This window comes from Drosophila hydei, unplaced genomic scaffold, assembly GCF_003285905.1.
Source record: "Drosophila hydei strain 15085-1641.00,03,60 unplaced genomic scaffold, DhydRS2 tig00000296-arrow-arrow-pilon, whole genome shotgun sequence".
NCBI classification, from domain to species: Eukaryota; Metazoa; Arthropoda; class Insecta; order Diptera; family Drosophilidae; genus Drosophila; species Drosophila hydei.
The window spans coordinates 205,230-349,408 of NW_022045705.1; the positions used below are offsets into that span (position 1 = coordinate 205,230).

At 40.7% G+C, this 144,179-nt stretch overlaps 6 protein-coding genes and 1 long non-coding RNA gene across 13 annotated transcripts; 4 read left to right on the forward strand and 3 right to left on the reverse strand.

Annotated features, from left to right (window-relative positions):
• Positions 1-2,691: 2,691 nt before the first annotated feature.
• On the reverse strand, positions 2,692-3,614 carry LOC111593732. The gene is made up of 2 exons (XM_023306762.2): positions 3,468-3,614; positions 2,692-3,410 (listed from the first exon to the last, which is right to left on the reverse strand). The coding sequence occupies exons 1-2, from the start codon at positions 3,481-3,483 to the stop codon at positions 2,782-2,784; spliced, it is 645 nt and encodes a 214-aa protein (XP_023162530.1). The 5' UTR covers positions 3,484-3,614; the 3' UTR covers positions 2,692-2,781.
• Positions 3,615-4,305: 691 nt separating this feature from the next.
• LOC111593289 (galactosylgalactosylxylosylprotein 3-beta-glucuronosyltransferase I) lies at positions 4,306-6,310 on the forward strand. The gene is made up of 3 exons (XM_023306008.2): positions 4,306-4,426; positions 4,500-4,788; positions 5,239-6,310. The coding sequence occupies exons 2-3, from the start codon at positions 4,574-4,576 to the stop codon at positions 5,945-5,947; spliced, it is 924 nt and encodes a 307-aa protein (XP_023161776.1). The 5' UTR covers positions 4,306-4,426; positions 4,500-4,573; the 3' UTR covers positions 5,948-6,310.
• Positions 6,311-8,165: 1,855 nt separating this feature from the next.
• Positions 8,166-102,209, reverse strand: LOC111605328 (fasciclin-2). Of its 5 annotated transcripts, XM_023323834.2 has the most exons (11): positions 102,008-102,209; positions 99,530-99,875; positions 34,648-34,822; positions 34,482-34,529; positions 27,271-27,434; positions 21,214-21,338; positions 19,652-21,142; positions 19,406-19,589; positions 11,862-12,063; positions 9,737-9,823; positions 8,166-9,124 (listed from the first exon to the last, which is right to left on the reverse strand). In XM_023323834.2, the coding sequence occupies exons 2-11, from the start codon at positions 99,606-99,608 to the stop codon at positions 9,001-9,003; spliced, it is 2,679 nt and encodes an 892-aa protein (XP_023179602.2). In that variant the 5' UTR covers positions 99,609-99,875; positions 102,008-102,209; the 3' UTR covers positions 8,166-9,000. The 5 variants fall into 5 exon arrangements, with proteins under 5 accessions (XP_023179602.2, XP_023179685.2, XP_023179763.2 ...); XM_023323917.2 differs by lacking the exon at positions 34,482-34,529; XM_023323995.2 differs by lacking the exon at positions 9,737-9,823.
• LOC111592527 (mitochondrial import receptor subunit TOM40 homolog 1-like) lies at positions 89,518-97,530 on the forward strand. 3 transcript variants are annotated; one of them, XM_023304915.2, is made up of 4 exons: positions 89,518-89,751; positions 95,856-97,069; positions 97,123-97,267; positions 97,327-97,530. In XM_023304915.2, exon 2 carries the CDS (start codon positions 95,896-95,898, stop codon positions 97,027-97,029), a length of 1,134 nt encoding a protein of 377 aa, XP_023160683.2. In that variant the 5' UTR covers positions 89,518-89,751; positions 95,856-95,895; the 3' UTR covers positions 97,030-97,069; positions 97,123-97,267; positions 97,327-97,530. The 3 variants fall into 3 exon arrangements, with proteins under 3 accessions (XP_023160683.2, XP_023160599.2, XP_023160765.2); XM_023304831.2 differs by having other exon boundaries at positions 95,856-97,267; XM_023304997.2 differs by having other exon boundaries at positions 95,856-97,263.
• A 6,017-nt stretch (positions 102,210-108,226) lies between the features above and the next one.
• On the forward strand, positions 108,227-108,736 carry LOC111595135. Its single transcript, XR_002751172.1, has 3 exons — positions 108,227-108,398; positions 108,464-108,530; positions 108,588-108,736. It is a non-coding gene; the product is annotated as an uncharacterized LOC111595135 (long non-coding RNA).
• Positions 108,737-116,786: 8,050 nt separating this feature from the next.
• LOC111594200 (putative uncharacterized protein YHR219W) lies at positions 116,787-117,257 on the reverse strand. The gene has a single exon (XM_023307435.2). The coding sequence runs from the start codon at positions 117,255-117,257 to the stop codon at positions 116,787-116,789; it is 471 nt and encodes a 156-aa protein (XP_023163203.2).
• A 1,161-nt stretch (positions 117,258-118,418) lies between these two features.
• On the forward strand, positions 118,419-122,804 carry LOC111605643 (uncharacterized transmembrane protein DDB_G0289901). Its single transcript, XM_030223816.1, has 10 exons — positions 118,419-119,158; positions 119,271-119,519; positions 119,575-119,712; positions 119,772-119,990; positions 120,046-120,246; positions 120,304-120,522; positions 121,371-121,598; positions 121,660-121,923; positions 121,985-122,143; positions 122,205-122,804. Exons 1-10 carry the CDS (start codon positions 118,459-118,461, stop codon positions 122,627-122,629), a joined length of 2,802 nt encoding a protein of 933 aa, XP_030079676.1. The 5' UTR covers positions 118,419-118,458; the 3' UTR covers positions 122,630-122,804.
• Positions 122,805-144,179: the final 21,375 nt, after the last annotated feature.

Consider the following 144,179-nt stretch of genomic DNA (forward strand, 5'->3'; position numbering starts at 1 on the left):
AAATAACAAACAACAACAACAGCAACAACAGACACCAAGTCAAGTCAGCAAAAATTGCGCTTAGAATAGTTTTTCATATATGATTTGACTATATACGCATATATATGTATATATTTATAAATCAGCATATACATTAACATTTTGTTAATCTTTTTTTTTTTTTTGTTATAGTTTTAGTCTATGGAAATCTATTTATTAATATAGATCTCTAGTTTCTATATAATTTTTTTTTTGCAAACATTTTTCCCGTGTTTTTTTTTTTTAACTAAGAAAATGAATATAAACAATAAAAGAAAGAATTTGTTAGCACGATATATACATATATATATTTATATATATATATATATATAGAAATATATATAGAACTTTAGTTTGTTTAGATTAAAGACAAAAAGAAAAGAAATGGGAAAACTTAAGATTCAGAATATTGAAATGTATGTAAATACAATGAGGTAAAATTTTTGCGTTTATGTGTGTATTTAATAACAAAATATGTGTAAATGGTATATAACTATATATATCTATATTTAGGAAGATATATATCTATAGAGTTTATTGTAGATCGTAAGCAGGCCAACTATAGACACCAGCCATAAGCCTATAGAGCAAACGATGCGCTACTATGCTTAACAAACAAAATCTATTCGAAATAGTTAAAACAGAAATTGATAAAGGACTATATATATATCTATATATGTATATATAGTTCACAATATAACATATACCTAAATCAAAGCATAGGCACTAAATATATATATATATAAATATATGAAATATTAAAAAAAATAATTTTTTTTTACAAAAAAAAAAAAAAAAAAAAATATATATATATATATATATATATATATATATATATATATATATATATAAATCTATAACTAACTACGTTTACGATATGCATAAATATATGAAAATAAAATATAAACAGAAAACGTAAGTCGTTTTAAAAATCAATCTAAAAAGTAAGCAAAACGACAAAATGAAAAAGAAAATTAAAAAAACCTAAAAACTAAAAATTATATTTCAAAAGAATTCTTAAACATAAAAACATTTAATATTTAAGAAATTGAAAAAAAAATATATATATATGTTTCAAATATTTCAAATCAATATGAATAAAACTGGAAAAATATAGGGGAAAATTTCGAAAGAGAAGCGAAAAAGAGAGAGCAACAAAAATGTAGCAACATAGCGTTGTCTCTGTCATATGCATGCCAGCTAAACTAAATGAAAGACAAAGACAAAGCAGTTGCAAAAGCAAATCTAAACAAAATGATATATATAAATAGTTATGTGCTAGGCTATATAAAACTAAATGTTTCTTATGTGCGTGTATTTATGTAATATATAACATAAAATAATATATATACATATATATATATATATATATATCAGCTATTCTAGATGTGTTTGTGCATATACTTATGCAGAAAAAAGTACTTTTGTGTGCATGTGTGTGCGTGTGTGCGTGTGGTGCGTGAATTTCCCTTCAAGTTTGCAAAAAATAGAGAACATTGTGCAGGCCCACAAAAGCTGAGCGCTGCGACACTCACTAGTAGGCGCGCCTTTTTGATTTCTTCTCTATTCAATATGGCTCGAGCTTCCTTTTCTTTTTGTTTTTATTTATGTTTTGGCAGCTGTTGGCTAACAGACCAAAGTAACATTAACTATATATATATATATATATATATAAATCTATATTACAGGAAAATATCAAACTATTCAAAAGTTTTTTTTTTTGTTATTAATGCTAGCAAAAGCAAAATTATTAAAAACAAAATAAAAAATTAAGAAAAACTTAAGAAAACCCAATTAACGAGTGAGTGCTAATGTTTTATAATTATATAAGAGTGTGTATGACCGTGTGTGTGTGACTGTCTGTGTGCATGCGTGTGTGTGAGCACTAAATTTATATAACTGTATACTTCTATATGTAACTCTACTATTTACTATTAAATCGCTATACATACTACAACAACTACTATATATTATAATAATAATTAACAATTACCAACTACACTTATAATTAAAATACTTAAACAGAAGAAAAAACATGAAAAACCAACTACTACTTATAGAGTAGATGCCTAGCCCATCTCTTAACTTATACAATACATACCAAACTATTTGTACATGGAAACCCAACTGAAAACTGAAAACTGAAAACTGAAAATGGAAAAATGCAAAAAACGGAAGCCGAAAAACTCGAAACAAAAAAAAATAAAAATTTTAAAATTAAAAAATTAACAAAAACAACAAAATATGGGCATTTAGAATTTAAAATTCGTTTGAAATGCAGAAAATTTTCAGACCTTAAAAATATATAAAAAAACGAAATTCGTAGTTTAAAAACAAAAGGAAAAAATAAACTAAAAAATAAAAAAAAAATGTGTTTAAAAAATAATAATAAATGAAATATGTGTATTTCAATGATGAATCGAATAAAACAAAAAGTAAATCGACTATGTAATCAACACCATTATATATATATATATATATATATATATATATATATATATATATATATATATATATATGTATATATTTATATATATTTATATATATATATATATATATATATATATATATTCGGATTCGATTTGAATTTTTTTTTGCTTCCAAAATTTGAAGAGAAAAAAATGGCAAAATTTTATTTTCATTTGAAATTTTTTTGATTTTTTGCTTATTTTAGTTATCAATTTAGCTGACATTTAAGTGGGGCTCGGGGGAGGGACAGGGGCTGGGGCTGTCGGGGGCCATGGGGCGGGACTTAACTTCATTTTAGAGATTTGTCAATTTTGGCTTCTGCTTGACAACGACCGTGCGATTGCGAGCGTAATGCGGCCCATAGCCGCGCCCATAACCGGGCAGCAGTTTGACTGGATTGGGATCGCGATGGAAGTTGATCATCACCTTGGCCACGATCGATATGACACGATCCTGTTCGCCGGACTTGTAGAGCGCATCCAAATAGTCGAAGTATGATTCGTAACGGGCGAACTCGCGCTCTCGCGGCGACAGCAACAGAATTTTGGTATCGCGCTGAAAGTCGGTTATGATCTTCAGCTCCTGCTCCATGAAACGACAGAAGCCCACGGACTCGGACTGCATGCAGCGGAAGAACTTGTTCAGCAGATCGTAGCTGAAGACTTTGCTCGGCTTGCGGGGCGACTTGAATTTGGGCCTTTTCAGCTTGGAGACGAAGCGTTTCGTCAGTGTTGGCAGGCTTTCCAATTCTCTCATCTGCGACAATTCGTGCAGGTGGCGGTAGTCGTCGATCAGAGAGTCGCGCGCGACACCAACGGCGGCCAGTTCGACGTCGGTGAGTATATCCAGATTGTATAGCTTGGAGAGTTCGCTGTCGGTCATGCTGCAGCAGCCGGTAAATTTAAGCTTTTGTTTATCAACATCTGCAGGAGAGCCGTGAGGGGATGTTCGCAATTAGATTGATTGTTCAAAACATTTACCATTAATATCGCACATGTTTGACTGTCTGAGTATTTAGTGTATTGTCTTGTACGGGCTAGAAAATATATAAATATGTTTTGTTTTTGGAATATTGAGTGTGTTGACGCTATGAATTTTTGCTGTGAATAACGGGCTAAGGTTGTTTCATAATGTACGTCTCCTTCGATTTGATTCCGTTTTCAAGTTGAACATACATTTGAATTTCGAATTTGAAAAGACCGCCACTTAAACATCGCTTAAGCTGCAGCTATCGCCTATTTATCAAACAAAATATCGATAACTTCTGGTTGGCTCAAAGCGAGCTGCGCAAGCAATTGCCAAACGGTTGAATTGTTAAGCGGTTAAAGAAGCAGCGCAGCGGTTACAGCAACATGCTGTTGCTGCAAAATGGGTGGACGGTCAAAGCAAACGGCACAGCAGCATAGCAAGGCCGACTGAAGACATACACTAGTCAAACGGTTAAACGATTAAGGAAACAGAGCAGTCATTACCAAACGGTTACAGTAGCAGCAGCGTATTCGAGCTTAGCAAACGGTTGTACGGTTCACATTGCTGTAAACAGCTCACGCAATATGGAACAGTAAACAGTACAAGTATAAAGCTGCATATTTACTATTATTGTTTAAAAAAAGAAAAATGTATATTCATTATAAGTAGAATTTCTTATAATGCTTAATCTCAATAAAATAACTATTTGAATTTGGCGCATATTTAAACGATATTTAAGAGAAACATCGCATTGCGATATAAACATCGCGATTTATGTTCAAGTCATCGAATATCGATATACCCATACATTCATTTTCTTTTTTTTTTATTATTTACCAACTGCACAAATTTGTTAAAATGTCATAAGTTTTTTTTTAAAATAATTTATTTAAATAAATTGTAAAATATTTGTAGATAATTGAATGTGTGTCTTTATGTCACGTTAGTGCTGAGCAGTGCAGTGTTTTAGGTAAAAAGAAACAAAAACAATGAGCAGCAACTGGCAGTGATTGTTTGTTTTCTTTTTGTTTGTTTTGACGCAGTGCTTGTGCGTGGGACGTGGGTTGTGGTACGACGCTGACTTCTCGAGTAACTTACGACAAAAGCTGATTCAAAGATGTCTGAGGTACGCATACGTCCACGGCAAGTGCTCGTGCTGATCATCGTGTTTATTGTTGTGCTGCTAATGGTTCATCGCAACGGTAAACGCACCTGCCAGGGCCCCGAATACCTGCAGGCTATGTACAGCAAAGCTCAAGCGGACACGTTGCCGAAAATCTATGCCATAACGCCTACGTATGCTCGACCAGCGCAAAAAGCCGAACTAACCAGGTTAGATATGATATAGATAGATAGCAATATTTGTATATATTAGCAATATTTGTATGTATATAGGTTATTTATATAGTATATAAATAAACTGAACATGGGCTCAGTGGATCTACATCAGTAATAACAGTCGAATTTATTCAGCTTAGTCCGTCCGTCCGTCTGCCCGCCCGCTCGCATTTGTGTTCGAGCGCGTCTCAGAACCTAGTAGGTTCAATCTACTAAAGCTTAGAGCCTTGCACACACATGTCGCTATCGCACACGCATGTCACTTGTGCTGCAATTCATCGATAGATTTCAAATCGATATCGAACTTCAGTTACTTGACTATGTGGCGCACTTTTTAAAAGCTAAAGTCAGGGAGTTTGATGCATAGTTATGATAACTGATAAATATAGTTTATTTATTTGTGTTTGCAATTATTAATGCTTATATATTTTTCTACTTTGGCAGGCTATCACATTTGTTTATGCTGGTGCCGAATTTGCATTGGATAATTGTGGAGGATTCCAACAGCACAACGGCGCTGGTGCGAAATGTATTGGTGCGCGCTGGTCTGGAAAATCGCTTTACACAACTGAATATTAAGACTCCGCCGGAATTTAAGCTGCAGGGCAAGGATCCCAATTGGATAAAGCCACGTGGCGTGGAGCAACGCAATCTGGCATTGACTTGGCTGCGCGGCCATGCCGATGCTGATCGTCATGCCATTGTCTTCTTCATGGACGACGACAACTCCTATGCCGTGGAGCTGTTTGCTGAGATGTCGAAAATTAAGCCGGGTCGTGTGGGCATCTGGCCCGTTGGCCTCGTCGGCGGCCTCATGGTTGAGCGGCCGTTGCTCAACGATGATAACCAGGTGACAGGCTTTAATGCCGCCTGGCGGCCAGAGCGTCCATTTCCCATCGACATGGCCGCCTTCGGTATCAGCATCGATCTGTTCTTCAAGTATCCGCAGGCCAGCTTCTCCTACGAAGTGCAGCGCGGCTATCAAGAGAGCGAAATTCTGCGCTATCTCACCACAAGGGAGCAGCTCCAGCCGCTGGCCAACAACTGTCGCGACGTGCTCGTCTGGCACACGCGCACCGAGAAGACCAAACTCAATGCCGAGGAGGCGCTGCAGCGCCAGAACAAACGCTCCAACGACGGCATCGAGGTCTAACCTGGCCTTCTTACCTGCCACTCAGCATCACGATCTAAACCACTTATTCACTCAGTGTTTTGTGTATTATATAATATATATACATATATTATTTTTGGCTAATGTATTATAAGAAACAAAGCTGTTCAATTGTTCTATTTAAACCTATTCAATTTACCTTTAAGCTTAGCCAAATATATTTTTGTCAACGACTATTGATTAAAGCCTTGTAGAAAACTGAACAAATATTTATATGTATATATTAAAGATCCAATGTAATTAAAGGGTTCCCAGCAGAAGCTGAGCCCAAGAGCAAGCCCCAAATGAAAGACGTTTTCCATTTCCATTGATAAATACGACTTTATTTCCCAACGATTCAGTTTCGTGGTTATTTTGTATTTGGTTTTGTTTTTGTTTTTGGTTTTGGTTTTGGGTTTCCTTTTCGAATTTCCACTTGTTATATTTCTTAAAAAAGCTACACCTGCTTGATTGATCTCATGTTGATCTAGTCAACTCGCACGCCCCATTTTATATGCTGGGCTCTGTCGAGAGCAGCTCCCGAAAATTTCCACATCATATACATAAATTACAATTCAGTTTTGTAGTCGTGTAGCTCTTTGGATAGTTTTCTTAGTTTGTATAATATTTGTATATATATTAATTATTTTGTTTTCATTTTGTTTTTGTTTTTGTTTTTTTTTTTTGGTTTTTTAATATAGTAGGTAAAAAAGCTCTGAGAAGGCGCTTGGCTTAACTGGCAACAGAAGCTACAAAAGCTTTTGGCAAAACATCTACAAAACGGGACGTAATCAAAAAATAAAAAATGAACAAAAAAAAAAAAACAAAAATTATTTTTATATTTTTTATTTTTCATTTTCAATTAATAGATATATATCTGTATATATATAAAGATTTTTTTCTTTAAGCTTTTCATATTCCATTTTTGTTTTTTATTCGTGTAAAAAAAAATTACTTACATCTTACATTTTCAATACAATATATATATATATATATATATATATATATATATATATATATATATATATATATATATATATATATATATATATATATATACATATACATATATATATATATATTTATTTATTATATTAAATTAAATACTTTTTCTTCAATAATTTCTTACTTACAAATTGTTAGATTTTCTTTCATGTTTTTTTTTACATAAAAAATATATATATAAAAAAAATTAAAAAATGTATTTAAATTGAGTATATTATTTCATAATTTGCATTTGTTTTGCTTCATTCTTGTTCTTTATCCTTTTCGAATGTCATGAAAAAAAACTTAGGAAATTATGCGTAGAAAGTAAGGAGTAAAAATTAATACAAATTGTTTTGGCATTGTCGTAGTTGAAATTTGCTTTAAATACATAATTTAATAATTATGTTTCTGAAGATTTTTGCTTTTTTTTCTATATTAATATTTATTACACATTCATTTAAACATTTATGTAGATATTTAGAAATTGTTATTGAACTGCTTATTTTTGACATGAATTTTGCATGATTTTTAAATTTAAATTAAAATTTTGAATTTCTTTTTCAATTTTTCAAATCTCAAATTTCTTGAATTTAAGAAAAATGTTTTAAAAATTTAAATTTTCTTTTTTCAAATCTTAATTTTCCATTTTTCTATTTTCAATTTTTTAAATCAATTTTTGTTTTTAAATTGTAATTTTCCATTTTTATTTTATTCAGATTTTAATTTTAAATTTTTTTTATAATTTCAATTTTTTTTTCTCAATTTTTTTTCTTGCTAACTTTATCGTAACACCTCCAATTTTTAGTTCTTAATGTTTTTGTTGGCAGTGTTAAAGTGCAACTTTTGTAGCAAACTGTACTGTAGTTAAGCCGTTTAAGTATAGTTGTATATGCGGCACGGCAAGCAGTGCAATCAGCTCAATCAGGTATGTCAAGCAGTCCAAAGCCTGCAACCAGAATGCCAGGCAGTTCACACCTCGTGCCAGCCTGTACTTATCAAGCAGTTCAGTTCAGTTCATTTGATAAGCAGTTCAAACTTTTGCTACCAACTGTACTTGTCTAGCAGTTCATATTTGTGTAGCTTTTGTCGCAACTGTACGTTCTCTTAGCATTTTCAAACATCAATCATTGAGCATTTCATTTATATAACTAACATACATTATTTATATAATTCATATATATGTATGTAAACATTTATGTAATTCGTACAGTTTTATTATTAAGTAGATGAATTTACCAATAGGAAACGAAGATGCAGGCGAATTCTTAACTAAGTTAACAAAAAAAATCTAAAAAGGTTTCTCAAGTAGTTTGTCATGTTGAAGTGAAAGTCTTTTCTTCAGTGGTTTAAGTACTACGAAATTTTGGGTGTGCGTGGGTGAGTGTATATATAGCATATGCTTGAACTTAATATTAAAACTTATTTATGGCATGTTTAAGTTAGTTAAACTAATATTAGATTTTGTTTTTGTTTTTCTCGTTTTCTTTTCCATCATGTTGTAAGGCATTAATTTAAGTTTCTTAAGCTAAAAATGTGTGTCTGTGTGTGCGTGTGGGTGTGGGTGTGGGTTTTGTTGTGTATATGTGTGTGTGTGTGTTTGAATTGTTCTGCAGTCTGACAAAAGAATTTAAGCTAATTGCAGCGAATGAATATGCTAAGTAGAAGCAACTTGAACGCATAAATGATGTGTGATGAGTGTTATGCAATGTATACAGAGCTTAAAATACTATTCAGATATCGTGTATATATATATATATATTGTATATAGTTAAGACATTTAGTTAAGATAGAACTTATGGAAACTAAACATCAACTCATAGAATCATACAATGAAAAGGTGTTCCCACAGCTTTGGCTTCAGTTTGTCTGGTTTCTTATGTGTGTGTGTGTGGGCTAGACGACAGGTAAATATATATATATATATCTATATATATGCATATATATATAGGTGAGTTATGTGTTGAGTTGCTGCTTCATCTTCTCTATTATTTGTTGTTTTGTTCAATACTTTTCTCTGTTGCAAGTTTTGTGCACTTCATCTCTGTTGTTTCATCCCATTTGCAGCTCGCTTAGACGGCTGAATTTTTGCCAATTATTTCGCCGCTGCGTGAGTGCACGAAACGTCCATCGAATTCAATGGTTGAATTCTGTTTCAAGCTGCCAGTGGGCGTGCGCAAAGGCTCCTTTTCGTCCCTGTGAATGCGTAAAGACTGCGATTAGTACTAGACATAGGCAAAGGATCAAAAGAGAAAGAAAGAAAGAGAGAGAAAGAAAGCAATGCAGCTGCACTGGCTAGAGCAAGCCAAAGCTGTTAGCTATGCACGCAAGCAAGGTAGCTGCTAAAGCTTGCTGTCAAAAGTTAATTGCTACAACTTAAGCTAAATACAATAGCAACAAAGCTGTCTAAGGCAAGGCGCGCAATGCTTGACAGCCGTAGACAGACAAAAAGATAAATGATACAACTAAAGCTAAAGAGAAAGGAGAGGCTGTCTTAAGCAAGACTTGCAATGCGCGCAGACAAAAAGCTAACTGCTACAAGCCACAAGCTAGGCAATGCAATAGGCAAGGCTCGCTAGACTTAGCAGCTGCAGACAGACAAAAAGCTCATTGCTACAACTTAAGGCTTACAGACAAAAAGCTACATGCCTACAGCAATATACAGTGCATCTATGAATAGGTACGATAAAAGCATGTGATGAACAGTGTTGGAAAACGAAAATCATAGAGATGTGTGTGAGCGATAGAGCGAGAGGCATATAGAGAGCTAGGCAAAACAAAAAGGCAAAATACGATGAATGTACGTACAATTGAGATGTCACTGGTGAGCCGCCGAGCTTAACTGGCGGCGGCAGTGGCAACGGTGATGGCGGCGGCTCCTTAACCAGCTGTCCACTGCAATAAGGTAGCGGGAAACGCCAACCATAAAGACTGCTTGGTTAGATGTTGATAATTTGGATGGTTTTGGTATTTTTTGGTTCATTTTTTTTTTAATTTGGATTTTGTCGTTTGGTTGTTTTTTTTTTTTTTTTGTGTTGGATGATTGGAACAGTACGTATGAGGTTGATGAAATCAAGAGAGAGAGAGTATAGATTGTATGGAGAGAGTTCGGTAAATTGTGGCAATGTTAAAGGTATTTAAGTATTTTCTCTTATGACTGTCTCTGTGTGTGTGTGTGTTTGTGAGATGAGTACAAATAAACGATGATATTAAGTGTGTATAAAGAAGACAATAATTGAAACTAGATAAACACGTTGTCTAGATGCAGCCAGCAACGTTTAACTAACTAGAGAGATCTATATATATCTGTGTGTGTGTGTGTGTGTGCCATATACCATGAAACAGACAAGGCACTATGAGTCGAAGAGAACGTTTTTTGTAACATTTACATTGAGCAACGTCTAAGACCAGGTAGCTGCCTGCGTGAGACTAAGTCTAAGCTAAACTACCTTAAACATATGGCTTTCTAATCTTAGTTAAAACAACTGTGAACTCTAAAGAAAACGTGCTGAATTTAAGCAGTCAGTGCAAGGGCTAGAGTAGGAGCTGGAGCTACAGCTAGAGCTAGAGCTGGAGATAGATCTATAGCTAGAGCTAACAAATGCTAGAATAGAAATATTTGAATAAGTTCAAATTACAATGTATTAAAGCATTGGAAGATCCACAGCTCATTCATCTGAGCATAGATCGGTTCAGGTGATGGAACTCTTCAGTTCATCTAGAGATCATTGCATGAATATTTCCTCTTATATAACGGTTTGGGAATTGCTTCTCTGAACTAACTTCTGTTCCATATCTTCTAAATGGGCTGTCAAGCAGGGCTAGATAATCTATGCTCAATCTATAAATTATAAACAATATTTATATTATATATATTTAGCTCTAGATCGATCTCTAAGTGATTCTAAGGCCTCTAAGACTTGAGCATATAGAGTTTATTTCTTCTTCTAGTTGCCATGCCCACAAATGGGCGTGTCATAAAGTCAGAGATACAAATATATCAATGCTTAGCTCGATATATATATCAGGTATATATATCGAATTTTGTAGTCTCTAGACTGAATACTATCTGGTAATTCTCGATTTGCCATGCTGCTACTATATCATTTGAAGTTGATCCCTAGCTAAAAATATAGCGAATGTGCTTTGTCCAACTGAGATTAACTAGATTTATAGACTGCATTCCTTAGAGTGTCATAGCAGGCAGCTTTTGCATGTTGGCAGTGGAAGGTGTGGAAATGAACGACTAAAAGCAAAGATATATTATCTATGTCTATATATATATATGCATATATATGTATATAACTAGCATACACACACACATGGGGAACATATAAGGCAACAGTGTTGGCTAACAACGTAAGGAAAATAGTGTTTAAAGGAAACTATATAAACAGAGATAGCAGTTCGTGTGTGGGTAAAAAGAAATTGAAAAGATAACGGTACATTTTGTCTGTTTCATGTGTGAATCGTAAACATAATATAATATTGCACTAGAAATGAAGAACTGAAGAGCGGGAAAACTGAAGCAGAAGAAAGGGAAATGTGAAAAGTTTTTTCATAATTTTATTTTGAATTTGCAATTTTAATTTAGTTTTCAATTTTCAATTTTCAATTTTTAGTTTTCAATTTTTTCGATTCGTTTAGTTTTCACTTTGTTCAGACGAATATTAGGGAATTTCGATTGAACAAAAGCGACTTAGGACGCGCATAGACCCAATTGTATTCGAAATCCGGACGTTGAGAGTTTTGGCTTTTCGAAAGTAGGCAAAAGGAATACGAAAAAAAACAACGAGAAATAGGGAAAAATGAAGAAAGATTTTTTGCTGTTTTCGTTTTTGTTTTTTGCTGATTTTCGTATCATTTCTGGTGCAATATTATCGTAGCATCAGCTAGACTCTACATACTCTATCTATTGAGCTAGTCAACTCACCTGCCCAGCTTGGCCTCGTCGTCGATTTCCGAGGGCGAGCGCTTGGCCTTGCGGCACATCGCTGCCATGACGCCCATGTGTACCGTTACACAGCATAGCAGATCCACAACGAACAGCAGCAGGAGGACGCCGCCTACGGCAATGCCCACGATGGCAGCTGACGAGAGCACCTGGCGTTCGGCTACCTGAATGACGTCGATGCCTGTGGGCAAAAGGGAGCGAAGTTTGCGATTGTGTGTGTGAGTGGGTGTGTGTGTGTGAGAGAGAGTGTGTGTGGGAATGTAAAGTGCTTGGATTAGTATTGTTTTGTCATTCGAGTCTTGCAAGAGAGATGATCTCTATAGATCGTATATTATATATAGTATATAGTGGTATATTTTAAATACTAGAAACTTAAAGAATATTGTATATATAGTATATATAGTAAGCATACGTGAACTATATGGAGTGTGTGTTATTCCAGGGTATCTCAATTGACACAGCGAGCCAAGAGCCAAAAACTAACTCGTGTTTCATCTGACTTTCTTTCAGTAATTTAATTATTTTTTTGTTTTTTAAATTTTGTTTAATATTTTATATTTTTCTGATATCTATATATATATATATAAACATATATACATATATAAATATTTCGTAATTATACTTCGATAACAGAAAAAATTAATTGAGTTTTGTATTTTAATTTTTTTCTCGGCATTTTTCAGTATTTTTCAGTTTTTTTTTGATTTTACATACATATATTTTACATTTTTGTGTGTGTATTTGAAAAAAAAATATTTAAAATAAACTTAAGCATTTTCCATTAACAGAAATTAAAATAAACATAAAAATTAAAAAATTTCACAAAACATTAAAATTTAAATTAATTTTGTTAAAAAAAAGAAAATTTAAATTTGTGTATAAAAAATAAAAAAACATGCAGCTTTAAATGGGACAGGTTTGAGAGAGAGACAAGGGGAGAGACAGAGAGAGTTAGAGACAGTTAGAGTGAGATAGCAAGATAGTGAGATAGAGAGAGAGAGCGTGAGGAAGCGCATGATGAGGAGGCTGCAAAGAAAAACTGAAGCCGTTGAAGCAAGGATAAGACATGAAATGCCAATAAGCCAAAAAGAAAAGAAGAAGAAAAATAGGAAGAAGCAGAAGATGAAGAAATATACAAGCAAAAGCAATTGTTTTTACAATTTTTACAAGTAAGACGTGTGTGTGTGTGTGTGTTTGTATGTAGAACGATAACGATAACGATTGTTAAGCTGCTTTGATTAGTAAAGAGAAAACAAGTGTTTTGAAAATATTTAAGAAATTTTGTAATTTAAATTTATATATATATATATATATATATATATATATATAAATATATATATATATATATATATATATATATATATATATATATATATATGTACGTGTGTATACCCATCTAATTTAGTTAGCTACAAAGAAAATTGATTGTTTTTATTTGTCTAGTTTTTGATTAGTAACAAAATAATTTGAATGCGTTTGGAGCTGATGCCGTTTGTTAGTCGTTTGTTAAATTAGAATCGAATGCGTTTTTATCGTGTTATTGAAAATCGATTAATTGAATACATAAAAAAATATATGCATATATAGAAAGATATATATATATATATGTAGAGAGAGAGAGAGAGAAAGCTATTATTAGTTGTGATTAATATGTATTTAACGAGCTAAAGTTGTTGCATAACCATATTACCTGTCGGCATTGGACTGCGCTGCACAGCCGTTGGTCGTACGATACATCGATATTATCGATAACAAGAGCTCTCAAGTTTTTGTTTAAAGTTGTCTTTATTATCCAAAATGAACTTTGTTTAATTCTTTAAGATTTTCGATTTCGATTTCGATTTCGATTTTATTTTATTTTATTTATTTTTTATCGACTGCTTACAACATTTATATGACACTTTTTTCTACTGCTTGGCGTGAGTGTGTGTGAGTTGTGTGTGTGTCTGTGTGTGGGAGAGCAGCTAAAGAACTGTCTCAATGATCATATAATACTCAAGTTTAGTAGCATTAAAATTTAACTGCTTGACTGACTGACTGCCTGACATTTAGCTGAAAGTTATAAAACATTTATGTACAGTTGGACAATAGCTAGCTAACTGCTTGATCAACTGCGTGCTTCTCCAATACAAAGCTACGACAAGAAAAAAAAACAAAAAAACATGCCCCGATATAAATTACGATACGATCTGCTCAGCAACGTTAGGCGGGCTGAATTATTCACTAACTATAGTAGATATACTATATATATATATATATCTATATATATATATATATTGATATATAACTTTTGTATATTGTAAAGTTATAAATTGGAAATATGTTTCACGATATATATATATAAATATATATATCAATATTTGGCTAGAAAAAGTTTTGGTTTACTTTGACTAAAAATTGTATACAAGGAATATTTTTACTAAATTGAACTGGTTTTCGTCTTTTTTTTTTACTAGTTTTCATAGTTTTCATAGTTATAGATATACATCTATATATATGTATATGTATATGTATATGGTTTATAAACCTTAAATTTCATTGAGCACAAACATTTACATTAAGCTAAATACACCATGTGAAAAAAATTCGTAGTTGGAAACATGTGTTAGTATTTTTTTTGTGGGGGTTTTATTTATGCTTAAATACTCAGATTAGCCCTCAATATGGGATTACCTAAAGTTCTTAGTTATTTTTTATTAATTTATATATTTTTTCTTTTATTTTCAGTTACTTATTGTCCCCTAAACGTATACGTTCAATAGAGAAAAAGAAAACTCAGATTGAAACTACCCGAAACAAAAACTGGAACAACTTGGGCTTCAAATACTTATAACACGGTGGTGTGGTCTCTTCTTCTTCCTCATCATCTTCATCTTCATCTTCTTTTTGAGCTAAACACAAAGGAAGCCTAACGTTTTGGCTATATATATAAAAATTGAAAACTTTTCTATATACAGCTCCGTTCATTAAAATAGTAGTGCGACTGGAAACAACAAAATTTAGAGATAAACGTAATATTTTGAAAAGAATTTGAGAAGAATATTGAGATTCATATTTCTTTTTATTTTATTTTATTTATTTTATTTTATTTTTATTTATTTATTTTTAGCGGAAAAAGTACCGTTTCACTTGGTGTAGCACTACTATTTTTATGAACAAAAGTGTATACTCGATATATGTATAACTATGAGAGAATTTGGTTGTCTCTATATATTATAGACCTAATGCTCTCGGAAAAAACGAGTGTACGAATTGATAACAATAATTGCTTTTGATTGGCAGTGCTTTTAACCGCATGGCTTTTGGTATTTTCTGGTATTTTGGTAAATAACGAACAGAATTGAAACTCTAAGTACACCTAGAATTTGGTAAGCGGTTCGATTTGGCTAAGTACATGTATGTCTAGGGTGACCAAATAAGAGCTATACGAAAAAAAGGGCTGAACAATTCGCTAAATATATATGCTCCTTTCTCCAAATAGGACCCTTAGACGACTTAGTGGGACTTTTCCCAATCAAATGGTAAATCTTCTAGTCTATTTTAACAACTCACTTGTATCGATAGCATAAGCAGCTGCTGTAATATAGTTATCGGTAAGACTCCTATCGCTCTTATTTGGACACCCCATATGTGGCTATGCTTAAGTGTTGATATTTGCTTTCATTGTATTTTTTTGTATTTTTTTGGCATTTAGCAATTTTTTTGTACATTGAATGGAATCATCGTAGTGTCTAGAGCGCAGTTATCTTTGTAACATCCTAGTGATAAGTATGTAGTTCTCGTATGCTGTTGCTACTGTAGCTTAATATGTATGTATGTTTCGGTATGTGTGTGTATTTGTTGTTATGTATTTATGTATAATTCATATTTGGTATTTTTTGTTGTTTGGTATTTTCGTTTGCTTATTATTTATATACAATTGTCGATAGATTAGAAAAAAAAACACGTTTAGCAGGCTTCAAAGCAACATCAGATCCGCGCATGCACTGCTTGCTGCACTGCTTAGGCAGTGTGCAGCGACATCGAGAGCAGCAGCAGCAGGGCCAGCGGCAGCATTGGCATCGCCCGTTGTAAAGCAGTTTGTTTGGCAAGCAGTCGATTCGTGGCGCTGCTTGATGAGTACGGATAGGGTTTGTCTGTGGCGGGATAAGGGCGCACGGGCATGGGCATAGGTACAGGTACAGGTATAGGTACAGGTACATTTATATTTGATTTGATTTGATTTTTTTTGTTTTTGTTAAGCATTCGATTTGTTTTTTTTTTTTTTTGGTATATATCACACAGCGTAAAAGAGAGAAAAAAAACAAAGAAAAGTAGTAGAAGAAAAATAGGAAGAAAAGGAAACACACAAAAGAAGTTTTTTTGGTTGGTTTTCTTTCATTGCTTTGATTGCGTTTTAAATAAGTTCAAGAGACGACGACGACGATCAAAAAGACGCTCAAACATAATGTGAGTGTGTGTGTGTCTAATATATATATATATATGCGAGTGTGTGTGTGTGTGTTTGTATAAGTATTAGAGATTAGTGGGTGTATTTGTTTTGGCACTGCTTTGCTTACAGTTTGACAGCTACGCTCAAAGTGTCATTGGTATTAGTGGATTAAATGTAGTTAATATATATATATGTATATATATATATATGTATATATGTATGTGTATATATAAGGGCAGACATTAAATTTTAGTTCGTTTTAGACATAATTAGTATAAGTTAGATAAGTTATTTATATTAAATTAGAATATGTAATATAGAGCATGAATATGATGATGCAAAGTGAAATGAGTAAGAGAGCGAAAGAGAGAGCTGTATTACATGTGGACACACACACGCACACGCACACACACATACGATGATTAGCAAAAACTAACGATAGTTCGCTTGCGTATATGAAATACTAGAGTTCGCCAATACAAATCAATCGATCGTTAGTTCTATCGATAGTTTTGCCAACTAAACACGACAAGCAGCTAAATATATATGTATAAACTACGAATAGTGTTGGTAAACGATGAAAGAGCAAGGCACACACACACGCAACGTGTAGAACAGAGAACAAAGTGAAAAAGAGACAGAGACAGGTAGACAAACATAACACACAGGTGCTTAATGAATGTTTTTTAAAAAAAGATATATTTATGTAGAAAAAAAAAGAAACGGTTGCAATTTTTTTTTTTTTTTTCTATTTTTATTTATTAATTAATATTTTTGTTTTCATCTTAGTTGCTTAATACAAAATTTAACTAAAGAAACTGTCGCAGTACATACAAAAAATAGGGCAGAAAAAAGTGGTTAAAATCAAAAATCGATGAAGCAAAACTAAGGAAGTTAAACGATATAAATATGCAGATATATATTTGTTTATAAACATATATATATTTAGAGTTTTATTACAATTATCGTTTCAAAATATATTTATTAAAAATTAGTTATTACAAAAATATGAATTGGAAACTTGAAGAGCTTTTGTGATTAATGCACACACACAAAAATATAAGAAAGAATAATTAATTCAACTAAATTATGAGAGAAAAACATTAAAAACTTCATTTTAATTTTTTTCCATTTTTTTCCATATATTTTTTATTTTTATAATTAATAATTAAGTAAATGCTTATGAATTGTAGTTGAAAACACAAAAAATTCAGTTCACACAAGTATTATAATAAAAAAAAAACATATATGAATAACGGTACACAAAGGAGTTGGGAGCATGTATGGGAGAGAGCGAGAGAGAGAGAGAGAGAGCGCGCAGAGCTCACAACACAATTTGACGTTGGGACTTGAACAAAATTGAATTCTGTGATGTTTCATATGTGTGTGTGTGTGAGTGTGAGTGATTGTGTGTGTGTATGTGTGAGTGTATGAGCGGGACAACACTTGTGAGAAATGTTGAGCAAATATTTACTTTGCATACTTTGCTTGACTCTTAGCTCAGTGTAGAAAGAAAAGAAAAAAAGGCAAATAAAACTGAGAACAGTGTTGTAAAGCGCCAGTTGAAATTCTGCAGTGAACTTGTGCCACGGACATAGTTCACATAGTATTTATGCTATTTTTTATCTTCATACTCTGGAATGTCAATTTAAGGAGTGGGCGGGGACTGTGGGCGGCTGGGCGTGGCACAGAAATTAGCTTTAGTTTTTAGATTAGCACAAAAAGAGCATGCAAAAGGTTCACAACGAAATGGAACGAAAAAAAAGTAGGAAAAAAACAACTTTAAATTACACTGTAACAAATAACTGGGATACTTGCAGAGTGTCGATAAAAATTAAAAGACAGGGAGAGAGAGAGAGCAGAGTGAGCAAAGAAAATATTTTGTTTTTGATATTTTTTACACTGAACTAAAAACAAAAACAATAAGAAAAGAAGGATAAGAAATATACACTACAAAAAAAATTGTATGCAAAAGTTATTGTACTCGCTATTTGTATAATGTATGTTGTATAAATATATATGATATACATGATATATATATATATATATTGGAAACGTTCAAAAATAGTTCAATATATATATATATATATATATATATATATATATATATATATATATATATATATATATATATATATATATATATATATATATATATATATATATATATATATATATATATATATATATCGATAAATATATATAATTTTAGGTATATTTATATATATATGTATATATATAGATAGTATGCATGTATATTCAAGAATTTGTGTAAGTATTTTTGCTGATTTCGATTTTTTTTTGCTTTTTACTCAAAGGTTTTCGCTATCGATAACGAGTGATTGATAAGGCTATCGTTATAGATTTAAGGTTATAATTGATTGATTTTTACAGATACTAAAAGTTCTTTTTATCGATAATGATTTATCGATTTAAGGCAGGCATCGATTTTGCTGTCTTTCGATTTATATCAAATGCTCGCAGTTTCGATAACAAGTGATCGATAATGATATCAATTTGGTTTTCATTTGTGCTTCGCTATCGATAACACTATTATTATAGATTTTACTTATAGCTATCAAATGTTATCGCTATCGATAACTTGTGATCGATAACGCTATCATGATCGATTTAAGGCTTTATTCATTTTAGTTTCGTACGTTTTCCGAAAGTTATCAAAAGTGCTCGCTATCGATAACGCATGGTCGATAACGCTACCGTTATCGACTTAAGGCTAAGGTTTTTTGTTTTTGTTCTTGTTATTCTCGATAGATATTCAATTAGATTTAATGCAAATGGTTTATGATCAAGTTAAGCTAAACGAAATCGAAGCGATTTATCGATATACACATTGATCGCTTCGATTTGCCTTCGCTTTAGGCTAACATGGTGGTTAGGACACTAAGTAAGGTAATGCTGATTGTTGTGGCCAGCGCAATGATTGTTGTTGTTGTTGTTGCTGTTGTTGTTGATGTTGTTGCTGTTCTTGTTGTTGTGATTGTGAGTTGTTTGTGTAGCGAACTGACGCCAGAATTGAAACCAGCCGAATAGAGCAAGGTGCCCAGATTGTTATTAGCTGAATCGGACTCACCTCGTGTCGTTTTCATAATAATCGATGCCGGCGACGAATAGCCAATGGCATTGTGCGCCTTCAGCTCGATGCGATAATAGGTATTGCCACTTAGGTCGGTCATCTGGAACGACGTGGTCTCAGACACCTCGATCATGTTGCAGCGGTCCTCTAGCTCATGCCAGGTGCCAGCCATCTTAACGCCCTACAAATCGATATCACAGATAATTGCAATCGAGTTTCGATTGGCCTATTCGCTTTACTTACCGGACAGTACTTGATCTGGTAGAGATCGATGGGCTCACCGTTGTCGGCGGGCACACCCCAGCGTAGCTCGAAGTGATCGGAATAGGGCGACACAACAACCGGCTCCTCCTTATCATTCTGCACGGGGCTATGCAAGGGCTTGGGCTCTTCGGGTGCCGAGCGACGCGGCGTCGACTGTTGCTGATTGACGCCCCAGTTGCCCAGGCCGACCTGGTTGCGGGCCGCAAACCGGAAGCTGTACATTGTCTGTGGACGCAGGCCCTCAACGATATAGGGTGAGTCGGGCGACCAGCTGCGGTTCAGAGCCGTCGACCAGTCCGGATTGTTCACCTCCTTGTACTGCACACTGAACGCGAGTATGGGCAAGCCCAGCTCTGTGGCCGGACCACGGATATCAAAGGTCATTGTCGTAGCCGTCAGTTGACGAGGGACAGCAGCTGCCACAAAGTCGGGAACACGCGCCTCCTTCAGCTGCATGTCGTGCTCGGCGGTGCCATGGATATTGGTTGCAATGCACTTGTAGGCCGAATAGTATTGACGGGTTACCGGATGTACGATGAGATCGCTGCGTGGTCCGGTGCCCTCGATTTTCAAATTCGTATCGTACAGGTCCTTGACGTTGCGTCCGTTCCAGCGCCATTCGATGGTGGCGTTCGGTATGCCCATGGCCAGGCAGCTCAGATTGGCAATACGCTGCTCCCAGCTAAACACAGGCGGCAGCTCCTTCATGTGCGTGAAATCGGGTGGGAACTCGACGGCAATGTGACCCGTCTTATAGGCCGTGTCGCCCTTGTTGCTCGCAATGCACTGGTAGAGGCCATCGTCGGTGCGTTGGGAGCGGGCTATGCGCAGTGTGCCCGTGCTCTCGCCGCGCTCCTCATCGAAATATTGCTCGAGCGTGATGCGCTCGTCGTCCAGTTGTATGCCGGGCGTGTACTGCTGCTCGGTGCCCCAGCGACGGAAGCTGATGGCCGGAGCGGGACGTCCCTTGGAGCGGCAAGTGATGGCAATTTCCTTGCCACTGACACCCGTCACATTGTACAGCTCATAGACGGAGGGGCGCACGAGGACATTCAGTTTGGTCTTCTGATCAACAACGCCAGCGCCGTTCCTGGCTATGCAGGTGTATGTGTCGTAATCCTCCTGGGTAACCGAGCTGATGGTCAGCAGACCCGTCTGCGCGTTCACCTTGAAGCGATCTGCCGTGGCCACATTCAGCTGCACCGATTGCTTGATCCAGCTTATTTCCGGCACGGGCTTGCCAATGGCCGTACAATTGGCAGCGAACGGCTTACCCTCGACAGCTTCCAGCTGGGCTGGCAGATGGGTTATCACCGGTGCAATGTAGACCTCGACGCGTATGGTACGCTCCAGTAGTTCACCCGTCTCAATGACTGCGGCACGGCAAGTGTAGATGCCATCATCGGTTTCGGCCACATCGCGTATCAACAAGCCATGAGTCTGCACCACGTGCTTGGCATCAGTGCGTATCTGTGGGGGGTTGTGTGGGGGAGGTAATTATAAGATGAGCTGCAAGACGAGCTGTCGCTTCATTCACTTACCGGATCGCCATTGCGCAGCCAGTCAATGGTGGGGTTGGGATCGGCTTTCACCTCACACTTGACCACATAATCAGAGCCGAGTATTGGAAATTGATTCTCTGGCGCATTTGTCCAGGTAATGGCCACTGCAAAGAAAAGTCGAGATGTCAGAAAAGCTGCTCCAACGTGGCGTATACGTAATACAATTTTAAACAAACTGTTGAAGGCACAGGGAAAAGCAGCAAACCCAAAGCAGCAAAAGCCAAATCTTTGATATGTGCTCGTATTTGTTAGCCTGGCATTCAACTAAACCAAAACATGACCCAGACCAACAACAAGTTTTTGCCGCAACCCAGCGGCTCTTGCGCTCGAAGGGTCACTAACGAGCCGGACGAATGCGACGATGTCGGAGGACGTCGCTTGTCGTCGTGGCATGCCAATAAATCTCAGTGGCAGCAGCAGTAGCAGCACAAATTGAAAAAAAATTGCTAACTGAAATTCCTAAATCAAATACTTGAGCACAAACACAGCAGCTCGGAGCTCACAGCTTGCAGCTCGCAGCTCGCAGCTCGCAACGCGCAGCTCGGACATTCAGCCAGCAAATCGAAGCTGAGGCAGCCAAGTTAAGGCGCAAAGTAAAATATTTTTATAGAACCAACTGTTTAATATCCGTACAGTAGCTCTACGTTGGCACTTGCATGTGGGCCACGTTGAGCGCCAGCGAAAAGGGGGGCCAAGGGCTGTGCATGGCGCGCTTCAGGTGCAGTTTTATTGGCACAGTTCGGTGACTTCATGCGATTCATTTGGCTTAATGATAGCAATGTGAGTTTTTACCATTGAAATCGCCTTGCCCTAAACAGCCATAAATATTGACAAATTGCTTTTAGCACAAATTGTAGAGGATTTTCAAGTTGTCTTTAGCGAGATTCTCGAATCTTTCTCAAGCTTGCTTCAACCATCAACATATTCTCAGTTAGAAGCTTTTAAGCCTGCAAGCTCTTGATAAATGGCTTGAAAATACTCGAAAAATAGCTCAATTCAACTTAACTGTACTTGATTTGAGATCATGCAAGCAGTGCAGTTCCGTGACTCTCGCTCAAGCAGTTCAAAGAGGAGAAATAGGACGTGGGAGAGTAGCAAAGTGAGGAAGCACAGAAGTAACTGAGAAGAAAACTAGGAATTTCGTGTGAGGTTGGCTCAGTCTAAGCGTAGTCCTAATCCGTATAATCCATACTGCAACTAGGCCTACAGCATTAGTCTCTGGCTGTCTATCAATCAAGCAATCCTCCTTCAAAATCTTACAAATTTCAGCTAAATGTATTTAATATTCCACTTTCAAGTCACGTAGTTGGCGTAGCTTATGGCAGTGCTCCACATATATCTGTATATCTTTCCGTTTCCAACTCGCTGACTGTTGTCACAGTTTGGCTGATTGTTTTATTTTGCTGTTTACTCCCCAAATGGCTGCGGTTACCGAAACCCAAACAGAAATCCAATTGCTGCTGTCTGATTTTTAATAACTTGCTGCAGTTTCAATTTTTTATAGAGATTACTTATATCTCTCTCTCTCTCTCTCTCTCTTGCGTTCTCTATATATATATAGATATATTTGGGTGGAGCAACTTTTTCAATAAGTTGCGAGTCGATGCCGGTGTTTGGCTCGTGTCCTTTGGCCTGCGCCCTGACGTTGTCCTTGTCGCTGTTCAAACTAATAATGAAATCGTAAACTAGTTCATCTTTTTGCTTATTTTCCTTTGCTGTGTGCCTCGTTGTTGTTGTTTGTCAGACGTCAGCGAAAAGTGTTTGCACAACAAAATCTCACACGCAGCGACAATGCTGACAACAACAACAACAGCAGCAGCAGCGTTGAGTAGAAAGCAGCTGCAGTTTGTTTGCCTTTGGCTTCAGCTCTGAGTCAGGCTAAAGAAAATTTTCAGACAGCAACTTTTATTTATTTTATGTGTTGCACACACACACACACACACACACACATGAGGCATGCCAATAAAATTGGGAAATGGAAAAATGTTTTTAACACAACTTCCCGTTTGGCTTTGGCTATAAAAATCCGAAAAGGCCGGACAGCAGGATTTGGCTTCCAGAAAGACCTTTTGCACCCACTGCACTTGCTGCTCTCTCTCTCTCTCTCTCTCTCTCTGTGTGTGTTTGCAGTGTGCATTGTTTGACAGTCAACAGACAGCTGAGTTAGATAGACAGATGGCTTGTTATTACACTGATTTATAAATAAACTGTAAATATTTGAGCTCTACACACACACACCCACACACAGTTAGCCCTTCTCACAGCATCCTCTTTCTGCTCTTGTTGCGCTTTGCTCTGCGGCCGCAAAGTGATCTGCACAATTTCCGCTCAGGAAATAAGGCAAAACTTCTGTAACATTCCACTCCATCAACAAGCCGCCCCCTCCTTAGCCTCCGCAGCCACTTGAGCTACCTCTAGCTATATATTTTATATTTCTCTTATTTTTCTCACTTAGCAGCAGCTGTCATGGAAATATAGCTAAAACCCTTATTAAAGAAAAAACCTAAGCAACTTCGCTCGCAATTTGTTTGACATTTTTCTTTGGCTTTTTTTTAAATTTTTTATATATTTAAAATTTAAAAAAATATAAATTGACATATTAGATATTTTTTTAAATTTGAATGAATTTCATATGATTTTCTTAAGTTATTTAATATTTTTTAATACCAAAACATTTTTCATGAATATTTAATTTTGTTTCATTTTAAAAAATTATTATTTAAACATATGATTTTTTAAATATTTAATATATACAAAAATTAATAAATAAAATTTTTAAAAATTTTTCAAAATTTTAAAAATAATAAATAATTTTTTACTATAAAATTTCCACTCATAAAAAAGTCAAAATGGAGCTAAGCTAAATTTTAGAAATTTATTCGCTTTATCATCTGAAAAAAACATGAAAGAAAACTTCAAACTTTTAATCTGAAGTTAGCTATAAAATTCCGAATAGTTTCAGGTTTTACTTAAGGCTAAGCTATGTCTAGGTAAAGTATAAATACATAGCATCAATTGAGCTCAAATGCTCAGCTTAAAATTTCTAAAAACTTTAGGACTGACTAAAAATTTGTATGAGAATTTCAAGAGTTTTCTCAGTTCTTAATTAAATGTTGATAAATATCTTAAAAATATCTCTGAAACTGGCCTTAAGCCTTGTGTAATCCCAGCTGTTAGCTGAGAGTACCCAACTCTGCACTGCAGTAGGCTAGCAAGAGATTTATGTAGTTTGAATTTGGTATAAAAGGCTTAAATTCGACTCGGCCTGAGCAGTTTTTCAATTAGTTCACTTGACAGTTGCGGCCGGGCCAATGGAAATCGGCTTAAACTCTTACTCAATGCAATAAAATTTCAAATATTTATGATGTGAGCTCAGACCCGAAAATGAATGAACTGAACTCGCTATCAATGCCTTTCATTAGCACATCAGATTTTTGTCACATTTTACAGTATTTAATGGCATTTGCGAACCTTAAACAGAGAGAGAGAGAGAGAGAGAGACAGGCAGAGAGGGAGGGAGAGTGAGAGCTGCGCTGGATGTGTGTCGGGTCCAGTGTGAAACTTGAGCGCACTTTTGGCAACATCGGAAGTTGCCATTGCAACGGAAGTTTGCTTGCAGCATATGCATTTATTAAAAGCATAAATATTGAAATATTAAGCTCTGAGTGCCACAAACAACAACAGCAGCAGCAGCAGCAGCAGCAGCAGCAACAGCAGCAGCAGCAGCAGTCTCCATGTGTGTAAATAGTCGAACGGCACCTACAGCTGCTAGTTGCAAGTACTTGTCCAGAAGAAGAGGAAGAAGCAGAAGTAGAACTACGGCAACTTCAACATCTATTCGCAATTTGCACTTCTCTCTCTATTCCTTTCCTTCGCTCCCTCTCTCCCTCACTATTTGCTTAGCTAAATGCAACTTTTGAGCTGTCAACATACAATGACAGCAGCACCCACTCAAGGCCCACCCACACACACACACACACTCACACTCACACTCACACTCGTTATCGAGCTGAGTTTTATATATAATTGCGTATTTAACAACACTGTCCTGTTATAAACGAATATATCTTAATGTAGAATCGGGACATTTGAAGTTTTTCCGACAGTTTAACAAAGTTTCGCATAGCCAAGGGCATTCTTATGGTCGTTTACCAACACTGTTGCATTTGACAGCACTGCTTAGTGTTGCTTGAGCGTAAATAAAGCACATTTCTAGCATTAAGTTGAAGTTATTTGGCTTAACAACACTATAAATGAAGCTACTAGACACTTACCAACACTGGTAAAGGGTTAAGTTTACCAACATTGTGGAATGCTGCTTTAAAGTAAATGGCAACTGTCTAGCACTAAGTTTAACTAGTTTTTGCGCTTTCCAATACTGTGAATTGATTTAATTAATCCCAGCATTTACCAACACTGCTTTTGTTTTTCTAATTTAATGATATCTTTGCATATGACAAGCTAAGCAAACAATAAAAATTTGTTTTTCTTTACAAACACAATTGCAATATTAACAAACACTGTTTGCCCGTAAGGCGTTTACCAACACTATTTCAACTCTGACAAAAGTTATAGCGCTTTAAAGTGCATTACACCAGTTATCGTCGGCGTCGCCGTCGCCATCGTTTACTTAGCCTTAACTGCCTTAACTGTTTGGCATTGCTCAACACTGTGTATTGTCTTGTTTTGACTCCACTCGTCCGGCGCTTCGACCCGGGCCGAGACTCAAGTACAAACAATGGCCAAAACAAACAAAATGCGGACCCTGGCTATCCAGTTGGGTCAAATCGCAGCCGTCTTCTGTTTGTGTGAAAACAACGTTTAACAACACTGGCTTGGCTTCACTTGGCTTGCCTTGACTTGGCTGCCTGCCTGCCTGCCTCGAATTCTTGCGTATCAAAATATTTGATTTCATTTCAAACGCATTGCATATAGTACGAATGAACTAGCTACTGGTCTAAACGTAACGCCCAGGCTATTGGGAACTCTAGCTAGTAAATTCCTTACATGTTCAAGAGAGAGAGAGATGGAGAGGGAGAGGGGGAGAGGGAGAGGGAGAGGGAGAGGCAGCTTTGTTGACGTTCTGTTTGAACAATCGATGTCGGTTCCTGTCGAAGCGTTAAAAGTTGCGGCTGGGGGATTGAGATGGGGGTTTAGGGTTGGGTGCTTGGGGGATAAGTTGAACTGGTTCGTGTGCACTTTAAATTGCTTAGAAAAATCAATTTCGTCAAAGTTTTTCAGGCAAGAGCTGCTAGCGACGCCAATGCCACTTATGCGCACTTTTCTAAAGCTTCGCCAGCAAAGTTAACGAGCCAGCAAACTGTGTGTGTGTGGCACTTGTTGTGCTTGAGCATTGTTGCTGTTGGTGCTGTTTATTGGTAACGTCTTTGTTTGGACTTTCATCCATTTGAGTTGTAGTTCTTTTGTGCTCGCTCACAATGCATCAATAAAATCGAAATCAAACTAAAATCAACGTGTATTTCCCTCAGCTAAGCAGCGCTCTACACAACTGTACTTGAGCGTCTCCGGCACACGCACGACGAAAAGCTGTTTGCTTTGTGCACTCTATACATGTATATTAAATTCCATTTGCTAGCAAATACTTGATTTGATCAAAGGACTCTCGCCCATTGTTTGTTGTCATTTATGTCATTTCTGAGATGTTGAGAATGTTTCCTTTCTTTTTTTTAGCATGGATTGAGACAGACTTCTCTTCATCAGCTCAGAAACAGAAATTCTGGTTGAAATATGTTGATTAGTGTGGGAGCGAGCAGCTTAGTTCCTGTTGGTATGTGGACAGTGGAATAGAAAAGAGGCATTTAAAAGAGGAAAAGAAAGAGACTGGTAGATATATGTGAGAGGGAGAGAGAGAGAGAGGGAAACAGTGTTGGATTGAGTAGTCTTTGTCTAGAGGTAAAGGATAACAGCGCCTTGAGCGGTCTCTACTGCTGCTACTGATTGGTTCAATTAGAGTTAAGCCACACTTGCATACCTGCACAGGTGGGTGGCCAGGTGCAAAAAAGTATTGCTGCTTACCATAAGTTTTAATCGTGACGCCTTTCTCGAGTATTTCGGTATTAGCATATGAAGCCGTGCAATAATATTTGCCGCCCATCTCGCTGGAGAGCGAGGTAATCATCAGGCCCAAACTTTCGCCGGGCAGCGTCTCCGTGTACATCGGTGGATGGTTGCGACCCGTGCTGTTTGTGTGAGGGCGAGCGAGAGGGAGGGGAGAGAGAGAGAGATAAAAGAAATTGTTTCGTATTATTAGTAGAGCATAATATGAAAGTTGTTGTTGTTGTTGTTGCTTATAATGTGGATGCTTATGATTATAATAATTGTTATGAGCATTGTCGTTGTTAGTAGATTGCGTTTTGTTGCTGTTGCTGTTGCTGTTGCTGTTGCTGTTGCTGTTGGGTTTCATCCTTTGCATCTTTTCTCATTTGCATGCCACGCATTCCATTTCCCACTTTGCTTTTCCTTTTAGTCATAACAATTACAGAAAATTAAAAGAAAATTGCGTTTCGGGGCGTGGCTTCATATATATCCTTTTACTTTTTACTTTTTTTATTCCGGCTCCAGCAACATGGCCCTGAGGCCAGCATCAAAAGTATTTTTTGTTTTTGGGTCGGAATCTTAATATTTGCGCAAATTCTCGCAGAAGTTGCTGCTTTTTATATAGTGGAGAGCTTAAAGCATCTGTGCCCTTTTTTTGTTTAGGACTGGCTGCTGAGCCTGCCGGCTTCGCTCAGCCTAAAGAGCGGGTTGATTCAGCCAGAGTGATGCGCCTATCGATAGCCATATTTCAGCAGCAGCAGCTTACGTTATCGATATCCTACGAGATGTATTCGATAAGACTCTTCAATGTGTGCAAATCATTTTGGAAATTTGGTTTCGATTCTAGCACAGGAAGTCCTAGAAGAGACTAAGATTGGTAAGAAGTGAAGCAACGACTATGGAAGCCGACAGGTGACACTGGCTCAGCTGAATTGGGCAACGCCAAGGAGTCAACTTTGCAGTCGAAGTGAAGGCATCCATTTGAATGCTGTGCTGTTTGAGCTATCATGGCATGGATATAGCTTCAGTATGAAACCAGAGGCAACAGCACAGCTCAAATGGTGGTTGATCTATGGCAATTTCTGCAGGTATCACTCTGATTGGGCCAGTCTGCAGTCTATTGCAGCTATTCATATGCTCAAATCTCTTCATATATGCTCGACAAAGTCAGCTGGCTTTAAGTCGGGCCATTGCTGGCAGACCGTCCATGAATATTTGCAGTTAATGACGACTCTGCAGTCGGAAACTCTGTATGAATTAACAGCATAAACTATTTGCATTCATTTGTACGTTCGATGTCGAAATTTGCGAACTTTGAGCATATCGTATGAAATAATTTGCGCAAATTTCGTAATTACCCTGGCAACCCTGGCCAAATGTGCATGTGCGACAAAACAATTTGCCACACGCGCAGGCGTTGCGCATTAAAAACTTTTCGCCATCTCGTGCGCCATTTGCTATGTTTGCATATGCAGCTCCTCCTCCTCCAGCTCCTGCTCTTTGGATAGAAATTGCCAAAAAAAAAACTATGAAAATACTCGTACATAACCATTGCCTGATGCCAAGTGCCGAATGTCGAGCAACGGCAGGCGGTGGGACGGGGGCGGGGCGTACAAGGCACGTACTAATTAATTAAAAAACTTTTGTTGCGCAAAACTAAATATGCATAGCGGTTATTATTACGGCTTCACTTTGTAAGCCTAGCCAGTAAGCCTTCCACCCCCTTCCCAAAAAAAAAAAATACAAACTCCATCTGAAACATAAAACAGACTGAAAAACTTTCGAGCCAAACGTAAATGAACAAATTTCGGCTATGGCAAAAGTTTTCTCGAACTGAACCAGTCACTGGCCATAGTCAAAAAGGCATAAAGTCTAAATAGTCTAAAGCAGCTAGTAGCGAGTAGCGAGTGAAGTCCAAGTAGCAGCAATTCCTTACATCTATTTGCTCTTTATGCACATTACTGCCTCAAGCCAAAGTGATAATAAGAACTAGTCGAAAGCAGCGAGTAGCTAGAGAGAAGTAACGAGTAGCGAGTAGCGAGTAGCGAGTGCTGTCTAACGAGTGGTAATTCTTGACATCTATTTGTTATTTATGTACAGTACTGCCTCACGCTAGAGATATTAAGAACTAGTCGAAAGCAGCGAGTAGCTAGAGAGATGTAGCGAGTAGCGAGTAGTGAGTGCTGTCGGACGAGTAGTAATTCCTGACATATGATTGCTACATATGAGTACTTATGAAGCTAAAGAACAACTAGTCGAAAGCAGCGAGTAGCTAGAGAGAAGTAACGAGTAGCGAGTAGCGAGTAGCGAGGAGCGAGTAGCGAGTAGCGAGTGCTGTCAAACGAATGGTAATTCTTGACATCTATTTGTTATTTATGTACAGTACTGCCTCACGCTAGAGATATTAAGAACTAGTCGAAAGCAGCGAGTAGCTAGAGAGAAGTAACGAGTAGCGAGTAGCGAGTGCTGTCGGACGAGTGGTAATTCCTGGCATATGATTGCTACATATGAGTACTTATGAAGCTAAAGAGCAACTAGTCGAACGCAGCGAGTAGCGAGTGGGGACCAACGAGAGTCATTGCATTCGTTAAATACGCAGTTTGTGTACAGCTCGTCCAAGTCGAGTGAAGCTCAGTCTAGTATCAATTTTGAATAGACACTTCACTTGCAGCTTATATGAAACTGTAGATATATATATGACAGTAAAAAGGATCCAACTGCTATTAAATTGAAAGCAATTCATATAAAAAGAATAATATAATATAGTTTTATATATATCTCTTTATTTATATATATAAATTTCTTTCATAAACTATAAACAAGAATTTGAAATAGGAAAATATGCGAATCTTTGCTTTGAGGTGCTTAAAAAACTTTTTACTTCAACTTGACTGCAGCTTAACTTTGACTATTGTATTTGCCTTTGACAGAGTGTTTGTGTGTGTGTGTGTGTGTGTGTGTGTGTGTGTGTGTGTGTGTGTGTGTGTGTGTGTGTGTGTGTGTGCTATGGGATTCGTGAGATTGAGCGCAGGCTACGTTCGATTTGCAATTCGCAATTGTTGCCAAAAGATGCAAAGAACCACGCGTTATATGTTTGCCTGACAAAATCACACACACAACACACAATTGCACACACACACACGCACACATAGAGAGAACATGTTCGCAGCGCCGAAAATTATGCTAACAAAAAGTCTTCAGCGACAATGCAAAATAAAAATAAAGTTTTTGTTTTACTTTTGCTTTTTTTTTCGGCAAAGAAAAATTGAAAGAAAATAGAAAAAATGGTGGAAAAAAATGGCAACCGCATCGCAACGGCTCACAACGCACAGCGGAAGACATTGCGGGATAAATTTTGCTGCATATTTGCGTTGGATTTTTAATATTGCGCCAAACGGCGCGCACACAGAGAGAAAAGTGGAGCATAAAAGGGGTCTGGAGGGGGGGTAGGGGCTAGGCTGTCAAGGGGCGGTTGAGCCAAGCAAAGTCAAGGCAAACAAACAAGAGCGAAAAACAGTTACGCATACGTAAAAATCAAATTTTTGATTGTCTCTAGGGGAGTCGAAGGAGCCAGAGAGAGCGACAGGGGCAGAGAGAGGGAAGTTTGTTAGGGGTAGCTGCTGCCAGTTGGGCGCCTTGCGGCAGGCTACGACATTTTTTTATTGCATTTCTTTTGGCTAAGATGCGAATAAAGATGTTATTGTTCTGGCTTGCCTTTCAACTGGCTTCATTTGTTGTTGCCATTGAATGGAGCGAGGGCGGCAGGCAGAGAGGGAGAGAGGGAGACGTCGAAGGGCTGCCAAGTTGTGAAGACGCTTAAAGTCAAGTGCTGCAGTTTGGTCAAAGGACGAACGCTTCAAGCCAACAAAAGATATATAAAATCAGGCACAATTAAGACGCAGCAAAGCGATTGACTCGGCGAACATGACAGAAGAGAGGCACTGACAGAGAGAGAGGGAGAGAGGTAGAGAGAGGGACAGAGAATGGCAACTAAATTCTCAGAGAGAAGTTTTTATTGAATTCAGTTGAAATTTAATATGAGCTATGATTCATTCTGAAGAGCAGCAGAGGCCCAGGCAAGGACGACACTAAAGACAAACAAAGGAGTTTTTCAAGTGTCTAATATCTGATGGGGATTGCAGCTGATTGCGAGTCTGCAAGCACTTTAAGATTTGCTGGACGCTGAGTTCAACCTGAGACAAGCTCAGAGCCAGCAGTCGTTAGGACTCTTTAATGGACACGAAATAGCGAGTATCTTTGAGTTGGGCATGCCCAAGGCCAGATCAGGCTCTCGTTCAGTCTGCCACGGCAAAAATCAGAAGGCCAAGCGACGCTAGGCAGGCGTGGCCTGTTGCCGGCCCCAAAACTCGATGGGCAACTTAATCGCTTTAATTAACTGTAGCTGCAGCCTAACGTCCGGATGGAACGGGGCCAGCGGCCATGGTCAGGGCTGCAACAAGCTAACAATTCGGTGAATCGAACTTGGCAGTAGCAGATGGAATGCTGCAGTTGGATAGTGGAGTGTGTGGCATGGGGCGTGGGGCGTGGGGCGTGGCCCCGGCTAACTCCTTTCTTTTTGGGGGCGCTCAGTTTTGGTAGCTTAATTACATTTTGCGCCTGCAAGTATGCAACGCGTTGTTGGAGCCTGTCGAAAACTTCATTTCGAATCAGCGCAGCGACTCACCCACAGCCGTTGCGTATTGTGTGGGCGTGACATGTGCCATGCGCCCCTGCCCCTTCCGCACAGCGAGCACAAACACAAAGCAATTCGCGCAGCTCTGGCTGAACTGTGGCTGTGTCTGTGTGTGTGTGTGTGTGTGTGTGTGTGTGTGGCAGGCTTTATTTAACAGCCAGCGTTGCCAGAGTTTTTGGTTTTGTTTCATTACAGATTTTCTGTGCGAGCGCCTAAAATGTGCCAATTCCACAGCCCAAAAATTGAAAACTTGCCAAGCTCAATAACAACTCCGCAACGTGTGTGTGTGCGTGCGTGTGTGTGTGTGTGTGCGTCGATTATATGTGTGTTTATTTCTCGGTCAGTCGTAGGTCAGAGCTTGTTGCCCCACAACAACGAACAAATGCGTATGCTGTGGCTCAGCTCTGACAGTTCCTACACTAAGCGAAATGTGGTTTTGGTTTAGGCTTGGGTCTCTATGCTCGTCCAAGCTGCGGCCACGGGGTATATTGGGCGGCGCTCGACAGGCATGCCGCTCCCTCTCTATGAGCTGCAGCAAAGGTTTGCCATTTGCCATGTCAGGAGTTACTTTCTGCAGACGCCCACTAGAGGCGTGGCATATTGTTATAGATACTTTGATAGAGAGTTGGCATTTTATGTATATATACTCAGATCTTTATACTCAGATACAGATCTGAGTATTTATATATCAAGCACCAACAGTAGGCAAATCAAATTTACAGGCGACCTCTCTGGGGGCTATACAAATCGGGCTTACAGCAATATTTTAGCGCTGGAATATTGAACTTTAATACGTAACGGATTTCTATAAATTGATTGAAATTGAAAATGCTTTCTTAATTTAGCTTTAAAGTTCTTAGATCAACAGGTTTCGTCTGCTCGACATATGGACCTCAATAGATCATATTCATTGTATGGAAAATATCAAATTCTGATTAAAATTCAGCTGTTGTGAACGAGTATTAAGCAGTCGATGGCATCCTACTTACTTTTGGGAGTAAAGCTATTTAGGCACAGCTTCACTTTTTCTAGCTGCAGGAACTGAGCTTTTAGCAAATGTTTAGAGAGATCCAGAAGCTTGAAGAGTGTCCAAAGAGCTAAAGAGAGGCTTATGGACGAGTTAAGTAGTAAAACTCGTAATATCCATTTACTAATATTCAATATTAAATTGTTACTTTAGACTGCAAACAAATTTAAACTTAGTTTGCATATTTAAATATCAGATTCAGTTTAATTGCCAGGCAGTAAAGAGAGAGCGAGAGAGAGAGAGAGAGAGAGAGAGAGAGGGGACGAGCGAGATTCGCTCGGAGCTGCCTTTAAAATGCCTCCAGCTCGCTGGTTGTCTGCATTTTTCTATGGCTTGTACCTCGTTGGCCGCCTCGCACCTGCCCCTAGGCAAATTAATTAACACGTTTTCCGTTTTGTGCTCGGCCGAGAGTTCTGGCAGCAGCCCGCAAAAATTGTCTAAAATTTGATTCAAACAATTTGGGCCAGAATCTCTGCCATTCAAATCGCATTTTTGCCATTTTATGATTTTTGCACTGATTGCAAATTTTTCGGCTCTAAGCACACGATCTGGCCGCACACAGACAGCGTCGAGTTAAGTTGGCTGCGCTACAGCAAGTGAAGTGAAGTGGGCAGCACTTGAGCGCTTGTTAAGCTCCCTCTGCTGCTGCCTTAAGCTGACTGCGCTTGACTATTTCCTGCCCTGCATAGCCGTTAGCTGTGTAGGGCATGAGCACATCAGGTTTAGTTCGGTTGAGCTCGTTTAGTTGGCCGCTTCATGGCGCTGGCAGCACCTGGGCGGCGGCGTGCGCTTTGTGTGTTAAGTTGGCTGCATTTCCGCTCACTTTTATCGCACATTAAGTTGGCTGCGCTAGACTAAATCTCAAGTGAGTTAAGTTGGCGTTGCTCACGCCGGTTAGCTGCAGTCGAAGCACATTAAGTCGGCTGCGCTTGGCCCTACATTAGAGTTAAGTAACTAAATGACAGCTCGGGCTCGCTTCATTTTCATGCGTATTACGTACATTCAAGCAATGACAGAGCTCTCAGCTCAGCTACTCGATACTCGTACTATGCATTCTGATGGAGTTGGTTTTGTTGGTTAGTAGACAACGACTAAGGAGTGACATGACAGCAGCTATTAGTTCATATTGCATGATATATGAAATGGATGGGTTTTTTTTTTTTGGTTTTGGTTTGTGAATGCTACGTTAGAGCCTAGGCGTAGGGCCAAATCTAGAACACAAATATATAGTTAACAACAAAACAAACATTTGTAAATACTTTGGAAACAAAGCATGCCGGCAAACGAAACAACAGAGCGAGAGACAGAGAGAGAGAGAGAGAGGGGGGAAGAGGAGCGGGCACGTGCTCGTTATATCAACAAATTGGGAGTTTTATGCTTTTCTTTTATACGAATATGCGAGTAATTGTTGCGGTTATTCGAACTTTTGCTTTTGCTTTTGCGTTTGCTGTTGTTGCTGTCGGCACTTACACATTCTTTTTATTGCCCTTGGAATCATAGAGTGGATCATAATTGCTCCTACAGGAAGAACAAATAGGTGACTGTGTCATTTATATATATATATATACCAACACACATAGACATAAACTTAGAGATAAAGAGAGGGAGAGAGTCTCCACAGTCATCTGGAACTTACGGCTTGGGCAGAATGGTATTATTCATGTTGTCCTTCCATTGGAGATCGGTAACTAAGGCCTGATCCGGCACGTTGGGGCGACAGGTCAATATTAGCGGCTTGCCAACGGGCTTGCGTTGCACCTCCTGCGTCGGATAGATCTGCAGCTTCGGCTCCTGCTGAGCGCTGCATAACTCTGTAGAAAAGAAGATAAAGAGCAGGAGAAAGTCGAATTAGTTTGTGCACAAGTCTGCAAAGGTCTAAGAATTTGATTCCACAGAATAACAGAGTAAGGAATGTGGCTTGGGCAAAAAGAATTGCTCAAGAGACTCTAGAGACAACGACAGATCCTAGCTCCAAAGTGCGTGAGGCGAAGCAGGATTTCTATTAGTAACAGGCGCTTGGTCTTAAGGCTTCCAAGATGGAAGACGTACGGACGGACGGACGGATGGACATTTAAGGACAGACGAAGGAATGGAAAGATTGACGAATGGACAGACGGATGCATGGACGGATGGCTAGACATACGGACGGACGGATAGACAGAGCGACAGACGAAGGGCAATAAATGAATGCATTGAAGGAGGGATGACAGACAGACAGACAGACGAATGGGTAGACGAGCAGGCCTAAGCCGACTCGGCGACTTTTACTTATCAGTGAATAGCTTAAGATTTACATCCAGCCTCCCACTGACTGTTACAGATCTAATCTGATATAATTTCTTGACAGCTGATTACAAACTTCACACACAGCAGTAGGGTCTGCTTAAATGCATAGCAGAGCACACTTTGCCGATGTCTAAAAGCGAATCTCCTTGTTTCGGGCGTGCATTAAAAATATTTAACTTTTAAATATTTAATAAGCTTTCTGTTTTAACACGCATACACATGCATGTGAGTGCCTGTCTGTGTGTGAGAGTAATTCAAATTTAAATTAATTTTAATTGCCACCGTCTGTGCGTGTGGGGGCAGTGGGCGTGGCCACTGTTGCCATTTGCCCCATTGGCAAACAGACAATTACAGCGCAGAGGTAAATTATTAATTAAAGCACGCAGCACATCTCGAATAAAATGTAATTCCCTCTTCTTCCTCTTCGACTTTCTTTTTTTTGTTTGTTTATTTTTTGATAATTTATGCAAATTTATGGCAAAATTGTTGTATTATTAAAGAGCGGGGAAAACAACGAACGTAATTAATCAAAGCTTGAAAGGTTTTATTTTTTACAATATTTATAAATTTATACTCGCTACACATGTGTGAGTGGGGTATATGGGTTTTATAAAGCTCATTTAAATACTTTGAGCAGTATCGAAGGCTGAGTAAATTGTGCTCTGTTCAATTGTCCAACGTTCGTCTGCCATCCATCTGTCCCTCTGTCTGCCTGTCTTCCCTCTGCTCATCTCTGTTTGTCCGTCCCTCTCTCTGGGTGTCTGTTCATCCCTTTGCCTGAACGATAGACCCATCTCGCCATCCATAAAAGCTGGAGCCTTCCACTGCCAGCTCTACAGCAGTTTGTCCCAACTAATCGATAACATTTGCATGAAATCGATTACAAACGATATCAAGCTTGAGTTATTTGAGCATAACTGGAAAGTTTCAAGAGTTAGCGCTTTCATTTGGACACATGGCATTCCTAGCAGAAGAATGTTTCACCTCTAACAATGTGTGCAATTCCCTCGACTCGAGCTGCCTTTTCGTTGCAGTCGTTAGTCACGCACGCCTTAACCATAGTCAAGCATTTCTTTTTTGGTGCCATGCAACAACTGTGGCAACAGCTAAACCAAGAAAAAGTTGCATATTGTTCTTTGGCTTTGCGCTAATTGCGGTCAATTAAACGCTTTGTGCTTGGGATCACAGCAAAAGTTCAAGTTGAAGTTGAAGTTCAGAAAACTTTAAAGCGACAACTTTTTGCAGCTGCTGCTCCAGTTGTCGTTGTTGTTGTTGTTGTTGTTGTTGTCATTTTCATTATCATTTTCATTTTCATGAGCATTACAATTAAATGCCTTGGCTATTTGTTTGACACTTTATTGGAGCGAGCAAAGTCATCTTATCAAGCGACAGCCAAGAAGCTGCCTTTGTTGCCAGCGCGAGTTGTTGGGGGCGGGCTGAGTGGGGCTTTGGTTCTTTGAGGTACAGCCTGTGGTTAATGTGCGGCACTTAAGAGTGAAATTTATGTGCAATGGTCAGTGGCAACAAAGCGAGTAGGAAGATCTCTGCGCGAGTGGGCGGAGGAGGAGCAGCCGGAGAGCGCATCATCTGCCCATCTGCCCATCTGCCCATTTGCCCATCTGGCGGCTAAGCGCAGCGCAGTTGCTGGCACACGCTTGCCTGGCGCACAGCATGCATTTATCTTACAACTTTATAGCTAGGCTCCTCTCCTCCCAATCTCTGCTATTGTGTGGAAAAGAGAGAGAGAGAGAGAGAGCGAGCGAGGCAGACAGCTAACAAAAAGAAAAACACGGAACAGATTCTCAGTGCACACTCGAGTGCATTATTCATTTAATGTAAATGAGTGCGCAACATTCAAACACACACACGCACACACACATGCTGACACTCATTTGACTTTTGGAATACCCTTTGCATACCAAGCAAACTTCTTGTTATTCATCAGTCTTCAAAATCTGAATGACAAACGGCATGAAAGGCAACGTCACTTGGACCCAACAGGCGTGATGCTCTTGCCGATAACTTTGTTATCGATAACATCAGCGTATGCCATTTGATCTAGAAACGCCTGACAACTGTGGAATAGTTGGAAATAATTAAAGAAATTTTATGGAAATTTCATTTCGCATGGAGTTTAAGCCTGATTCTACTCCACAGCATTTTTAGCCAACATTCAGATGTAGATTGGTAAGCAAGAAAGTAAATATATATATATAGCATTTTTATATAACTGTTCTTCATTAAGGCAGAGTTTTGAAATAGAGTTTTCATAGTAATCTCTAAGCTCCATAGCTACCAAGGCTAAGACAATTTGCAGGGTATTCAGTCAGTCGCTTTGACTTGTTAGTTCGCCTTCTTTGATCTTGTTGTTCTGATATTTATTTATTTATTTCTGCTTTTTCATAGTTTTAATATGTTCTTTTCCAGTTGGTTTTCCAATTTTTTTATGACTGCTGCTGGGGCAGCATGAATAAATTGTGGTCTATGGCATTAAATGAGCGCTGAATGCCAAAACGCAGCGTCAAGTGGCTCGCAAAATTAAATATGAGAAATTTATATGCAACGCTGCATCTACTTTCCATTCCAATTAATGCGCTGCAATGCTGCAAAATGGCAACAACAGCAGCAGCTACAGCAACAATAATGAGAAGAAGCAGCAGCAGCAAAGCACTTGGATACTCTGTAATAATGTAAGGATGGGAAAATACAGATTGAATTCTTTTGCTTTTAGAGAAATTCCTGCGGTTGACAGCGAAAGCAGAGTGAAAATAATTCCAGAGCGCCAGAGAGGCAAGTTGGTTAGAGAGAAAGAGCAGAGGAAGCTAGCGAGTTGACTGTGAGAGATTGCTGAAGAGAAACATGAAAGAGTTTGTAGAGAAGAGTGAAAGAAGAGAAAAAGAAGAGAGAAGAGGGCACAGCTGAATGCTCTTTAGAGTAAAGGAGAAAGAAGAGCAGAAAGATATGGATAAGCAGAAGCAATTCAAAAGAGTAGGAGAGAAGAAAGTGAGGTTGAGAAAACGGGAGAGAAGGAGAGAAGGAAGAGGCATATGGATTCATATTCATATGGAAATAATGAGAAAGAGTATATAGAGAAGAAGAGACCTTTAGGCAGAGAGTTGCTGACAGAGAAAAAAGAGATAGATAGACATATCGAGCAAGAGAGTAAGAGAAATAAATCTGCTATTGACATTGAGAGAGAGAAAGAGATTGAAAGTGAAACATAATGAAAGAGAGAGAGCGGGAGAGAAATGTTAACAGAGACATGGCTGGCACCTACGCTCTCTCTTTCTCTATCGCTCCCTTTCACTCTTTCTTTCTCTCTCCCTCTCTCTTTGTCTCTCTTCCCTCTAGCTGCATCACTCTCTTCTCCTTCGCTTCACTCCCAATCAGTTAGTCAATGAATTTATCCGCCTAATTAAGCGACTTGCCGCGCACTATGAGCTCTGCAGCTAAACTAAATGTTTAACGCTTAGCGGTGCTTGGCTTGAGTGGGTAACTGTGTGGTGCAGTGCAGTGGAGGTCACTTCAGCGCTGGCACTTAGCTAATATGCTCAGCGCTGTGGAGTGGCAGAGGTCGCGATGCTAGAAAAGACTCGACGACGGCTGTTGCACCGGGCGTATGCTTAATTTATATTTATTTTATTTTTTTTTTAATGCATGCAGCATAAATAAAGAGGCGCCCCGAAGATAAAATGTGTGCGCCTGGTTGTGTGACTGTGTGTGTGCATTGTGGGCGGCTTTCCGGCGCCGCATAAATAAACAAGCGGTTAAGAATTATCGCATACAGACGCATGCGATATGCCTGAAACTGAACAAAAGAGAGTGCAGCAGAGTGAGGAAGAGGCAGGGAGAGGGAGCGGGGGACTTGGGCACCATATGGCACTTCCTTGACGTCCTTTTTTGCCATTAAATGCGCCCAGGCACAAAAATTATTGTTGAAAAACAATTAACAATTGCGCATTAAAAATGATATGAAAAAGGGAAAATATAAAAATTAAATATATATTTATATATATATATATATACATGATGTATAGGGTCACACACACACCCACTTGATGTCTTGAAGCTTTAAGTGAAATTTAAACTATTTTTTTCCATAATTTTTCCATTCGTGAAAAAGTTAAAATTAATATTTTTGTTTGCGCCAAAAAGTTTGCTAGCGAAAAATGTTGATTTATGTTGCGCCCCACCACCACCCACCGCCCACAACTAGCTGCCACGCCCCTCTCTCACGCTGGCCGAAGAAAAAAGTTAGTTTTGAATTATGGCACAAAAATGTTAACCAAAAAAACTAGAAGAAGACGAAAGCGCAGCCATATTGTGCCTGGCCTGCACCACCTAACTCAGCCGCCGCACCACTAGCACCACCAAAGCCAAATGCGAACTATTTGATGTTTTTTTGTTTTATTTTTTGGTGGCCAAGACGTGCTCAAGTGGTCGCATGTGTGTGAGAGGCGGCCTTTGAAATTTTTAGGCCCTGTCTGTAGCACTTGCGTGTGTGTGTGTGTGTGGGTGTGTGGGTGTGTGGGTGTGTGTCCTTGTGTGTGTGTTCTGTCAGATCAAATGGCGTTGCTCGATTTTCAGAAGCCAAACTATTTACACAAAAATTCTTCTTTAATGACTGATTCAGGCCCAGGTCTCTGTCTGTCTGTCTCTCTCTCTCTCTCTCTTTCTCATTCTGTCCCTTTATCTGTTTCTAACTGTCCTCTTTGTCTCTTTCTATGTCTATATTGGTCACTATCTTCGTCTCTCTCTCTTTAACTTGCTCTCTCTGCCTCTCTGCCTCTCTGCCTCTCTCTTTCTGCTTCTCTCTCAGTTTGTCTGTCTCCATCTCTCTTTTTATATCCCTTTCTTTGTCTCTTTCTTAATTTCTTTCTCCATATCTTTCTATGTCTGTGTCTTTGTCTACTTTTATCTTTCTCTCTCCATCTATCTCTCCTTCTCTCTCTCCATCTCTCCCTACATCTCTCCATCCATCTGTCTCTCTCTGCTTCTCTCTCCCCATCTCTCTCTACATATTTTTCTGCATCTGTTTCTCTCTCTCTCTTCCTCTGTCTGCCTTCCTTCCTTTCTTCTCTCTCCATCTCTCTTCACATCTCTCCATCTCTCTTCCCTTCTCTCTCTCCATCTCTCCCTCTCATTCTCGCCCTCTCTCAGTATGATATATATTCGCAATAAACATTTGTGGCGTCGTCAAGTATATTGCCGCAAACATGTTTGGCATATTTGATGGCATACTTTCAGGCATGCACGCATGCATGTGTGCTACACACACACACACCTACACACACTCACACATATATAGAGATGCAGACAGTCAACTGTCCTTGTTTATTTGCCTGTCACATGTGCAACGCAATCTGCTCAAAAATTGTTCAAGTTTTATTTGCACTCGTTAGACATGAAAGTCGCACATTTTGCTTTTTGTATTCAAACATGTTGCATGCTTCACGGCAATGCCACATGGGCCGTCGCCGCCGCCTCACACGCGCCCCACTCATGCGGCGAGAAATCTGGAACGCAGCCGCCTCAAGTGGTCGTCGTCGCCCACGTCGCGTTTTTCAGCCATTTGTCTGTCTGCCGCATGCCCTTTGAATTCACAAATATGCCACACACACACACACACACACACACATGCACTCACACACATGTCGCACATCGCAGACGCTGGCTGTGACGACGCCTTACTACATAGCGACATTTGCCATTGACAGTTTTGCATACCCTGTAAAGCCAGCCAAAGCGGCTCGTTACAGGCAACAGGAAATTCTCTCTCTCTCTTCCTTTCCGTACTCAAAGTATAGACACGGTAGAGGGTATGTATGAGTCAAGCAATGAATTTGTTTTTTTTGTTCTTTGATTTGAAAATTTCATGAGCGCGCTGCCTTCAAGTGTCTGCTGGGCCTGGGAGGCTGTGGCTGTGGCTGTGGCTGTGGCTGTGGCTGAGACTGGCTGATTTGAGAGGGTATTGGGTGTACGAGGGCATATAGGGTTTATAGTTGGCGTCCATTTGACTGTGAATGGCTTTTTGCAACAACGTAATTGCTCTCTATCTGTCTCTGTCTCGCTCTTTGCCATATTTGATTTGATTGGAATTGAAGATTCGTTGATGCAATTTCTCATACCAAGGGCTTCGCAACGTGGCTGCATTCAAACTTAAAGCTCTTTGACTATTCCAGAGAAGCTCAACTTGAAGAGTTGCCTTCGACTTGTGTAAGCTTCATAAGCTCAAGTTCATTGCATTAATTACTGATTTTTTACAGGGTATTCGGGCAGTCGTGCACAACTTGCTCAAGTTAAGCATCTGTTTTTTTTTTCTACTGAGCCAACTGACAGGCAATTTGCTGGGCCAAAAACTTAGCTTGGCTCAATGATTTTGGAGTCAGACAAGTTAATTGTCGCCGAAGTGTTTGGGCAATGCAAGAGGAATTACGTTGGCCAGTGTTGGTAAACGACCTTCAACGGAGCAGCCGCAAGGTCAATTTGCAATGTGTCCAAAGTCTAATTGACACACAAAATATCTGCACTTGACACTGGCCAACGTCAGCTGCTGTGTGGGCGGGTCTTGGGGCGGCGCGGCGCGGCTCGGCTCGGACGACCCAGAAACACAGAAAGTGTAAGAATGGCAGCGTCAAGTGTTTCAATTGCGAACCAATGCTAATACAAATGAGGTCATTATGAGCGAAGATAAAAGCCAGCCGAAAAGGGAGAGCCCAGCGAAAGGGAGAGTGAGCGCATCAGAAGGAGAGGGGAGGTGAAGCCACCTACAAATCGACCCTCCTATTATTCCCGCGTAATGGCCAAGCCAAGTGACGACAAAGTAGTTCAAGTTTTTATCTCTTTGTGTTTGCTCGTTTAGTTCGTTTCGTTTCGTTTCATTTCTTTTTTTTCATTTTCATTTGGCCAACACTATAAAACGGCTAATGAAAACTTGATGGCCATTGAACAAGTGCTAAAAGGGGAACACAAGAGAGCCAAGGGAGAGCAGACAGAGAGAGGGAGAGAGTGCAAGTGCTAGTGCAAGTGAAGCGTGTGAATGCGGTTTAGAAAGCAACTGCTAATTGCTTTAATATCAGCAGCGGAGCAGAAGAACTACTTCAATGACATCCTCCAGTTGATTGAAAAATGAAAATCACATTTGAAGGCGAACAGTGCAGCTGGTGTAGGAGTATGTAACAGGCAGAAGGAGGCGGGGCAGATCCCAAAAAGTATGTGATGATGATTGAGCTGCTCGTGCGTCTAGAATGATTGCATGAGCAGCTTTGCGCAGAGGTGAGAGTATTGCCCAGTCGGACACTCTCGACTAGAGCACTCTGACTTGTACCTTAATCCAAAAACCATATAGGCGCTACTATGTATAGAGCTACTATGGTAAGAGCTGAAGCAGACTCATCAGTGGAGAGGGCGAGGCAGATGTAAGGTGAGCAGTTGAGAAAAGATATTTTAACTTTTTGAAAAGGTTTTTGAAGCTAAAGATTGGTAGTTTTAGATGATGCCATAGACTTGCTGAACAAAAGAAATTCAACTGCAGACTTAGACTTTATCAGAGGTGGGTAGCAGCGAGCAGATGATTCAAATGTCGCTAGCTTCAAGACGAACAGCGTGAAATTCTGTTTAAAGCTAAAAAGGCCTGCAGATGAATCTTTAAGATTTAGAAATATACTTGGTATATAATATAAAAATATAAGTATTTTTTAGAATCACTTTTGAGCCAAGTCTTGGCAGACATCTCTAAGTCTCAGCAAATCTTAATTTACATTTTAATTCGGCTGGCTGTGCACACCTGCACACCTTCTGTTTACCTGTATATATTGATATTCAACAACTTCAACTCTGTTCCCTTCACAATTGTAAATGATCTATAGCCCAGCGATGGCGAGAAATTGAAAAATATGCTGAACAAAGATTAGATAAGCGTTAAGGCAAACAGTTGCCAGAGACACTTGCAAGGCGTCTCTCTCTCCTTGTGTGTGTGTGCGGCCAGACAAAGTGCAAACAAACACAAATTGGATATAGAAAAGGGAAAATATGAATAAAAGCAGCAAAACTGTAAAAAAGGTAGCCAAAAAGTTCAGAGATCAAAAGATGCCCGAGCAAAATGGCGCGAAAATGTTGCAGCCACAAAAGTTTTTCAATCACATTTCTGTGTGAGACAGTAGAGAGTAGAGAGTGTGGGAGAGAGACAGAGAGACAGAGAGAGAGAGAGACAGAGAGAAAGAGAGAGAGAGAGGAGTTGGTAAGCTTCTTGGACTTAGCCAGGACATTGCTGGATATTAAAACGTAGTTTTGACAAAAAATAACCAAAAATTTTTAGCGCTCGAAACTGAAAGTTTTCCACATAAAATTCTAAGGAAAACAAGGCAATGATGTGCCTTCAGATGCCCTATAAAATAAGTATCGAATTTTGGTTTTTATCAATTTCGTTTTGTGCAGTTGCTGCTCTTGTCCTTCACTGCCCATGAAAGCAGCCAGGGGCGACGGCATAGGAGCTCAAAAATATAAAGAAAAATTCGTTTTTCAAGAGCTACGAGGATTGAGTTTTGAGTTTTTATGGGGATGCATATCTCGTATCTAGATATACCTCAATTTGTAAATGTAAACAAAACTGTATACAGCCTTGTTCATAAAAATAGTAGTGCGACTGTTGAGCAACAAAATTTAGTGAGAAACACAATTTGAGTCGAATATCAATATATCATAATATTAATTATATATAAATATCATAATATTAATTTTTTAAATAAGTTTAATGGATAAAGTAGCACTACTATTTTTATGAACACTGCAGCTGTGTTCACAAACATATGGACAACCAAATCAATTAATTTATTTTTATATCTAAGCTGCTTAAATTTGCCTGCTCACCTGCTGGGGCATACGTCGATCATGCCCGCTTCGCAGTAACTTACAGAGTAACAGCAGCTGCTGTCTTTTGTGTAAGGAAAATAACTTTTTGATTGTTGTTTCTCTTGAACTTTGCCTGTTAGCTGTAGCTTCTATCAAGCTCCTAATGCTGGGCACAATTTACAGGGTATTAGCCGTAGAACGAAAAAAAAGCTGCAGCAGCAACAACTTGAGCTTATTATGCGCGCATAACTTTTTAGCCACCGCTGCCTGTCGCCTGCCGCCTGCCGCCAGCCGCCAGCCGCGCTGCGCTGCTGTTCGCGTTTTTAAGTTACTTTGCGTATTAAGTAAACTTGACTGATAAAGTTCTCGCGGGTGCAGGCGCACTCTCTCTCTCTCTCTCCCTTCGTCTTTTGCGCTTTAAAGACCGCGCTTCATGTGCGTTGTCTACAAAATGGCGTGTGAAAGCGCAATGGCCAAGCTGCCTTTAGGGCTGCATTGTGTGTGTGTGCGTGCCTGGCTTGTTCGCCTGACGAACGGATTGCGCCGCATGGCTTATGGCAACTCGCCGTAAGAACAAGACGAAAAATTGCTGCCAAGTTGTAGGAACTTGTAGCAGCTAAAACAGCCACCCCCACGCCGCCTACCTCTAGCAAGCCTCCCCCACTCATGCCTGTTCCGACTGTTTTATTTTGCTTTTAAGTGCTTGAATATGTCTTGTTAAGTAAGCAGTTAGTTTTTTGGTGCATGTTGTCTATGGCTGCAACTGCCTGCCTCGAACTACCCCAAGCACCGGCCCGCCCACACTGGGGCTTACGTCCAAGATATTCCAGCCCCCAGCTTGAGCTGCTGCCCTTTTTGGTTGCTTTCGCAAGTTTTTGCTGCCAGCCAAAAAGTTGCAACGAGCGTTGGCTTTTTGCTTTGCATTTTTTTGTTGGTATTTTTTTGGTATTTTTTCTTCTACTGTTTTTCTTGGATTTCGTCTTTTTTTTCTGCCCGAAAGTTTTGTGTGTTGGCTTTTATTTATTTTGCGCTGCCTTTTTGGGGTTCGCAACTTTAAGCAAGCCCCAAAAGTCACTCGTCCTCCCCATCGCTGCTATCAAAAACCTGCTGCAAAGTCCAAGTCCAAGTTGTTTGCGGCATGTGTGACATAAGTAAGCCTAGGAAGCTGCCACATCTCGGTATTTGGATATTTACGCTATCTGGCTGCGAGCTTACAGTTCCATTATCCATCCACACAGCCCTGCCTCCTCCTCCCCTCCCGCTGATCCACCCGCAAAATACACATTACAAACTCGCAACTTTTAAGGCACTGAGCGACAGAAATAACTGAAAATTGGATACATTTGGTTTGGTAATAAACTGAAAATTGGTTGCATTTGCATATCGAATCTATGGATTTTGCGGGCCAAGTGAAAACTTTTCGCAAAACCAAATAATTTAGTTGAGCTTTAAGGGATATGAGCGAGTTTCGCTGTGGCAAATGCAAAGTCGATGGATACTTCGGCAGTGTGGCAGCGCTTGAAACAATAACTCAACTAAGTGGCAACGCCGCTTCCATTAAAACTTTTACTATTTTTATCTTTTACTAGATGATAGCCCATATCATCGTTGAACTTGGACGTTTTGTAGTTTAAAAGCGTGGCAACTCTTGCAGAGTGTGTTCAACTAGGTGGCAACTCTGCAAGTTATTTGCATGCGATTCTTTCAGCTTTTTCATTACATTAAAGCTGCTCTAGGTGACAACTCTTTGCCTTTTAGAGTGAATCGCTGTTTCCCTCTCTTATATTTCAGCTGTGTGGCAACTCTTGCAAAATTACTTCAACTAATTGGTAACATTGTTTGCTTTTGTTAATCCAACTATTCAGTTATATGCGCTAGTCGTTACTTAAGTGTCGTTTTTTAAAGTATAAATCCATTTGCCAATACTCAAACTAGGTGGCAACCCCTGCAGCTTACATTTTTATTATTTTTCATTGTGAACTCAAGTATTTTCGTATTTAACGACATTCTCCTCTTTTCGTATTTTTCTCGTCCGTCGTTCACATAATTTTGCTAATCATTTTCAACTAGGTGGCAACTTCTGCAAGCTGAATCACGTTTTCTCTTTACAATTCAAATCTTATGTTTTTAAACTGAATTCTTTTATAATTTGTTTCTTTGCCCTTTGCTTATTCAGTAGGAGAAGCAGTGCAATTTGTAACTAGGTGGCAACCTCAGCTCAGTTAAGCCCAAATCATGTTTATTTGGGCACTCGATGCGTTTCTTAGCCATTTACAATTCGTAGCTTTCTACTTATATTGAATTAGGTGGCAACCTCTGGCTGCGTGAACTTGAGTCTCGTTGATATTTGTTTTCCAAAATGAGTGGTCCACGTTACGTCCGTCCGTCCGTCCGGATGGGCACAAAAGTTCAATTGCATAAATTAACAACAAGCATTTGAGCACACAAAGTTCCGCATAGATGATTTCTGATGGCAACGCCATTGACCCCCGCCCGCCGCCGCTGGTTGACCGCTGACCAGCGTTGCCAGCCAGCTCACCAATGCTGATGCATTCAAATGACAATTTGCGCATGAAATAAGAGGCGAACGGAGGAGCTTATGAGCGATGAGACTGTCCGGCTGGGCTGGGCGAGTGAACTCATTAAAATGCCATTTAATTAATCATCGCAACGGCAAACGAAGCCAACCAAATGCAATAATTCAACGCGCCAGCCCACAGCAACGTGCGCGTAGGTGTGGGCGTGGCAGGGTGGTAGGGGTGGGTGGTAGTGGGTAGTGGGTTGGCTGGTCGATTGATTCATCTAGAGAGTCGCTAACTAAAATGAACTGCAGCAGCGTTGCCAGCTGGTTCGCTCGAGACAATGGCGAGCAGCATTAAGGGCTGGGGGTAGCCGCAGCGGGCAGCTAGGGGCTGTGTGGTTAGAGCATCAATTAGCCATTCTTACGCTCAACTTGACACATAAACTGGACTCGCAGCTCTCAGCGGCTTAGCGGTTTTCGGCGGCTCAGTCATCAATCAAGCCATCAATCAATTTGCAACCCCTACCCAACCCCAGATCCTTGCAGCCGCTGATCGATTTATGCCGCACAACATTTGTCTAGTCTAGACGAGCTGTTGACTGCCACGCCTACAATATTCCACAGCAGCAGCCATCGATCAAAAAGGATTCTAGTTTCAATTTTGGTCTTTGATTTTTCGCCTTTTTGTCGCAAGTTTTCAATTCTTGGCCTTTGCCTTTGCCTTTGCCGCGTTTGCATTTTGGCCGATTTCCTTTCTCCTTCTTCCTATTTTCCTGTTTTTTCTTTCGTGTCTCAATTGAGCTGTCAGTGCTGGCATCGTGGCATGATGGATGGATGGCTGGCTGGATGGATGACTGACGTCTCCTCTATACCTCGCATATTTCATATGCCAAGCTAGGATTTTGGTATGTGCAACAATTTGGTCTTCTCTCTAATTTGGCCAGATGCTCGGTCCCTCTGCTTATGACAGCTGAGTCGGAAAAGTGTTTGGCATATGCCAATACGATTGAGCCGTGACGATTTACCCATTCGACATTTTCCATTGACAATTCATTGGCTGTCAGAATTTAGCTTGTTCCGTTTCAATGTCAAATTTCAAAGAAAACATTTCATTATTATTGAAATGACACAAATTTCATTTTCAATAATCGCAGAGTTCTCTTAAGTGATTCAATCAAGAAATAAACAAACTCAAACTCAAACTCATTTGACAATGTCTTCAAGCATTTTTCAATTTATTATTGAAATGCCAAAATTTCTATTTCAATTTCAATAATCACAAAAAAGTCTTTGGCTCTCAATATATCAAACTTTAACTTTAATTATTACACTTTACCAATGTCTTCGATTGTTTTCAAGTTGTTCAAGTATATTTATGGAGCAATTGCTTTGCAAGTCGATTGTGTTCAGTTTCAATTTGAAATTGAAGCAACTCTTTCAATCTTGTTATATCTATTTGCTTGGCAAGTTAATCAAAGTTAGAATTCAACTTCAAATCAATTGGAGCTCGATTAGCTACCTTAAAGTGCTTCACTTTAATAAACACGAACTTGATTTTAAGTTCTGCTGTTCAGCTTCATTTATCTCTCATATTCAATCAAATATATTTTACCAAATCAATTTCTGGCAATAAATTGTGAAAAACAATCTCAATTTACATTTTGCCACGCATTGAGGCAAGACTTATCCAAATTGTTGGGCCATTTCTTTTGCTTTTATTTGCAATTGAAGGAGAAAGAAATATTTGCATATTCAGTCAATGCGATTATTTGAATGTGTCTGTGCAACGAGTTAATGCTGACTGAATTCTCAACATTCTCAACTATTTGTTATTTGAGTAAACGCCTTTCAATTAAGCCATTGACAAAGACAACAATTTGCCATCAGCTGCCAGTTGGCTGCAATATCTCTAACCAGGCAATGTTAGACTTTATCTGTATCTTAAAGATACATTCCACACACAAACACACACACACACACACACACATATTGGTATTCATTGAGTGGAACAAATTATTGTCGTAGTTTAACTGGGCCTCGGGAAGGTTAAGTGACTCACGAGAGAGTGTAATAAAAACAATTTGCTATTGCCTGGCGACTGTTTAAATGGTTCGACAGCAAAACGAAGTACGAGTACGAGTATTGAATATATTGTGCAATTGCACGCTCTCTCTGCCGCTCTGCTAGCAACTGAAAAGCTAAATTAACACCATCACACAAACTAATTGACTTCAATTAAAATATAATTCCAGACATACAATCCATAGACACATCCGAGCTAGCTGTGGCTGCATGAGTAACTGTCTCGTCGCTAAAAGGCTAGAGCTTAGCTCGAATTGAGTCTATTTGTGGAGGAAGCTTGTTTATCAAATGACATTATCTCAGCTCACGCGTAACTAGTAATTGGTCAAGTGCCTGCTAAAGTTGGCAGGCCCTTTGATAGGAATTAATGGACAAGAATATGTAAATGCTAAAGTTATCAGGCAGTTTGACAAGTCAAAGTTAACGTGCACTTTGATAAGATTGGGTTGAACTAGTTTTGCCATGTAAAGTCTTAACAGGCAGTTTAGCATGTCGTTAATTTGCAATTAACTTTAATAAGCTATGTATCTGACTAGGTTAACAGTCACTTCAATAGTATTTACAGCTAAAATGAATATAATTTTGATTTAACTAAAGCTAACAAGTAGTTTAGCTTGTGTTAAATTTACAATGAACATTCATTTACTACGCACCTGCCAAAGTTAACATGCACTTCAATAGGCTCTTCAGATTTCTTCTCTTCATAGACTTTGATTTGATAAGTCTTGATTTAGCATGCAAATGCTTAAGTTAACTGTAGGATGTATCCTCATGTCAGCTGCTGCTGCTGCTGCATGCTACACTCAATTAAAAAGGGCTTTGAATGCATTTTTTATTCATGTTCAATGGGTTGCGCTGCTGGTTCACTTCAATTGCCGTTATAATTAACAATTTCATGCGGTTTGCTCTATTTTTTATGTGTTTTTTTGTTTGTGGCATTTGTCAGTTGATCCGAAATTGTCGATAGAAATTGTTGAAAACTGTTTGGTAATCAGCGCTCAAGTGGCAAAAAAAAAGGTGAAGGACATTGAAATTAATTAAAAACAAACAAACAATTTGCAAGGGCGAAACAGGCCATACCCTAAAAAGACAGATGGCTGTGCACATAGATAAGAGATGTAAAGCTATACTATAAATAAGCCTTATATATTTATATATATGTATAAACTAACGAATGCTATTTATATACTTGATCTATCTATGTTATGTGCTGGAAATACTATTCAATAGTCTAGCTTACAATACTATTTAAATTTCGTAGCCATAGCTTTTATACCTTCAACTCCTACACACCACATCGTTTCTATATACAATAGAAACGTAGCTCAACTCGGCACTTTCGATATGCCCATCCTGAATCCGCTTTACCAAGGGTAACATTCGATGTAAATTCTGCTTGTCATTGAGAGATTTTGATTGAAGCAAATCGAATGAAACGCAAATTCAATATGATTTCAATTTTAAAGTTTCTCTCTTTTTAGATAAGCGCACAAAGTAAATATTAATTAAAGAGAAAACTTGAAGATGCTCAACTGGAAGTGATTGAAGCAGCAACAAATGATTGACGATTGATGATATTTGAGGAGCTTCTCAGCTGCAATAAGAGTTTAGACTCCAATGATCGAAAGCGAAAGCACAAAGTGATTGAAGCAGCTCAATTGGGCTTGATGAGCGTGAAAGTGAGTCTCTTTGAGAATAGACAAAGATACCTAGCTTGATCTGATTAAGTTGATTGACGGCAACGATGGAAACAAGTGCCAGAAACTTAAAGGTTGCGACAAGACACAACACAGACAATATTTTTTGGTATGACCTGGTCTGGCTATTGAGATGGGAGCTGGGCACGGGTAGGGCGGAGCTCAACCCGTTAAATATTTAATTAAATTCACACAAAAACCACAATTTGAAGTAGCCAGGCAAAAGGCAACAAAGTAACAGCTGCCCAAGCTAAAGCCAAGAAAGTAACAGCAGAATGAAAATGCTTTTTGCGGTTGCCATTGAAATGCACTGAGGATAGAGAGCGAGAGAGAGAGAGTGTGTGTGAGAGAGAGCATAGAGGGGGCGGGGTTAGAGTTAGCAAGGGGCTACGCCCTCTGTTTGTGTTGGGGCCAACACTTGCGAATTGCCACTGACAACCAAAGAAAATTTATAGCAAAAATTTATGTACTCATTGTTTGTTGCGTTTTCTGGGGCAGAGGCACCGAAGGGGGCACCAGTTGGACAGTGTATGCAGAAGTATTTGCATGCTGCTTATACTTTTATTGCAAAATATCTAAAGATGCAGCCGACGAGGCTGACAGCCAGCCCCAACAGACATGTGTCAGCTGCAAAAAAAAGGAGGGAGGGTTAGGGGTCTGTTTGCGTCTGCTGCTGCCGCTGCTGCCACTGCTGCCAGGGTTGCCATTCATATACGAAAAATATTTTCATGTTTAAATGCTGCCGCGCGGCTCATAAATCACTTGGCAAAATGTGCCAGAGGCGTGCGTTGACTGGGCGTGGCAGTTCCCAAGACCCCAAGACTCCCAACTGCAGCCTGCAGAAGTCCTGCAGCAAGGCAACGCGACGCGCACGAGGGGGCGGCCAGTGCGTCAAGCGTGAAAAGAGGCAGCTACTCGTTTGCTAATTTTTGCAGCCACTGTTGGCGCTGAAGCGTGTCGACGACTTTGCCCGACCCACCGAGCCACCGACCGACCGACCGACTGAGCATGCATCATTTAAATGTGCCTGGGAAAAACACAGCTTTAATTGCATTCAATTTGTGGCACACACGAGTTTTTTGTCGTTGTCGTTTGGGCCAGGCTTTAAGCTGCTCGCTCAGCTGCTTAGCAACTTGTTGTGGCTGGCAGCTAACTGACAGCACGCAGTGTCTGCTGACTGCAGACACAAAACAACTTAAAGCAGTTAAGCGAAGGGAAGAAGAAGCATATCCAGCTTAGCCTGATTGAAAGCGGGAGAAATGGAATGATTGAGAGTTGAAGGAAAAGCGATTTGTGTGACCAGATCTGTGCGCATATATGGAAACATATGATTGATGAGTCAAGCTTTTTCAAATGATTGAAGGGCATAATTCAATGCAGTGATTGAAGGATTTAGAACATAAGCAAAGTTGTAGGAATAAAACTATAAATTAAGATTGAGTCAAGTGAAATGCAAATGATTGAATGCTGCAAGGCAATGGAGTTATAGTTGAGTTGGCTAAAAAGATAAGATGAAGTCAAACTGATTGAAACAGCTGATTCAATGTGTTGGTTAATCAAGCCAAAAATCAATTATGATTGAAAAGCCTGATTGAATGTGGCCAGGCAATGATTGAAGAACTCAAATTATGCATTTAGTTGTATTGGATGAAAATTATGCTATGATGCTTGATTGATTAACAGATATTGAAAAGCTTTTGCATTAGTTGAAGTTGATTGAAGTGCTTGAAGAGCATGATTAATGCTGCAGTTTGACAATAAAATGCAACTCAAATATTTAATCTGAAGTCGAAATCGATTCCATTTTGTAAAAGAAAAGCTAAAGAATTCATTATTGAATGACTCTAATGAAGTTTGATTGATAGAGTCAATGGCTAAAATGTAGTGCCTATTGACTTAGGCGAAGCTACAATTGCATGACAACTGAGAAGCAGCTCAAGCACGATGAGAGTGCGGAGCAAAGTGATGAGTTCAGATCAATTGAAAGACACATTGAAACTGCAATTGCATGGAACAGCTATTGAGAGTAAGTGTGTGTGCTATCTATTGCCACCTTATCGGCAGCTAAATCTTGAGCACATTAATTGGAGCACAGGATGAAGTAGAAGCTGGGCTGAATTGCTTGGGGATCAGCTGGGATAAGGGGACGGGTCGGGGCGTGGGCGCAGGGGTTGACACGTATGAAAACGACGCTTAATACAAAAGAAAAGCAGTTGAATGGAATATGAGGCAGGGCCAGGCGATGGCAGCGCCTTTAATAGCATAAGCAGGCGGCGGAGTACTACTTAAGGTGTGCAGAAAGCGAAGCGCCAACCGGCTGTGCGAGCTGTCAATGTTGCAATAGAAAGAGAGCGAGAGAGAGAGATACATAGATAACATGGCTGTCGTTCAATGAAAGGATTTGAGACGTTGATGTAGATGCTGCCAGCAGCATCAACAGCAACAGCTAGCGCCAAAGATGAAATCCGACTTTGACGTGCCGGCGTCTACAAGGCACATGGTGCATGAAAAGTGAAGTGTGGATACAAAGTGCTGGCTGCACTCTGTGCGTAGGGTAGTCGCTCTGCTGCCAGGGTTGTCATAGCTCAACGTAATCGTCACGCCTGCATTCACTATATGAGTATTTCCTGCTCGTCGGCCTCTGCAGCTACTTCTACTTTTCATCCGCTTCAGCGCTTTGCATATGTTCGTTAAAGACTCAGCGTGTGTGTGTGTGTGTGTGTGTGTGTGCGTGTGTGTGTGCCTATACTTGTGTTCTTGCTTTACAGGTCGTGCCGTTTATTTGCCCTTTAGCAGCGCCTGCCTTCAATTTGTTAGGCGCAATGCAACGCATCGAAGAGAGATCTATGGGCTGACCAAACAAGAGTGTTTCGATTTCCGATAACTGTGCTTCAACAGCTGTTTGCGTTATCGATAACATGCAGCTGTTGAAATGTTTATTAAGCTGTGCCATTCGATCATGATTCATTTCAAGCTTGACTGCCAAGCAGCTGTGCCATGTGCCATACCAGCAATGCAAGCCAGGAAGTTAGGAAGTTTTGCCCAATTTGGCTGCTCACTTCACTTTGCAAAAGAAGAGAAGGAAATATACCTAATGGCATGGCTTCATCCGTCAAACAGTCTTGATTTTACGGCAACTTCCTTACCTATAGCTCCTCTACTGTGACTTGGTGTAGGGTATTCAAAACTTGTCATATTCCCAGCAGGCTCAACTTCTTTTTATAAATTTTTGTTGCCGAGTGTTGTTGTATTTCATCAACAGTGCCTGCATAATTTTGCGCACAGACCCAGGCTCCGTGCAGCATGTGGGGCGCTATTAACACTTTTGTCATTATCAATGTGGAGGGTAGCTCGGCTTGGGGGTGTGACACGCCCATCACGCAGGTAAACGGGCCCTCTGGTGGAGAGTGCGAAGGTGCGGAACGGGAAAAACGGAAGTTAAGACTTCCGTTTGACGTCGATGCTCCTGTTGCTGATGAAGCTATTCGATTTAAATGCTGGCACTCCCACAGGAGCACAGCGGAAGGAGGTGGCTGCAGGTGCTGAAATGGGCGCGGCCAGTGTATAAGTATGGGCGCCCACTCGCCCATTCGCCCATTCGCATTCATGTGCAGCAGAGTGCGCTGATGCTGCTGCTGCTCTCCTCTGGACGTGGCATGCGTATTCAAGTGTAAGCGAGCTGAAGTGTCATTGTGAATTGGGAGCAGCGAGTGCGGGTGGGCCGCGGGAGGATGGCTGCAAGGGGACCGGGAAATAGAATGATAGGGGAAGACAGGGTCTGCAGCTGGCGCTCCGCTCTGGCCCATGTCCGCTGATTAGGGTTGCATGCCTGCCTGTGCTAGACGTACAATGGCCACAATGACATGACGTGTACAAGTGGGCATATTTTTCTCTCTCTGTATTTCAGCATAAGAGTATGCGGGGCAGAGGGGAGGGGCGCGGTAAAGGATAGGGCGTATTCAATAGAAAATTTAGGTTACTTTGAGGATTGATGATAATCAGCATAAAGATGATGTTGTCGTTGTCTGTCATTGAAGCAGGGGTTGTCTGTCATGTGAACAGATTGATGTCAAATGTTATCGACGCATGTTATCGATATTTACGTAATGCTCGTAATGAGAGCCTAACGTAGCGTGCAAGCCTAGCTCTGTTCGCAACACAACAAGAGACTTAAGCTATCTAAAAGTGGATATGAATAATTATCGGTAGCTATCTATCGATAAATATGATCAGGAATTTAAATATAAACGCTTTTGAATACTGTTCTAACATTGTTAAGTATTAAACCCAGGCAAATCCTGCAGCAATTGTTTATGCCTTGGAAATTTATCGATAACAGTTATCGCTGTTAAATATTGCCATGGAATTATTGCGAGTGCTGGTTTAATAACATAAAAGAGATAATTGATCAAAATTGGGAATTAACTGTTATTAAATGTATTGATTAATGTTATCGATAACAATAAATTGTATAGAGCAATAAAGTTTGTGAGTTATGTTTGAAAATAACAACGGAATGCCTCAGGATGTAAGCTTGATTTATAGTTTCACGTGATTAAAGCTCAACAAATCAATATATATTCTGTTATCGGAGCTCTCTCTCGCCCCATCTCTGCATATACAAAATATGTCAACCTCACTTTACATAGAGGCTTACTTTTGTCATTGTTATCGACAGACCCATTCAAAAACATGACAAACTGGCGTCAGGCAGACAAAGACATAAATTTAAATTCGATTAACCAAACGATGCAGATACATATCGTTATCGATATGAATGCAAGCCAAAACAAATGACCATTTCCGCATGCAAAACAATGCGGATTTGCATCTCAGCACAAAACAAATGAGAGAGGAGAGCAGAGAGAGAGGGATTTGTTTGTGAAAGGAAATGAATTATTTATGAATGACATTCGGGATGCCACTTAAATTCGTATGTAATGCCAACGTGGCAGTCGAACCCCTCGGATGCTCACCTCAAGATAGGTTCACGCACAATCGATAATTCATATGCATGGCATTTACAAGCCATCTATGTGTGTGTGCGTTGGGCATATTGTGTGCGTGTGTGTGTGTGTGTGTGTAATTCGTTTTCGACTCTTTTTCATTCTTCCTTTTTTTCTCGCTTACGTGCGAATTATGCTGCCCCTCGCTACCTTTCGCCTGTAAGATTTATGCAGTGTGTCAATTTTCTCGGGGCCCCACCCACGTCTCCGCCCCCTGGCTCAACTCGCTCGCAATTTTGTGGCATGCCCTGCGCTCACTTATGCAAAGTGGCTGCAGAGGATGAAAGTGCAGAGATTGTCGTCATCGTCGTCATCGTCATCGTTATCGTTGTTGTTATCGTTGTTGTTGCTGCTGCTGCTGCTGCTGCTGCTCTTACCCAATGAAGTGGAAAATGTGAATTTATATGAACGACTCGACGCGGCATAAGTAATAAAATGTAGCAAACGCAGTCGATGACGTTGACTTTGCAGCTTCTGCTTGGGTCCAGCTATACAGCGACACGTCCTCTGCTATGGGCCATGTTGCCCAAGATGTCCCGTTAAGATAATTTTAACGATGTCGATAAACTTCAATTTCATTGCTCGCCGACTGACTGCTGGCCGCTGCCGCTGCCGCTGCCTTGCTCTGATCCGCATTGCCAGGCGAGAGACAGAGAGTGAGAGCGAGTCCTTTCGCCTGGTCTGGCCTGGCTCTTTGCCCATTTATGAAGCAACTTTTGCTTGAATACCATTTAACTGTATAATATTGGATAATGCTGCCGATGACAGCGACACACAGCCTCACAGCGCCCGCTGCTGGGTGACCAAATGACCCCCATGGAGCGACGCGACGCGGTGCGGCGCCTACAACAATTTGGTAATTCTTGATTACATTTCGCATCACGTTGACGACTGCCTCCACTCCTTTATGGCAAGCTGTGTATTTGCGTGTGTGTGTGCGTGTGTGTGTAAGCTGCTTTTATGGGAGATTGGCTTTTGATATATAACAGTTACATCGACATCGATAACATATCGATTGTTAAGACCGTCACACAGTTAAGTATGTGCTCAAAGTGGATATTGAACTTTAAGGAATTGTCTACTCTTTTGTTGTTGATGATAATTATGACCTTATCGATTATTTATCGATTAATCATATGCTTGAGTTGTAGGAAAGTTTTTTGCTGTTAAAATCAGCTGAAATCCGTTGAGGGTCAATTAATTAGCTGAAGTTGATAATATCTAAAAATCGATAAATATCGATTATTAAACTAGCTGAAACGGTGTTAAGGTGTGCGGGGCTGAGTGACAATTCAACATTCGTGAGTCGATTTCACTTTTCTGTATATGACAATGACAGACCTATCGATAATATATCGATATTATATGTGTAGGGCATATAAATCAGTTATTCAATTTGCTTTGAGAGACATATTAAATTGATAATTGTTCAGTTTTCTGCTTACTGCCAGTTGGTATACGTTAGGTATATATATTTAATAGCTGTAATAGTAACTGTAGTCGTCGATAACATATCGATTAAAGTTTTTAAAGCTGTTTTCATGCCAATAAGCTGTACAGGAATTGGCAATTAAGTGCTGCCTCGGCCCTCGCCTCGTCGTAGCCGTATCAAAAATCGTAACATGCCGCAAATGCATTCACTTTGCAATCCAATCAAATCAAATTCCACTTTTGCCCAGACCCGACGGCCATTCCGGTAAGTGCTGCTAACCAGGCCGACAACAGGCGACAACAGCAGCAGCAAAAAACTCAACACTTTGACAGTTGTTTAATGTGCGCGTATTCAATTCATAACCACGTATGTCGCCTACCAAACAAACTCCACATTCCTGATCTCTGATCTATCTCACCATCTCACTCTTGCCCATTCTCCCTCTGTCTCGTTCGCTCTATTTGTGCACATTGATAAACCGTTTGGCCCCTGCGGCCGCAATTTTTGTTTTTCCTTTTATGCCCATCTCGTTGTGGTTAAATGATTTCTCCAATTTTTTTTCGGGCTTCTCTACAATATTTTTTTTTAATTTTGTGCTGGATAAGCCCGAATGGTTGATACCCTACCATACCCCAACCTCAGCCCCTGCAGCTTGCCCAATGATGCTGACAATATTTTTTCAACAGCTTTTGCAGGTTTTCACAACGATTCATTTCATTTTGATTTTATTATTTAGAGTTTTGCTCTTGCATCATTTTTCCCACACATAGAAAGAGAGAGAGGGAGAGGAATTTTCCTTTTTAGTTCTAGTTTTTCAGTCGATGCTGTTGCACATTTTTCATGTCACTAAAAAGGTTGCCACATGCCGTCGACGTCTACCGATATATGGGAAAAACAACCCGTTGGGGCGGGCTCGGGGGTGGTCACTAGGGTGCGCCAGCACGATTGGGGCTAGTCCTCTACTCTCCCTAGTCTATATAATTTTTATACATTTTTTTTTTTTGTATATATTTCATGCATATTGCATGCCAGCACAAATTGTGTCCCCGAGTGTTTGCGCGCATGGCGCGCTACCCTCGCAGAGCTCGGCGAGCTTTCAGTGCCTTAGCAAAGGTAAAGGTGAAACATGCTTTGCTGCTTAAGTTCTCTTATCGCCCTTTCATACTGGATATTCAACTGAGCTACTTATTGTGCTTCTCAGTGTGCTTCTCACTTCATCCTTTGTCCAGGTTTTTATAGCCCTTATCACTATGCTTCTCGCTTCATACTATTGCTCGCAGTTTAGCTTAGAAGTTCTTCCCACTATGCTTCTCATTTCATACTCTGCCAAGGCTTTCTATAGATAGCCCTTATCATACTTATCATACCGCTTCATATTTGACGTGCACTTCGCACTGTGCTTCTCGCTTCTTTCATAACAACACTTCTTATTGCACTTACTATGCTTCTTTCTTCAGGTTTTCAAAGAACTTCTCACTTTGTTTCCTCCTTTACATTTCTCGATTCCACTTTTGCTTCTCCTTTTGGCTTCTCGCTTTTTGCATCTTTCATTTGTAGTTATACCTGGCTAAGCCCTCGCTAATCTTTTTTTAGTTGCTTCTGGCATTTCTGTTCGTTCCTTTTTGCTTCATTCATTGTCTGCCTACATTGCCCTCTGATCATTCGCTGTGCTTTTAGATCCTTCATGCTTCATGTTAGTATTAGTGAGTGTCAATGGCAACAGCTAGTCTACGCGCTAGCCTCACCTATACGTGTGTTGCGTGTGTGCGACGGCTTTAGCTGTTGTGTGCAGCATTTAATTCCTTTATTTCAACTGTAGCGCAATGTTTGCCACTGCATTGCTGCAAGTATTCAAGTGCACCCTTGTGCGGCAGTTATAGCATATAAATATTGGATATACGTAAGAGATACATACATATACATGTTTATATACATATATATACATACAGATAGATAGCAAATGCATCTGTCGCAGTGCTTGCAGCTCTCTGCCCTGCCGTGCCCCCTGCAAAGTGCTATCGCTGGCTGCCATTTAATAGCATGTGTCAAGTGCATTGAAAAAGTCTATTTACGTTGCAATTCCAACACGGCCATAGCTACTCGTTAGAGTCGGGGGCGTCTGGGGGCGTGGCGCCTGCAATTTTCAGTTGATGATTGTGTATTTTTAGGATACATGCGAAATGGAAAGAGCCGAGCAGAGCTGGACCACGCTTGTTGCCAACTGCATCCAAAGAAAAAAGAAGAAGAGGAAGAAGCGACATTGCCAGCAGGCATGACTGACTATAAAATACTTGAAGTTGATGTTAACGACTCTAATTGGGCAACATATCAATGCAATATGATCTATAGAGGAGTGAAAGATGGGACGGCGGATGGAGGATGGATGGAAAATGTGGTTCTAGATATACCACGAGTTGGATGTATCCAAGAGAACGTAGCTCTGGGTACACGCGGAGTATATATATAAGTTGGCAACTCTGGCCCTGAAAAGCCAGTATACTCTCTCTTGCATCACCTGCTGGACGGGCATGTAAAAAGCGCTGCAAATGGACGACAATAAAAAATATTGCTTTGAGGTTTGGAATTTTCATTTCATTTGATTTCAGCGGCTCTACATATATTTTTTGTGGCCAAATCGCTTTTTACCCAATATCAAGAGCGAGAGAAAAAGAATTGAATTCAAATATTGAAACAGACACAGAAAACCAAATCTATTTATGTGGAAAATGTGGTCAATATGCAATTAATATTTGAATATTTCATAGGAAAAGTTTTTGTTTTTCATTCAATGGAATCAAATCAAACGTTTCGTTATTAAAAGCAGGTTTTATGTATAGTCTAGTCCTCGAGTCAATTGCCATAAATTCCCGCTCAGTGTATGTGAAAAAGCTATTAAATGGAATATGCAATCAATTATAAGAGTTCGAAACATATTTTTTGCTACTTAGCCAAGTTCGGGCTAGACGGAGGCGGGATTCCGCTGGTAAAAATCACAACTTCAGCACGTACCTGCAAATAGAGAGATAAAGAGGGGGAGAGACAGAGTATGAGTATTAAAAGTCTATTTAGGCATTGAATAAGCTTATATATAAAAGGAATTTATCGATCATATGTGCTCTATAAGAGAAGGCATATTATTATATTATACTGCTAGATAGAAAACTGATAAATTATCGATAAGTCATAGCAATTATCGATCCAAAGAAATCGCTGAGTAAAGATAATTGTTTTACTAGACTTAATCGATAAAGTGTGATAAATGACGATGTTTTCACATCAATCAAGTGTTTTGTATATAGAAAATCCTTAATCGATATGTTAATGAGATTAATCAAATGGGAAAAGCATTTGCTTCCTTTCCTCATATATCAAAAGCGCTCAATGGGGGGAGCATGAATGTGCAAATGACTTTGCTTAGTCGACAGTCTTCGTGTGTTTCTTTTATTGTCTAACAATATATTCAAAGATATAATTAATTAAAAAGTTGCCAAGTGTGCATGCCTGCCTCTGTCAGTTGGCATACTTATCGATAGATGGCGCTGCGATAGCGTTCGCTGCTGGAAGCTGGAAGCTGGCAGCTCTTCATTTATTTGTTTAACATTCGCTCCGCCAATGGCTGCGATGATGTCATCTCCTCGCTCGAGCCAACAATAAGGACAAACTTTCGCTTTAACTTTAAACACACACACAGCCAAAGAGAGAGGCGCCTTAATGTATGCAGATGTTTTTTTTTTTGTTTGTAGGAGGCTGGGCGCCGGGCAAAAGTAATTGACATTCGTGATTCAGATGCAGCGCCAAGATAAAAACTTGCCCCAGCCGCCAAAAAAACAATGAAGACATAAAGCACGACTTCTCACACTCTCAGCCCAAGTGCTTCTGGTTATGAAAATTGAAAATCTTGTTGGCTAAAGCACTTGTTTTGACATCCAACCCACACACCTTCGTCCGCGCACACACTTCGAGCAGTCTGCAATACTGTGTCTGCAAAGTGGCTAAGATGGGATATTTGGGTTTTCTGTTAGTTTATGTAACAGGCAAAGGAAGCCTTGACTTAGCTTGCAGACACTTTATCAGGATCACGAGACGATCACTAAGACGTCTCTTCGTCTATCGGTTATCTACTATCCTTCTATCGTTTCTCAGTCAATCTTCTATCTTATATCTTCTATCTTCTATCTTCTATCTTCTATCTTCTATCTTCTATCTTCTATCTTCTATCTTCTATCTTCTATCTTCTATCTCTATCTCTATCTTCTATCTTCTATCTTCTATCTTCTATCTTCTATCTTCTATCTTCTATCTTCTATCTTCTATCTTCTATCTTCTATCTTCTATCTTCTATCTTCTATCTTCTATCTTCAATCTTCTATCTTCTATCTTCTATCTTCTATCTTCTATCTTCTATCTTCTATCTTCTATCTTCTATCTTCTATCTTCTATCTTCTATCTTCTATCTTCTATCTTCTATCTTCTATCTTCTATCTTCTATCTTCTATCTTCTATCTTCTATCTTCTATCTTCTATCTTCTATCTTCTATCTTCTATCTTCTATCTTCTATCTTCTATCTTCTATCTTCTATCTTCTATCTTCTATCTTCTATCTTCTATCTTCTATCTTCTATCTTCTATCTTCTATCTTCTATCTTCTATCTTCTATCTTCTATCTTCTATCTTCTATCTTCTATCTTCTATCTTCTATCTTCTATCTTCTATCTTCTATCTTCTATCTTCTATCTTCTATCTTCTATCTTCTATCTTCTATCTTCTATCTTCTATCTTCTATCTTCTATCTTCTATCTTCTATCTTCTATCTTCTATCTTCTATCTTCTATCTTCTATCTTCTATCTTCTATCTTCTATCTTCTATCTTCTATCTTCTATCTTCTATCTTCTATCTTCTATCTTCTATCTTCTATCTTCTATCTTCTATCTTCTATCTTCTATCTTCTATCTTATATCTTCTATCATCCATCATCTATCATCTGTCATCTGTCATCTATCATGTATCATCCATTTTGTTGCACTTTTCTTATCGATATTTTTACCTTGAATCACTATAGCCACAGATAAAAAGTTTTCTGTTTTTCTCCTTCTTCTGCCCAGAATGATTGCCGCAACTGTTCTGCGCAGGATATCTGCTAGTCGCTATGGTTCTATATCTATTGCCTGGGCTACATGGCCTAATGATAGGCCCCAAAGGAGCAAGTTCTATATGAAGCTGCCTCAGTTCTCGCATAGTTTGCAATAACTTGACAGCGTGTTGTTGCAGCCACTTGAAAACTGTTACATGAACTTTTACACCCATATAAATACGCAAATATATATATATATTATATATATATATATGTCTAGTTGTGCTCACATATTTGAAACACGTATCGCTAGGCACGATTTGAGAAATCGCAGGCGAATAAATTGGCTGGCAAGGCGAACACATGCGCAGGTTATAAACTTAATAGTCGCTTCTTGCTTTTGATTTCTTTTCATTGATTCAGCAATTGTTTGTGTTTGTAACTTATTTGCAGCGCTTCTCCTTTTCGAGTTTCGTGTAACTTCTCGCTTGTGTTTCTTCCTGTAATATTAACTTCTTGATCGGCTTCTTTCTTTACTAATCACTTCACAGTGTTCCTTTTGTCGTTTTAATAATTTACTTATTGATTAGCTTCTCGCTTTAACAACATAATTTATTATGCTTCTCTCACTTTATATCGATAAGTTCTGTATATTTTTAACTTAACCCTCTCTGCTCGCTTCTCCCTGCTCCTATCATAAATTATGGAAGCCTATTTCGCTGCTCATTCGCATTTCATGGCTAACAGCTATTTTTATATGCCAAATTGGCAATTACGAAAAAAATGCTTATGTGAGAAATCTGAACTCAGCTGTTTGAGATAGGCGAGAGAGTGAGATCATTTGAGACGTTGGCACTTCATTTAATTTTGTGTGCATCTTGGGCAAATAAAGGAAATCAAGTTGCATTCCATGTGTCGCTGCAGTGAGTGGATCGAATGGCCCATTGCCATTCCGCACACTTCGGCTACTTAAGGCCATTTCCCTGCCGTGGCCCTTTTGCACTGTCGGAATCGCTCGCTCGAATTGAACTGGCGCTGCAGCCACAGCTCCTCGGAGGGACAAATGGGTCAACTGCTGTCAATTGTCAGCGACTGAGGTTAGCTTCTTGGCATCTTTGTTTCTCCTCCTTTCACTTTGATGAGGCCAACAGCAGCTTTTTCTTTCACGTTCTCCAAGTTTTTTTTTTTCTTGCGCTGACTTTGCATGTTGTCTCAGCATTTTGCTGGCAATCAACACACAGAGAGAGATAGAGATAGAGATAGAGACAGAGACAGAGACACAGGTGCAGCTGCATGACTGAGCAGGTGAGACGGACGGAAAGCTGCCATTATAACTGCATCATGTCTAGAGCGCACGTCAAGCATTGCTGCTGCTGCGATGCTATCATAAGCCATTTGCAATTGGGTTAACTTGCAGACAAACTGAACTGAACCCAACTCAACTCAACTTTTTTAATTATGCGAACAGTCTAATCAAGCGTGTAATCAGTGTAATAGACCAGAGACAGCTTCACCTGGAGTGAATGCGCTCAATTGGCAGACAAGTGTGGCGGAAGATAAGAAAGCGATAGAAAAACGACAATATAATACACGAGGATATGCTTTAGATGGCACAGAGCGAGGACTGAACAGCTCAGGATCTGCCAGAGCTAAGCGTGAGCTGTGCCACATTCAGACCGCACTCTAGCTCTGGCTAAATTAAATTTCAATTAATATATATTATGAAGAACGTCCACAGAGATATGTTCTGTAATTGTCGTAAGACAAACGAAAGCTCTTTCATTTCATTTGTTTCACTCGAGTTGGCAACTGCTTGATTTGGCTGCCTAATGAGTTGCGTGCTGGAAGCCAAAGTTTTACAATTTTTACCCTAAAAGCAAACATGTCATCATCAGCATCAAAGTTGCTGTCAACGCGTGCTGATTAAAAAAACAAAGCAGAAGAAGAAGAGCAAGAGAAAAACAACAGAAATGAATTCAAGTTGACGAAGTGCAGCAGAAGTTGTTGACTTGAGCAAGGCGCTTCAGCATCAGAAATTGAAGTCAATTGATGATTGAGAACGGCGCGACACATTGTGAATGGTAATAATAGACCTGCACACACACACACACACTCACACACACACACACACACACGCAGCCCTTTCAAAAATGCCGCCAACTTTGTGGCAACTGTTGCTGCGACTGCTGTTTAATTAGGCAAGCCAAGCAAAAGTCTCTGTGGATGCAACAACAACGGAAAAAATGAAGTAGCAAATGCAGCAGTGTTGGTAAATGTCTGTGTGCCTTCTTCAGTGGGCGTTTTGAAAAGTTCTTTCAAGCATTTAAAAAGTTTGCAGCTGCCGTTGCTCAATTGAGTTGTTATGTAAGTTTACAGTGTTGGTAAACGTTGCGGAGGCACAAGTTTTTCGATTTTTTATTTTCAAATTTCAAATGTTTTGCACTCTAAACCAATTGCTTTTGACTATTTGCGAAATTATTGTCCAGTGTTGGTAAGTGTTAGCAACAGTGCTGCTAAGCGGCCAATTTCTTGGTCAGTATTAATTGGCGCAGTGTTGGTCAACGTTTGAAAAACATTTTTGGAGTCATATTTATGACTGTTTTTAGCTTATCTCTTGGATTGTTGTCCGAAAGCATTAACCAGTGTTGATAAACGTTAGAAGCACAAGTTCTGAAGTTTCTTTTTGTGCGCCTTGCAAAGATGTTTCTGATATAAGCCCAAATGGCTTGGGGTTGTTTATATATGGTTAACAAGTGTTGGTAAACCAGGCCAGTGTTGTTAGGCGTTAAGTACACATAAAAGCTAATGGCTAAAGAGTTCGCCGAGAGTCAAATCTTAATTGCCACAAGCTCGGCACATTAAGGCAGGTGCCGGGCGCAAATCGCTTTTACAGTGTTGTGCAATGCATGTGGAATATGTAATTTCCTTTTAAGAGCGCCATAAGAATGGGCAATTAGTGTTGTACAATGTCAGTTGCCAGCGCCAAGGCCACGTCGTTTTGCCTGTCCTGTCTTGTCCCTAAATGCAGGCGTCAAGTGCACGCTGCACGCGCACACAATGACAACTGAAAAGGGGCGTGGCAGGGAGAGGGGGGTGGCAGTATAAAGAAATGAGTGCGACCACAAAACAAGAATAATACCAAACAATAGCGAGCAACAATGTTGCTGCAGTTGGTCGACCCAACAGCAACAGAAACAGTGTTGCCAAGCGCACTGGCGAATAGCCCTGAACCTCAGCCCTGGCTGAGCCAAGGCGCCAGCCCTTTTGGCCCCATTTCTTGCTCATTTTTTTTTGTGAACTCATTTTCTTAATTTCGCTTGCAGCGAAAATGTTTATTGCTATAACAGTTGTTGTTGTTGCTCAGTGTGTCAACCGCATTTGGCAACACTGGCAGGGCTGGCAGGGCGGGCCGGGTCGGGGTTGGCCTGGGTCATTTTATGGCCACACTGAAAGTGGAGCAACTCTCTGCATTTTAAAGCTGTCATAAATAATTTAATCACTGACTTTGTAAGCGGGCCATAAACAACATTAAAAACTTTTTGGCTGCCATTATCAATGGGGTCTGGCAACGCCCTGCAACGCACACATAACGGGAAACGGTAAGCGGCTGGCAACTCTGGCAGTATCCGGTTTCCGCTTTCGCTCAACTGAATGCCGACTGCCGCCTGCCGTCTGCTGACTGCTGACTGCTGACTTCTGACTGCTGCTCGGCTGACAGTCGACTGTTTTTGGGCGTCAAACTAACTTTTCTACCTCTCTTCCTGCCCCTCTCTCGCTCTGTCTCTTTCCCTCTCTCTGTCTCTCTTTCTATGTGTCACTTTAATTTCAAGTAGCGCATAAAATATGGTCACTTTGCTGAACTAATACTCCGAACTGGACGTTCGGGCTCGCTCGAATGTTCGTTATGCAAAAATCATAATGGGGGTGGCGGGTGGAGGGCGGTGAGGCTTGCTTCTGAAACACGTTGCAAATGTGAGTGATGTGAACTGAACTGGACTCAACCGAACTGCCAGAATGTCTGACATTTCCGAGTTCCTGTTTCCAAGTTGAGCCATTCCAAATGTCACGATTATTAAACATTATCAAATCCAGCCCAAACCAGAACCCCCTGCATTCCCAACCCCAGCTGGCTGTCTACTGTCGCCTTGACAACGCATTTACGCATTTATAGTTGGGCCAAAAGTTTCGGCTCGCAGTGTGTTAGTGTTGCAGAGGCGACCACAGGCCGCACTTTGTTCGTAAGCATTTTAATTAGCACTTTTCGTGTCATTTTTGCAGCAGCTCTCAGTTTTGGGCTCTAAGTGAATTGTAAATGGCTCATAGAGTCTGCGCTCAGTAGCTGCAAAAGAGCCTTTTAATTGGCTACTTATGAGAGGGAGAGGGAGAGGGAGAGGGAGAGGTGGAGCTGGGGAGACTATGTTACTCCGGTTGCGGCTAATATGGTTAATGCAGAAGACGCCTCGAAATGGACTGAGACACAGTTGACTGCGCCTGCATATAGCTGGCGTCTCTTTAACAGTTCGTTAACAGAGCAAGCCACCTTTTATTAACAGTCCCAGCTACTTTAACATGGGCGCCACATAAAGTGACTTGCGGCTGTTAAGATTATAGCTCCGTTCTTTACTCCTTTCTTCATTGTTTCTTTCTCCTTTCTTTTCTACTCGCTTCTCTCTGGTTTTCCCTCCTTTCTTTTCTTCTCTCTGGTTTTCTCTCTTATTTTTTCTTCTCTCTTCTCTCTGATTGTCTGTCTTTTCTTTTCTTCTCTCTTCTCTCTGATTTTCTCTCTTTATTTATCTCCTCTCTTCTCTCTGGTTTTCTCTCTTTATTTTTCTCCTCTCTTCTCTCTGGTTTTCTCTCCTTTCTCTTCTCTCTGGGTTTCTGTCTTTTCTTTTCTTCTCTCTTCTCTCTGGGTTTCTCTCTTTTCTTTTCTCCACTCTTTACTTCATTTCATCTCGATGTCCCCTCTCTCTGCTCACTTTTTTCCAAACCATCCGTTATGCATCGTCTCTTAACTGTTATTTATTTAGTTTTGCCTTTAGCTTCTTTCTCATCGTTTCGAGCGGAAACAAAGACGCAAACTGAGCAAGTTTTTGGGATCGATCGGCGATTGTTTGTTTGTATTTCTTTAGATTCCGATATGAGCTGAGTCGCGAAAATATGAAAATAAACATTCTCTATACGCCGCAGATGAGGGGCGGGAAGGGGCATGAGAACCACTTAGCGGGATTACCAGGCACAAAGCCCAAACGCGACTGCCACGACGATGGGCAATATTAATAATTAGGAGAAACACATTTGTTGTTGTTTCTGTTTGTTGTTGCTGCTGTTGCTGTTGTTGCTGTTGTTGGCTTATTTAATGTGCGTGACTTTGTGCAACGTCACTGAGCAGAGTTTTGCGAGGGCCGCAAATTGAGCGTGGGGCTTGACTTTGCATTTTGCAAACGCAGCAACAGCAGCTGAAATGAGTACAAAGGCAAAATACTCGACTACGAGATACTCTGTAATTTTGAGAAATTAAATGAATTTTGAGAGCTCAAGAAACATATTCACTATGACTATGCCAAAAGGCTCTGAGGAAAGGAATTTTTTTCAGTTAGGGAAATTGCATAGTTCACGAACTAGTTCCGTTATGTTACAGTAGCTGTGAACTTTTAGGAACAGTAAAATGGCAAGTCATTGTAATGTTCTTCAACTGGTTCATGAACTAGTTCAGTTGAAAAAATAAAAAATAATTGCTTAGATATTGAAGGCGGTTAGTAAGGGTAATGCTCTTCAATAACTGGTTAATAAAGTGATGCGGCTCATGAACTAGTTCCGCTGTCAGAGCTCAGAAGCATTACATGAAACGATATTTGTATCCAAGCAAGAAAAGATCAAAATTTAGTATTTGTTAAAAGTAATAAGAACTAAGTTCTATACGAACTAAAAAAAATAACTCTAAAAGGCCATAATAAATGGGAAAACGCTCTGATTGGCCAGCCAAATCCATTTAGATATAGCCGGAAAGCAATTCACAACGTGTTTTCGGCTGGCTTGAAATCGCTTTAAGGTTTGGCTAAGCCTTTGGGCTTTCAGCTGTTTCATTTGTGCCATGCAAAGCGAATATTTTTTGCAGCTTGCAAATTCTCTTTCATGATACGCCATTAAAAATTGAATGTGGTATTCATAATTGATGAGCACACTGAATATACCCATTAGGCAGTTGTATGCGCTGCAGAACAATGACCAGCAATTGTCGTCTCTGCATATAGAGCTCAATGCTCGCCCCTCAATCGGGAGCTGGGTGTATTGGCTTGCCCAGCGAGCCGCGAGTCAGGCTGTGTAAGTTGCCCATGCAGCAGGGCCAGGATCCTCTCCATAGACTCGCTCTGTTTTCTCTCTGACGAACTGTTTGGACTTGGCTGTGGGCGAGCATTAAGCAGTCGGTTAGGCGCGTTGCAGCTTGATGTATTTTTCATTTTACGCCATTTTATATTTTCTCTTTTTTATATATAAATTTATTTTTTTTTGCACAATTATTAAGCGCCACCAGAAATTGACCTCGTGCCAGTTCCCTGGTCGAGTGCAGCTCAGCAAAACTTTAATAGAGAGCGAGGGAGGTAGAGAGATAGGTTGCTTTGACTGTGTAGATGGGCTAAGGGGCTAGTCGCGTTGACAGTGCATTGTCATCATGCGGCACAAGCGCGCATCGTAGGCAAACTTCAATTTGTGGAACGTTGTGACATTTGCCCAGTCGAAGTAAACAAACAAACAAAAGCCGCAGACGGCAAAAAGAAGCAGCTGAAGAGACTCCCAAGACCAAGAAGACCTGCTGCAAATGGATTGGAGTTGAAGTTGCAGTTGAAGCTGGAGCTGAAACTGGGACTGGTTCCTTTTTAGCGATTGAAATCTACATGGAGCACCCAACGAAGATGTCACCGCGTGGAAGCTGTCTCTGACATTCTGACTCGGGCTCAACTGCATACAACTTCTGCTTCTTCTTTGCTCGCTTGACATTTTTGCAGCGCGTGGCTGCGGCCAAGCCTGCCACAGCGACAAGCGACACAGACACAAGGACTAAGACGAGCGGCCAAAGGGCAAAAATTGCATGAAAAAGGCACTGCCAAGTCGCTGTCAACTGGCAACTTGCAGCAAGCTCCAAATGCAGATGCAGATGCTGGTGCTGGTGCTGGTGCTGTTGATGCTGATGCAAATTCAGCACGTACCTCAGTTTTTAGCTGAGAAAACAGACAGAGACAGAGAGAGGGAGAAAGAGGGAGAAAGGAAGGAGAGTGCGTCGGCAGTGGGACTTAAAAAGTTGATATGTTCAGTTCTTTGATATGTTTACCTGCAGATGTTGATAAGTTGTCGTTCTCTTTGAGAGAGATAGCGAGAGGGAGAGAGAGAAAGGGAGAGAGAGAGATGGAGAGAAGGCAATAAAGATAGAGATCTTGGAGGGACGGAGAGTGCTAGTGATCTCCCAGAAAGGGAGAGAGAGAGACAGAGAGAGAGAGAGAGATAGGATAGTGGTAAGTGAGACACAGAAAGAGATATAAATGAATCTATGAAGAGAGAGCAACAGATGGATAGAGTGAGCTGCAATCTACACTATAAAGTGAATCACTTTCAAGTGCCTGAATGCCACAGCTTTATTATTGAGCCATTCCACTAGTTCGATTTGATCTAATGCTATGTAATATCATCGAGGATCTAGACGTTAAGGTTAAGCCTTATCAGTTTGCCTGTCAGTTAACGAGTCTAAATCGATTTGCCTTAAAACGATTTCCCAAACCCCAAATCGAGGGCTCTTAAATAACCCGATTAGAGAGCGTATCAAACACTTTTTTCTTAAGTGTTGTTGCCTCAGTGGAAATTGGAAATTGGACTAATGACCGAATCGAGTGCAATCAGGATACAAAAATGAAAGACAAGCAGATGCATATAGAGAGTGTGAGCGAGATAGAGCAGTTACGATAGATAGATAGGAAATTGTAATTGCATAGAGCAAGAGATACAAAGATACACACGTCTCTGTGCAGCTGATGGCTCTTGTTGCAATTAAAATGCAATTAGAGTGAAAGTAAGTGAGGAAAAACATCAACTGGAGGAAAATAAAGTTGGGCAACAATCGAGGGCGTGGCCGGCTAAGGGCAGAAAAGGGCTAACGCTTAATAACTCAATGTGCAGCGGGCACCTGGCTCAGCAGCAGTGCAGCTCGAGCTCGGCTCGCTCGTCGATATTTCAGTATTTTTCCCATGAAAATGCCAGACAGGCGTCTTCCATAAATGAAGATGTTGCCACACAGTCAATGGCCCGCAGTTATGCCGCCGTCGCCTCGGCTCCTCCCTCCTCCATCGTCCCTTGCGAGCATTTGGATTTGCTGCTTGCCCATATCTGTCTGTCTATCTGTCAGCCTCTGCCTTTTTGGGGCCTCTGCTCTGGCTAACTGTCGCCTTATGAAATATGAAACGTTGCTGACATGTTGCCACATAGCTACAGACCAGCTGCCCCGCCTCCCTCCGCCTGCACCAAACTCTCTCTCTCTGTCTGTGCTCAATTTCGACAAATTGATTTCACACACATTTTTACTGAGCCAACAGAGCCAGAAACAATGATACAAACAACAGCAGCAGCAGCAGCAGCAGTTGCTGATTCGAATGTTGCTGACGTGCATGTTGCTGCTGTGACTATTGCTGCCGGCGTTTGTGTCTTTATAACATTTAATATGCATAAACAAAGCCAGCACAGCGAATATGACTCGAGCTGGGGGTCTACATTATTATGAAATATACCAAGTCCTGCCTTTGTCATAATTTTGTGTCGTCTGTCTGCCAACAGCCCCTCTCCCTCTCTCTCTCTCTCTCTGTCTGCCTCTTTCACTCTTGATATATTATTGCATATAAATATTGTTAATTTGAGCAAAAAGAGTGATAGACGAGGCACAACTTCAGCTTTTGGCTGGCAGCTCGTTGATCGATGTGGCAAATGTTTCATTTGAGCACATTCCAGAGGCACGAGACGAGGCCCAAGTGTGTTAATGTCAATGCCGCTCTGTGGGCGCTATTGGAGATTAGACGAAAGACATTTTGGATGATATATGAAGCTAGCTTAAGTTCTGTGTCTTGAACAAAAACGTCGCTGACAGTAGGCAACGCGAGTTAAGTCCATACAGGAGCAAATGGAGTAAGCGTTGATTAATCGATTAATGTTATCGATAGCTGCTCATGACTACGCATGCATAAGGAATGATATAAACACCTCTAATCGTTAACCACATTTCATTTCATACGAAAGTAGTGAATGGAGTAAAAGTTTATTAATCGATAAATATAATCGATAGCTATTCATGCATTGGTTTGGCCATACAAATGACTAAAAATTGATATATATATATATATATTAGTCTAACGTAAGCAAAAATTAACTTTATGTATAGGTAACTGCTGAAGTATATGACTAATCGATTATTGTTATCGATTGTTATTTTTGCATCGATTTTGGTCTAGAAACTGATATATATCAGTCTTTGATATACTTTCAAAAAATGCAACATTAAAACTAGCAGCTCAACCGTATTTAATTATCGATACCTGTTATCGATAATTTGTTTATATGCATAATTTGCATGGTTGACATGAACAATTTATTTTACTTCCTTCAGGCTCAGATTTTCCTAAAAGTGCAATCCGGCTTAGGTTCTTAGCAAATTTAATCGATAAACGATATACAAAACATTCATTTTCTGTAAGCAATAAGAGCTAAACTTCATCATGTAATCCGATTACGTTCTGTGAGTAATTTTAGTCAATTTACAACTGAGATTACTTGAGCTTTGTTTTCTAGCTTAAATCAAAATTCGCAAAAGAAAATATATCAATTTGGAGCGGGAGCAGGAGCAGTAAGAAGAGCAAGCAAAAATTGTATGGCACAGTGGGACGAAATCAGAACAAAGCAAGCATTTCGTTTGCCTTGTGCCAAGTTTGTCTCAATAGTTCACGCGAGTGTGCATTTTGAAATAGAATGCAGCCAAGCAATAATACTGGAGATGTCCACTCGGACAATAAAGTAGAGTCCCCGCCCCACTTGGTGGCTCCTACGACGCCTCGGACTAAGCCGCTGTCAATCGCATGTGCAATCAAAGTCGAAAACGTTTTCATCGACAGTTTTAATAACTTTTTCCCATGCTGAGTCGACAACGCCCACCAAGAGGGGCGTGGCCGTATCTGTTGCTGGACCAAGTTTTCGCAATTGATTTCGATTTCGATTCCATTTTTTTGTTGTTGTTTTGGGCTGTTATTTGCTGTTGTCCCATTGCATTTTTCAGTTTGTTTGCTTGTTTTTTTTTTCTTTTTTCTTTTCTTTTTGCAATCCTTTTACATGCCGCACGCATCTCTTTTGTTATTTCAATTTGTTTACTTTTGGTTTTGTGCTTTGTTTTGATTTGATTTTGAGTTTGAATTTGAATTTGAATTTGAATTTGAGTTTATTTTCTTTTCTTTTGTTGCTGAGTTCGCATAATGAAATTTGCTTAGCGCACTTGTGTGTGCGTGTGTGTGTGTGTGTGGATGTGTTTACAAATCAATTTGACTAATGTGATTGATTGGTTTTGCACTTTGTTGCAGTCAGTTAAGCAGCAACACTCATATCCTGCCAGCCCCTGCACCCACACCTTGCTCTCTCTCTCTCTCTCTCTCTCCGTTTCACATTCCCTCAATCAGTTGCATGCTTTAGCTGCCACTCAAAATCTGCTTGCCACAGTCAATAAACAACAAACTGACATAAAGAAATGTTAAAAATGTTTCAAATCAAAAATCAATAAAAAAAAAATTTAATTAATTAATATATTTAATTAATATATAACTGATAAATATATAACAAATTAGCTTTTAATCAAAATACAAATTGACAAAGGAAACTCTAAAACCCAAACAGACAAATGGCAAAACTAATTGAAATAGTTCTGTGTTCAAAAATACGCAACAAGGCGTAGAAGGCGTGGTCGAGTATGTTGCATAAGAACAGCTGAGTCTAACTCTACTAATTACTATCTTAGTAAATATATTTGTCCGTCCTTTCGTCCATCTCGAAAGTCTTAGGCTCTCGAGTCTTTTCATACTTATTTTTTCTCAAGTTTAATTTTCTTTTGAATTTATCGATTGATATTTCAAGAAATATCGATTAAGGTCGATAACCAAATTTTAAATAAAGAAATTTCTGTTTCTAAACAATATCAAATATAGCAATATCAAATATAGCAGTCGCTTGGCTTTGCCAGTCAGTCTGTGCACACCCTGTAAGTCGTGCACACCCCGCTGCAGCACTTTTCAGCTTTGTGTGCATGATTTTTACCACAAATTCATTCAGTGCCAGGCTAAAACAAAATCGGACAGCCCTCAAATATGTAAAGTGGTTTAGTTTATGAGAAAGTTAAGTGCGGCCAAAGATGAGCCCGGAGCATTGGCCAGACTACGAGATACTCTGCAATTGAGCGAGTACGAAATGAAGCTGTGCAAATGTTTACATAAGAAAAAACTGAAACTTCAAAGTCGATATATCTCGATATATATATATATATATATATTAAGCAGGGAAAGGGCAACTTTGCGTCGGCTATTGCTTTGCATTTCGTGTCCATTTTTTTGGGCTTTTGCATTTGTTTTATGTGCTTTAAAATCGCTTTTGCTGGCAATTATAAAAACAATACACACACACGCACACACACTTGTGTATTTGTAACGCACTAGAATCCATTCGCCACGCCCTCTTTGACGCCCCTTCAGCTAGTAAACGCTGCGGCCCTAGCTCCATGCTCGTCGCCCAGTTTGTTGTGCAAATTTTTTGTAAATTCGTTGAATGTCGAGTTGTTACAACGCCCCTAGCCACGCCCCTGCTCTATTAACAGCTAGTCCGCCTAAGTTTTTGGATAACATAACCCAACTACGCTTGTCTCTTCTTTTTTTCCGCTTGTATTTCTTCTTTTTTACGAACGCCTCTTGCGTTTTCACATGAATTGGCGATTTTTTTACTGGCCATGGAAAAATCAAGTTAGAACGGCTAGAGCTGACTGCACAATGCTCGCTCTTAGTTCAAGACGTTGCACAGGTCCATCTACAGATCAGATACAAAACTTGTTGATTTTGGCTTCAACAGGAGTTGGTTTTTCTATTTTTATCTAGTTTTTAGACAATCTGCGCATAACAATCCGATACCTTATTCAGCGTATAGTCGCTAATACACTCGCCTAGCACATTGCGAACGGGTAGCAAACACAGTATCAAGAATAATGTTTCAGTTAAAATGAAGCTCGCCTCCCCACAGTTTGCCTCCTGGGTGCACAGATATCGCTTGGCTGCTTGCTCTCGGACATTTCGCCAACAAATATGAGTTATGGTCTATGGTCTATGGTCTATGGCTACGTGTGTGTGTGTTGCAGTTGCTGTTAGTAAAACGTTGCAGTTGCTTAGAGTCAATGCCTGGACAGCTAGCCAGAACAAATCTTTAAAAGCAATGAAAGCATATTTCAATTTAGTGCGAATTTTGTTTCTTTTCCGCCACGATTTGAGATTCAATTCAGTTAGAGCGAAACTTTGTTGATTGGATTTGCAATAAATGAGCGCATTGCTGCAAAAAGCTTGCATAGTCTATATGAGCCAACAGCTCGAGGCTCTTTCCGTTTGGTCCATGCTACAAGCTTCAATCTGTCAGTCAGTGAATCAGTGATTCCTTCAATCAGGCAGTGGATATTCATCAATCTGGGAGTCAATCAGACAGTTAATCAATCGGCTCATTGATCATAGAATTGACATTCAAGCAGCTGTCAGTCAGTCAATCATTCAGTTTATCGCACAATCAATCATCATAGCTTATTCAATCAATCAATTGACATTCAAACATCTGTAGTCAGTCAGTCAATCAATAGTTATTGACTCAATCAATCAAATGAGTTTAATCAATGCAGCTATTCAGTCAGTCAATCAATTAGATGACATTCATCAATTCAGCTATTCAATCAATCAATTGACATTCAAGTATGTGTAGTCAGTCAGTCAATCAATAGTTATTGACGCAATCAATCAAATGACTTTAAAAATTCAGCTTTTCAGTCAGTCAATCAATCAGATGACATTCATCAATTCAGCTATTTAATCAATCAATTGACATTCAATCATCTGTAGTCAGTCAGTCAATCAATAAATATTGATTCAATCAATGACTTTAATCAATGCAGCTATTCAGCCAATCAATCAATTAATCAGATGACATTCATCAATTTAGCTATTCAATCAATCAATCAAATGGCATTAATGCTTTCAGTTATTCAATCAGTTATTCGATCAATCAATCAGCCATTCGCTTAATCAGTCAATTTGGCTTCAACTTTTCAATATATGTATATCCGAAATTGCATTCAGATTTATGAAATAATTCCATGTCAATCGCTGTCAATCAACGAAGGCAAAATGCAGTCTTCGTGATGCTTCATGTAAACTGGCTTTGTTCGAACACCAAACATAACATAATTCTATTAACATAAGCACCTCTATGGGTCTATGAATTAGATTGAGGAAGATGATTTACGTAGAGGTTATTGGCTCCGGAGCGGTTCAACGGCGAACCACTTGTGCATTAGCCATGGCATAAACAAGCCAATAAATAAAGAGCCAAAACAACAACAGATTGACCCAGAAATCTGTGCAGCTGCCCGAAGCCAAAAGCATTTACCAACCATTCTTCGTTCAAGCATAATTTATGATATGTATATAGAGTATATATATATATATCCATATATCTAAATATACATATATATATATACATATAGAGCATCTGTTTAGATACTTTTGGGCTACTTAATGTTGTGTGCGTTGCTTTATTTTCTCGCTTTTTTGGCGACATATTTCGGCAGGCGGCGGCGGCGATGGCGACGGGATTTATTTATAGAGTTTCGCTTTTGCCGATATGAACGAAATTGTTTATGGAAAATCAATTCCAGACCGAAGATCCACTTTGAAGTGGGCGAATTGGCCAATGGCACAAATCGAAACGAGTTGGCAGCCCTTTTTCGAGCAAATCATGTTTGGTCTTCATAAACAAAGCTATAAAAAATATTATTGTTGCTGCTCTTGTTGCTGCTGCAGAAGGCGCCACAGAATTATGTAGGGGCTGCCTCCACAGTCCATGTTCAGCCCTTTGTGGCATGTTCAGCCCTACCGCCCCCTCATACGAAAAATGCCTGCGGCTGTGCGTTAGATTCATTTTTATTTATAGCTACCCACTGTGTCGTGTCGGTCGGTCGGCCGGTTGGGAGGCCCCAAATTTCAGCTTCAGCTTTGGCTTCGGTTTTAGTTTTAGTTTTAGGCTAATTGAATTTCGTTTGCTGTCGATAAACAAAGAACAGCTAAGCAATTTGCTGTTCTCTTTCGGAAATTGTGAATGCTTTCCATGCTATGCAAGACATGTTTATGACTATAGAAAGTCTGCAGCGATTATTCAGCTATCAATCAATCAAAATACATCCACAAATATCTGTGGACGTCCGTCTACCTAGCTAGCTATCTATTCATAATCTAGTCAACTGGCAAGCCAACTCTATTTCCATTTATCTAGCTATCTATTAGGCATTATCTGTCTAATATATATATCTACTTATCTAGCTATCCATAGTTTAACTGACTGATTGCCTAACTATTGCTTTCACCATCCAGCTAAATGTATCTATCTGTCGATTCGATTGATATCATTCTACGGTCTGCCTGTGTACTTATTTTGCTACACATCAATTTCTGCCTATCTATTTACCTCTCTGTAAATCTACAAATGTCTTTCTACCTTTCAGATATTTATTTATAATTAGATCTTTATATTTATGATCTATCTATCCAGTTATCTCCCTATAACAATTATTCAATTATCTCCGGGGTCTATTCATTATTATCTTCATTATACACCTATCAACGTGTCTATTGTCTATCTCAGTCTATATCTTTCTGATTTATATTGGTCTGTATAGCTAACCATTTAGCCGTTATTTGTCTATCTATTCATGTATCTATTAGCTATTCGTCTATCTTTGTATGTATCTATTATGTAATTTTTCCATCTATCGGTATATGCTCTATCTATCTTTCTATCTATCCACATTTCTTGTTTTCGGCTATGCCTTCAATTGGCCTCTGACCTAATTGAGACATGAGTATTATGAGTGTTTGGAGTGCGAGCGCGCATTTGGCTGCATTCAATGTCAATGCAGCTGTTTCTTATGACAGCAACAGACCAATCAACAACAAACACAATAGCAACTGTTGCACATAAAACAAAAATAGCTACGACTGCTTCAGAGCCCAGACACACGAACTCGAATCGCTCACACACGTGTCAAAATGTATTGCTGCAGTTTTTGCTGTTCACACCTAACAACAACAGCAACAATAACAACAACAGTAACTTGAGCACACATTTTTTGACAAATAATTTGACAACTTGATGCCAAAAAGAAGCAAACGCTTCCGTAGCTCACACTCTCCAACTAGCCCCTGCCCTGTCCCCTTTTTGCTTTTATAGGCAGTCCTGTGCTCAGCCCTGGCAGACGCTTTTCCAAGTTGTTTTTCCTCTATATGGAAATTTATGCGTGTTTTAGTTTTTGCCGGTTGTTGAAAGTGTTTTCAAGTGCCTGTCTCAACTGTCTGGCTTACAATTTATGACATGCAATTAGTGTGCGTGTGTCCGTGTGTGTGTGTGTGGGTGTGTGCCACATTGCATTGTCACCTCTAATGACTTGGCGGCATATGACAGAGCATAAACAGGCCATTAAAATGCTCGCTCGACTACCAAACAAAAATATTTCACGTGTCGATTTCACAATTTATGATTTGCCATCGACATTGAAGCAGTTCTTTCATCCCCAACGTCCCCGTCGAGTGATGTGTGTGCAGTGCAGCTCTGTTGATGGGGTCTATTAACATGCGACACTTACCTAAAAAGACGAGAGAGAGAGAGAGGAAATCGTAACATTAGTTGGCTGTGGCTGAGCAAAGGTAAAATTAGATCTATACGAAATTTGTGCTAAAACTAAGTGGGAATTATTGAGTTGTAATCAAGAAACTATGCTTAGAACTATAATTTATGAAAATACAAAAGTAACTCGAAACTAACTTTATCTGCAATGTCGAGACACAAATGTATCTAATCATCCAGAGAGAAAAAAATACATAAGATACAAATGTATCTTCTTATATATACAAAAAGAACCCTAAGAGACAAATGTATCTTCTTGTATATACAAAGAACCCCCAAGATTAAATATATATATAAAATATAAGTACATCTCTTATACATATATATTTTATCCATAAGATACAAATGTATCTTTTTGTCAAGGGACAACATCCATGAGACAAAAATGTATCTTTTTGCGTGTAACAGAAATCCATAAGATACAAGTGTTTCAGGATACCATCTACTATTAATTTGCTCAAAAAAGAATTAGATTCACAGGCAGGCTAAATGAAGATACAATTGCATCTTCTCAGGACAGCTTTACCTATAACAAAAACTCACTTCGCATCGATAGAGAAATCTTTAAAGAATACTTCTCTACACATTCCATTCTAATGTTTACTTTAAACTAAATACAAATGAAGATATTATTAGTATTGGTAGCTGCAGATTGTATCTTCAGTTTCATGGATGCGTATTACGTGCTAGGGTCCTCATTAAATATGCGCACAAATCTATTTGGAGCGGCATAGGAAAACCTACAGCAATGGCACGTGCCATTGCATCAATTGAGTTGTCATAATCTATTTACACTCAGATACAAATCTATCTCATAATCTTGGCTAGGCCACAACAGCCGCAGCAGCAGCGAAGCGCAACGCCGACTTCTTAAGCCGCCCAAAAATTGAATTGTAAACAACAATTAAGGAACTTCGAATCCAACTGATGACAAAAGTGTACAACAAATGCGCTTAATGGACTTAAGAGCGCATTAGTTTTAGGATTTCCGTTGGGCAACCAAGCAACCACCGAAACACACACTCGCGCAACCCCTAGAAATGGTTTTAGAGATTAATGCTAATTGAAATGCATGAGGCCCAGGCTGTGTTCTTTTTTGTGTTCTCAAATTGAGTTGCGTTGTCTTTTTTTCGGGCATACTTGAGCTTAAATGAAGTGTTAAGAGGTTGCCAGCCAAATGGTCTTACATAAATCACATTTGCAATTTGGCAAAGTGCATGCCAAAAACGGAAAGCAGATACAAAGATACAATGACAACATTTAAGATACATTGAGTAACCCCAAGGCAGAGCCAGAAAGTGTCGCAGCTATAAAATACGAGCAGAGGCCAACCCTCGGCTTTCTTAACTTGTCAGCCCAAAACTGATTTATGCCGCTGCAAAAATCAAATTATTATTTTAGTTTTTCCAATTTACTCTACAAATACCCTGTAATAGTTGCAGATGTAGCAGTCTCCAGAAGGATGTCTACATGGAACAGATTCACATATCTAATTATTGCTAGTCAAAAATTTTACAGTTCTTATACTTTGAAGGACTCAGGAACTTTGGGCATGCCTTAGGGAACTCAGGAATTTATTGAGCTACAGTAAAACATTGGCAATATGTTTAATTTAAGACAAATGCTGATCAATCAAAACTCTTAAGTACACAAAAGAATCTGTGGCTCGTACAGCCGATAAAGATTCAAGAGTATGAACTTAAGAGCTAATCGAGCTACAGGGTATTCTGCTAGTCACATTCATGCATCACTTCGTTTCACACTCACCCTTTACAGTTACAAGCGATAATATTGTTTCGACTTTCGGCTAGGCGTAGCGACATTAAAACTATGCCAAGAGACCGCCCTCCCCGTCTCCGCCAAACGAGAATCGGAATCGAGAATCACTAACCGAAACGTTCCACAGCGGGTGCTTATTTTTTTCTTGTTGGCTATAAATTTGCTTTATGCTTTTGACTTTGGACCGAATTGAGTTGACATTGGGTTGGGTGTAGCTAGCCCCCAGTAGAGCTGAAGCGCCCGGCTCCAGATATGTGGCACCACCCTCCATTTAGCAAAAACGTTTCACTCGCTTTAATTGACATATTATGTAAACAGGATAGTTGACATTTCGTTTGCCGTGAGAGGTCCTCAGCCAGAGGACTGGGAGCTGGGAAAGCGTACAGCTGTATTGACACAGCCGTTAAGCTAAAGTGCTTGGGCACGGCCTGCTGCTCGGTAAGGATTCGCTTAGGCTCTCTCTCCCACTCTCACTCCCTCGCGCTCTGTCTCGCTCTCTGCCAGCCCTCTGACAGTTCTAATTGGAAAAATATGTTGCCCAAATAGTTATATATTCCATTTGGGTTTTTTCTCCTTCGATATTGATCAAAATTTCATGCCGCATACGAATATTTTTGAAACTCTCCATATGCCGCACTCCCTAATTCTAATTAAGTTTCCATTTTTTCCTTTGAATTACAAAATTCCGTTTCAATTTGTTGTTTGCCGGATGCAAAGCTGCTGATAACATGCAGCTGGTTTCTGGTTTCTTTCGGTTTTTTTTTTTTTTTTTTTTTTTTGATAAATTGCGTTTACCCGAAAAATCAAACTTTCAAATTCAAATGAATTCTTGGAAATAACTGAATTCAAATGAAACTCTTTAAGTCATGGTCAGCAACTAGGTAAAAGATGAAACATATTTTAGTATGAGTCATTTAAGAGCTGTTGATCCCTAAAGAAAATACGCAGGCAGAAAGACTAGAGTCACGTCTCTCTCACTATCCATCTATTGATCTAATCAGACATATAAAGATTTGATTAATTAAGAGCTATAGTATAAGAAATTGCAATCAAACGAAAACGTTTTCAGACACGACATTGTTTCTCGCTTCATTTTGAAGCTACATTAATTCCAATGGAAGAGTCCATCAGGCCCTGGCTTAGCTAGAATTTGGATAAAATTAATGTTGTCTATAACTAATCGATTACTGTGGCTGCGGCAATACTGATAGTCAGTCTGAACTTTCTATCTTATTTATATTTTTACTTATACAAAGCCAAGAGCAAAGAGCTTCCTTCGAAATACATTTTATGATTTTTTCAATATCTTTTTAATAAAATTCCTTTAGTAAACATGTTTGACACTTCGTAGACCTTGTCAGCAAAGCAAATCGATTTTTAAAGAAACTCAAATCGTTTTGAAGTTGCTTCAGTCAGCTGGAACGCCCCCAACACAAGCACAAGCGAACAGCTCGAGATGGGATGAGTTGATGTGCTTAAAATAGCTACAATTCGATATGAGATGCGATGATATGATATGCGAGGGGTAACTGCTAGTTGACACCTTTCACTATTTAGTGGCCATGGCAATGGCAAAGCTATTTTTAAGCATCTTCAAGATTTTCCAAGTGAGTGTTCGTAATTGTCGCATGCCATGTTGTGTGTGTGTATCCGTGAGATACATTTGTTGGGTGTGCACGAGTCTCAGTTGGATTGCCTCATTATTTGTTGTTGCGCATTGTCTACTAAACGCCGTCTGGGGAGCACTCGTGCAACCGTTCGCTATTTCGTATTTCTATTTCTATATAGGAATCTCCCTCTGCCTCTCCCTCTCTAAATAGAAGCCGACCCTCGGGCTGGCTGGCTGCATAAACGACTCGAAAATGCAAGAGCCACCGACTCGACTTAAGTGCTTTGCCACCGAGCTGCATGCAGCATCCCAAAACATTTGCCACAATATATCAAAAAGCGAGTTCCCAGTTCCGACTGTGGGAAATTATTTTAATTAGTTAAACATAAAAGAGCGAGAGAGATATGGGAATGAATGGGCTTATAATAAGTCACAAGAAACCATGCAAAGAACTCTGGCTTAGACAGCTTCATGATTTAGCTAAAAGAAATAAGACTCTTGACTGCCATCTGGCACTGTCTAGAGTCGAGGCTGGAAGCATAACAGAGATTCATCTTAATGGAATTTAATATGAAGACTTCAGAAGGAAACTAGAATTGAAACCTGCTTAACTCCAAGTGCTATCTAGTTATCCACTTAAATGTAAGAATAAAGCTATGAAACTGTATAACATTATAACAGTTTATGAGTATAACAGCAGTACAGCTGTAGTGCATAACTGCTTAACTGCAAAGGACTTTACCAGTTTCACAATAAAGTTTAGCTTTACAGCAGTATAACAGTATTAAAGTATAACAGTATTACAGTATAACTGTATTACAGTTAAACAGGAAAATACTATAAGATGTTTATAGTATAACAGTATAATAGTTGAGTACTATAGTGGTATAGCAGCCTCAGAGTTCAGCAGTATAACTGTATAACAGTTCGTCAATATAACTATATAACAATACTACTGTTTTATTGTATAAATGTACACACCAGCATAACAGTATAACACCACAATAGTATAACAGTATAACAGTTAAGTAGAATTATTATGGCAGCATAACAGTACAACTTTAGTAGTATGACAGTATAACACGTGTTTATTTGTGGATATATATATCTGTGTCCACATGATTCGAGCCCTGATCTACGTTCACTCAGCCTAACTCATTTGCATTCATTATTACATGTTCTTGGAAAGTTCTTAAGAGCCAATTCCCATCTGTCTAGGCTAGCCTAGCCTTTGGGGTTTGAGCCTTGTGCACTTGTCTCAGTGGAAATATTCAAAGTATGTATGCATAATAAAATATTTAAACAGTTGTCAATGATAATCAAGTTGAACTTCCTGTGCGTAACTTCATGCCTCATTGGACTTAAGGTGCACTGAATACCCTGTAATAAGGCAGCAATGAGTTGAAGGCTTGCTTAAGAGGGACACAGTTGGACAGCAATAGAGTTTCAGATTATCCCAACCTGAAGAGAGCTCACTGACTCAACGCATTTCTCAACAAGCTTAGGGTAACTGTTAGCCGTACATCACTGTTGAACTTGAGCCTATTTAGTCATTAGTCAACTGCGTCAGGTTTCGCTTGATGAACGGAAAAAACACACAGAAATTTGTACGCTTCGCTGGACGAACAGAGGCTCCGGGGTGGAGCCAAACACCTGTTGCTCTCGAGGGTTCAAATGCGGTTCAATACAAGGGCGAAGGGCTTTATCATAGGGGCTAGGAAGGCAGCCGCTTCATGTGCCGCTTCGTTAGCTCCATTAAGCGGCAAAATTGAATTAAAAAAAGCTGCAAAAAGAGAACAAAAACAACTACATTTATGATTCATTGAGTGCAAAATGTCGTCAGCAGTCGTACGACTTCCGCAGGGCCAAAATATCTTTTTTTTTTTTTTTGTTTTTTTAGGATTCTTCTTTTTTATTATATTATTATTTTAGTAGCTGCTTTTTGCGCCGGTGTTGACAAATTGCCAGCTGGCTGGAAAGATGTAAGAAGAAGAAAGAAAAACACACGCACAGCAATTTCAAAGGAAGTCGTTTCAGCATCATTAGGCAAGCGGCATCAATAAGCGAGCGGGCGAGAGAGAGAGAGAGAAGCGAGAAGCGAGAGGATGTGGTTGCAGAAAGTGGTTTTTGAGCAGAGCCATAAAGTTGTCAAAGTTTTCATAGCAAAAAGAGAAAAACTTGAAAACTAAGCAGAGTCTAAATTTATGGCAAAAGTCAATAATTCTAAAAGAGAGACATTTGAAAGCGAAGCAGACTTCAAACTGACGAGCAAAGAGCAAGATCCCAAAGCGGGAAGCAAAGAGAGAAACTTGAAAGCAAAGCAAAGTTTGAACTAATGGAACAAGTCAATAGATATCGAAGAGCAACAAAAGAAGTTTTAGACAGATGGAGAAAGAGGAAAGCAAAGAGAGAATCTTGAAAGCGTAACAGCCAAAGCTTGTGAATGAAGACAACAATTCCAAAAGAGTAAGCAAAGAAAGAAACTTATACTCACATAAAAAGCCAACATATTTCATAGGGGAAGCTGTTTAAAAATCAATCTTTTTTGTCGAGAAAAACTTCAGGGCACAAAGGAAGTAAAAGAAAAACATTGTTTGATGGGAAGTTAGGATAAGTCGAGTAGAGGAGCGGAAGAAGCTATTAAATTATTGTGAAAAATGCTTCCATAGAAATTCTCACTAATTAAAGTTGTTAATTGTGTAAAGCTAACCGAGTCGAGAGCTCATTAAAGTCCATTGATAATGATCTTTAGCAAGAAAGCAGCCGAGACTTGGCCAATTTAAAAGATAATTGAATAACAATCGACCTCAAATTGAGAGCAGCAAAAAAAGAAGCAAACATGCCAGCCGAAGGCTCTCCCATGGGTGCTATCGAGGCAGGACTTAACGATGCTTTAACAGGAATTCTTTTTGGTATATGATAAACTGAAGCCGGGGCCAAATAGCTGGCATAATTTATAAGGCATGTCCCTGCCGTGTTAGCTATAGTTTGCCGCCGGCACTTACTAATTTTTGGCCCAGAGATGGGTCGCGTGTGGGGGGCGGGGGCGGTACGCGCTCCTGCATAGTTTTACCCAAAAATGAATAATTAATAAATCACAAAATTAATGAGGCCGCAACACGCGCAACGCCGCGTCGTCGGCAAATGTTGCAACACGCATTTCGCTGCCAGCACACAGACACACGCGACAACGTCATCAAATTTTCCGCCTATTTGTTTGCAACAAACAGAATTAAAACAATCATAAAAATAAAAATAACTAGCAGTGCCATGTGGCACTACTTGGCCTAGGCACGGGGTTACGTCTGCGCCTTCGTCCGAAAATCGACTCTGATGCTACCCCAGCCTCGTCGCTCTGGCTCGATATTCGATAGAAGGACGTAGGCCGCAGGCCGTTAAAGCGGCACGCGTCACAAATCAAATGTCAACCGGAGAGCGAGATGGTGAGAGAGGGTGTGCAATTGAGACTGATAGATAGATAGAGAGAGAGAGAGAGAGAGAGAGAGGAATATGGGCATGGTCAGCCCTCAGCTAGGGTTCGTTGTGCCTTTGTGTTGCCAATTTATGGCAAGACCCTCGCCCTGCACACCCTCTAATTGCTGTTTGGCACAACAACATTGTTCAACCATTTTATTAGCTGTTGTGCCAAATTGTTATCTCTCCCTCCCTCTCTCTCTCTCTTTCTCTGTAGATCGAACTGCTGGACAGGCTTATGACAGGCCTTAACTTGGCTTAACTGCAGTTGAGTTTTAATCTTTGAATATGAATAGAAAAATCAAATTTAGCAATTTTCCCTTTATGACTCGAGCGTGAGATACGCGTTTCCCAGTTTAAGCTGTAATATTATTCATCTGTAGGGCAATGTTCAACTTTAAGCAGCTTAAAGCTAATCGCAGCTAGCCGTAGACCCATGAGTCTTGAGCCATTTCAATTAGAGTGAAACACCATGGAATATCTTGCTACAGGGTATCTTCCAGTCGAACACTCCCGACTCGAGCATTCCATAAAGTCCCGTTTCATCACAAAAAATCCTAATTGCTGTCCGTAAAGCCCATTAAAAGACGAAAAATATGAACTGACTGAACTGACTCGCTAGAAACGCAACTCAACACAATTCGGCTTAGCTCAATTCTATGGATTCGTTGAATTTGCAAGTTTCGGCGTCGCATTGTTTTGAGCTCAAGGACTTTGGGTCCTTTTGGCTGACTCCATGAATTGGGTTTTGTTTCAAATTGCGTTGAGCACAGAAATTTGTCTAGTCAAAGGCGCCTTTGAGCCGTCAGAGTAAGACAACCATAAATGGAATTCACAAAGATGTCCACAGACACAGAAACTGAATCACTAAAATTTAATCATCAGAAATTGTCTAAAAAAAGCGAGCGAGCGCTGGAGAGAGAGAACTGAAAATCCAAAAATCACATCAACTCTGAGAGCGGGCGAATCGTCAGCCCGATTCGCTGGAAGCCCCCGGAAAAGGTATATCAAAAAAGTTTTGCGGCACTCAAACCCAGCGCAAGCTGAAACCAACAGATAAAACCATAAGTTAAGCAGCATAACATATAGTCTGTCTATCTCTCTCTCGCTCCCGTTCTGTCTCTCTTTTTCGCTCTGTCTGACAGCTCAGCCATTCAATGTGAACGAACATTTACTTTTGCCAGACACATGTTTGCGTAGGGGCAAGAGGGGGCCGGTGCTCGGGTTGCGGTCGGGGTCGGGGGATTTTGAAGATGCATCACATTTAGCTGCAGGTAATATGTAAGCTGCATCATTAATCTTGCAGCCAGCATCCGAACGACCGAGCCGCAAAAACCCACAGCCTCATCAAGCCCCAAACTGAAGCTCAGGTCCGATGCGTCTCTTGAGTCAGCTTATGTCGAGGCGTCTGCATTCCTGGATTATTAATGGGCTAAGCTAATTATTGACAATGCTGATGTCTGACTGACACGCCTACCCGCCCATCGCATGCCACCCCCCAATATTCTTGCAGCCCTTGGTCCGAAAAAAGTTCACCAAAGTCCGAACAACAATAACAATCAATTTAAAATTCTTTCCAATACATTTGCTGCTCAAATTATGCATGACAAATGTTTAAAAGTTCATGACTAAAATGCAAACAAAGAGCTCTTACCATGGGCGGCGAGCCAAAGGGACGGGGAGGGGCGCCTTCTCGTTTAACAGCATTTTCCTGTGATGCGAGGCGAACGTTGGCGTATTGCGAATATCAAAATGCAAGCTAAACTATGCAGGCGTAAGCCAGGGGCGTAGCTGAGGGGGATGGGCCTAGAAGGAATTGGAGTTGGAGTTGACTCAACGCTGTGGACATGTTTTGCATGTTTTTTTTTTTTGGCGAGCGCAGGCGTTGATGAGCTGATCGTACAGGCAGAGGCGTAGGTAAAGGAGGTTCGGCCAGAGGCTGTAAATTGTAGTCAAAGTAACTCTCAACACTCAGCAAATGAAACTCAAAATGGTCAAAATGAGATGCACAAGGGAACATAGAGACGTGCCAAGGGAGGTCAGAGGTGTGGCAAAAAAGGTTGATAATGACACCAACGCTCGACGATGCCAAGAGCATGCGAATATGATGGAACAGCAATGGAGCTAAGGAGGAGAGGAAGAGGCAAAAGGAATCTAACCAGAGGCAGCTAAAAGGGGGGCCGGGTTAAGGCTGCAGCGAGCCAGTCAAAGGCATGGGGCATGAACCAGCGAGTCGGTTTATTTGGTTAAATGCTGAAAATTGGCAAAACGCAAATGCCTGGCCGAAAGGGGGTAGAGGCAACCAGGTAAATGGGTAGACCAAAGTAAATCTGTGGATGCATTTTTTCTTCCTCTTTTTTCGTTTTATTTTGTTGGTTGGCCCCTTGTCAGAGTTGATGAGCTGCAGCTGATAGTTTGCAGCTTAATGGTGGGAAAAGTGCAGCAAAAAGAAGAGTAGAAGAGGAAGAGTTTGCAACAGGAATCAGATGAAGAAGAAGCAGCAACAGCAGCAGCAGCGGCAGCGGCAGCGGCATTTCGGGCGTGAGGTGGGCGTGGGAGCTAAGCAATTGGAGTGTGGGAAATGTAATGAGTGGGAACACTACCAGATACTAAATGCCAGGCAAGTGGAAGCAAGTGAAAGCCGAAGAGCAAACAAACGTAGACTGATCGACTAGCAGATACCCTATATAAGTTAGCTTTGAGTTCCTAATGCTCTGGGTTCAAGCAGAAGTTTTTTAAAGTTGTTTCAATCAACTACCACCAGCAGAGAGATTGAATATCAGACTAGCAGATACCCTGTAATAGGCTGAATTGAACAATAACTGCTTAAAGCGAAGAACTTCTATATGGGATAGTCAAATAATATTGCGAAATTTTGAGTAGTGCTTAATATCAGCTCAGCAGATACCCTATAACCGCTGAAATTGAGCATGGAATGTGTAGATCTGAATAAGTATAAATTCTAAATGAGCTAAAGTAACATTATGAGTGAATATTAATGTCACTGATTATCAGACTAGCCTAATACCCTGTAATTTTCCATACAAAATCAATGCATTTTTTGAATACATTTTTTAAATGCTCAGTAATACGTATTAGAGTTTGCCTCTAGTAGACTAGCAGCTACCCTGTAATATATAGTTCGAATTTATACACTTTAAACCCATACATATTCAGTAGTACTTAAATAGTACATGCATATATGCTTAAGAAATACCCTGTGGTAATCGAGCACAATGTAAGGCTAGACCCATCTGCAGCCCATTTTGACAGACATTCTTTGAAATCCATTTAAATGGACAGAGAGCATAAATAGATAAACAATGAAAGATGAAGAGACTGCAAGAGGATTAGGGTTATGCAAAGTTGAATACAATTAAAACCGACTACAACTGCAAGGGAAATGTGAACAATTGGAGACAGAGATTGAAATATTGCCAAACTGTTAGACTGTTGGACTATTGGACTGTTGGACTGGCTGGACTGGCCGTTACACTGTTTGAGAACTCGACATATTCGTTCCAAATGGAAAAAACCAATGAAAACAATAGACTCTCTCACTGCCTCACTGCCTCACTGCCTCACTGCTCCGGCTGGTCACTCAACAATTGCCCAGACGGCATACGGAATTCAGAAATGTGAAATAGAAACGAATTGATTAAACGACTACAGTTCCGAAAAAAATATGGGAAGGAAGAAGAAAAAGCAACAAAGACTGTGGGGCTACAGGGCACAGGACGCAGGACGCAGAAGACATGACTCTAGCAGCTATGAGCACCAACAATTGACCTGTGCTCCATGCACTTTGCATTACCAATTACAAGCAGAGTCCCTGGCCACAGGCTATGGAACCAGGGGATCTGTGCCATGCAAATGGTAACTAAGACCACTGGCAACAAATGCGAAACGTCAACGACCACGACAATTGAGGTCGCAATCAGGGAAATGGGCATGGGTAAAAGGTAACTTGAAAATGAAATCGAACTAGGTAGCGCCCCGTTTCATTGTTATGCAATTGCAACATAGCCATAGATAGAGAGAGAGAGAGGGAAAGGAAGAGGCAGGGCGTGAGGAGACAAGGCTGTGGAGTCAATTAAAAATGCAGCCAACGGTCGTTGGGGCTGTACTGTAGTCCAGTCTAAACACCTGGATTACGGCCAAAGGCGTTGCTCGTATCATTGACCTTTTGGCACACGCCATTGCCTGCATTCACTCACTCAGCCAACCTCTCTCTCTCTATATATATCTCTATTGCTCTCGCTCGCTCTGTGTCTCCTGCTCTCTGTGTGTGTGCAAGTAAGACATAATCCAATTAGCAATTAGTTGTGTATGCCAGTCGTCGTTACCTGAGCGCTTTAGACCCTCTTTAGATGGTTCAATAGATAGGCTGGCTCAATCCACACGGCGCACAGGTAGCGGCCCTCTTCTCAGGTCTTAGGTTTTAGGCACTGGCTAATGCATTACGCATGCCAATGCCGACTAAATAACTCAATTTAGTATGCCAGGGGCGCACTTGTAAGGCATGCAGCACGTCTGGCAGCATTTCCTGTTTCTATCAGCCTGGACTGGTCAACCTTTCTAGCAATCAAACGAATTCTGTACAAAATATTATGGACATTGTATATGACGACATTTGTATTAACACAAGCATTCCTTCAACTAACACAGTTCCTGACAGAGACAGGGAGATCTACAATATTTTGGGAGTTAACAGTCAAAACATTTTCTTTAGTTGTCAGATTAGAAATTGTAATAACAACAAAGTCTAAAACAAAAGATTATTTTTCGCTTTTTTCGACCGATTCAATTGTGCTAACCAATGGGACCAGAGACCTAAAAACTAGATGTACAACAAACACATAGTAACACCAAAATCCGTACAAATTTAAATCATTTTGTGATATCACGATATTTGGTAAATTTTAACAGAGATTTTTTTTGGGTAAGTCGAGCTGGTGATTGATACAGGATGGCCAAGAAAGAGCTATAGGAAGAGCGTTTCCTATGCAGATGTAGGCTTACGTGACAGATCTATCTTTTTTCTATTATATTCTATTCATCTTACATCTTACAGCTTCAATATTCCATTTTCTATTTTTAATTTTCCATCTGCCATTTTCCACCTTCCACCTTTCATCTACTATCTTCAATCTCCAATCTTATAGGCATAGTTTATATGTTTTGCTTATAAAAGCATTAAGATAAATCCAAGTAGTTTTTCAAGAGCTTTTTCAGCTTCTGCTGTTAGCTTAGGTTTAATATTAGCCGAGTCTGAGACTTAAGTATTGTAAGAGAATTTGACTGGGTAAAGTTTCCATGTGATAACATTTTAGCTCGTTGATCACAAGACAAAAAACTGACGAGTGATAATGGATATATGATATTAGACTTTTAGTGTGGTTTATAGTATCTCGTATAACATATAGCGCATGACATTTACGATGTGTCATGTATTATACAGTCGACTTAAGATCGTTTGTGCATGTGTGCTATATCATTTATGATAATTATTTTTACCAGGCGAGTGGCTCTTTTTCTTTTTTATTATTTAAAATTCATTCATCATACTTAAAAGAAGAAAAATGAAAAAAGAAACAAGACAGACAGACAGACAGACAGACAGTGCGGGGCTGTGGGGCCCACAATGCCGGAGCCAAACAATCCTTCATTTGTATTTTCAGTGCACAGTAATTTGTGTTGTTGTTTTTGCTGCTGAGCTGGTTTTTGGGTTTAGCTACTTATTGTTTGTGTGTTGTTGCTCTTGTGTTTTTTTTATATATTTTTTGTAATTCCTCTGGCATTATGCGGGTATTCATTTACCACGCTGCAATCCAAGCCCCGCCGCCGCCGCCACCGCCTGCCCCCGCGCTCAACCGCATTGCAACTGAGAAAAACTTGTTTAATGGCATCCCAAGAAGCTCGCAGCAAAGCCAGAGTTTGGGCTTTGCGCCTGTCGCTACAGCGAAGACACTTGAAACTGACACAAACATTGGCATAATTATGCTCAGCACAAAACGAAACGTTGCTGCAACAGGGCATGCTGCTTTGGTCGAAGTGCATGTAACAGCCAGAGCAAGGCTTATAAACGTATATAGAGCTAGTCTCTCTGATCAGCAGTAATATTTGACTTGATCTTGTTCTATCTGCATAGAAGTCTGTCTGATGTCCGACCTTCCGACCTTTTGCCTGCGGTCGTCCGACCTTCCGTCCGATGTGCGATCCATTGATTTGATCTGAAGTATATCTGATCGATGATCGAGTTTCTTTATAGATATTAAGCTTCTACTCAACAGATTTGGCAGGCAACTGCAATAAGAAAGGCTCCACTCGAAAGTTAATTTTCTCTCCAAGTTCGAGCTTCGTCGCTTTTCGGCTTCAGGGTATTGTCTAGTCGCGTCTACCCGAGCTGAGCACTTTTACTTGTCTTTTCTTTTTATTTTGTTTTTCACTTAATTCACTTCTTTTGTTGCTGCTTTTTTCATTTGGCCGACTCGCGTCGAGTTTCCCATCATTTTGATGCAGATTCCGATGCACTTGTAATTATGCCACATGGCATCGAGTGGGATATGTGTTGTATACTGTTTGTTGCACTTGAGCTTGAAAGCTGATAAAGGGAACAAACGAGCTGTGCAACTCTTTGTTGTTAATCGAAAGCAACACAGGGCCAAGCTGAATTGTGTTGCCCCTACGTGGGGCATAGTTCGTTGTTTATCTATATACTTATCTAGTCTATGCAGCTACTTAGTCGTAATTATCCGAGGTCCTCCCACACACACACACACAGCCACCCGAAGCAAGTCAATGGGTATTCCAGTTTTTTTTTGGGCGAGAGTTTGGTTGGGAGACAGGAGCCGGAGTTTCGGGCTGGGCGCGGTTTGGCCTTTTGCTCATTTACAGTTAATTTATGACTTGGCAGCTGGCAGAGGCAGAGGCAGGGACCGAGTGAGGCGTGGGGGGATGCGGGGCAACAATGGTTGCTAATTATGCGCAAGTTTTTGGATCAACTTCAACTAATTGTCTGTCGAAAAATAACGTAGCGCAGGCAGCAGAAGGAAGCCCCCAAGTCAAGTGTCGAGAGTGGGGTAAAAAGCCAAAGTTATGCTAATATAATACTCATCGTCTAGAAGACTTCCCATCCCAATTCGCTATATGCATTGCAGATTGCGCACATTATGCAGCTCATTATAATCATGATTAGATTGTGAGAATCACATCTAAGTTAATCATGAGCTCCCAGCGTGTAAGTCCAAGGAGAACTCTTTAAAGCGACTCGTTTATATCCACTTTCGTGTTTTATGACGTGATTTTCATAGGATATAAACGCTGCGCAGCTTCAAATGAATTCTGAGTGAAAATAAAGCTAAATTTTTATGTAGTTCGCTTAAATCTGGCGTAGAATTTAAGCCATTTGATGTATTTTCTAGAATTTAGTTTCAGTTGAAGTGCAACGCTTTTGATGCCTTTGATGAGTTGTTCAAATGAATTAAGAATTATATGAATTAAATTTATGCGTTCTCATAGTTTGACCTAAAACTCCTCGAGTTGTAGAGCTTGACCTGAAACTCCTCGAGTTGTAGAGCTTAACATAACTTAGTGTTAACTTTCTTCTACTAGACTTCATGAACCACAGATAGAGCTGGGTCTACTCTGTTTAAGACTGCCAAGCACAAAGTGGTTAAGACTAAGATTTAACATAAAATTGAGTCTACCACAAGAAACCTTAGAACAAGCTCGACAATCAAAGTGCATTGACTGGGGAATGTTTTGGCAAATGCTTTTGGGTTTCTAGTTCATTTTAGAGTTCATTTGGCTAATAATACTTTAAGCCACTTTGTTGTTGTTGTTCCTAAATTTCTTGCTGAGTTTCATAAAAGCAAATGCGCGGCTTAAAACCAAAGCCAAAACAAAAGCGGGCTACGAAAGGGAAAAAGCGCACTAACAAAAGACGATTCTAGCAAAAGTGGGCGACCCACTAGGAGGCGTGGCTGTATAAAAATGCCCTTTACTGGATTAAAATTAAAACAAGGAGAGCGAGAGAGAGAGAGTGAGCGAGTTAGTAGAGGGCGACAGCAAATGGCGGCATAGAAACTGCTGCAGGCGACACAAACAGCAGCTCAACAAGGAAGAGCGGCGAGAGCGGAGCGCAGGGCGGGGGCAGTTGGGGCAAGGGAGGGAGCGCTGCACATAAAAGACGTGGCAACAATTCTTTTTCTACGCACGGCCAGACTTGCAACATAATTGGAATTTCCTTTTTCCTGCCTCGCTCTCGGTACGCTCAAGTGCCACAAAAGACCAGGCTCAAGAGCTGCTGCTGCCGTTGCTGCTGCTGCTGACCAACAATAACAACAACAGCAGCAACAACAACTACTACAGGAGTTCATCAAGACTGCGTAGTCTTCGTCAAGAGCTTCCCAAGAAATTCAAATTGTGAATTTTGATAGATTGAGAGAGAAAGCAACTTACAGAGACGGAGAGTTGTCTCCTCGTCCTACTTCTGCGTCTGCGTCTGCATCTGCTTTAGCTTCAGCTGCAGCTTCTTCTCCTTTTGTCTATGTGCATTATGCTTCGTTAAGTTCAAGGGTTAACATGAATGTCGCCCTCTGTCATCTCCGTCATAATTTATTTTCATATATAAATTTATCAGCATATTCCTAAGTAACCTCTGCTTTATAGGCTTAAACTTAGTCTTAGTCTTAAGTTGGTTCGCTCAATTGGATTTAGTCTGATCAAAGCGTTTTCATCAGATCGATAACTTATACTTTTCTTTTGTACGCTTGGAGTTCACATATTTCAAATTAAAGTCAACTTAAACATATCGATAAATGTAATCGATAAGTCTCTACCAACTGATTTTAGTCAAGTGAATAAGCCGAAGCGCTTCTAACCCACAGATTAACTTAAAGGAAGTCTTAAATTTTCACTTGATCGATGAATTATCGATAACTTAAAATTTTAATTTAAGCATTTTAGCGTCTTAAGGCTAAGTCTTTCTAGAACAAACTTAGCTTAAAATTGACATTTTCAAACTTAAGCTTTGACTTATCGATAAATGTGATCGATAAGTGTTAAGTTAGATAGTAGATTATTTGTTCTCAGTCTGGGTTTTACCGTTATAAGATCGTTCCATTATAGCTTCTTTTTACAGGGTATTTCGACCTGCGAATTTCATTGCTAATTTCTTAGTTGAAGTCACTTTGTCTGGTTTCGCTGTTTGCTGCTCTGCCGTTCAGAGTTGTCAGTGTGTTCGTCTCTTGGTTCTTGTACTTTTCTCAGGCTTCAGTGAAAGCTGGGCGGGCAATTAAGTGGGTTAGTTCCCAAGTTCTTGGGTTCTGGGCTAATTGGAACGTGTGTTCGCAGCGCTCTATGTGTTCGGGAAGTTCCAAGAGTTTGTGTGACTCTGTTTTGTCATCCGGCTGGGCTCTTGGCGGGCAGCCATAAAATATGAAACAAGAACCGTTTAATGCAGCGAGCGTAGGTTAATGTGCTTGCAACATCAATTGAGGCACATGCGGCCAGCGGCCAGCGGCATGCGGCACGATGACGACTTCTTTTCATGTCGCCTCAAAAAATACAGAAAAAAAACACGAAATACAAGCGCAGAACTTGCCCACAGCAACAGTTAAAGAGCAGCACGAAAAAAGTATAAAAAAGAAAATGTTGGACATGTTCGTTCACAAAAAAGTTGCGTTAATTAATTTCATTATAATTTTTTTTATGCTTTTTCTTTGTATACTCTTTGCAGGGGGCAACGCGCGCTTCGCATGACATGTGCAACGCATCGCTCTTCGGGCAGCTGAGCCTGGAGCTGGAGTTGCCTGTAGATAGCCTCTAGAGCAACTGCAAACGATCTGCATATAGATATAGCTTATATAACATCTGTTGCAGGGGCTTCCAAACGGGTCTGCATTGCACTGTAGTATCATATCTATCATATGTGGGTATACTAAATAGTGTGGTATCATATTGCAGTATGGTTAGCTTAACATATATCGAGTATATCATATAGTCTCATTAATATATGAACATATCATGCTACTACTGTAAGTATACCAAATAGTAGCATATCAGTAGAAGACTAACAGTATAGCATAAGCCTTACCATATAGTAAATAAAGATAATATAGAAATATATATATGTATACCAAATAGTAGTATAACATACAGCAGTAGGTTCATTGAGCACTATTTCATATTAGTAGTATATAAACTACTACTATTTATACTACATCATATAGCAGTAGCATATAGTGGTACATCTGAAATGTACATCTAATAGAATTCATTAATTTAGTAGTAGTTTCATATAGCAGCCTATCATAGAGTTCAGTTTATCCAAATAGTAGCTCACAATATCATTTAGTACTATACAATATAATTATATATAGTAGTATATACTGTATATAGTAGCATACACATATTAGTATAACAGTATATATAACAGTATATCACATACAAATCAGTTAATAGTGGCTCCATATTCTAATAGATTCCCATTCTCTGCTGTTCATTTCCCAATTTCAATGCTATATAGTCAAGAATCAAATAACTGTATAGTATTTAAGTCTAGTTGTTGCCTCTCTTGGCTTTCCCCTCTCTTGTCTTTATTACAAATTAACTTGATAGATACCCCAAGTACGAACTGCAGCAAGTATATTTCAAATTCGTTAAGCTCATCTCACGAATCTCGTCTCTTCTATTGATGTTGTTGTTGTTGTTGTCATTAGAACTGTGTCTAGTCAGTTCCGGCAGCAAATACCGGTATGGGTCTCTGGCAACTCAGAGGCCCCCTTTTCAACGAACTCCCTGACCGCTTAGAGAAAGGTTAGACAAAAGCCGCAGAGTACACAGAAGCTGATGACGATACGAAAGTGAGAGAAAGAGCGTAGAACAGATTAGAGCAGAGGAGAGCGAAAGAAGTGGTTGGACAAATGAAGCGGATGTGGTAATTGGTCGCAGTTTTCTTTTAGTTAGTGGTCAAACGACTGGGTGGAAGGGGTTTGGGAGATTGCCGATTCCGATGTCTAAATACTGTACCCAAATACGCAGATCTTTGGCAGAGCAAGAACTAAAGGACCAACAGCGAGCAATGGGCAATGTACACCCACAACAGCCAGAGCATGTGGACCCGGTGCAATCGAATATGGACAAAGACAAATTCTATCGGTTCTTTGGCCTCCGCATGGCCAACGAGGGTGATGGCTATGATATAACCGAGCAGCGACGACTCGAGATACACCTGGAGCAGAAGCAGCACGACAATCTAGATGATTATGGCAAGCCTTCGTCCGGGGCAGTGAATCGGTCCACAGTCATACCTTGGCTAGGCGGTCTAAAGTTTGTCGAACGTCTCGGCAATCCGGGCACTGTGGCCGAGCTGCATCGTCGTTGCCACGATATGATGCCGCAGACATTCGACGGATTCCGTTTGAATGTCAGCCGTGCTCTGGGCAACTATCTGACCGTCGGTCATAGTCTGCATGCGGGCAACAGGCCGCAGACGATCGACTGCCAGTTCAATTGCAGCTACCAGGGCGATCAGGTGCACGAGCTGAGCGGCGAGTCCTACCCACTGCTAATCGGTGAGATGGACGCCCGTGGCAATATCACCGCCAACCTAATGCACTTCATAACGCCGTGCTGGCGCACCAAGCTAACAGCGACCATCCTGGACTCGGTGGTGCAGAATTCGCGTCTGTTCATTGACTACTTCGGCGAGGACTACACCTGCACCTGTGTGCTGAGCAACATCGATGTGATGCAGAGCATGGGCGTCTTTGTCGCATCGTACCTGCAGCAGGTAACGGCTCAATTGGCGCTGGGCGTTGATGTGATCTATCAGCGCGAGGACATTGTGCCGGGCGGCCAGGCGGCGCTGGTCTCGGCTGTGGCGCGCTATCAGCAGGACAATCGACAGTGGTCCGCCATGCTCAGCTTGCATGCTCTGGAGCTCTGCTACACTCAGATCTATGGCGAGAGCTTGGGCGCCAGTGTTCAGCTGCAGGCAAACATCCTTAAGCGTCAGGCCATCTCCAGGCTGTGCTACCACTGCCATATGCCACGCGTCGGCTTCAGCTTTCGCGGCGGCATCGATACGCGCGGCGTCATCAGCGCCGTCTGCGAGAAACGACTCGACCCGTTGCCCATTCTGCTGCAGATTAGCGGCAAGATGAACCATTTCAGCAGTCGTTTTCGCTTCGGCCTGGGCCTCATACTGGGCTAGCCTAAATGTGCCTGCCACCAGAGTAAATTGAGTAAATCGTGTAAGTTTCTAAAACACCTACTGGCCTTTTGAAATCCGCACTCTTCTGTATAGATCATTAGTTCCTAAGTCATCGTCTGAGAAAATGGCTTAGTTCGTTCTGCACCAATCAGTTGCTCGCTCGTAGAGAATGGGTAAATTTACAAATAAAAATACATCATCTAAATATACGCCGTCTCCGTACACTCCTGGAAGGTGGGTAAGTTCCTTTCCTATATCTACACCCTTTCACTCACTCTTACTCGTCTTCTCTCGAAGGGATACGAAGGGACCACAGCTTGAACAGAACCTTCATTGGAGCCAGACGCAAATCGATTTGCAACGAATTGTGCTTTAATCTACATGGAGTCTATAGAGTAGTGTGTCAGAGTAGCATCAATCCCTTTGTATTACCCAACGAGACTGTACCTAAGAATCCTCCTCATATGTAGACCGCAAAACAAAAAGAAAAACAAAACACTTTGAAAATTTCGTTTCATCTTCTTTTTTTTTTATAAATGTATAAGTGCAACGATCAAATTGTCTATAAGAATATATCTCTGATAAATTATAATAATAAATAAAAAAAAAGCAAAAACTAGTTATAAAATTTATTGGAAATTACTTTTGGGAGAGGCAAAGGACAATGGAAACGGAGAGCAAATTTGATTTGCCTAGCTGGAGTTATCAAAAAGATATATACGATATAGGATATACGATATACGATATACTATATACTACATACAGTACGATATACGCTATTTAATGTATAATATACGATTTAAGACTTGTAATATAGAAGATACGATATAAATTTACGATATAAGTTTACGATATTTGATTGTGATATACAATATAGTATGCACGTTATACGATATATGATGTACGATATACGACTTACGATACAACATACGATTTACGATATACGATACACCATACACGATGTACGATATACAATACACGATACATGATGTACACTATGAACCATACACGATGTACGATACATAACGTATGACACAAGATATATATATATATATATATATATATATATATATATGTATATAAGCAATCTTAATTGAAGGTCACACACTGCCTAGGCAACACCTGTACTCGGAGAGTTTTTCTGTATAGATATACAAATTCTGGTTTATTCCGACAGATAGCGAGAATATGTCTTTCGTAATATCATCTCTGTGACATTCGCCGGGCAAATATTTGCGCACGAAACGTTTATGGAGGCCCAGAAGTCGGATTGGCTGTAAATTCAATTTCATTTAGCCAAAAACAAGACTTTGCAGCGACAATTGCGACAATTGTAATACAACCAGATCCAACGGCCTCGATTCTTTTATTATATTTGCATTAGAGCTCATCTCGATTGTGCCTGTGCCTGTGTGTGTGTGCGATAAGGGGTCTCGTTGAATAAATATTGACGACGAACGATAAGAGTTTTAGGCCTAGTCCTAGGGATTTCAATTGTGTTTCTACGAAATGTGTTTTTTCTTTTGGGTCGTATTTGCTTAGCGTTTGAGTAGCCACAGAGAGCGAGATATTAAAGTGGAAATTTGTGGAAAGAATAAAAAATCCGCTAAGGCTGGCAGTGCATGGCTGGAAAATACCCAAAACTTACTTTATAGAGCAGCCACTCTGTCTCCGCTCTACGTTAAATTTGATATTGATTAACTTCGATTCAAGTTACAGAACCTAAGTTATGATGTGAGAAGTATATGCAACCGAGTCGCGTATACGTCCAAAGCTCTAGTAAATAATGCCCGAAATCCTGCACGGAACTGTTATTGCTTTTATGCTTAGAGTCTGAAATTAGCCATATCTAGCTTTAAACGGCTTTAAGTTAGCCTGAAAAACACAAGTCACAGTATCGATACTTATCGATTTATTTATCGACCCTTTCAGTCAAGCTTCGGTTTCGGTTATACCAGATATAGAAATTCCCTGATTTGATGAGACGTTATCAAAGAGTCATACATACGACTTGACGTACTAACATAATTTTAGAATATTTATTAATAATTTCAAGTCACGAAATAGACGAATTTCTATGAATATTCAGATAGATGAATGTTTGGTTTGTTTAATAGAGTAATTATTAGCACTAATGCAATTCAGCTTGAATAGATATATATATATATATATATATATATATATATATATATATATATTATATATATATGTATATTTATATATATATATAAATATTTCTAGCGTCAGTCACATTTGCACACCGTTACCAATCTACCCTGTTCTAGTCCAGTTTTCCATGGGTAGCAAAACGTTTTTATGATTAGTTTCGATAGTTTTTTCCCCCAGTTTTTCAATTTCTTAAAGAGGGCATTCGTCTAAACGGTATATAGCTTCCTTTTTTCTTTTATTTTCTGCTGTTTTGATTGAAAATGCAATTTACGCTTTACAACTTCATTTCGCAACGTTCGCTCGTGTCTAATTATAAAATTATAGCACTCACCTATAGTCAAACAGCTGCAGAGCATTACGTAGAGTAGTGTGGCGAGTCGAGCCACTCGCTGCCTTTGCAGTTGGCCCATTTTGTCGTTGTTTTTCACTGTTTTCTTATTGCAGTTTTTCCTTCTTCTTCGTTTCTTTGTTTTATTCTCTTTCTTCGCTTTGTTGCGTTGCACACAGTAAAAAAAATGTATAAAAAATTCGCAGTTGCTTTAATGTGATTTGAATTTATTTCTTTTATTTATAAATTGCGCACTTTTCGGTCACAGACACTCGTTGGCTATTAACGAGAGCGAGAGCGAGTGACTCGCTGATTGTATCTGAAGTTAATAATGCGTTGTGTATGATATCTGAAATGAGGCAAAAATATATGGCTTATGATTAGTAATTGGCCAAGTTAACTAAAAAAAAAAAAACATCGTATGCGAGTAACGAGTTAAAAATGAACGAATAACAGTTAGTTTCACTAAGTTGATTAGCCATGGAATCAACCTCATTTCCAACTTTTACAAGATCAAATTAATAAATTCCAACGAGTAACGAGAGACAAACTAACGAATGAGTTTAACAACTTTTAAATTACAAAACAAACAAATTTACAATGCCAAGCTTAAATTCAAACTGCATTACAGTCTATTAAATTCTAACTCTCTCTCTCTAATGGAATAACGAGTAAAAAGCTAACAAACGAGAGTGAGAGGGAAAGACTTTAAGTCTGCACTTTATAGAACTCTCACTAAACTCACTTTATTTTGGCGCAAGTTGGAACTCAAACTCACAAACTCTAACGAGTAACGAGTGACAAACTAACGAATGAGTTTAACAACTTTCTCAAGTGACAAGCAGAACAGATAGAGAGAGGAACTCAATTTGCTGTTAAACTTTAGTTAGCAGCGAGTGCGAAAAGCAACGAAATGTCTGACAATTGGATTTAGCGCTAAGCCGCAGCTCGTTAAAATGCCAAATGTTGGCCTTTACTTTTTGGTCAGGCCAACTGACTCAACAACAAAGAACGTTGAAAAACGCATCGCAGTCGCTGTCGGAGCCGCAGTCACCGTTGCTGCTGCGTCACACACGAGCGATTTTCATAGCAACAGCGGCGACTGGAACCGGCAACGGCGACGGCGACGGCGAAAACTTGTCTCTGAATGAGTCGCAAGTGCGAGGCGATTATGAGTGAGCGCAACATGCATGTGTGTGCGTGTGTGCGCGCGTGTGTGTGTGTGCGTATGTAACATTTGCGCTTTGGCTTTGTCTTTTTCCTCCATGCCTTTGCATTCTAAAGTTGGCAGCAGTAAACCTGCTGGCGCTGCGACAGCGACGGTGACTGCGACTGCGACTGCGACGCACACATGTGTGTAACGTCGCTGCTTGGCCAGTTTTTTGTAACGGAAATTGCGGCGCTGTCTGCAGTCGAAACACGTCGTAGCAGCAGAGAGGGGGCGCTGCATAAGCAGCGCGCTCACACGCATACTTAAATAGCAAAAAAAAAAAAAAATAAGAATGTTTTTTATAAATTTATCTACTGCTTGACTTTTCCAATAATTTTTTTAATATTTTTTTTTGATGCTTATCGTGCAGGTAGCCGCTCTTTATGAGTATTTTACGTGTGTGTGTGTGGGTGGGCGCTCACTGTGAACATCAGTGAACGTGAAATAGAGAGCGAGCGAGAGCGAGAGAGCGCGTCGAAAGCGCGCGTTCAGTTTTGTTTGTCTTTGTTGTTGCAATTTTTTTTGTTTAGGCATTTCGTAACGGCCGCATGATAAGCACTTCAACTGACTCACTCACACAGACACACACACACACACATAATCAGGCAGGCAGGCAGAGAGAGTGTGAGAGGCAGAACACATGCACTTAAAGCTTAGCTAAATTGCATGTCTCTATGCAAATGTCCTTGAACTGCAACAGGTTCGACCGACAGATGGCGCCAGTCCCGAGCAATTTCGTTATATTTTATATTTAATCAATATTGTGATGGCCTTGAAATGCAAGAAACTATAAACTTGGCTAAATGTTGGTAACTTTGAATGTAAAAACAAAAAAAAAAAAAAAACTAAAAAGCACTCATATTTCTTTTCCCTTTTATTTAACGGTTCAAGTTTTTTTTTGTTTTTGACCATATTTTTTTTAACGCTCACTGTAGCTGTAATGACAACAACAACAACCAAAAGAGGGCGTCATTCGCTCTATTGGAAAAAACCAGTTTTCATTTTCTTTGCTTTGTTATTTTTTTGTTTTTCTTTACAAAACATATTAAAAAAAATGTTTTACTATTAACAAATTTAAGAACGTGATAAAAAAAAAAAATCAAATTAGTTTCAAACACATTTTCGCCCAATTTCTTGTTTATTTTTAAATTCTTCCGGCAAAAACAACTCAAAAATGTCGCAAAGTTATTTTTGTTGAAGAAAAACACACAAAAAAGATGAAGGCAAGAAAAAATAACGGAAAAAAAAACAGAAACAGTAATGAGTATTACCAATATTTCATTGTCTAACTGGCACAAACACACACTCGCATACTCATATATATGCGTATATATATAGAGAGTGACCGATGCGATAAACGTTAAGAACGTCGCGGAACGTGTTACCACAGTTAACTAAAAATTACGAAGAACACGCACACGACGACGGCAACGGCGACAGTTAGAGAGAGAGCAGACAACGTCCACTTGCCACGACAAACGAAATGAGAATGAATTGAAATCGCGCGGCGACTGGGCGCTCACTTCTCTCTCTCGCTCGCTTGGCGGCGTCATAGCAGCACGTTGAATAATAACGGCCAGGCGGCTGGCAGCATGTTGCTGAAGTTGGGCGACGCGCTGTCCGCTGCTAGTTTTGTTAGCAACGCAAACGCGACGTGTTGCGAGAGAGCCAGTTAGCTAGAGAGAACTTGCGCTTAGCAACATTCAACATTTAGCAGCAACATTTATGTTAATTGGCATTAACAGATTGCAGCGCACAGTGTATAAAAAGCAATCAAAAATTTAAACAAAATTATGAGAAAAATTTGTAATTTATATTTTACTTATTTATATAATATTTAATATTATCCATAGCTCAGTTTACTTAACACAGCTTTAAGCTGACAATGCTGAGCAACATTTCGCATGTTGTTGCAGCTGTTTTTATTGTTGCAGAAATATTATTAACTTAAATATTTTTTTAATTCTCTTTTTAAATGTCTTTAATTCGTTTTTGTTTTTTGTTGGAATGGCAACATTTCTGAACGGCCACTTGTTGCCCTTTTTCGAATGTTGCATTACATGCCAAGACTCATGTTGCTGCATTGCCTTTACTGTGTACGATAGCAACATAAGCGTAGATCGCTTGCACAGTGGTTGCTGCCGTAAACAAAATAGTCAGTTAAATATTAAAAAAATAAATAAATAAAAAATTAAATAATCATAATTTTTTTATTTTCAAAACAAAATAAAATTAAAAACAAATAAATTAATCAAAAAAGTATAAAATAAATATTATTTAACTATCTTATTAATACGAGTTTTTATTATCCCGTTAATATTTTTACCATTGCAGCCAACTATATTTCCACAAGTCGAGAGAAATGCAAAAGCCACATTTGGCGTCTAGGATTGGATGCGCTACTTGCGCGACTTTTGGCAATTTGCTAAATGCAACTGCGTATCTGACAGATGCGAATGCGATTCACAGATACGAATTACATTGCCTGCATTTAGCTAGCTGCAGCGCCTTCTCCTGCTCCTTCGCCTGTCTGTTGTTGCCTTCGGCATCGGCTGGCAATTTATCAGCGCAGACCGGAGAGCAGAACCCCCGGCCCTGCTGCACAGCCCTGTCAATTGGCAACACCAACACCAACCCCAGCTCCTGTTCTCGCCCTCCACTTGCCTCCCCCACCCCGTTGCCAATAAGTGATTTATTGCATTGTTATTTTGTCGTTGATGTCGCACTTGCTGCAAAACGCACTTTATTTATTGCGCCCAACCATTTGAAGTGTGTTAATTTTATTTCCATTTTTCAAACAACACAAAAACCCTCCACTTCTCTCCTTCAATCAAATTCATCGATTTTCCACACTCTTTGCCATTTGGAATTTCAATTTTCATACTTTTCGTCTAGTCGACTTCGACTTAGCTGAATGGAATTTCTATATACAAATGAGATTATGTCTGGTTAACACTTTATTGACTTGTTAACTATCTCCAAACATATTCAATCAAACAATCAGTCAGTCAATCAGTCAGCTCCTAAGCGCTCCATCAGAGACTACACTTAGCAATGCTAATAAGCAGTCAATCAATCAATCAGTCAGTTAGCTTAATTGTCATTCAGTCTTTTAATCAGTCAGTCAATCAGTCTGCCAGTCAATCAGACAGACAGTCAGTTAAGCAATCAATCAGTCCAACAATCTGTCAATCAGTCAGTCAATTAGTAATCCAATCAGTCAGTCAATCAACCAGTCAATTAGCAACTCTACCAATCAGTCATTCAAGCAATCAAGTAGCTAGTCTATCAATCAGTCAGTCAGTCTGTCAATCAATCAGTCAGTCAACCGAAATATTGTGAACTAAGAAACTTCAAGGAATACAGTTAGTTCTTTAGGTTGATATATATATATATCTAATACATGTTATATAGAAGAAGTTAGGGCACCTAATATTGAGCTTAGTTTAATGCTCAAATGTGAACTGATCTCAGCCTTGGCCAAGCACAAATGATTTTAACAGTTGCAATAATCAATTAGAAACAGTTTTTCCATGCCTTCGTCCCGTGGAGCAGTCAAAGGATCTGTGGCTCATTGAAAGGAATCAACTTATAAAGCGAATACTTAAATATCAATTTATATTCTTTGCCCTATTCGTTTTTGTTGTTTTTGTTTCTTTTGTGTTTCCTTTGTGGATATTTGAAAACAATAATTCATCATTTCGTGCTTGAATGGAGTAAGCTGTCGCCTCATCTTCCACTTCGTGTTTGCTGGCATCATTAGTCAGCGCCCAGATATAGATATATCTGGATCTGTTGCTGAACAAACCTGTCTGTCATAGGTAGACGAGAAACTGAGTGCAGAGACAAAGAGAGACGGAGAGAGAGAGAGGGAGAGGGTGAAGTGCTTGCCTCTAATTGCTTATAGAGTTATTAAACCCTCGACCTATGCAGGTCAAATGCTCAAGCGATTATCAAGTTCTGACTGCCCTTAACTCAATTGCGATACAGCTTCGGGTTATCAAATGGTTTTTGGGGACCACCCGAAACCCAAACTGGGATTAGGTTGAAGAGACAACGACTGACATACGGACATTGCTCACATCGAATATGCTCTACTCCCAGCATGAGAACTTAGACGAAAACTTGGATATGATTGACAAGAGCTAAGCGAGCTTAGCTATTTTAATCATTCAAATTGCTAACGCTACACTGAGAGAAAATGTGTGGCCTTTAAATGAAAGTGAAATATATATCTTGCCCTCTTGATTGATTGATTGACTGATTGACTAATTGTCAATAATCAAGGTTGACTGTCAATGGATTGATTGAATGATAGACTGATTGGTTGATTGACTGAATATCTGTATGACAAATACGTTGATTGATTAATCGATTCACTGATTGATTGAATGATTAAATAATCGATTGACAGACTAAATGGCTGCATGACTGATTGACAAATGGTTTGAATGACTGATTGTCTGATTAGCCGACTGACTGGTTCGCAGTCTGATTGACTGACTGATACTCTGCTAGGTTGAATGATTGACTGACTCAGTGTTTTTTATACTTCCTGATTGTCCTATTGATAGATATTGTCTGATAGACTGACTGATTGCTCAATCAAGCTGTACAAGTTATGAAGTTCCCTCCAACTCCAACATTGCATCATCATTGGATGTAAAGAGCCGACAAATAATGAACTCGCAGAGTAGGAAAATATAATTAAAGTTGCAAAAGATTTTTATATTCGAAATGCATTTATTTTTATATTTATTGGCGGAACAATTGTTCCGCCTGCTGCCCCGAAAAAGGAAACGATCTACTTTGAGTGACCTATGTGACCTGGGAGCTGCGTCCCTTTTAAATCGATTGACAACGCCCACAACGAATTTAATTTAAAACTAGTCGCAAAATGGGAATTCGAATGCGAATGGTTGATTGGACAATGTTTGGACTGGAAACATTTACGCATTATGCTGCAAATATTTGAAAACAAAGCAAATCGAATAAAGGCTGAAGGGTGAGAGTTGACACGGACACGGAGGGTGAGAGAGAGTTGGTGAGGAGGAGCAATAGGCACAGGATGAGGGCGAGCTACAGGACGAAGTAGAGTGTGCGCCCGAAGACTGAATGTGCTGATGCTGATGCTAGTTCTCAGGCTAATGCTAATGTCTAATACTAATGACTAATACTAACGCTAATACTAATGACTAATATCAATACTAATATACTAAGACGGATGCTAATGCTAATATTAATACTAATGCTAATGCAATTGGCTAATGATAATGACTAATATTAACACATACTAATATTAATGCTAATGTTAATGACTAATGCTAATGCAACTGACTAAGACGAACGCTAATGGCTTACTAATACTAATATTAAGACTGATACTAAAACTAATGCTAATGGCTAATGCTAATGACTAATACTATACTAATATTAATGCTAATGCTAATGCCTATGAGACTGATGCTGATGCAACTGCTCAGAGGACTAAAACTAAGGGTCAGGGAGATGCTAAGGGTTAGGGATCAGGCAATGGAAGTGGCAGAGGCTAAAAATGAGACTAAAACTAAGGCTGAGAATGAGGGCGAGTGTGAGAGAGAGCCTGTGGGAGAGGGAGAGATCGAGGGCTTGGGCAAGGGTGAGGGAACGCGTGCGCATTGCATAGCAATGGACCACCCGGCGCGGTGCAGGGAATTCAAATGGCAAACTGTCACGCGCCAGACAAAAGGTCAACGGGGTCACAGCTCAGCGCGTTGCTGTGCCATGTCGATGTCCAGTTGCAGTTGACAATTGGCAACAAATCAAATATATATTTTTTAATTTTGCGGCTTGCAAGCGGAAGTCCAAACAGAAGGACAACAGAATGCGGATGCGGCTGCGGATGTGTTGTTGCGGCTTGCGTTATGTGGGCAACAATTGAAATTGTCACTAAACTAATTAAAGGCCCCTTTCGATTAATATACAAGTGTTTAGCGTAATCTAAGAATATGATTTAAGCGGAGAGAGAGAAGGGAAAGGCGAAATGAATGAATAAAAGAGGGAGACAGAAGCAAAGAGATAGGAGAGAGAGGGATAGAGACATAGAGAAGAGAAACGAGAAAGGAAGTAGCAGAGAGAGAGAGAGATAGACAGATAGAGAGAGAGAGTGCAAGGAAGAAAGACAGAGAGAGAGAGAGAGAGACTAACAGAAGCTATAAAAGGCATAGAGATAGAAAGCGAGAGAGAGAGATAGAGAAAGAGTGAGAGCTATGATAACGAAAGAGAATAAAAGTGGGGACAGACACTACTAATGTGCAAGAAGTCGAGAGAAAGAGCGAGACAAGAAAAAACTTAGAGTGAGACTAATAGAGAGCAAGCGAGAAGCAATGGAAGATGCAAGGAAAGCGACTTAGTGTTAGCAATAAAGACGATGAAGTTGATCCGAAATCCTCTACCCAACACTCAAAAGGGTTTGGAAGATCTTGAATTATGAAATCAATACCTTGAAATAAAGAAATATAAGAAATGAATAAAGATAGTAATAGAGATAAAAGCCTAATTGAAGCGTGACGCCGATGCGATAGACGACCCCACAGAATGCCAGGTACAGTCAGTCACTTGCAGTCGTCAGTCGACTTAGCTGACTGTACCAGTTACAGTTACACTGCGGGTGTCTGCAATGCGATACGCGCTACAGCAAATAGTTACAAATGCTGTAAGCCGAGAACCAAATTCGAAACGGAGTTCCAAATGGTTGGGAGAGAGGGGAGAAACTATGATTGGATGGATGGATGGCTGGATGGATGGAGTCACAGCTGTGTCTAGGTAGAGCACAATTAGTGTTTGGCCGCAGCTAATTATGGCCACAATAACGCTGCGGGCGATGTCCGTTAGGTGTTTTCAGCAGAGGCGGCAGGGGGAGGCTGCGTGAGTGGACGGGCGGAGGGAGGAAGCTGCGGAATCTGTTGACTGGTTGCCTTGACAGCAATTGGTCTGCGCCTTATTTCACATATATTTCAGTTGACATTTTCCATAAACTGTGAAACCCTTAATTAACTTTTTCGGGCACCCAAATAAAGCCGCTCGAGCGCTGGTCGAACAAGCAAGGAAAAAGAAAGGGACGTCATAGCATTAATCCGGCTTGGTTTGGTTTCTATTCTTATTGTCCTTGTGCCCGTTTGCCTGTTCTTGTGCAATTTGAGACCGAGCTAACAACACCAACAGAGAGAGAGGAGAGCGAGAGAATGTGACCCAAAACCAAACCAGACTGGAGACAAGAGCCAAGACACTGAACCAACCCGCCACCGCCTCTCCTCACGGACAGCCCCTCCCGAGTTGTTTGTATTTATAATAAAAACAAATATCCGAGCGGACTTCGAGCCGTTTTCCTGACTGAAAGTGAACGCATTTGGAATTCGTTTCGAGCTGAGTAGGCCGAGCATCGTCCGAGCTGTCAACCACATCCAGCTGTGAAAACCGAATGGGCTTAGAGCTCAGTACAACACGCCTTTTGCTCAAGGCAACATTCGGGAAATTTTCTCAAATTCTACTTTCGGAAAAGTTTATCAAAATTCAAAGTATTTTATTTACATATATATATATATATACCTTAGTTCATAAGCATAAAGTTAATCGGAGACATTTAAATCTAATTTTAGATACTTTTCTAATACTCTGTTGGGCGTATGTATTAACTGATCGTTCCAGTGAGTCGTGACTCCATCCTCCTCCTCCTCTTTCTCCCACAGGGAATGGCATGCAATACAAAAATAAACATACGAATTACACGAAACTAACACGCGAATCACACTTTAGGTGAGTTCCCAGCGGCCAACTGTGCATCATCTCTATCTGTAATCGTGCCTTTCATAGGGTCTAATACAGATTGCAACAAGTACAAACTAATTCTTTCAAATTCTGGTTAAAGACGACATTCGGAAATTGCAATTGCTACAATTGTTAAAATTATCTGTTTCATTGTTTCTTTTGGATGCTAAAAATAAAAATATAAACCGAGAAAATATATTATTTCAATCATTGGTTAGAGGCTATCTATTGCCTGATTGAAGTTGATTGTTGACTGAAATTCGACTGACTGCTAGGTTGCCTAAATGATTGGTTAGCTCACGTAAGACTGGTTGAATGGTAAGCGACTATTGATAAGGTGATGGCGTGATTGACGCTGAACAGTTAAGAGTTATTGGCTGATTGAAGAATGACCAATTAAATAATAGATTGGTAGATTTATGCCCCCTCTGCTGTACGATGTCTATGGGTTCTTATTGTAAGTGGTAATCGTATTGATAGTCAATCAATAAGCCAGTCGAGTGTTAATTGTTGCACGAAGGACATTCAAGGACATTTAAATTTTTCAGTCAGTCGAACAAACGAATGGGTTACCCACGCACACACCTACAGACGCACACCTGAGCTGTCTATAGTCGCATGTCCTGTGCAGGACACACAGACTCATTATGCCATGTGGTCAAACACAAAGTATGTCTGCATGTGGTGCGGCTTAACAATGTTGCTTTGAAGCGAAAACAAGCACAACACACACACACAGTTTAGTTACAAGAAAAGAGAGGAAAAAAAAAAAACAAAAATTAAACAAAGTATTTTCTGTCGGCGCAAAGGACGAGCTGTGCAAATTTAAGGCTTCTGCCATTGCCTGCCGGCCAGGCAATGTGTGGATAATGCGGCGCCATTAAACACATTATAAGGTTAGCTTAAGGGGGGGCGTGGCTGGGTGAGGACTGGCTACCACAACGAGCACTTCTGCTATAATTATTAGCTTTTGAGTGGCTGCGGCGTTGGCCAAGTCTAGATTATTCGCAACTCCCCAAGCAGCGACAGCAGCAGCAGCAGCAGCAGCGACAGCAGTTCGCTTTGTTGTGGTCAACATGTGGACGATGAAGTTCTTCATTTTTGTCGTACTGTAAGCCATTTCACTGTCATATGATAGTTCGCATTTTACATTCATGAATGCGCGCAAACAGTTGCCAAACATTCCTAGAAATTAACTTGGCCTAAAAATACAAAACGAAAAAACGACGCTAAACAAAATTAAATCTTAATTTAGATTGCGTGGAGAGCTCATTCTGGATCGTTGGTGAGGGGATATCTCTCTCTCTCTCTCTCTCTCTCTCTCTCCTCATTCTATTTGCCTCTTTCATTCTTTCTTTTTCGCTCTTTTTGTCACTTCCTGATTATCTGTCTATTTAGCTTTCTCTCTATTCTCTCATATTTTCCTCTTTTTCTACTGATCTCTCTCTCATCCTTTCTCTCACTCATTATAATTTCTCCTTAGATCTACTTAATTGCTTGGCATCGCTTTCCATTCACAGGTAAAATCTTCGCTCGTTAAGAAATTTTATGATCCTAGTTTTATGGGGGTAATTCAGGTAGTTTGCTCAAATCTGGAATTGAATCGTTTTGTGGGTTTTACCTTAAATAAATTTAAGGGTTCTATTATCTTTCCGAAGCGGCTTACTAAGCCAACATTTTATTCATTAAAATTGTTGAGATTCTCAGTACTGAAAATACAAAAAAAAAATTTAATTGAAAAAGAAAACATTTTAGCAATAAAATAAAATATAAACACTTGTATTTATTATTTTTAATATTAATTATAAATTTGAGAAATATTTAAAAAATATACCAAAATAAATAACAAAAAAAAGAAAACTAAATTTAAAAAGAAAACATTTTAGAAATAAAATAAAATATAAACACTTGTATTTATTATTTTTAACATTAATTATAAAATTAAGAAATATTTTAAAAATATTTCTTATGTTCACTAAATTTGAAACGAAGAATTTTTATATTTTATATTGAATTATAAGCTAAATGTCGGACCAGACCAACTTCGAATGCAAGATAATAATGCGAAGAGCGTTAGATGAGCGTGTGAAATGCAGGCTTCAGTAATCCGATAGTTTTTATCTAAGCTCTCTAAGCAGACCAATTTGGAAACCCAATGAACTCATAAAGGAGAGAATCGAGAAGCGAGAATCGAGTATTGTTGAGCACAAAAGTGCTTTGTGCTATTTATTGATAGGCACAATGCGTGGCTATTGTGAATGAAGCCCAAAAGCGGGTATAGAGTTACCTGCCTAGACAGGCAGTGAGAGCGAGAGAGAGTCCGCCTCTGCCTCTATCTCTGTCTCTGTCTGAATGTTAAGGAAATGTCAATATTTGTGATTACCGCGTGGCATTTCTAGCGAATTTCTCGGCGGTATGGCTTTGTTTTACTCTCTATTACCTCAAGGGTCGTTGCGGCTTTTCCTTTGTCACAGCCATAAAAGCCATAGGAGAGAGAGTGAGAGAGAGCGGAACAGTTGTTATGTAATGTTCGTTGCCCGAAATTAAGACGCAGTTGCAATCGCTTCATCGCTGCGGTATCAGTTCCTATTTGGCTAAACATGCTCGATACCCGCCTTTGTTTGTTTGTTCGCCAGTTCCCTTCGGCTCACAGTTTGTGCTCATCCGTTTCCGATAATCGGATATGGTAAAATTGTTGACCGTGGGAGCGACGAGCGACGAGTGCCAAAAATAAATATTCAAATTCATGTAAATTGATTAAAAGCAGATGATGTTCCCAATTCTTGGACAAAGTTTTGTTCGACATCTGAAATTCATTAAATTATAGAAAGAAATATGATGAAGAAAAGTGTAGCGAGTCATGGGTTAGAGAGTAACGAGCAGGAGTCAAACAAAAGAGCAATTCAATGAGAGAGAGAGAGAGAGAGAGAGAGAGAGAGAGAGTTCTCAATTCAGGAGAAAGTTGAGATAAAGACTTGATTAGTTACGAGAAGAAGAGGTTCAATGCTCTGCTTTGTAACGAGTGTAACAGGCAACGAGTGAATGAAAGCAACGAGTAGCTGATGAAGCAAACTTATAAAAGCCAATGAGCTTATAGCAGGTTACAAGGTTTCAGCATAGGTCAAAATATTGCTCATTCAGGCAATATCGAGTAATCAGCATAAAGGAGAAGTAACGAGTAGTTGAGTATTCAGTAACGAGTGCCAAGTAACGAGTGTCTGCACAGACAACTCGAACCTAAAGGGTCTATTGATCAATCGAAGCAAAGGCTAATGCCAAAAATAGCGAATAGTCAAGTCAATCAGTAGCGAGTGGCTTACTATTTACAAATGTGTGCGATTGAGAAGCCTACCTGGAAATTTCGCTCTCTATTGGCAGCTGTGAGGATCGCGTCGATCGATCGATCGATCAATCAATTTTGGCCGCGCGCTCATCAAACACTTGTGTCTGGGATGTGTGTTAATATGGATGACGCTTCAGGGGCAACTGCCGACAAGTGTTCAAAAGGAGAGAGAGAGAGAGCGAAGCAGAGCTAAGCGGATTAGGTTACAGCAGCGTGTAAAGGACAATGCAGGACTAGCTACATAAAGGGAAAAAAGGGAAGCGCCAAATTCAACCACTGACAACAATGAATAAAAAGACAAAGTAGTAAGAGACGAAGAAGAAGAAGCAGAGGGTTGGGTAATATAACAATGCGACGCAGGTGGTGCGGGGCGCGCGTCATGTGCCAAGTGGATTTGCAGCTTGTAATCCTTGTAACACAAACTCAAGAGTTCCTGTCGCACTTAACACGCGAATTGCATTTGGCGATTAGTTTGATCTGGTTTTTGATTAAACTCCAATCGGGAGCAAGTTTTTGGCTTGAGTCTTTCGTTTTGAGTAGCTCTCTCCATGTGTCTCTCTCTGTCGCTCGAGTGGCACTTGCTTGTGCCATAGACCAAAAAACAAGCTGCGTCTGTCTCAAGTGCAACTTGAAAGCGCCTTCAGCCATGCAAATTAAACAAAAATGTCGAGTACAGTTGGCCACAAGCTACGCACAAGAGGAGAGCGAGAAGGAGAAGGAGCAAGGAGCAAGGAGCAAGGAGCAAGAGAGTGAGAGCGAGAGCTGTCTGGCAGCAGCTGTTGCTGTCGTTAAGCTTTGCCTTCACGTGCTGAGCAGCTCATAAAACTTAAGCGCCGCGCAGTAAAAATATGTGTAAGGACTGCCCAATACTCAGAAGAAGTGTTGGACAACAACAAAAACAACGGTTGGCCATGTCATCGATGCTGTTGCCGATAATGATGCGGCTCATTTGTTGGCCAAAATGACGTCTTTCATTTTATATGCTCGTATCCTGAACGTTGCGAAGGCGACGCTACTGACTGCATCATGCTCGCTCAGTCGGCACAGGACAACTGCAGAGTAGTTGGGCTGCTCTGTGGCACAGCTCAACTCTCCTGCAACTTGTGAGTTCCCATTCTAAGACTGAGAAAGCTAAAGATGCCACGCCCTACATATTGCCTTTAAATCATCGAAAGAGCTGATCCAGAGCAAGTTCTTTGGCATGCGATCTATACAACTTCTGCCAAAACGTACAGCGTGAAGAGCCTTGAGATTTGGATTGTTTATTTGTAGACAAGCCTCCGACAAGTCTCATGTTGCGAAAGACATAGTAACGCCCAGCAGGTCTATCCAAATTTGAACAGCTTTGTACGACAAGGCTGAAGCCGACACACATCATGACCAGCCCAAATACTCTCTCTACAAGTCATGGCCGAGCATGAAGCGCTAGAAAATACCCTAACTTTGCTTGCCTCTTATACGAGTTGTCTTATCGATAACTCAGCAATATACCCTCTTTACGCACGCCAGGGCATGGGAACGATGACAGCGCGTGCTCTCATAAAACGCAGCAGCCACGCCGAAAATGATTAAATTTGCAGCGCCTTGCGAAAGGATGCGAAAGAGCGCATCTCTCCCACCCTCTCCCGCTCCCTCTCTCTCTTTCTGTGTGCGTGTGCAGGACATTGGGAAGTTGTAAATATCAGATAGCCATACGAAGTGCTCAGACAGAGCCCGTTCTTCAACTGTTAAAATAATATAAATTTTGTAAGCAACTGCTGAGATTACATTAAGTTTCTTGTCGTATACCCTATGAAACCTGCCAATGGGTTGCTCAGCTGGCTATGCTCAAGTTGTGAACGGCCTTTCAGTCAGTCTCTGTGCTAAAAGGTAGTGCATAAAAGATTCTTGCATATGCATAGCCAACGACTTACCCTGTAATTGCCGTCTAATACATTTACTGCCCATGATATACCCTACAACGATTCTAAATATCAACCTCGACTGGCTGCTCATTACAGAAATCTATTCTAGTCTCCTAGTCAAGTTGATTTTTATCGATAAGTGATCTGAGCTTCGGCTGCCTGGGGCTGTGCAGGCTTAAATACGTCAGACTTCAAGATGCGATGAGAGTTGGGTGAGGCAGACAGGGCTCAGGGTCGATGGCCTCTGCTTGCTACTCAGCTCCATTTTCATAATATTAAATATTGCCATTGTTATTTAGACAAACTGTTTCCATAGTCGCCCACATTACCAGCGCTGTCGCAGAGTATGCAACAGAGGAGCTATCAATAGAGCAGCCGAAAAGTATGCAACATCAAATTGAATAATTCCCAACGTATGGAAAATTTGGGAACTAGCGCGTGGGACGCCGCGTCGCGCTGTCACATTAAAAGCAACTTAATTAAATTGTAATTGGATATTTTTTGAACGCGCTTCCTGCGACCACAAACAAACGACGACGTCGCCTCAACCAATGTGCCCCAAAATTCCCAGCCCAGCCCAGCGTCAGCCCCATCCCCTGGTCGGGCTGACACGTGGCTCTCCATTTGAGGGCGGTTCGATTGTGTAGCCGCAGCGCGGGGGTTGTCCTTTGTCTCTTGTTGCATTGTTGATGCAACGAAACTAATTTAAAGTACTTCACGCGACGCGACGCATCGGTTAATCCGAAGCACTCGCTCCAGCAGTGTGTGATAACTTCGTTAAGTTGTTGTCGCCGCATATGGGACAGTAATAACAATAAGCTGATAGTAATTAAATAGCAGTGCCACGTGCAGGACATGAGTCAAAAGTTTGCCCTCAATCAGTTAGTACTTGGGCTCATCAAAGCTGAGATAACTAACTTTCACATGCCCCTTCATTGGGCGTCATAACTATTCGTTATAAATGCCCCATTCGTTACAATTGATAGATCGCAATTAACAATTAAGATTAGATTTATATCCATACACGCCTCTCTTGCAGGCAATCATAGTTGGTATATGCGTAATTCTTAGCACAATTGAGTGGTCTTACTCGTTACTTTTGCTACTCGTTAGCCTTGTACTACTCGCTACTTGACTACTCGCTATTGTTACTCGTTACTTTTTACTCTTACTCGCTACGTAAATTTGTACTTTCTCGTTTCTTGCTACTCGTTATGTTTTACTCGCTACTCATCACTCGTTACTCGTCAAGAAGAGTAGCGTGACAACTCGCTATTTTTCACTTCTTCCTCGCTACTCATTGCTCTGTTCTGTTGAATATGAAACAGGAATATGATACTTATATTTACTAGTCGCTTTACCTTCTACTCGTTACTTTTTACGCTTGCGTCCCAAACAAATTCAGCTTTAGTTATCGTCTCCCAATTGAATAATTTGATTATAGTTTTGATTTTCCGTTCAATCTTTCTAGCTAAGATTTGTTACTTTAAGCCACTCGTTACTAATCGCTCTAAGTAAGCCAACTAGTTCGAAGCTTACTCGCTCATTAAAGAGCTACTTCCAATGGCCTTATAATTTGTGCCATGCAATTACTTACTGCTGACATCCACTCACGCACACACAGAGCCCTAGACAGAGACAGACAAAGACATTTTACATTGTGCTCCGGTCTGATTTGGGGGGCAAATTGATAGAGATTCCCTTTGACAGGCGCCACATCAACGTTGGCGTCAACTATTTGCACAATATATTTAGAAAATCTTTTAACGAATAAAATTTCATTTGTTTACAACTCATTGAAAAGCCACAAAGCTTTTGCCCATGGGCTTTATTTGTCAGTTTGTTGGTCAACATGTACGTGCCTCTCGCGCTCTCTCTCTGTCTCCCTCTCTCTCTGTCTGCTGAAAATTATGGCTCGTATTTCTAGGACAATTAAGACTTGGGCACATAAACGACCAAGTTGACAGTATTAAGAACTGTGCATCCAAAACTTTTAATTGAAATAATTCGTTTTGGGATTGGCAACAGCAACAAACTTCTGACAGCAAACTTTGCGCTTTGTTTTCCATTTATTGCTGAATCATGTTTCAATGGCGTTTTGCAAATTGGCTTTGTCTTTAAGAAACCTTCAATCATTCATAGTCAGTGGCAAGTGCAAAAGGCACTCACTGCGCCGCTCCTCTAACGAGATAGCTCCAAAGCAACGAGTCCCATTCCCACTCAAACAGCTCCTCTTTCTGCTGGTTATTGATAGCAAATAAGTAGCTTTAAATACGGCTAATAAATGCTGCTGCAGACTCTTGAAAGTTTTGACAGTTTGACAGTAATGAAACAAATAACTTGTTAGGGGCCCAAGCAGAAGGGATTGTGTAAAAGCGCCGAGGCTCTCTGAGCTGCTGTCTGACAAACTGTATTTCACTTGACGGTTATAGCCAACCATATGTGGCTCTTGAATAATGTATCGCACTAAGTGTGCGTGAGCAAAGCAAAAACTTTATTTCACGACGAGTAGCACTAACGAGAGTCGGTTAGATGGACGAGTTCTTGTTCGTGCGACTCTTTGTCCCATTAAAAACTCCCAATTTACAATTTCGTTACAAAAGTAACGAATTCCAAAGTAACGAATTCAATCAACAAAATTTGGTCAGAATAAAATGCCATAGAGCGGCGGGTCTTTGACTTGTCTTAATCTAACGAATGTTTACTTAACAACGAGTTAAACTAACGAGAGTCAAGAACTTGTGAACTCAGAAGTCTTTGCCTTATCAGAAGCTAGTTCTTAAAAGTTTAGCTAACGACCCTGGGCTAAAGTAACGAGTCTTAATCTAAAGAGTGAGTGCTTAACGACGAGTTGAGCTAACGAATCTAAGCCAAAGTAGCCAAAGTAGCCAAGATATGAAACTCTCAGCTAAACAATTTGAGCAGTTCAGTGACAACAACGAGTAGCTCATAAGAGTAACGAGTAACGATTTTATTCGTCGCATTTGTTGAGTTAGGCTAAACAATATATCCTCTGTCGCCCGCAAACTTGTAGCAGACACGCTTGAAGCATATGCGACGTGGCGCCGCACTAATTTGGGTGCTGCTGCTGATAGCTGTTGTTGTTGTGGTTGATATTGATTCGGTGGTTGCATTGGCTGCTAGAGTTGTGCTCTCACTCGTTGAGTCACCGTCACTCGTCGAATTGCTCGCTGTCGTTGACTCTGTTGTTGTCGAATTGCCAGCTAAAGTGGTGCTCTCCAGCGGATCCGTTGTGGTGGCATTAGTTGGGCTCTCAGTGCTGGTGGCATTGGATGGATCCGTTTCGGCATCGAGGAAATTCAACAAGACATCCATAAATTTTTGTATGGCATTGCGATCCTCGGATGTGAAGGTCTGCGCTGTGGTGCCAGCGATTAGCCAAGCACCACTGGCCATGGCCAGCAGCAGCACCACCACAAAACGCTGATCATTGCTCAGGGCTGTCATTTGATATCTATGGGCGGATTTCGATTTGCAATTGGGATGTTTGGGTTGTTAGTCAAATTTCTAACTGGCTGGCAACTGGTAGCACTTTGAGCATTTTATACCAAGCTACCCGCTATCTCTATGCGGAAATCGGAGCATCCAAATATTGACCGCACCACAGACTGTCGCTGTGGGCACGTGCATGACCAGCAGCAACAGATTAATTCTTAGCTGTGGCTCTACTCCAGTATCTGGGTCAGCTTCTAATTTTAGAGCTGTTGAGTTTTGGTTCGAGTGAGTTTTTTTTAGAGATATATATGCAGCTCTCTCTCTCTATCTATCTCTCTCTCTCTCTCTCTATCTAAGTTATGAGATTTGCAGTTGCATTGTTGGAGAATTGCTTGATTCTGAAATGCATATAATAGCTAACTCTCTAGAATAGTAAACATAGCAAAGATTATGAAGATCTTAAACAAGTTGCATTTTGTTCATTTATTTTGACGATAGCAATAAGATATATCCGTTCGATCTAGCCAGCATATCTGAAATAGAAAGAGACTATTATATTACAGAAGCGCAATTCAGACGAAAGATCGCATGATCATAGCTATATATGAAAACATAGGGATAAATGATAGCAGACTGCCAAAGACTAAGGCTAAGCCTCGGTCTAAAGCACAGATACTATGTGTACATCAAAGATCTACTTCCTGGAGATCTACATCAGTTGTGTACATCAAAGATCTACTTCCTGGAGATCTACATCAGTTGTGTGATCAAAATCTTACCCAGAGTGCAGTGCAGCCTTTTGGATAGCATCAGCGATTTGGATATGGAATATCTTATGGACCACGGAGATAGATAAACCGCAGATGACAAATAATGCGAGAAGAATGCGAATGTTACTAGCAAAGCGAAATCGAGTCGCTGTTGTCAACATCAACGCCGATGGTGTTTGGCGATTTGTGGTCACGTTTGTTGCATGCCAATAGCGCTTACGACACGATTATGGTTGGCTTCAACGGCAGACGGGGCGTTATCAGCAGATGCGACAAGTAGCCGCATTTACTCACAGCACAGCTGATAAAAATCAGCACAAAGAGGCCGGCATAGCCATAAAAGCGCTTCGCACAGCGCCCATCAATATCAATCTCTCAGGTTGCGATCATCTGGGCACACTTCTGAGAAAGCAGCGCAGACAAAGTGAAAAGTCAACAGGAAAATGTGGCGCCTTCAGCTGTTTCTGATTTTATCCACCGGCTTCCTCGTACCGTTCGAGGCAAAGCCAGCGACGACCTCGACATCGGCTCCAACAACTCCGTCGGCAGCGGCTAGGAGAGCTGGGAATATTGGACGACTGGCGGCCAAGGATCTGGCTGATCTGCTTATGGCCAGCATGCAGGCGCGTGGCATCAAGCTATCCGACTCCCAACAAACGACGGTCAAGTCCCTGCGAGACATGGAAGCAACGGAGCTGCAGGGCGGCGCTATACTACTGCAGCTGGGCATGGATGTGATCATTGATGTGCTGATTGGGAGCAGTGCGAATGGCAGCTGTGATCGCGTCATCAAAGACATCAAGAGCTCAAGGGATAAAAATAGCCTGACGTTAAGTCTGAAATCCTTCCTGGCCCTGTGCACCTTCAATAGCATCGAGTGCTCGCAGAAGCAGGTCGTGCAGATCATCAAGAGCACAACATCCGTTAAAGCTTCCGACTTACCTATGCTGGGCAGTCGCAGCACACGCACAGCCCTCACGCTGACGAACAAAACGGACAACATTAAGGGCGATCGCGAGTCAATTGTCAGCTTCCTACAAGCCAGAAGCGTATACGAACTGAGTGCCATATTGAGCACGCTGCTGCAAGTGTGCGGCGCATCCAGTGTCGAGACGCAGCGGATTGTTCAGAATCTGATTGAAAGTAAGCACCGAATCAAGTGGGCCAAGTGAAGAGTGCTAACTGAGAAATGCCTGCACACAGTCCAATCGATTCTTTAAACTAACTTGCATTTTCCCCTTACGCACACTTTCAGTGGGTCCCAAGGACGACAGCAAGAAGTCGGGCGTCAATCTACTGCAGATCAATGGATTCAGCACGCTAATTATTTCCCTAACTGATAGCTTAACGTCTATTGCGAATGGCAACAAGAGCGGCTTCTGTGCGGCTACGACAGACAGTTGGATTGTTCGCCTGCTGGATATGGGCGTGGCAAAGGTCATAATCATGGGTCTAATGACGGCGCTCGATCGCTCGCTGCCAACAGCCTCCAACTCGCTGATACGTAAGTAACACTCAGCTGAAAATTGATTTCTTATTGAAACCAACGATCATTGCAGAGCAATCGGCCAACTTGGTGGATCCCAATGCAGGACTTGGCAAGCACTCGCCCACCTCGAAACGTGCCACTGGCTCTCTTCCTATTGTTGGTGGCCTTTTGGGATCTGTTGCCAACCAAGGCGGCAACTCGATTACAAGTAGGTGGCCTGAAAGCTATTTGAGAAATTGTATTTTCAATAATCATTCACTTCTTCAGCTGGTGCCAAGAACATTGTCACCGGAAACAACAATTTCTTCGGACAACTTGTCGATGCCAATATTCCCGCGGCTGTAGATGCTAACATCTTGACCAATACCGTTGGTACTGTGACCGGCTCGAATGCTGGCAGCGCAGCCAGCCCAGTCAGCTCTCTACTCTCCTCAGGACGTTCGTTGACTGGAAATATTGCCAATCGAGGAGGCAACACGATTTCAAGTATGTGTGTCTCTAAGCATATTTTGTTGCCGATTTAATCATTTGCCTATTCCAGCTGGGCCCAAAAATGTTGTCAACGGAAACAACAATTTCTTCGGACAACTTGTCGACGCGGATGTGCCATTGGCTGTGGGTGCTAACGTCTTGACCAATACACTAGGTACAGTTGGTGGCTCCAGTACCGGAGGCAGTCCAGTTTCATCCGTACTTTCTGCGCCTCAGAATATTGCCAACCTGGGTGGCAACACGATCACTTGTAGGTGCCTCATGATTCTGGCTAAGAGAGTTTCTCCAATATAATTCATATTTCCAGCTGGTCCCAAAAATGTCGTTAGTGGAAACAACAATTTCTTTGGCCAACTGGTGGATCTCGATGTCCCAGCCGCGGTGGATGCCAATGTGCTGACCAACAAGGTTGGAACGGTGACAGGTAACCAAGTCCTTAGCGGCGGCAGTGCTGCCACATCGTCACGTTCATCCTCTCTTCAGAGATCTGAAAATATTGCCAACAAAGGCGGTAATACCATCACAAGTAAGTGAATTCCTCACAATTGTGAAGCATTCCCCATCTAATCTGCCTTTCAAACCATCAACAGAGGGTCCCAAGAATGTGGTGAGAGGCGATGGCAACACTTTCATCACTGGAGTCGATGGTGATGTGGCTGCTGGAGTTGGTGTTAATCTGCTCAACTCTGTTGTGGGCACAGTCACTGGTGGCTCTGGCGGTTCTGGCGGTGCTGGTGGTGTTGGTGGCCTTTTAGGTGGTGCCTCTGGAAGTGGTTCCAGCTCTGCTCGCTCTCAAAATATTGCCAACAAAGGTGGCAATACCATAACAAGTAAGTGCTTAGGCCTTAGGGAGAGGCTTGCTCTTTTAACCCTTGTTTAATTTTATTTATCAGCGGGTCCTAAGAATGTGGTTACCGGAAGTGGCAATACTTTCATCAAAGCAGTCGATGCTGATGTTCTTGCGGGCGTTGATGCCAATGTGCTCAACAGTGTTGTAGGCACGGTCACAGGCGGAGGCTCTGGAGGCTCTGGGGGCTCTGCTGGAGGTGGTGGTGGTGGTGCCGGTGGTTTATTAGGCGGCGTTACCGGTGGTCTTCTGGGTGGAGTTACTAAAGGTGTCTTGGGTGGTGTTACTCAAGGTGTCTTGGGTGGTGTTACTCAAGGTGTCTTGGGCGGTGTAACTAAAGGTGTTTTGGGTGGTGCTACCGGAGGTCTTTTGGGTGGTGGCGGAGCCGGTGGTCTAGTAGGTGGCACCTCTAGTGCCGCTGGTGGCCGAAACATTGCCAACCAAGGCGGTAATACCATAACAAGTAAGTGAATTCTTCACAATTGTGAAGCTTTCCCCAACTAATTTGCCTTTCAAACCATCAACAGAGGGTCCCAAGAATGTGGTTAGAGGCGACGGCAACACTTTCATCACTGGAGTCGATGGTGATGTGGCTGCTGGAGTTGGTGTTAATCTGCTCAACTCAGTTGTGGGCACAGTCACTGGCGGTTCTGGCGGTGCTGGTGGTTCCAGTGGCGGCCTCGTTGGAGGCCTCTTGGGTGGTGGTTCCTCAAGCGCCCAGAACATTGCAAACAAAGGTGGCAACACCATCACAAGTAAGTACTTTGGCTAACACCAAAGTTGTTCCCTTATAATGCGCCAATCTGAATTTAACAGCGGGCGCTAAGAATGTGGTTACTGGAAGCGGCAATACTTTCATAAAGGGAGTGGATCTTGACTTGGTTGCTGGCATCGGCGCCAATGTGCTCAACACTGTTGTGGGAACTGTAACTGGCGGCAATGTTCCTCGTGACGACATTGTTCAGGTGGTCGATCAACAAGGCAATCTACTCATGAACATCTGGGACAAGGATGGTGTGACTGCAACTGGTAGCGGAGGCGCCAGCAGTATAGGCAATGACTTCTCCAACACCGTCAACAGTAAGTGAATGAGGTTGCTTTTCTAGCTAGGCTGTGGCTAAGCACTTAACGCCTCTTGCAGAGGGACCCAAGCAAATTGTTATGGCTAACGATACGACGATCTTGAAGCTGGTGAACTTGGATGTCTCGGCATTGGCTAAGATTGATCTGCTCAACTCGATCAGGGGCAGCAGCGGTGCCTGCAATGGCATTGGCAATAAGTTCGACAATGAGTTGAACAGTGAGTAGCAAACCATAAGATCGTAGGGGAATCGAGAAATTCACTGGGTATCTGCTTACAGGTGGACCGGAGAATATCGTAGAGGGCAATCGGAATACGTTTGTCACCTTGCTGAATCTCAACTTGGATGCTTTGGTCAATCTGCAAGCACTGAACAGCGTTATTGGTAGCGTGGGCAATGACTGTCCTGTGACGCCGACTCCGGAGCCACCCACACCTGAGCCACCAACTCCAGAGCCACCAACTCCAGAGCCACCAACTCCAGAGCCACCAACTCCGGAGCCTCCTACACCTTATCCCCCAACACCTTCCCCACCCACACCTTTCCCACCTACACCCGAACCTCCCACCCCAAGTCCACCCACCCCTAGTCCACCTACCCCCAACCCCAGCAACTGTTATCGTCGCTACTGTCGCAGATGGCGCTATCGCCCCAGTTACTTGTGCTACAAAAACTGCGGCGGCTCATACGTCTACAAGCCCTAAGGCAGCCCAAAGGATTCACTTCGGGGCTTACGTGAGCTGTTTCTGAAATGGGCTAAGCTGCCATTACGCCAGCTAGCCATGCACCGTCCTACCTATATCGCATAGCATGCACCTATTTATTTATTTTGCCTACTTTCTAAGTGAACTTGTTTAATGTGTTTGATGTATTAAAAGACACCTGAATTATTTATTACAAAATGAAAAGTTTCGCAACTGGAATGGCGGGATGTGGCGTTCGCGTGGGGCTTCATCAAGGTGCGCGACACTTTCAAATTTGAGACACATATTTATAAATTCAACCATTGAAGTTGCACCTAAAGGACTCGACTGCTCGACTCGAAGATACCCTCGGGAATACACTAAGACCACGATTAGAAGCCATCCTCTACTCGCTGATTCAATGAGATGACCTTGCTTGCTAACAATACAGGGTACAATGGTACAAAGGTAAACAAAATGCAATTACATTCAAAACGAAAAAGTTTAAACAGCGTGCGAGAGAGGCAGGCGGAGGCTAGGACATAGCCAACGGTGGGCAGGGTGGGAGCCAAAGAGCAGCTCGGCATAAATAAAAGATAACATTATTAACACCCAAGAGCCAAGTGAAGCGCCTCGAGTACTCGGTTAGACAAATGGGCGTCAGCGCTGACTCAATACGGAAAAGTTGGCCGCTGCCAGCGTCACGGCGCCCCCAAACGTCCGACTGCCCGCCCACACGAATTGGAATGTGGAACGTGCTTGCGCCACATGAAATCATAATGAAAGCAATAAAAATATCAGCAAAGTTGCCCGAACAACCAAAAAAACCGAAACAAAAACAAGCAAACAAAAAAACAAAGTACTGAAAAATGTACAGAGAGCAAAACAGTACAAAACGGAGCAGATTCTTGAGTTGCCCGTGTCGCACCCATAATTGATGACCTGAGATAATTTGTTATGGTTATGAAACGTGAAACAAACACGGGGCGGAAATACGCAACATAAATACGGAAACACAAAATATGGAGCGCAATTATAAATTTTAGACCAACAGCTGTCCCTCCCTCTCTCTGCCACCATCTGAATGTCGTGGTTCGGTTGCCCAGGACGATGCTGCTGGCTGCGGAATGTTGCCAAGCTGCTAATGATAAGCGATAAGCGTGAACTTCACTGGGTGTTAAATATTATGCGACACCTCTGGGACACAATTCGTTCCACTTGGTATGTGGGTAAACTCCTAATGAATACCTTCCAGCTTTTTAAGTCTCAAGCATTTGTCAAAAAACAAAAGAAATTTCAAGTCTGTTGTTTAAAGATGGAAATTTAAATCTGCTTGAGCCGGAAGGTTTGGAATTTGTTTGCATTAGCGAGCGACTACTGTAAGCTAAGAGCTTAATATCATTCATCATCATTAATATTATAATACCAAATTAATTAATGTCATTGTTTGAATTATTTTACCAACAGTCAAATAAATCGTATTATTTTTATCATTGCTCTAAGAGTCATAAATACTTTGAAATTTATCTAATTATCACTATTATCATTAGAAGATGTACTATGATTGTCATTGTCATTGTCATTGTCATTGTCATTGTCATTGTCATTATCATTGTCATTATCATTATCATTGTCATTGTCATTGTCATTGTCATTGTCATTGTCATTGTCATTGTCATTGTCATTGTCATTGTCATTGTCATTGTCATTGTCATTGTCATTGTCATTGTCATTGTCATTGTCATTGTCATTGTCATTGTCATTGTCATTGTCATTGTCATTGTCATGTCATTGTCATTGTCATTGTCATTGTCATTGTCATTGTCATTGTCATTGTCATTGTCATTGTCATTGTCATTGTCATTGTCATTGTCATTGTCATTGTCATTGTCATTGTCATTGTCATTGTCATTGTCATTGTCATTGTCATTGTCATTGTCATTGTCATTGTCATTGTCATTGTCATTGTCATTGTCATTGTCATTGTCATTGTCATTGTCATTGTCATTGTCATTGTCATTGTCATTGTCATTGTCATTGTCATTGTCATTGTCATTGTCATTGTCATTGTCATTGTCATTGTCATTGTCATTGTCATTGTCATTGTCATTGTCATTGTCATTGTCATTGTCATTGTCATTGTCATTGTCATTGTCATTGTCATTGTCATTGTCATTGTCATTGTCATTGTCATTGTCATTGTCATTGTCATTGTCATTGTCATGTCATTGTCATTGTCATTGTCATTGTCATTGTCATTGTCATTGTCATTGTCATTGTCATTGTCATTGTCATTGTCATTGTCATTGTCATTGTCATTGTCATTGTCATTGTCATTGTCATTGTCATTGTCATTGTCATTGTCATTGTCATTGTCATTGTCATTGTCATTGTCATTGTCATTGTCATTGTCATTGTCATTGTCATTGTCATTGTCATTGTCATTGTCATTGTCATTGTCATTGTCATTGTCATTGTCATTGTCATTGTCATTGTCATTGTCATTGTCATTGTCATTGTCATTGTCATTGTCATTGTCATTGTCATTGTCATTGTCATTGTCATTGTCATTGTCATTGTATTGTCATTGTCATTGTCATTGTCATTGTCATTGTCATTGTCATTGTCATTGTCATTGTCATTGTCATTGTCATTGTCATTGTCATTGTCATTGTCATTGTCATTGTCATTGTCATTGTCATTGTCATTGTCATTGTCATTGTCATTGTCATTGTCATTGTCATTGTCATTGTCATTGTCATTGTCATTGTCATTGTCATTGTCATTGTCATTGTCATTGTCATTGTCATTGTCATTGTCATTGTCATTGTCATTGTCATTGTCATTGTCATTGTCATTGTCATTGTCATTGTCATTGTCATTGTCATTGTCATTGTCATTGTCATTGTCATTGTCATTGTCATTGTCATTGTCATTGTCATTGTCATTGTCATTGTCATTGTCATTGTCATTGTCATTGTCATTGTCATTGTCATTGTCATTGTCATTGTCATTGTCATTGTCATTGTCATTGTCATTGTCATTGTCATTGTCATTGTCATTGTCATTGTCATTGTCATTGTCATTGTCATTGTCATTGTCATTGTCATTGTCATTGTCATTGTCATTGCATTGTCATTGTCATTGTCATTGTCATTGTTATTGTATTAGACACAATGTTAATGAAGTTCTTTTTACTATATACAAAGGGAATTCAATATTCGTAGAACTTTGTTATTCACTTAGACGGAACAAGAAAATTTCAGATGCTTCACAAAGTTAGTCTCGAGTTAAAGAACTATCCGAAGAAGAGCAAAAACTCAGCAAATTTATTAAGAGCAAAACATTCGCTCGCTTGAAAAATGTTTGCCGAGTAAATCAATATTTTTTCCAGTTCCGGTTGGTCGTTGGGCCTTCGGGGGGATAGGCATATAAAATGCAACAGACTTTTAGGCGCAGACATGTTTATGTACTTGTCAGACAGCCAGACGAGTTCCGCAACTAGACCCCTGCCCCTGCCCCTGCCCCTGCCCCTGCCCCTGTTCGACTGTCTGTCTGCCTGACCCTGTTTTTTTGCTTTTCGGATTTGTATTGCCCGCATCTGGGGCTCAGGTTGGACTACATCTATCTAGCTATCTAGCTGTCTATCCAGCTAGTAGTCTCTGGTTGGCTTTCACTTTCGCTCCGCTTTTGTTTTACTGCTCGCCATCTCTGTCTGTTTATATTTCTATTTCTATTTCTATTTTTATTCTTTTTTATTATTGTACATAATTTGCACGTGCTACGAATATCTAAAATTTACGAGCGAGCGAGAGCGAAAGTGCCCAGGTCGTCGCATCGGTGGTTGGGTGGCGCAGTGTGGGTCGGTCTGCCCACATGACACTAGTTACACTGTCCCCGCTGAGGGCTAAGGGATGTGGGCCGCGTCTGTTGTCATGTACATTACTTTGCTTTCAAACGTTCGCTGTAAAAGTAAAAGTCTCTAAGCTTTAAATGAGTGGAGCGATGACAACGGTGGCGGCAACGGCGGTGGCGGTGGCTTACGGTTTGGTGGTTGTGTTGGTGCTACAAATCTGCAGCGTTTTTTTTTTTTGTGCGTTTGCTTGCCGAAGTCAAACTGCCCCACGGGAGGCGAGGGAGCGAGGGGTCGTGCTTGTTGCTTGCTCTAACACGTTTTATGTCCAAAATAAATGTGAACTAATGCATTTTTATTAATATATACAAGCGTGCTGGGAATCCCAACAATGAACATCAGCATCAGCCTGATGATGATTAAGCATAAAGCCACAAATGTTTTTTAAATGCAGTGCTAATGCGTATTCTGCTCGTTGCTCGCTGCTCGTGTCTCGCCTGTGTCTACTAAGTAGTGCGATTCTCACTTCTCACTTCTTTTTTTTTGAAAATATTTAGCACAGGATGTACGTGTTAACATCTCTGCTGTTGTTGTTGTGGATGAGTTAAGGCTGCCCCACTTGTGCACCACCGCCACCCACTCTTAGCTACAGCTCACATATGTAATGACTCAGCAGTTTCAAATCGAGCATTTACAAGTCTTAAGATAAGCTCAAGTCCCTTGCCCTCTCTCTCTCTCCCTCTCTGTCTCTTTGTCTCACTTGCAAGTGGCTGGAGTTCATGACCCTTTGTGCTTGCTCAACTGCAGCCATCTGTAGTCCCATGTACAAATCATCAATTGTATCAACTTTGCACACACACACACACACATACATTATAATTTGTACATGTCTGGCAACGCCTGCTCGTCTGCTTTTGCCAAGAGTCAGCACATAAACAACCTCATCATCAACCCCCTTCAGTGCATGACACGCATTTGCTTAACAAAATTTGGTCAACTGTGTCCAGTCCGACAAGTGAACGAGTTAGCGAGTGAAAAGTAACGAGTGGAAATTACAGCGAATCTTGTAGTTTGAGACAACACTTACTAGTGGCTTTAGCTTAATATGAACTTAAATCAAGCCGGATTAGGCAACTCGTCAAAAGCGTGGCGAGTGGCGAGACGAGTTTGCAATTGACAGCCTTTGTTACTACAACTTTGAAACGGTATACAAAACTAACGAGTATTCGAGCTGCTTGTAATGTTAAGAAAAGAGTTGTATTTTACTAGAGTTTATATTCATGAGAATGAACTGGCATTTGAGGCAGTAATAATCACTTCTGTAACGAGAAGTTGGACCTTTAATTAACGCGTTATAATATTTACTCGTTACTCATTACATATTAATTGTTTCTAGTTTTTCGTTACTTACACGTTACTTATTCAATATAAACTGTATTATATGAAAAGTAACGAGTAATTGGATTGGCAAGTAACGAGCAACGGCTGAGATTAACTGAGCAGCATCAAAACTTGAGCGTTACTGATACTTGGCCAACTCGTTACTTGTTACTCGTTACTCGCTACTCGTTACTCGTTACTACTTACCAAGTTAACCAAAAGGTCTGTTGTCGACTTGATTGCTGCTGCTATTAGTGTGATGGAATGCCGAATGCTGGCGCTTAGCCTCGGACGCGGCGGGCCCCATTACTCACACGCTGGCGCCTTGGGGTCCATTTGCATGGCAAACGGCACAGACTGATGGCCAGTCTTGTAATATTCCGGACTTTATTATCCACTTCTTTTCAATGCGTCCACCACTAAATGAAAAAGAAAATAAGAGCAAAAAGCCCAAAAACAGTGGCCAACAACACAGCAAAAGAAATGCAAAGGCGGCACTTTGCATACTAAGAGGGTGGCAACAGTTACAAAGCGTGGGGTTGGCTCTGAGAGACGGGGTGGAGCAGGGGTTTTGCTTGTGTGGAATAAATAGAAAAAGCAAATAGCGAGACGCGTCTATTGACATTTTAGGGTTTCATTGTAAATCAATTTAAATTATTGTGTATACTTTATTTCTATTTCTATATTTTGCTCGAAATACCCTGTAAAACTGCAGAGCGAATAAGATGAGCTGGAAGCAAGGGAACAGAAAAAGGAACAGATCCTCACAAATGGGTAGAGCTATAGGGTACACATGCTATGGGGTATATATAAGCTAGATATAATTGCTTTCTTAAAGCTTCAGGCATTTTAAGCTGTTGAGCGCATAAGCTTCAAAGACAGGGTATTTGCCAGTCGAGCACACCCGAATTTATTTGATTATTTTTTAAACTTAAGCATTCAGGACGTCGTGTCGCGGTTCGTGTGCTGCTTGTGATGCATCTTCGTGCCCCAAGCTTCTGGACAAGCCGCCTTACACGGCGGCTGGGGGCAGGCAGCCTGGGCTAAGGCGAGCGTAGATCTCCGCTACAACGAAACAGAGTACCCCGACGCCGCCCCTGCTTGATTTTATTTTGTGCAAATTTTTCAAATGTTATCCTTAATTTAGTTTCTAAGTAGATGCGAGTCACGTCTCAGGCAAATGACATTTTATTTGTGGATTTTTATAGACTTTCGTTCCGTATGCGAGTGTGTCTGAGTGTGTGAGTGTGTGTGTGTGTGTGTGTGTAGAGGGTAGTCAGCTCACAAGCCAAGCTGCCAAGCTGAGGGTAACTGACATTCTATATGTGCATATAGATACATGTGCCTATGTGTCTAAAGAAATGTTTTGGGTCTCCCGAAACCGAAAAATAGGTCGTTAATTTGGTTTCCCTGTGTGCGCGTGTGTGTTCGTTGCTCGTGATTTTTTATATATTCTCAACTCTCAGTGGGTCACATGTGCCGTTGATGAGTCACTGAAATGGCCCACGCCCCAGACGTTGCAAAGTGGGCGGACGGCGAGGGGCGCCTTGAATTTGTAAAAATATTAAAAACGTGAATGCGTTGCGCAAAATGCACGAAATAGGAGAAAAGCTGAGCAAAAAAGAAGCGAGCCGAACGTAATTGATAACAGATTCCATCTATAAGCGAACACCACATTCCAGTGAATGAATGATAGATGATTTTGTTGAACAGCAGCAAGTGAAATGTTTTCGACTCTCCGCTCACAAAACCACATCGATTTTCACATGAATTAATCCCACGTGTTTCAATGCCAAAATTAAACTGAATTAAGCTTAGTGCACAGGTAAGAACTCTCTGTAATTAGATTAAAGACAGATTTGTCTTTAAAGCGTTAAGCCTTCAAAGCTAGCGAACTGCATTGAGTCGTCTCTCTCTCTCTCCCTCTCTCTCTGTCTTATTTTCTATCTTCGTATCTAATTCTCTTTCTTTGAATCCGGTATTTCTCACTCTCTTTCTCGCTATCCTTATTTATATCTATCTGTATTTCTATCTGTTCCACTGTCAATCTCTCTCTTTCTTTTTCTCTATCTCTCCTTCTCTTCTCTGTATCTCGCTCTTTCTCTCTTGTTCCTATGACTGCATTTCTCTGTTACTCTCACTTTCACTTACTCTTTCCATCTCTTTTTCTATCTGTACCTGTTTGTCTCTCTCTCTCTATCTCTTTCATTCTCTCTATCTCTATCTCTTTCTCTCAATCTCAATCTCTTACAATCTATCTATCTATATCTCACTCTCATTCCCACTTTATGCATCTTCATTTCCACTATCCTCTCTCCTTCTTCTCTCTCTCTCTTCTTCGCTCTCTCCCCTTCTCTCTCTAGATAGATTGCTCAAGAAACGTTGCTAGTCGCATTCTAGTCTGATTCATATCGTGCGGGAGAAGACGACGCCCCACGCTGGCTAGAGCTGCTTTAATGGTGCGCAACGTGCGCAAGATAGATGTACGAAGGCAATGCTTAAATAAATGAAAACCAAGAAATATGACCGTATAAATGTATTAAAAACCAACAACAACAACAGCAACAAGCAATGGTAGCTGTGGCAAAGCCGAGCCAAGGAAACTCGACGTGTGGGAGAAATTGAATTGGGTTTGAGGCGGAGATGGGCCGGCAGCTGGGGTAGATGTGTGCGACATGGGGATGATTGTTGTTGTGAATGCTGCATGGATCACCTGGTTTTGAGCTCACAACTTACGCGCAATAAAGCAAAAATTAAAAGAAACTAAAAATCTAATGCGTAGACTCTGGGACGCAGCCTATGCAGGGTAGACACAATGTCGGGCAAGCCTTAGCAAATTCGGCTGTAGCCAATGCTATTTACGGCTGATAGGAGAGTCCGCTGAGAGACTGCCAGCTCGCGGCTGCTTACCTGTGGGCGTGACAAGCCCCACCACATGCCCGCCCCTGCCACTGATGCCACGTCGCCAGCTTCCCTTAGCATGGCGTAAAAAAGGCAACGGTTCCGTTGTTCCATTTTTACGTTTTCTTTTTTTACTTCTATGCTCTATGCGAGGGTCTTCTGAATTTATGTTGCCATTTGTTCTATAACTTTGTCTAACTTGGGTCAAGTGGAAGTGACAGATCATAGAAATAATAGCTAGGAGATAGGGGTTCCTAGATTTTATATATGTATATACGCAAAGCATGAAAAGTATAAAGCCAAATCTATATATATCTTAAAATATGATGGAAAAGACAAATCAATAAAGTAGGACCAATTTTGATGTTCCCTATGATCTCTCAAGCGATCCCTCTTATCTCGCTTGAAACATTTGGTTAGACATATGCCATATGACATAAGATATCTGATAGTTGAGCTAAGATATCTAATATAATACTAGCTGAAGTTCAGTGCCTTCACTCTAAGCTCTGCCAGTGTCTATGGCCTACACTCACATCTATAGCTTGGCGATATGGCTACTTTTAAGCTATAGGACTATACCCGACTTTTGGGTCTACCCCTTACTCTGCTCCAGCTCTAGCCGTATGCCTCGTCGCTAGGGTATTGAGTATTCAACGTTAACAAAGGTATTTTACTTTTTTATTGTATACATTTTTTTGTTTAGTATGTTGTATTGTTGTTGCTCAACTTAATGGGCATTGTTGTTGCTGCTGTTGTAGCTGCTGCGGGTCGCAACAATGGTAGACAAAAGGCGCCAACACTTTTGCATCACTTCGATTGTAATTTCATGCCCGAATTATCCTTGGGGAGACATTTACCCTAAACGAAGGCGCACACACAGCTAGCGAGACAAGTTCATGTATATAAATTTCAATAGCAAGCGGCGAAAAGCAAAAGTCAAAAGTGCGAGGGGGTGGCTGGGGGCACGATACAATACATAGAAGGGCGCACAGCAATTGCAACAGCTGCAGCAAGACATAGACAAACACCAATACACACACACACACACACACAAACACACACACACACACACGCACACCTTTATTATTATTTTTACACTTAACTTCCGGTTTACGCCTATTATGCCCTGTGTTCTTGCCAACTCCTGCTGCCTTCATCCAGCTCCTCTTCGTCCTGGCATCAAATTACAGAATCCTCGTTCTACTCCAACTGCTGTGCATTGTGTCTGTGCGCTGTGCCTCATCGTTCGCTAGATGAAGTTATTGTCCCTGGCATGTTGTGTAGTTGTTGCTGCTGTTGTTGTTGTTGTTGTTGTTGTTGTTGGACGCGTGTTTTCACGTGTTCGTTCCGCATAGTTCCGTTTGATATGCCACAAAGGTGTCACAGTCAACGGCATTGTCCACATGGCTGCCACAACCTCAGCTACACTCAGAGTGTGTGTGTGTGTGTGTGTGTGGCATACTTCCTCTTTTGACGCGAAAAGTTCTTTTTTTGTATTTTTGTATTTTGGTATTCCCGCACGCATTGAGAGGCGCCTTTGGAACATTTGACATTGAGATATCAGCGCTGCAGGTCTGAGCTTATTTGTTTTTATTTAAAGTTAAATCAAGAGAGAGAGAGAGAGAACGGGAGAGAGAGAGTTAGATATACGAGTCTTTAAGCCATGCGTTTTCCAACTATCAACTGCCATCTGAAGCTTACTAAGGTATGACTCGATAAGTGTAATGCTATTTTCGATCTATTTCAATCGCTGCTTAGGCTATCGATAACAATTATTTTGCTAAAGTCTTTAATAGAACTTGCCATTTGATTATAAATTGCATTGCATTGCAAACTGAGATGATCTCTACGAAAGAGTTCTGAACTCTTTATGGAATCTGATTATGCGTAAGTATTTATATTCCCATAAGATACAAAGCCAATATACTCCTTAAGAGCTCTATGAACAAGCATAAAATAGCGATACTTTACAAAAAAATAATTTTATTTATATATTTATGGAACAAAGCCTTAAAGCGCTAACAAACGGGAAATAGAGCTGACATTTGGTTTAGTCTGATTTGTCTGATTGGATTGGTTTGTTGGCGCAGTTGCTGACTTTATAGCCCAGCTAGACTTCAAATTGTTGCCACCACAAACGCACACATAGAGAAAGAGAGAGAGAGAGGGGGAGAGAGGGGGAGAAAGGGAGGGAGGCAGAGACAGGGAGACAGCGAGACAGACGCTTTGATTGATGCGTCGTAACTTCGCGTGAAATTGCACACCAGAAAACCCGAAAGTGGTGGCAGCAGGAAGCGCGCAGGTTGTAAAGGCAACAGCCACTTGTAAAAGCCAAAACAAAGCCTGGCTAAAACGGAAGCAAGCACTCGTGGCGCGCACACTCGTTGTCGTGCCTAGCGCTGCTTGGGCGCCTCTCGACAGCTTTAAAATAGGAAATTAAAATTCCAATAATAGCATTACAGCCAATGCCAGCAGCAGGTGTGCGTGTGTGCGTCTCCCGGCCGCCCACCTGTGCGTGTGTGTGTGGGTGTGCAACCACTAAGTATGCTTTAACTTTTGTGTGTCTTTCGGTTTTCGGCTTTCTATCTGTCTCAGTCGTTGTGTGCGATAAAAATAAATTAAGCCACAAATTGCAATTTAATTTAAGGTTTACTTTTTGCCAAAAACGTTCCACAGCGACAACTCGCCGTGCTGCCGTTTAAGTGTTGCCAAAAGCAACCCACCACAGCCCTGAGCTTCGCCCAATCTTAGCTCCCCAGCCAGCGCTTTGGTCATATTAAAATATCTTGGCACATATTTTTTGGTTGCCGCGACTGTGGCCCCTCAGCGTGTGCTGTAGGTGTGGAGCCCCAACCCAGCCCCAACTCAGCATCAGCCCCGACTTTTCTCTTCGCGCAGCCCTCGCTCTGTGCGTGTACCGAAAATTTATGGCATTGCAATTGCAAATATAATTAAAATTTTCAGCTAGCGCAACTTTTATTCAATTTCATGTTTGCCTTTTGCTATTTCCTTTCAACATTTAACTAAGCTTTTTTGTGCCACATATCAGATGCATACACATTATATATTTATAAAATTTCTCTTTTTTAGTCACATTTAATGTTTTACTTTAGAATTTGTGCAAGTCTTTAACACGCTTACGACTTCGATTTGAATTTCAATTCATAATTATTCATATGACACGAATGCAAATGTTTTTAATCTGTGCAGATAGCCAAGAGGGTTAGCAACTTTTATCCAATGCTAATCTTAGCTTATATAACTTATATGCACCAGTTCACTTTTTCGTTTGTGAAGTGAAATGAAGTGAATGAGCAGTTTGGTAACGACTGTCTGTCCATCCGACTCACTGTTCGGAAAACTGCCTCCCAACTCCCTCCGATCCTCTCTTCGTCCGACTGTCTGTCCATCCGACCCTCTGTTTGATCTATCATCTACCTATCTATCTGTCTCTCCGACCCTCTCTTTGTGTGACTCTCTGTTCATCCGACTGATCACCCATCCGACTGTCTGTCCGACTCACTGTTCGTCCAACTGCCGTCAGACTTTCTATCCGTCCGACTGTCTGTCTACCTATCCCTCCGACCCTCTCTTCGTCTGACTGTCTGCCCGTCCGACTTTCTATTCGTGTTATCTATCTATCCATCTGTCTCTTCGTCCAACTGTCTGTATACAATTGTAGATTCTTAGCGCTGGCATTTTAAAATGTTCTCAGTTTGTTGACCTGCAGCACAGATCCAGCTTCTAGGTTGGATTTTCCCCACTTCATGTTATTTGAGCTTAAAGCTTATCTAGCTCTACTAACTGATAGTTAAATACACAGTTGATTGCACGAGCGAAGCAAATGGCTGGAACATGTCGCTGCGAATGATGATTGCCGCTTAACTGGACAATCAACCCCCAACCCCATTGAAGGAGTGCAGCACTCGAGCTGCTTGTCCACCCCTAATGGCCGGCTGGACATGGCCGAAATCGAAGCTCAGCGCGCATTAGGCAAAAAGTGCAAAGGAACTAGCTAAATTCAGAGTTTTTGTGTTTGCATTATTTATTTAGCAAAGTTTGCCGTCAATTTGATGGCCACATGTTGCTGTTGCAACCACCGTGCACCCGGCTAACCGACGACCTGCCTTTGTCTGGCGTATACGCTTTTATAGTTGATTAAGGCATATCAAATGTCAAATGTCACTGTAGAAGACGCTGCGCTGCCAGTTGTAAAAACTAAACAAAAACAAAAAAAAAAAAAGAATGAAGAAAAACGCGGCTGGGTTGTTTCGGTTCGGTTTTATGGTGCGGTTGAGTGTGGCACACACACATACGCACAGGTAACCACCTCACACACACACACACACACTCACACCGTGTGGGTCATAAAACAGAAAAGAAAAGTAAAGTAAAGAAATGGCAGCAGGAAAACAAGAAATACAATTTTATGTGGTACATATTACTCCCTCTGACTCCCTTTTCTCTCTGGCTCCCTCCCACTCTCCCACTTCCACTCCCACTCTCTGTCTATCTGTCTGTCTGTCTGTGTCGCGGGCAGGGCAACTCAATTGGCAATGACGCGCCGCGTGATGGTTGCGAGTGCTGCTCGCTTTACAGGAAACGGAAATTGAAGCATAAAATTGCCAAGTTGCAGCCAAAGCCAAAGCCGAAACCGAACAAACTGCAGGCGAGCGTGCCCGACTAGCTGTTACCCTGTAAAAGGGAAGCACTAGCTTTCTTATATATGCTGTGGCTATTCCAGCGAATGCTTTGCTTGAAAATTTCAACTCGTTGTCAAGCTGCTGTCAAATTGCTGTAGCACTGTAACTCAAGAATTAATTATTGATAGTATTTTTACTAAAGATGTTGTTGCTCATGCAAGAGTTGTTACTTAATGTCAAGCACGTGTCAAGCTAATGTCAATTCAAATTATTTTTACATAGAAAATTTGTATTAAAATTGTTGCTAGAAAGAGTTAAGGTTGTTACTTCATGTTAAGTTCATGTCAACTACTTGTCAAATTGCCGTTAGCCTTTAGAAGAAAAACAATTGCACATTAAGCTAAAAATCTTGCTAGAAATGTAAAGTTAAAGTTTTTATCTCATGTCAAGTACATGTTAAGCTCATGTTAAATGACTGTCAAATTACTATGCATCTGTAATGAAAGAATTATATTAGAATACTAATATTGCAACCTTCCAGCAAGGCAAGAGTTGAATGTATGTTCCTCATGTCAAGTTCATGTCAAGTTGCAGTCAAATTGTTAATAGAAATAAGTATATATAGTTGTCACATACCTCACAATAGTGCAAGAGCTACTACTCAGTCTGGCTAAAACTGATGGAATCCTTGGCTCGTCATACCCTGCAGAGCCATTGGCAATCCGTATACAGGGTAGCTGAGCAAGAAGAACACGCAAGCAGCGGAAATAAGTTTGTTTAACGTTAAAATTGTGTACATTATCCTTGGATTCGCTAACATTATCCGCATATGAAATGCTCGAACAACTCCAGCTACAACTGTCAATTGTAAGCGAAGCGAACAAAATGCAAACCAATAAGTCCGATTGGACTATGCAGCTATGTTATCTGTTCAATTGGTAAGTCATTATAGTTGCAAGTATTTCAAATTCACGTCAAATCCACTTTCAGTGCTGAAAACTAAGTGGATAAGGCTTGACTCATGATGGATATTGAGTTGATATGATATAAGCCCTTAAGTGTGACATGTCATGGGAATTTGACTGTCAGTTAGCTCTGATCTGATCTCTTTTATTTCTACTGTTAAATGCTGACATGCAGCTGGAACTTGGAAACTAAGTGAACAAGTGACTCTGACCATAGGGAATAGCAGGAGACAGGCTCTTGCGAACATGCCTTGGAGATAGGCATTTATTGTAACCCTTTTCTGGTCCATGTTGGTTTTACTTCTACTGTCAAGTGACATGGAGCTGTAGCTTGCAACTGATTCAGTGGTGGAAACTATTCATATTGAGGTCGAGCTGCTTGTGAATCTCCTGAGCCTGACATGCCTTGGATATGGGAATGTGGTCTAGCCTTAGCCTGTTCTGCTCCTGTTTTACTTCCACTGTCAAATGCTGACAAGCAGTTGGCAACTGACAAGCCGGTCGCGGTCGGTTCGTTTGGCGCAAGTAAATCATGCGCTTCATTTGCATTTATCAACTGTGCCCCATCAAGGGGCACACACACACACAGTGCTTAGCTGCGGCTGACAGCGCATGGGTGTGGGCAGTGGCCACTGGGGGCGTGGCTTGACTTGATGCGGTGTTCAATGTACTTCAGCCTGGTGGTGACTTTTACAAACGATAATTAATGAAATCTGACAGTGTGTACAGCCAGCAAACGCCCCGGTGTGTGCGCGCCTAGACATAGTCCTAGTCAAATGGACTGCGGTAACTCTCTGTGTGGGTGTGGGTGTGGGGCGACTGGAGCACGGCCTTGGTGCGTTCGGTGAGTGGAGGCAGGTCTATGCCGCTGAATGGCCTTAATGAGAAATCGTTTTAATTGAGTTTGCATGTTTATGGCTGCTCCTATACTTGAGCAGCGGCTGCTGTTGCACTTTTTTGTTGTTGTTTAACCACTGTCTACTAGCAGTGCTACTACTGCCCGTTAGAGGGCGCCCCACCCCCTCCCACGCTCACACACACAGCGTTTTATATGCGCAATTACTTTGAAAGCAACAGCGACGCCTCCCCTACAAAACCTACGGCAGAGACAAGCTGCTGTTTGGTTGGGTTTGGCTGGGGCCTGATGTTGTCTCTCTCTCTCTCTCAGAGTGTGTGTGTGTGTGGGTTATTTCAACCACATATTGTCATGTACAATGGCATCATTCGTGGGTGTTTGGGCCTAGGCAGCCGAGTCGAGCTACAATCACTTGTTGGGCGGGTGGGGCAAGGACAACATCAAATGTAACCGCATGCTGCCCGCCGCCTGATGAGGGTCAATTGTCCATTAGTATCCAAGTGTGTGTGTGCATGTGTATGTGTGTGTGTGTGTGTGTGTGGCGACGCATGTGGCGCCTGTTGGCCTGGCAACTTTTGCCCTAACAACAAAGGCAACTGGAAGCGGCGTGGCAGCGTCTAGGCTGCTGTTGTTGCAGTTGCCACCAAACGAGGCATCAACTGGCGGCAGCTGCCGCATAATTATTTGTTGATTATGTAAATTTGAGGCGCAGCGTGGCAAACTCTATTAATAGTTGCCAGGCATACCCTGTTCTATACGCTCTCCAGCGGGATATCAGCAGCAGCAGTCGATGGGTGTCTGAGACTGGCCTTGCCTTGGCCTGGTCTGGTCTGGTCTGGTCTGGTTGTCTGTTTGTGCAACAAAGCAAATTGCTGTAATCCATTTTGCAGGCAGGCGCATCAGCTGCTTGTTGCAGCAAGCTGCCGCTGCTGCCTCTGCTGGCGCTGGCACTGTTTGTTATCAAATGAAATGGATTTTTATTAGATTTCGCCTGCAAAAGGCAAGATTTAAATTTATTTCAGGTTTTTTTGCTCGCCTCTTTGTTTGCTTCTCATTTTTATTCCTTTACTTTTTGCAAGTTTTACTGTTTTATTTTTTGTTTCATGTTTTTTTATTGCATTTTTACTTTTCTTTTCTATTTTTCATGTTCTGCGCTTTCGACCGCTTTGTATTCAAGATTAATGAGAGCGAAATGTAAAATCCGACACAAGACACAACAAAAAATAAAGCGCCAGCTAGAAGAAGAGTTGAGTAACGGCATTTGTTGTGGCACACCCACCTCATCACACACTCGCCCCCAACCCGCTGGGACGCTACTCCCCATAGACAATGGCGGCCAAACTTTATTTACAGCTATAAATAAGTAAGCAAAGCATAATAGCTATAAAAATACCCTTGCAGCATTATCAACTTGCGGCAAGTGTCAAAGATTGCAGCCAGACACAGATTAAAGCTCAAGAACTCTCCAAAGTTAACGCAGCTCTCTTAAGGTCTTTCGCGAATTACCTCTATGGGTAAGTCTCTGGTAGAGACTTCTGACTCTACTCCAGTCAGCTAGCAGTCGGCGGAAGTCATGCAAGGTGTGTGCGGTATTATTTGGTATTTTTTTATATATATGTTTTGATATGATTTGGTATGTTTAATGTATTTTGTTATGTTTTAATATATATTTAGTATATTTTAGTATGCTTAGGTATTTTTTATAAAGCTAAATATATTTAGTATATTTTAGTATGTTTAGCAAATTTGATATGTTTTTGAATGCGTTGATATGGTATGCAAATTGTGGTATATTTTGGTATGTTTTAGTATATATTGATATGTTTTTGGTATGTTTAGCATACCTGGTATATTTTTTATATAAAATATTGGTATGTTTAGTATGCTTAGTATATTATAATATCATATATATTTGGTATGTTTTTAAATATATTGGTAAATTTTGAAAACTTTGGTATACTTTGATAAGTTTGGTATATTTTGGTGTGTTGGATATATTCGGTATATATTTGGTTAGGCAGATTGTTATGTTTTGGTATATTTTGGAATATTTTACACTGCTTGATATTTTACAGAATGTTTGGTATGTGTTTAGTAGACTTTGGTATATTTGTTATGTGTTGGTATGTTTAGAATGTTTTGGTATATTTTCCAAAATTTTTTTTTTTTTTTATTGCTTGTTAAATATGCTATTTTTTGATATGTTTTGCCATGTCTCTTGCAGTATATACCAAAATGCTTGCTTAAATCTTGAAAATCGAGTCCTCTTGAAGAATACATGCTTCTCGGTGTGAGCTGTGTGAGAGCTGACAATGTGTGGAACACGCTTTAAGCCTATTATCGCTATTAATGTGGCACGAACAACGCAGCGGCAGCTGGTGGCTGTGGCAATTACAGCATGTCAAGCAAGATGCTTACTTACCTCTGGTATCGAGCACATGTCAACAGATCTGTGACTTGTCGACGTGGCCAATGGGCCAGGTGCTCTGTGTCAAAGCAATAAAATGTGCAGCTAATGCGATTACGAACCAGCGCCCCACTTTGCTTCTGCCCCACCCGCCATATGTGCGCTTAAAGTTTCTCTCTCTTTGCACGCTTTTTGCGTTTCGCTTCTTTGCTTCTTGCTGACTTTTGCAATGCTGTTCGACGGTGCAGAGGCAAAGCTCCTGGGCAATGGTTAGTCGCGTCGCGTCGCTTACGTCGCTTACGTCGCTTGTTCAAGCTTCTCTCTGCTTACTTTTAAGCACTGTAAATCGCATAAATATATTTAAAATGATGACAAATTGATTCGCGTCTAAGGCAACTTGACTTTGTCTTCCAGCTGCGAGCTGCGAGGGTTGTCATCTCATTATGCAGAGCGTCTGCCCAGCAGAGCGCGACAATGAGACAATGTCAACCCAGCCCAGTAGCCCACTTGCCCAGTTGCCCCGTTGCTACTCTTTTCACATTTCACTTTTCACTTTCCACTCTTCACTCTCCACTCTACAGTCGACAGTTTCTGCTAAAGTGCATTACAGTGCGAGACGCGTGCTAGTTGAATTTATTGTGGCCGCCCCCCGCTTGACTGTTCGGCCTCGTCTGCTGTGCCCCGCTCGGGGTCGGGCTCAGCTGGGCTGGGGAGGGGGCTGCCCAGCAGCAATTTGCAGTTTTACGCTTACTTAAATTGTGTCTAAAATGACAAGGGCCAAAAAACAGGGAGGGCGGCAGCGGGGGCTAGCTGTTGTTTTTAGTAAGCCTTTAACGCGTTGCCCTTACATCATGCTCCAGGCCCCGGTGCTGCCCATTGCTGCGAAAGGGTTAGCCACGGCATAAACATTTTATTGTTATGTCTTTTCTCCCTTCCGATGTGGTCGGAGCGACAGTTGATGCTGTTTGCTGTCTGCCACAATCGATATTAATATTGGGCATACAAATTGAAAATTATGACGCAGCCGTCGACGCGTCTCTCGCTCGCTCGCTCGGGAAATTCAGTTATGTTTTATGGTCAACACTGGATTAGAAATGTAATGCGCAGGAGGCGGGGCTCAACTCCACGCCAGGGGTTAATAGCCCAGCGCGAAGGCGTGAGGCAAGCGAGAAGCTCAGCTCAGAAGCATAAAGAGCTGAAGGATTGGAAACGAGAGGCGTAAGTAAATGCTGTTAACAGAAGCGAGTCTTAGCTTTGAATACAAAGCGAAGCGAGAAGCTTAACTGAGACTGAAGGCAACGCAAGGCTGATGAGAAGTACTTAAGAAAGATTTGAGAAAGTGCGCAAAGCTGCAGAGTAATTTGGAAACTGTAATGAGATTGAAGAAAATGAGGAGAGGAGAGGGAGATAAGGAGAGAGACAAATGTAAAGAGGGAGAGATAGAGGGGGGTAGGGGAAGAGTGAGAAAAGGAGATATATATAGAGGGAAATAGAGGTAGGAGAGAGAGAGTAGAAGAGAAATAAGGAGAGATAGAGATGGAGGGAAGGATAGAGTTATAGAGAGACAGAAAGAATGAGGAGCAAGTATAGGGAGAGCAGGAGAGAGATAACGAGAGACAGAGAGAGATAACGACAGAAGAGAGAGAGAGAGAGAGAGTAGAAGAGAAATAAGGAGAGACAGAGATGGAGGGAAGGATAGAGGTATAGAGGGACAGAAAGATTGAAGAGCAAAAATAGGGAGAGCAGGAGAGAGATAACGAGAGACAGAGAGATGTAACGACAGGAGAGAGAGAGAGAGAGAGTAGAAGAGAAATAAGGAGAGATAGAGATAAAGGGAAGGATAGAGGTATAGAGAGACAGAAAGAATGAGGAGCAAGTATAGGGAGAGCAAGAGAGAGATAACGAGAGACAGAGAGACGTAACGACAGAAGAGAGAGAGAGAGAGAGAGAGAGAGAGAGAGAGTAGGAGAGAAATAAGGAGAGATAGAGATGGAGGGAAGGATAGAGGTATAGAGAGACAGAAATATTGAGGAGCAAAAATAGGGAGAACAGGAGGGAGATAACGAGAGACAGAGAGAGATAACACCAGAGCCATAGAGAAAGATGCAAGGAGAGAGTGACAGCGAGAGGGAGATACACACAGAAGGAATACATAGAAAGAGAAGAAAACCAACTTGTGAAGCAGCTCAAAGTACCAAACCTCAATGAATGCAAGTCGTCTCTCGCTTGTCCTTAATCAGTTCGTAAATAGTTCGCATTCAAAAGTCTCCTGCGCTTACTTAAAATTACTTAAAATTCTTAAAGCCTAAGCTGCCTTAGCTCAGAATAGGAAAATTTGCATTTTAAAATGGTTTTTTTTTTGTTTTCGGAAAATTAAAGGACATTAAAAAGAGTGGCGTGTGGGTGAGGGGTGCCTGATGTGTGGTCGGTGTCTGGGGTAAAAACAATGAAAATGCCGCTGCTATCTGCTAGCCGCATCTTTTGCGAAACTAAATGAATGTTGATGCGTGTTTCCGCATTCGCAACCCCTCGGCCGAAGGAAATGCGAAATGCATACCCACAATTCGGCAGAGCCCAGGCCCCAGATACACCCCTCTATAAACACATGGGCTATGCTTCGGTTTGGTTTGGTTTTTGTGTTATTCGAGCTCAAGTCTGCGGCCTGTTACGTAATGTGATAAGAATGCGAGCGAGCGCCCAAAGACAATATCAACCCTCGAGACCCAGCGCACACAGCCCACAGTCCATAGCTCTCAACCCTCATTCCTCATTCCTCATGTCCCAACCCCTCTTTGGAGTAGCTCGTCGCGCCATCTTCGGTCCACTCTGTTCTTTTTTACTCTCCGCATTTGCATAATATTATTTTCTATTTGTTATGATTTGCCTTTTGAGCAAATATTGTCAATTCCAATTGAATTTTGACATTAGTTCAGATGCACCCTCTCAGCTACTTTTTTGTGCTAGGCTCTCTGGCGATTTGTCATGCTGGAAATGAGGAAACTTGACAAATGGCCGAGATTTGCTTTCGAGTTGCAGGGGGTGGCGCTTGCTCCTCTTACCACGGCCAGTCTTGCTGGCTTTATGGCTTACCTGGTCAGCCAGCCGTGTGCTTTTTGCATTAAGACGGCCGGCGGGCAGGCGGGCTGGCGGGCTTTGGTACCAGCCTGCGGTCCAGCGTCAGGCCAGACTGAATGCCTGCTAATTGTGAGCGGACAACAACAATGGCATCGCTGTGCTGCTTGTTGCTTTTGTTGCTGCTTAACGACAACGGCAACGTTAACAGCAACCATGAGTAGAGCTAAGGCAATGCTCGGCTGCTCAATACTCTGTCAGTGCTGAATTGGTAACGAAGCAAAACTTTTGGCAATGGAAATTTCATAATTTCATCTAGTCAAACATAGCAAATATCCTATGTCAGGTCTTTGCTAAGAGGAGTTTCGCAAGAGTTGCAATCCCTGAAGATAACTCGGACTCGTTTCGATGTTATCTACTTGGATTTCATAGTTAGCTTCACATCTTTATGAAAGTCGCAGCTCTTCTACTTCTTTTTCAGTCAAACATTTCTCAGTCTTGCACTCTGGCTCTCTGGAAACTGGAAACCTATATGCCCCACTTTATGCCGGCGCTGGCGAGCAGCCAGATTTCGTATAACAACAACACGAAATTGTGTAAAACTCGCACAGAAAATTGAAGCAACGCCAAAGGAATTTTCTGTTGATATTTTTTAATTTTACACTTGACTGACTGACGCGCGCCGGACTCGACTCCCAGCCCAAAAAGGACCCCATCTATCTTCCTACCTCCCCTCCAAAAAAGAATCAAGTAAAAATACCAACCCCATTGCCAGTTCTTGGACGTTGCGCCGCATCAGGTTTGACAGGAATTACAGCAGGTAATACCTGCATGCATGTGTGTGTGTGTGTGTGCGTGTGTGTGTGTGTGCGGATGTGTGTGTGTCATTCATAAAAATAAACTTGATTCCAACATATCAAAATGCAATTCCCGTTTGCCGACTCGCTCGTCATTCACACTCACTGAGCAAAATGCAATCCATTTGCAGTTAACTAGCGCTACACTGAGAGAAAACACCCCTATTAAATATCAAATGAAAGCACTAGAAATGTTATACATACTGCTGAATACATCTCTTGCATAGAGCACATTGAAAAGCAGCAGTTATGGAGTTTCCTTTATCCATTTGGTGACTTCGAACAAAGAGAATTTCCTTGTGCAGCGAAACACTCAGAGGAAGTTCTACAAAAGTCTATAATAGACAGTAAAGCAGCTGGTGTATTAGAGCTGGTCTAAGGTCTAACTCAATCAATGAATGCTCATTTGGGTATTGCAGTCTGGAGTTATGAAAATGCAAATTTATATTTAAATAAATCTTGATGACTCTGTCAATAAATCAGTTTAATTCGATATGTAATCCGTTTTGTCTGGCTTTGGACTTTGTGCTTCATCCTTCAATTGTTTGAAATTTAAATGCAAATTGTCCGTCTGTAATAATATTCCTTGGCCTCATTGTTTGAGAAAAACAACAACAAATAATGCAAGGTATTC

Bases quoted from the DNA above. Each gene is read 5' to 3' on its own strand.
- LOC111592527 (XM_023304831.2), top strand. From the start codon at position 95,896: ATGGGCAATGTACACCCACAACAGCCAGAGCATGTGGACCCGGTGCAA.
- LOC111593289 (XM_023306008.2), top strand. From the start codon at position 4,574: ATGTCTGAGGTACGCATACGTCCACGGCAAGTGCTCGTGCTGATCATC. The intron at 4,789-5,238 runs GTTAGATATGAT...CTACTTTGGCAG, and splicing joins CAAAAAGCCGAACTAACCAG to GCTATCACATTTGTTTATGC.
- LOC111594200 (XM_023307435.2), bottom strand. From the start codon at position 117,257: ATGACAGCCCTGAGCAATGATCAGCGTTTTGTGGTGGTGCTGCTGCTG.
- LOC111605643 (XM_030223816.1), top strand. From the start codon at position 118,459: ATGTGGCGCCTTCAGCTGTTTCTGATTTTATCCACCGGCTTCCTCGTA. The intron at 121,924-121,984 runs GTAAGTGAATGA...CGCCTCTTGCAG, and splicing joins CTTCTCCAACACCGTCAACA to AGGGACCCAAGCAAATTGTT. The intron at 122,144-122,204 runs GTGAGTAGCAAA...ATCTGCTTACAG, and splicing joins GTTCGACAATGAGTTGAACA to GTGGACCGGAGAATATCGTA.
- LOC111605328 (XM_023323834.2), bottom strand. From the start codon at position 99,608: ATGGGCCAACTGCAAAGGCAGCGAGTGGCTCGACTCGCCACACTACTC. The intron at 21,143-21,213 runs GTAAGTGAATGA...AACCCCCCACAG, and splicing joins GGCTGCGCAATGGCGATCCG to ATACGCACTGATGCCAAGCA. The intron at 12,064-19,405 runs GTGAGTCCGATT...TTTTGCCCACAG, and splicing joins TATTATGAAAACGACACGAG to GCATCGACGTCATTCAGGTA.